Source organism: Olea europaea, chromosome 9 (assembly GCF_002742605.1).
Source record: "Olea europaea var. sylvestris chromosome 9, O_europaea_v1, whole genome shotgun sequence".
NCBI lineage: Eukaryota > Viridiplantae > Streptophyta > Magnoliopsida > Lamiales > Oleaceae > Olea > Olea europaea.
Genome location: NC_036245.1, coordinates 2,755,373 through 2,899,551, shown reverse-complemented (window position 1 = coordinate 2,899,551; position 144,179 = coordinate 2,755,373). Strand labels below are relative to the sequence as shown.

Here is a 144,179-nt window from a genome sequence, read left to right as displayed (position 1 = left end):
TTGGATCTTGAATAATCCGTAGTCGTAAGTAATAACGAGATACGGATATCGTTATTACAGATGGACCATCGCATGTGGCATTTCTCACTTGTGAAGTAAGTAGCTGATCTCACAAGTTAAAGTGTGGTGACACTTAAATGAACACGTGGATGTTTTGTTATAAAACAAAACATTGGAGACCCGCTAAGAGATTCCACATGAATAACTATCTAAGTGTCAGTGGTTAATCTCTAACGTTCGGCAGTGGAATTGGTCCTATGACTTGAGGTCATCATAGTGCCTTGTATGAGGATACTCATGCTTTGACGGTGTTAGATGTCGCTCTACCAAGGGCCGCTAATACGGCATCGTTCGGGTATGTCAAGAACCATATGAATGTTGTAAATGACCAATAAAGGATTCGTCACTCTTAGATAGTAAGATATCGTGATCTGTATTTCGTTCAATTAAGTCAATAACGAAATTCTTCGCCAAGGTATACACATAAGTCGAAAAGGAGTTTTCGACTCATATTGACTTAATAGTAGAATGAAATATATGATCGATAATCGAGATTGACACACTTTCATATCTCGTAATTGATCGGATCATATTGACGAAGGGATTATAGTTTCATGGTAAACGAACAGGTTTGATTTTTTTCATACCACGTGACATTTCCCGCCACATGTGTTGCCTCGACACATTGCTAGATGTCAATCTGGGACGGCGAGTATGAATTTGTGATAAATTAGAAGGGTGTTTAATTTATCAATTTTGATTAGATCAAAATAATATTTCACGTCGTTAGGCATCGTGGTCGGAAACCTGATGAGTCGCACACAAAAGAGAATTGGAAGATTGCAAATTGTCAATTAATTCATTTAACAATTATTTGATAAATAAATTAATTAGATTGTTTATTTATAGCCCCGAATTAATTAATTGGATTAACTAATTCACGAACCGGATTTAATTAAATGGATTAATTAAATATTGGATCGGATCGGAACGACCCCGTTTGGGCTTATATAAATATATGGCTAGGGTTTTAGATCCATGTTGTTTTCATTATTCTTGCTGGCACAAGAGGAAAAATTCTAGCAGTTGCAATCTATTCTCTGTGTGGATTTCATTGGAGGTTGGACAATTGGACAGTTATGAAAGGTAGATTCAAGTTGCTAGAACAGAGATAACGCAAAAGAGTTTGCAAATTCAAGAAAATGTATAATTCTCATCACAATTCTTATCTAAATACAAAGATGAATCCTGATGAGAATTGAAATTATTTTCATTTCCGCTGTACATATTTAAGTAAATTCCCAACAAGCTAAAATTCGCTTCCTTATCTATGACAAAATCTTTCTTTAGGACTAAGTCTCTTACTTTGAAATTCTTCTTACGAAACTTTGAATTGAAATACATTTCCATTCTCTTCTGGTAAACAGCGAGTTTAATTTAAGATTCATCTCGATTTCTTTTATGAAATCTAGATTTGCATCTATAGCTTCTTCATTTTGCTATTTGTTGCATCCTATTTGTTTGTTGAACTTACACAAATTTCAACCAGTGTCATGGCTTCCATTCCATAGGCTAAACAGAAAGGGATTTCTCCTGTAGCAATTTTTACAGTCATTAGATACGACCCTAAGATCTGTGGTAGCTCATTGGCCCGTAATCCTTTTGCTATAGCTAGCTTCCTTTTTAGAATTCTTTTTCAATGTCCTATTTACCGCTTTCAATTGTTTATTGGCTTGTGGATAATATGGAATAGAGAAGTATCTTCGGATACCCAACATCACATGTTACTTTTAGCTTTGTCTCTTAGAATTGCGTGCCATTAGCTAAAATTATAGAATTTATTATGCCAAATCGACAGATAATGTTTTTTTTATATAAATATATAAGTATTAGCCTTAGTGATATTTAAAAAGAGTTCGACTTCTATTACTACCACAATTATGAATCTCATATTGGATCTTCTTCTGGGTAGTGGCCTAGCAAAGTCGATGCCCCATTTAGTGAAAGGTTAAGCGCCACTCTTGGTCACCAGCTAATGTACGAGTGGTCATGGTATAGATGCAAACGTTTGACACTTTTCATATTTTTTAAAAAAGTTAATGGCATTGTTCCTCATATGAGGTCAATAATATCCTTGTTACAAAACCTTTTGTGCTATAGAGTGTCTACTAGCGTGGTTTTTAAATATACACCCATGAATTTCTTTTATTACATATAAAGCCTCGTCTTCATTTATGCATCTGAGTAGATGGAGTGTATACCACCTCTTAAATAAGATATCACCCTAGATTGTGTATGTTGCTACCCTTATTCACAGTTTTTGTACAGCCTTTTTATCTTCGAGAATTTTTCCATCTTTTAGATATGAGATAATTTCTTGCATCCATAAGGCTTTCCTATATTTGTAGCATTTCTTCCATTTTTAGGTCAACTGATGGTTTTGACAACAATTTTACAAGCATTGTTTATAACAGTTTCACGTCTTTTGAATTTGCCAATTTTGAAAAAGCATCCGCGTGTTCATTTTACACTCTAGGGATTTGAGTGAATTCAAATTTGTTGAAACATTGAGATGATGTTAATGCTTCTGCGAAATAAGCAGCCATCATTTTATCCTTGGCTATGAACTTCAGATTCACTTAATTTACTACCAACTGCGAGTCGCTTTTTACTCTATATTTTGAAACTACATTTCTTTCTTCAACTGTAGACCCATCAATAAAGCTTCATATTCAACTACATTATTGGTTGCTTTTAATACAAAAATTAACGAGCAATTTAATCTGTGCCATTTTAGGCTTGTTAAGACTATGCCCATTTCAAAACTAGTATCCTTCGACAACCTATCCACAAATAGTGAAAAATTAGTTAGTATTTCAATAATGATGATTTGGAAGTATGGTCACAACTTTCGCAATGCTGTAACTAAGGTAATGGCCAACATTTTCATATCTGGATACCTAGCCTTTGCTCTTTGCAGGGCTTCACTTACATAGTAGATTGATAATTGTTGTTGTCCTTCTTCCCTTACTAGTACAACGCTGATGCCACCTTATAATTTGCTATAATATGACAGTAGTTTTTCCCATTTTCAAGTTTAGCTAATAGGATGTTTTCCCCTGATGATCTTTTATAGCCTGGAATACTTGTTCACATTCGTTGCTCCATTCAAATTTCTTTCTTCCTTTCAACACTTATAAGAAATTGGAACATTTGTTTGTTACTCGTGATATAAACCTACTTTGGGGATGACGGTCCCACTAAGCTTTGTACTTCTTTTAGTTTACATGGGGATCATGTCCTTATGAGGACCTGAATTTTGTTGGGGTTCACTTTGATACCTTGTTAGTTAACCTTATATCCGAAGAACCTTCCAAAATTTCTGAAAGAGCATTTTAGCGAATTAAGTTTTACCTATATTTTCATAATGCGTCGAAAGCCTCTTCTAAGTGTTTTAAGTTGTCCTCAGCCTAAAGGCTATTCACCAACATATCATCAACGTATACTTCCACTGTTTTCCTGACTGATCACGAATATTTTGTTTATTAGCCTTTGGTACGTGGTTTAGCCCAAATAACATTACTTTACAACAACATAGTCCTCGATCTTTGACGAATACGTTATGTTCGTCATCAGGTCCATACATAGGGATTTGATTATAAATTATCCATGAAACTCAACAACTTATATCCCGCAATTGCATCCACCAACTGATCATTTCTGGGGAATGAGAAGCTATCATTAGCACAAGCTTTATTCAAGTCCGTGAAATCTTAGCACATTTGTCATTTTTGGTTACTCCTTGATACTAGGACTAGTTTACCTATCCAAACCGGTTATTGACCTTCAAAGATAAAACCATTTTCTAACAACTTTTCTATACCATTCAATGTCTCGAATTTTTTCGCACTCATTGGTCGACAAAGTTGCACTTTAGGCATGATCTTGGGATTAACTCTTAGAGCAAGATAAGCGTATTTGGGATCTATTCCCTTTATGTCAGCGTGGTTCCAAGAAAAAGCATCTCGGTTGGCAGATAAGTAGTTTTCAAAAAGCCTTTCATCGGTTTGCTTAACTCTTTTTCAATTTTTAAAACTTTGCTTGCATCTTTTGAGCTAATAGGAAAGCTTTCTAGCTCTTCGACCACAATCGCCTCTGACATGCAATCAATTATGTGGGAGCTGATTGAGTAATCAATTTCCACTTTATTGTTGGGGGTTATTTGTTTCAACTATGGCAACGATATTTTTGAAAGCCCTCCTGTCTCCTTTTATGTTACTTCATGATTTTTGTGTAGGTTTTTTATTGTACTTTATAGACATTTCACATTTATTCATGGAGTACCACACATACGATTGAAAGAGGAAAATGATCGTCCCCAGGGCACATCTCCAAGTGGTAAAAGGGGAGGGTGAAGAAATTCAACGTTGCTTGAGGCTGCTGCGTCAAATGTTTGAATCTTGAAATATGGATTTGGCTCTTGGGTAAGTGCAAGTCAAAGCCCTCCTGTCTCCTTTTATGTTACTTCATGATTTTTGTGTAGGTTTTTTATTGTACTTTATAGACATTTCACATTTATTCATGGAGTACCACACATACGATTGAAAGAGGAAAATGATCGTCCCCAGGGCACATCTCCAAGTGGTAAAAGGGGAGGGTGAAGAAATTCAACGTTGCTTGAGGCTGCTGCGTCAAATGTTTGAATCTTGAAATATGGATTTGGCTCTTGGGTAAGTGCAAGTCTACAAGCAGCCTTCCACCCTGTACCCTTATAGGCATAACTTGCGATTTACCTCCCTCACGATACTCCATGGCAGGGGTGGTGGGGGACCCTTAAGGTTAGAGTTTAACTTTTTTTTTTAAAGAGGAAAATGATTATGTTTGGCAGGTCGTCCAAGGATTTCATCGTATACGAATTTATCCTTGACGTTATTAAAATTTATAAACCTTGATATGTTTGAGATTCTCTCCTATTCTTAGACAGAGTGGCATGTCTGCAAAATATCAAACATCCTCTGGTGAGACAATGAGGCTCTGTCATAGGGATCCAAGGGTTATATTTTTACATTTGGTCAAATGCTTTATCATATAACATGTTGTCTGTGCTTTCATTGTCCAAGAGCATGGGGTGAAAATGTGTTCCTGCTATTTCCCACTGGATGACGATTACATTATCTTCAGTTCCTAAAATTTCAATTTTAGGCTTTATATAGGAGACTGAAGAGGTTAGGGACTGCAGATTAATTGTTCTTTGACGACTCCCAAGGTTGTACCTTTTTCAGTACCTTTACCTATTAGGCTTTGTATCTTTGCGCACATAACAGTGCATTCCACCGTCAATCCTTTCAGATTCTCAGCCATCTTCTGGATGGTCTTCCCTGTTAACTTTTTCTTCCGTAAGCGACAGGTCTGAGTGAGGGACTGATTTTCTCGTAGTTCTTTGTTGTATCCTCTCATCTCAATGATCTTACCTCTGCATTGGTTGGATATATGCTAATTTTTCGATGCTTATCCTCCTATGCTCTAGCTAATACTTGATTTTCCTTTGCTTGGTTCATTTTCTCGGTCTTAAGAACTTCTCAGATATAATAGAGAATCTTGTAGTTTGCTTTGCTTTAGCTTCCCACAAACGACACCAACTTTTTGACAATAAAAATTGAATCAACAGATCGCTCTCACTTAGCTAGAATTTTCACTTCCTAAACTCACTAGTTTTGGGGGGTAATTCAATCATTTTGAGTAAATGACAGATGACAGTTCTTTATTAGCTAGCTTGTAATTGATTGTACTAGAGTATCACATTTTACTAATTGGCTTATGCATCTTCATAGTGACCTTTGGCCGCTCTAGATGGAGGAGTCGCTTGCTTACTTTGTGAGAGTTTATTTACACTTGGTTCCTCCTTTGCATTATTTATACATCGCACGTAGAGAGCAACATTCGTAGATTGTATTTCTTTGTTCCACAATTGTCCAATTCTTCATTAATGCCTTCATCATCTCGTTGTCCTTAGCCTTCTTGCAACCCTTTGCCTCCAAAAACAAATTGATTTTGATAAAGTTGTTAGGGTGCAAATGAGAGCGGTGTTGGGAGGCGGGTTTCGAAAATTTTTCTTGCGATATAGTAGTTGATGGCAACGATCGCATATTAGGAGAGGGTGGGGTAGGTAAGTGAAGAAGGTGATGTGTTTTTGTTCTATATTTTTTACCTCATTGTTTCATTCTTACCTTAATTTTGTCGTTTTTTTGGCATTTTACCCGTCTTTTTAAGCCCCCTTTTCACAATCATTATTTTCAGACTATTTTTTCTACATATTCATTTTTAATCACACATTCACATAATAAAATATTTTGCATGTAAATCCAAAACTTTGTCCTTTTTAATCACATATTCTCCTAAAACTCACTATTCAAAACTCTATTTTTCCCAAATTATATTGTCAAACAGATGCTAAATTGGTTAAATTTTGGTTAATAAGTCAGCTAACGATTTTTTGAATACATATTAATTTAAAGGTTTTGGAATTCCAAGCGCAAAAATGAAAAGTTTACAACTTTGAGGAACTTTTAATAAGATTTGTAACCTTTTGGTGTAATTTATCCTTAATTTCACCTAGGGCCATTGTACGTCGCCTTTAATGTCACTTTGACGATTGAATTTTAATTTGTTTCAAATCAATCATCAAATTTTATAAAATGTGTTAATGAGTCGACTCAATTAATAATTCATTCATTATTTAACAAAATATCTAATATAGACAAACGATTTGATGATGTAAACTTTATAAAATTTAGATTGAACAACCGATTGAGAACCTAAAACAATTGTTTGAAGATGGTTTCTAAAATTGAGATCATTGTTGGTTTCATTTTATATTTGAAGATCATAACCATATCTATAATATATTGTAGAGCAATTTCACACATGAACATGATATTTACATTTGAAGGTACTAATTGGATATGATTTTGTCAAATCATTTTTCTCCATTGGGAATTTTTTTTTTTTTTTTGGGGGGTTAAACAATGATCGGTTGATTGACCCATTGGCTCGGTTAACATTTTTTATAAACTTCGATGATGAGATTAAAATTTAGTGACCAAAGTAACACTAAGTATAAAATACAATGGTCATTAGTGAAATTAACATATAATAGAGGAGTTAAGTCATTTCCACACAAAAAGTGCACTTCACTATTTTATTTTTTAATACGACGAGGAACCTGCAGCTGCTATTTTTCGAGTGTGAATTGGGTAAACTCTCGAAATGATGTAATAACTTGCAAATCACATCAATTAGGTAAATCGAACTAGACAATCCCAGTATTACAAGCTTGACCGAGAAAATGTTGATTGGGGATCGAACTTATAACTAAAGGTCTCCACGCTTACCTACTCCATCTACTTGGACACCTCAAGAGTGGTGCACTTCACTTTTGATAACATTCAAGTTGGTCTGATTTGATTGTTGAAAATTTTGATTATCTTTAAAATTGTCCAATAATATGTTACCACGAGACGACATGATGTAAAAAAAAGGTGATATATATGTAAAACGTAACATGATTGGTAATATAAATTAGCACAAAGAGAGAACAATAATAATACGACGTCGTTCTAGCTCCTGATAAAATGTGCCCTTGTGCTTCTTGCCTGCCACGTTCCTTCCGAAACGCAGATAAACCCTTCTAAACTCTCCGGGGCAAAAGGAGCCAAATAATGGCCGGAAAATAAGAGGGTAGGTATTTGTTAGCCGTTGTTCTTCTTTATTGAACTATCAGTATATGTTTTCATAAATCTTGATTGCTTCATAATTGTAAATTTCTTTGAAATTTCTCACCTACTGTTGCTGTAATATGGCAAAAGCCCAAGCATTTCCTTTAGCTTTTAGGATTTCCTCACAGCCCCCAAAAATGCAAAGGAAATTTCACACCCTAATGCCCCTATCTTTGATAGCTGGATATCGTCCAGCTCTTGAGTCTAGTCTCAAAACCCACAAACAGTTCCATTCGTTAAGACCCAAGAATAGTTCAGTCGAGTATCGATTTGAAACTTCACGTGAGGTGGGGTATTGTGTAAGAAATGCTTTGCGGGTTTATTCACTATTTAGAAACAGAAGTTTTTCTAGTTCATATTCAGGAAAGGTTGTAGAAGGAAGTGGAAAGACCCTTCCTTGGTTAGCCAAATCTAAAGCTGGAGAAGAGAAAAAAATGGAGAAAAATGTGGCAATGAAAACTAGTCGGTCCTCGTGGGAGGAATCAGCAGATAAGTTTTTAAAAGGTAGTGCATCTACTGTGGAATTTAGAGAAAATAGAAAATTTGAAGGTCATCGAAGTGACTATAATAATATAGATAGATGCGTTGAAGAAGTGGAAGAGACTGAAGAACTGGGAGAGGTTGATGATGTTAATGAACCTAGGTGGCATAACATTAAAAATAAGCTTAACAAGATTGTCGAGAAAAAACATGGGTCTGACAGACCAGAGGTTCGGAGATGGAATAAACAGGAAAATTGGGGTAGGAAGACATGGAAAGAGGCTACCGAATCTACTTTGCCAAAAATGGTTGGAGAAGGGATTTATGGTGTTGGACCCGTTTTAGCTGCATTATCAGCTGGGCGAAGAGAATTCTACGCCCTATATGTTCAGGAAGGGTTAGATTTGAGCGTGAATAATAGAAAGAAGAAGGACAAGAAGGGTTTCGAGAAAGCTATGAAGATGGTGGAAAAGATTGGTTTGAGCATAAAAGAGGTGTCGAAGCATGATCTGAACATGGTTGTTGATAATAGGCCTCATCAGGGCTTGGTCCTGGATGCTTCACCGCTGGAAATGGTAAATATGAAGGAGTTGGAGCCAGTTTCCATTGAGGGAGATAAGGGTCCTCTTTGGTTGGCTTTAGACGAGGTTACTGATCCTCAGAATTTGGGGGCAATTATTCGGTCTGCTTACTTCTTTGGAGCTTCTGGTGTGGTATTGTGTGCAAAGAACTCTGCCCCCTTAAGTGGGGTTGTGAGCAAAGCAAGTGCAGGTTCACTTGAGTTAATGGAGCTCAGATCCTGCAAAAATATGATGCAATTCTTGACATCTTCAGCTGAAAATGGTTGGAGGGTTCTAGGTGGATCAGTGTCTTCAAGAGCTGTTCCTTTGAATGAAGTTTTGCCTGGTGCTCCAACAATCCTTGTTCTAGGCAGTGAGGGCACTGGTTTGAGGCCACTCGTGGAGAGATCTTGCACTCAATTGATTAGAATTCCAGGAAACCTTCCTGTTGATGTGATTGCAGGGGAAGATGAAGAGGTGGTTAGTGTTCAAAATCCAGATCAAGAATTCAGGTCCTTTTTGGCAGTGGAGAGTTTGAATGTAAGTGTTGCAGCAGGTGTGCTGCTTCATCACTTGATTGGGAGTGATACAGTTGGTCATTTACCGTAAAGACAAACTGGCAAAAGATGAATTATTCTCATTATCAACTCAACCAGTTTCCTGCTTAATTAAATTGTTCCATGCCTTGCGGTTTTCTCCCGCTATCTCCCAATGATGCAAATACGGTTCTCCTTTCGATATGTGTTTCAAGAATTTTACATTGCCAAGTTGAAAATAGTATTTTTTTGAACTTAGTTGCTGTTTGACAAAGCTTTTGCTAAAAGCTTTTAGTAGATTTTGATAAAAGTTGATGAAATGTGTGGTTGAAATGTTGATTTAACTTGTGGGTCCTATGAATTGTGTGGTTAGAATTGAGTTTGACTGGTTGAAAATTTGATAATAATTTTAGCAAAAGTTTTATCAAACAAGTGCTTAATTGGGAAAAATAGTTAGTTAACATTATAATCAGTTAATCACATGTTTGCATCAGCATTCACAATGTTTTAGAACAACAGGAGTTGGTTTCAGGTGAATACTTGCAAATATTATAATCTTGTTTTTGTGATGTATGTATTTGACTTTCTCCCCTTGCCAAAATACCTCTTTATAGCATTGCAAGAGCAAGTATTGTCTCTTTCTTTGCTATTTTTATGTTTATCCCACTATTTTACACCATATCTTTTCGGAACCATTTTACCCTTAATTTCTATGTGATTTACTTTTAGATGATATTTGTCATCGCTCTTTACTTATTGGATAATGACTCTTTCTCAGTGTTGTCCAAACAAGCAAAGAACAGGTGATACTTGTAATGCAGTCATCTAGAAACATCTCGGTTCATACATGTGGTTTTGAATTGAAATGATGATATTATTTCAATTTTGAGTGGAGAAAACACAGATACTTTGATTTTGTCACACCATATTTCCTGCCGGCTCCTTTTAATATTCTAAACTATCTGGGGATCTTTTTTGCTTTTTGCAAACATTTTGAGGTGACTGGTAAGTAATGGCTTGATTTGAAAACTTCAATCTGATAATTTTTTTTCCAGTATTAGCAGGCGTATCTGTATTTTCTGTTGTGCTTTGGACGTTGAAAGAATATATGCTTGCTAGAAGTCTCTAAAAGCAGTGCTCCTTATTTTTTTTTTCATTGTTTCTTAGAACACTGCCAGTTATGTGAGTTACAGTTGTTATATCATTCCAGACCAAGTAAATACTGATTGATAGTGTCTCCAGTTTTCCACCATAATTTTCTTCGATTTCTCTTGTTTTTGTGGTAATGAAAACTTCAATTTTTGCACTTAGGTATGCTTATGCTATGGTTCCTCTTGGCAATTTTTTACTGAAAATGGAAAATGCAAGGGGTTTTTGTGTCACATACTTTTCCACATGGTATGGAGTTCAATATATATATTTTTTTTAATAAAAGTGATGGTGGCATATGTTTGTTCACTGATCTTGTTGAAGCCCCTTTGTGGATGATAGGGACTTATTTTACTTACATTTCCCACTTGACAACGGCGCTTCTAGAATCCTTTTCATTCTAAAATCTCTGCTGGATCGAATTTGCATGAAATTCTTGAAAAGAGTTTATTCTGTGTCCTCCCGACTTCTCGGACTTGATATGAAGTATTCACTTTTTTTTTTCCTTTAGGAAGTGAAGTTTTATACTCACTCTCTATTGCTAACTGAGCATTGTACCTTATCTATTTAGAGGCTATTGAATTTGCTGGCACTTTGTATTGGGAATTGTCTTGTGGTCCTCTTGATACAATCACTAACTTCACTTGGGATTATTAGTATTATACTGGTATGTTTGGAACGTTGAATTGAAATCTTGTTTATCGTCTTGTATAGCATACCAAATTTCGAGGGTTTTTCTAGAGAAAAGTACTCTATGGCACTATGCCCTGACTTGACCTTCATTATAAATTCATTTTCTTTCAAACTTCTTTTTAATTATACATTTTTTCAATAAAATGATTTTACACGTAAACTTTAAATTTTTACTTGCTTTTTAATTACACATTCTTCGACAAATCAATGTTACAAAACCTATTTCAGAAAAAGGGGGGCTCAAGCCCAACCTAAGTAGTTGCTATACCTTCTTGTTGTCTTAAGTTTGTGGTATTTATTGCTGTTTACAACTCAGAATTCTAATAGGGAAAAAATCAAATTTCAGGTATTATATTTATCCCAATTTAAAAATTAGGTAAATAGTTTGAAAATTCAAAAATAAAGTAAATAATTTGAAAATTCAAAAATCAGGTATGTATTTACAGTTACATGATTAATAGTTGCAAGTTCATAATTATGGGTCACAGATTTATTTACTGGTCACATATCATCAAATTAATTAGTTACAAATTATTTCGTGGTCACAAATTAAAAATTTTGTAAGTCATATATTATTTCAAGGTCATAAATCATTTAAATTACAAGTTACATTTTATTTATGAGTCACATAAGTCACAGTTTATTGGTCAAAAATTATTTTTTAATCATAGACATTTATTATTTAGTCACAAATAAGTACGGCTGTAAGCAAATCGAAACCGCATTTTAGAAACCGTCGGTTTGGTGCCACGTGGACCCGGTCAACGAAATGGTTTTGATCTAAATCAAACCGGTCAAAATAGTTTGATTTAGGTTTGAAAATTTTTAATTGCGGTTTAAAATCAAATCGGATCGGCGAAAAAATATATAAAAATGAAAAAATGAATTTTTCTGAAAATTCATCCAAATATGTAAAATTCAATAATTTTGTCATTTATAGATATTTTTGTCAATTTCTAACTTTCTAACACAGATATATTATTATTATTATCATCCAATAATCCTAATATATATCTAATAATTTTAAGATTGACATAATCTATCAAAACATTTTTTTCTCTTCAAAATTTAGATGAACTCCAATTGACATTCAACACGATTTTAAGTCATTGGCACCACACACTTCTTTTTCAGATTTTTCACGCATCTTCAAAGTTAAATTGAAGTCCATTAGACCAAATTGGAGATAAAGAGATCCTAGACTTTTGGTGATAATATTTGCTACAAATAAAGTTTTAGATCAATATTTTTTTTGGAGTAAACTAAGGTAAGAATTTGAAATTAAATGCATTTTGTAACATCATAAAAACGTAAACTTGTGTAATTGTTATGTTTAGATATTATAAACAATTGCTTTATTATTGTGGTTGATTATTCTCTTTATTTAATCAGTATTCTTTTTCGGATATGATGATCACGAGGTCTTGTTAGACATCATTATATTTTTTGAGCCTTATATTTAGTTTAGTAGACTTGTATTGTAACGTTATTGTATCTCATTAGCCTAAAAAAGGTGAACACAAATGAAAAAAAAAACTATGTTTTAATTTATTGTGATTTCACTTTGATTTAGTTGGTATTTAAATTTATAGTAGATATATTTAGCTCATGTTTGAGCCATATTTTCCATATCATCATAATGAGAAAATTGACTATTGGAGAGGAGGTTGGGTCTCACACATGAAATAGCAAGTTAATAAAGGCAGCTAGACTTGTGGGATAACGGTCTAAATTTTCATTTTTTTGTTCCAAAAATTTGGTTCAAATAGGAGCTTGTTTGTTTTAGATTTATTACTAGTACAATATAAATATATATTGAATTCAATGAATTAATGACATAAAAGTAGACGAAAAAAATAAATAGTGAAACCGGCGGTTTTAAACCAGACTAAACCGTTAGGTTTAGGTTTGAGTTTTTTTTCAAACCGTTCAAAATGATTTGGTTTAAGTTTGAGTTTTTTTCAAACCGTTTTAAACGATTTGGTTTGAAAATCTGTCAAAAATCGGTAAAATCGGACCGCTTACACCCCTACAAATAAGCCAAATAGTTGGTTACAGACGCCTAGTTGTTGGTCACAGACACATAATTGTTGGTCACAGACACCCCACCTGTCATTGTCATTGCTATCGCAACAACCACTATCACTGTCATCAACAACAACTCAACGATTGTTGGGCACCACTGCCACCAACACTCCCACCAATTGCGACCACCACCGCCATGACTATTTCCATCGCCATTTGTCACCACCACTATCAACACCTCTACCTGCACTTCCAACAAAACGGTCGCCAGATCCACCATCGTTGCCAATACCTCTACTTGCACAAAAGCACCTAAAACCCCCAACACCACCAAAATATTGCCTAATACAATAAAACCCGCCCAACTGCTAGATCCACCACCATATCTACCACCACAAAACCCCCACTACACAAATGCCATCACCATTGACCACACAAGTACCATCACCGGTGCATGGTGTTTACTGTTGAAAAGAAAATATTACAGAAATTTGGCAAATCCAGTTGACTAATTCAGCAAATCGAATTACAGAAATTCTCTTCTCACAAATCCAGATGAGTAATTTAGCGAATCAAATTACAGAAATCCTCCTCTCATCGTCGCGCTGTGGTGGTGGTCTCCGACTGTAGGCAAGGATCTCCAAGAGTGAAGTATTAATGGTTTAGGTTCTTCTCCCCTATGTTCTTTATCCTCTTCTTCACAAATTGGAATATCAAATTATAGAAATCCTCTTGAACGCGACAGCAATGACAGTGGAGTGGGCGGCGCCATGTGAGGAGTGGGCTAAGTTGGGAGAGTGAGAAGGGAGAAATGGAGGGATGAATTTGAATTTTAAGGTTTGTAATTGGATTGAGATGAGATAGGATTGATATATTTTATATTGATATTATTAATATTAATTGTTGAATCAATACTTGAATTGTGAATGAAAAATTTGTACATCTTATTTTTGCATTGTGATCTTGAAATGTCTGAGATTTTGTAATTTCCTCATTCTAATTAAAACAGGGAGATTGTAATGGAAAGTAGTTACTTTTATGTTAGATAGACTTTCATAGGTTTCTTATTTGTGCACGAAATTCCACTATTAAGTAAATATATTATGTTTTAGTTTTCCATGTTTGTGTTTAGGAATGGCAAAAAAAACCGTCATACTTAATATTCGTGGGCGATTCGAGGTGGGTACGAATAACAGGGGCACTATATCCGCCCCGTTTATTATTATTAATATTTTTTAAGATTACGAAATTTCACGAATTCTAATAAAAGATAGCAACTAAGATTAAGGAATATGATAAACAATAAAGATCTTCATTTACCAAATATATTCAGATAATTTAATTTTTAAAAATTTTAATAATTATATTATTGTTTCACTTTAATGAATGGAGACAATAAAATTAATTAAAATAGTTACGTAAACGGAGCAAACGCCTCGTCTCGCCTCCACTTGAACGGGTATCAAACTCGTCCCGTTGTCATCCCTATTAGTCTTATGATTTATTTGGAATTATTATTAAATGTATTCCAATGCATATTTCTCTCTTTTATACTAGGTTCTTGAATTCTTCCCTATTTTACTAAAATATAACTATTTTCATTTTTTGTCTGTTGACGCAAATTAATTGCATCTCAATAATTATTCTTGCGAGAATTAAATTTTATTTAGAAGCGAAAAATAAAATAAAAATGCTTGAACGGCTTTTTGTGTTTGTGTTTATTGGTGAGTTTTATGATGAAGTTAATAAAATATATTCATTTATTGCATATTTATGAATACGACAATAAATAAATTTGCTCAAGTTTTTATAATTTGATTTTTTCAAAGTTTCACATTGTCTTAATATCAAAATATTTAGGGATGGTCAAAAAATCCGTTAAACCTGATACCCGTGAGGTCTAGACCTATACGGGACGGGGTTACCCACTTAATCGGGTATTCGAGTTGGTGGCGAGGAATGGAACTTCGTCCCGAGGCTGCTACAGGGTAAGAAGGGCCCACTTCATCCCGTTTATTATTATTATTATTATTAAGAATTTAATAATTTAAATGGAAAATTTCGCGAAATTTCATTAGTTTTAATAGAAGATGATAATTAAGATTATCTAAAGAATATGACAAATAATAAAAGCCTTAGCATACCAAATATATTTGAATAATTTAAATTTTAAAAATAAATTAATTAATTAAATTTTTTAATAAATATACTATTGTCTAACTTTAATGAATGGGGTAATAAAATGAATTATAAAAAAAAACTCAAAAATTTAAAATGGGTACTTAACATAGTGAGGGTCCCGTCACGTTTTAAATGGATAAAGGGGCAGGAAATTATCAGACCAGACAAGGGAGGTTGCCCTGATCTCGATCTGTTTCGTTACCATCCGTATATTTCTCTTTAATCACTTGATTTCAAAGGGAAGAAAAAAATATTATTATTTTTAATGAAAAAGGAAATTGTTTTTGTTTGAGCTAAAAAGAAGAATAATGTTGAACAAACAAGAAAAAAAATAGATTAATGTGGCAGCCTATGATTAAATTTTTTCCCACAAAAACTGTCAAGTGTAGTCAAAATTTGTCATTGATTCTATCATGTAGCATGATGCTCCCTTCTAAACTATGAATCCAATCACGTGCTAACTTGCATAGGGCACATGATTAGCAAGCCCACCAGACCGTGTGTGACACGGTGAGTGGTGACTAATGCCTTCATAAGATTTGCCAATTAATCATTTGGTCGACAGCTAATTTCCAGCATGTTTTGTAAACTTTAGATAATTTATAAGTAAAAATTTATTTTCATTTTACTCTCATTACATTGACAAAATAAATTGCTTAATTATTTTTAATTTCGATCAATAAAAATTATTTTAAAAAAAAATATTATTTACTTGCCAGCAAACTTTTAAACTTATCGTACATGGACTAACTTTACAAATACCAGTTCCATACAATATTTTGAAATTGATCGAGACATTGATATATGCGTTCTTAATTAATATATGTGTTCTTAATTGTCAATGGCCAATGGCAAATACATTCAAATATGATTCAAAAATTTTGAATATAAAAGTCATTTACAGGGCAATTTCAAAGATTTACTTTCTAACATAGAAAGCATTTTACATTTGGCCAACTCAAGTCGTCCCCCATTTTACATTGGATTCATTTTGTATTATATATAAATTCTCTCCAAATTAGACTTGATCGTAGGTCACTAACTTGGTAAGATTTTGCTCTTCATGTGGGCTAGCCCTTGATTTCTTCTACATTGGATTTTTCATACCATGTCAAATTAATTTCGTTGCTAATGAGACGTTAAAGTGAATCTATTAGATAAGCTGTCTCTCCAGACGAACTTATCCACATTTTGATTGTCCAAAGTCCAAACTGGAATACTTTGGTCTAAATTTACACCTTTAATACCATAAGAAACCCAATTTTAAGCTAAATGGATGCTTGGCAATTATCTATATTTTTTTTCCTGCAAAACATGTACTCCCGTGTAATGTGTGAACATAATCGTCTACTTTGATATCATGTCAAAAAAATCTTATCAAATGTTAATGTTATGACTCATTCCTACAAGACAAGTCATGAGATTGTCAATTAGACGAAAAAATCACATAAAAATCAATATTCCACTGTACATCACCTATTCCACGTGCCTTTCTCAATTCATGTCTTTAGGCACCTCGTCTAGAATGTTATTATCAAGACAGTTTCGTCATACCTTTAGACACCTCGCTTGGAGCATTATTGTTGTTCAAGACAATGCAGTACCTCTCACTGTGGTACATATCCAAGTCGATGACATTTGCTGCAAACCTTACCTTGACCATGTTGTACAAAGTACAATTTACTGAGTGATTAATGCAACAACTCCACAAGCTATGATGTCGTGTCAGATAAATAGTCTTTCGGCCTATGTTCAGGCTATGGGAGAACACGCTTATGATTGAATTGACACGATTAAATTTTACCAGTGAACAGTTGGAATGAGGTTGTGTGTTAAAAATTCAATAGGCCTCAACCCATCTCCATTGGCTATAAATGCTCACATATAGTGATATTCAAAGGTAATTTAAAAAAAAAAAAAAATAGTAATATACAACCCATCACCCTATTTTCCTTTCCATTGTGTCCCTACAATCACATATTTTTATTCGTTTGACTTGAAAGTTGAAGTACACATAATAGTTGTATTGTTGGAGCTACAACTTTTTACAATTTAACGTAGTGTTCATGCATGCAAGTACAATACACACGAACAATAGAGGAGCCGAATATGTTGACAGCTAGGGGCGGTCATATGGAGATCAAGCTTTAAGGTAATAAAGAAAATAATTATTCAAGTATCTATTCATCTTCAATGCATGTTATGTATGTTTGTTTCTTGTCTCAAGGTTGAAATGCTTAGTGCTTGTCATTAATTTTTTTTTTCCCCCTAATAGTTAAAGAGCTGTTGTCAAACAATTAGCCAGTTAGCAATGACTAATTTTATTGGGCCCCCGTTTTATTTTCTAAGAATGAGAATGAAAAATATAGTCGTTATGAGACTCATACAAAAGATGAAAAGTTAAATATGATGGATAACAGTCATATTTTTTATTTTTATGAGCAAAAAATGAGAATCAAACGGTGCTTGATGTTATAACTAAACTATTTAATCACATTAATTATAAATTTAAATTATAATTAATAAAAAAATACGAATCACCAATCAACATCTTCCTCGTAAAGTGATCAACCCCACCATTCCACACGTGCCACCTCACACGTGGGCCCAAGTCTAATATTATTGATTTAACGGTCTCTCCCTCTTCTCCCTGCCAGAACAATTTAAAACAAAAAGCAAAATTAACAGAAGAGTACGCACTTTCTCTCTCTAAAAATCACCACAGTTCGAAATATAAAATTACGCGGTCTCTCGCAATCCCCCCCTCTTTTTCTCTCTCTATCTTCCAGTAGTCCATCAATGGTGATCTGAAAAGTAGAGAGAAAGATAATCTTATCTTTGTGTGTATTACTGGTTTGGAATTTTTGCAGCATTGTTTTTGCCCTAGGGACATTGTATTCATTAGTCATTTTGAGGAAGAATAAGATATAGGTGCAGGCATTGTAGAAAAAATGTTGCCTTTTGATTCATTCGACGCGTTTTTGTTGGTGGCTAGCAGAGCTTGTTGTAGCCCCCTCGCGATTTTTATTCAGATCCAGGTATGGTTCATTTCGGATTCTCTCTTGAAAAAGAGAGAGCTTTTTTCTTTTTTGAAATTTATGTTTATGTTTTTCTACTGTTGAGAAGGGTCCTTTTGCTTTCTGACGGAGCGAAAAAGGCACAACTTTGCTTTTAGTAGGATTTGGATCTGAGATTTATTAATTTAGTATTGAGTTAGAAGAATTTTACTTTTTGAATGTTTTTGTGCGTTAGATAGAATGTGACTGCAATTTTTTTTTTCTATTTTATTTTATTTTATTGCTTTAAATGTTTTTGAGAGTTCAAATTAAGTGCAGATTTTGCAATTTGTCTTTTCCCCCAATATAAATTCGAATTTAATTTCATTTTTCTCCAAGTTCCTGTATGATTTGAATTTCAGGTTTAAGATTTTTTGATTTAGAGTGGCAGTTGGATTGGACTGCAGGAATTCTGACACATGGACTCATGTATATTGAATTTATAGTAGATAAACGGGTAGAATGTGATATTTATTTTATTTTTTTGCTTTAAATGTTTTTGAGAGTTCAAATTAAGTGCAAACTGTGCAATTTGACTTTTTGTCCAATATAAGTTTGAATGTTCCTGAATGATTTGAATTTCAGATTAAAGATTTTTGATTTAGAGTGGCAGTTGGATTGGACTGCAGAAGTTCTGACACATGAACTCATGTATATTGAATTTTAGTAGATAAACGGCTCATAAGAATGTGGCTGAATTTTAGTAGATAAACGGGTAGAATGTGATTTTTATTTTATTTTTTTGCTTTAAATGTTTTTGAGAGTTCAAATTAAGTGCAAACTGTGCAATTTGACTTTTTGTCCAATATAAGTTTGAATTTAAATCCATTTTTCTCCTAGTTCCTGTATGATTTGAATTTCAGGTTAAAGATTTTTGATTTAGAGTGGCAGTTGGATTGGACTGCAGGAGTTCTGCTACATGAACTCATGTATATTGAATTTTAGTAGGTAAACGGCTAATAAGAACTTGTATGATCAAATTTTGGATTGAAAATAGGGAGGCTTTGGCAGAATGGAGTTTTCTTTTACATTGACTAGGTTTTATTTTTATTTATTTATTTATTTATTTTTTTTATATTTAGAACTTTGCTGCATTAGTTTTAAGGATGTTTTTATTTTTTTTTATTTTTTATTTTTTCTGATGTCTAAAAGATTTAATTCAAGTAAAGTATGCAAACCCTGAGCTACGATCTGGCTTCCTGATTCAGTGATTGCAAAAGAGAAAAGTATTGTTCCAGGATTTATAATAAATGTCAAATATAGAATCATATCTATATTTAACCCGTTCCACATGGTATTTTCTCGATGAATAAATAATTGTACGAGTGAAATCTTGCTGTAATTTGAAAAAGCAAGCAATGTAAGAAGCACCAATAAGCCAATAAAATCACTAGGAGTTCACGAGGAAGTGTATGAGAGTCTAAGTACTTACGTATGGACAAAGATAGATGGAGGATTTTTTACAAGCTCTTTTGAGGTTCTCAAGGATTGCTTATCCATGCATCAAAATGGGATAGATATGGTTAAATGCTGGAAATTAGAGTTTTCCTTGACTGTTACTTTGTTGGTTAATGTGTAGTGACTACGTTGTTAATTTGAATCTCATGCACTTACGATGTTGGTTCTATATCTTTTTGTATTGCGACCCCTGTGCATTCTGTAGAATCACTTTGTTATTACAAATCTTAGCTAGAATAGGCTGAACTAAGATAAAGAGGAAGGATAAAATGAGTACTAAATTTTCTTTGTTACCCATGACAAGTTTAAATGGTGGAAAATAAAGAATGTACTTGAGTCCTATTTTATACTTAAATTTAAGATCTGATGCTAAAGAATAGCCAAAGGATTATTTGAGAAAGATAACAACATAACTCTCAGTTTCACAAAAAATAGTCCATTTGATAATCCTATGTCCATAAACAAAAAACCATGTTAATATTGATATAAGCTGAAATCCAATGTTCTTTTTATAAGATTCAGTCGTGCTTCTTTTCAGGGAAAAAAGCAAAACAAAAAAAAAAAAGATTAAAGAAAACATAATTTCTTAAAGCATCCAAAAGAAGGATTAGTAGAAGAAAATGATTCCTAGAAAAAGGAAAAAGAGAAATTTTAAAGTTAATAGACGGACTATGTCGAGAGTAAAGACGAGGTTTCATTATTAGCCTTCCCTGTTAATAATTGGCCTATAATTGTTGAATTACAAAGGGACTGTTGTATTAAAATTGAAGGAAAAATCAAGTTGTCCTAGAATCCACGCGTATTTTGTATTAAACTAGTACTACTGCAATATAATAATGCAGTATATTTTCATCTGTATTTCCACAAATATTTGATTTAAATGTGTGATATTTACTATTAATTTATCGAAAATAATGTGGCCCTATACCGATGTTCAGTAAAATTATTAGAAATGTAAATAGACACATTACATATATGAAAAAGCCATTCTAATAAATAATATTATTGATGATTTTCCTCTAATTTATATTACCCATTTAGAACTATTGACTTTGATATGTGGACCTGTGTTGGATTTGAGGAAATTTTGTTCATTATTTGAAATATTAATTAATATAGCACGATATGTTACTCTCTCCATTTTTTTTCGTTTGCCAGAAGAGTGAAAATTAGTAGTAGCATTCTTCTTGAGTTGCATGTCTTGTATTCTTCAATTTTTTAATTTCTACTCATAGTAATTTCTTCATATGTATATCTGAGACCTTTGTTGTTGCAGGGATTTTTTATTTGCTTAGCTCTTGCCCTTGGATGGGCTTCAGCGGCTTATGTCAGGTATTATAATTTGATGATCCAGAGTTTAACATCGTTGAATTTACTCTAATGGTTCAGTTTATGCTTTGGTAATGGCAGAGAAGCTCAATTTTGTAACTTAGTAAAATTTCTTGCACAGGCGTAGAGAGATAAGACAGATGAAGGAAAGTATGAAACATGGCAATACCTTTGCTTTTCTATATCATGATATAAATGCCCTTGAGCATTCTAATCAGATCAATTTGCCAAGGGTTACCGTTGTCATGCCCTTAAAGGGATTTGGAGAACACAATCTGCATAACTGGAGAACTCAGGTGAATTATTCTTAGATGTTTCAGTATTCATATAAATAGTAGGTCAATCTTTCCAGTTTTTCATTTTGCAGGTAACTTTCTATTAGCAATTTATGCATATTCATCTTATTAAATGAACCACTATCATGCTGCAACAGTAGAAATGTACTCAACAAGCCAATTTTATGGCGTCCTCTATTTTTTAGCTAATTCTAATCCACTTTATGTTAAATATGATTAATCATGTAGAATTCTACTGATTACATGTTTATTTTCTCTTTAAACCAGTGCTTCTTCTAATTTACAAATGAGTGTAACTCTTATAGTACTCTTCCTTTTATTCTAGAGATTGCTTGACTCTACTTGTCCTCGTAACCAGATTAACGATTGAGGTTAAAGAAGAAATACTTGGTGCTTGTTTAGGAGAGCTAAAAAGCTGATTCTGGATAAAGAGTGATAGGTCCAACAAAACGGGTGGTAGAAAAGTGGGTACTAATTATGGGTCCCGTGTAATGTGCAGTCACAATTAATTATTGATTTTGATCTCAACTTTTTAAGCTTTCCCATACAAGGTTATCAAGTTGCGGTTCTTGATTGCAGATTACATCTCTATATGGTGGTCCCCTGGAATTTCTTTTTATGGTTGACACTACAGAAGACCCTGCTTACCATGCTGTATCTCGATTGTTAGCAGATTATAAGGTCTGTTGTTTCCTTCAGGTGCACATAGGAGTGATTTCTTTATTATTTAAACTTATCATTTCTTTTTCTGAACATATCACTTATCATACTTGTCTTTAACTATAAGAAATATGATTGAGACTGTCTTTTATTCATTTGCAATCACTATTCTTCATTTTAATATGAGATTTCAAGTGAGAGGCCAATGACGTCTAGCTCAGGAAGCAAAAGGCTGAGTTCTTAGCATTAATAGGTTTTTTTTTTTTTTTTTTGCTTCATTGCCCACTAAAAGTGTGGATGATTTGTTTTATTTTATGTTAATTCTTTCTCCACTTTACATTAAACTTAATTCTTTATCCAGCTGTTTAATTCTTTCTCCAAGATTATACAACTAGTCATAATGACATTATTCTCCTATCACTTAAGAAGAAAGATGAAAGAATATATGAAAGAAAGAAAGAATAAGAATAGAGATTTCAAGTGAGAAAATCTTAAGTGTGGTTAATTGTCCTTATAAATTGTGTTGGTTTTCTATCTGAAAATGGAGCAATCTATTGTGGTTTTTAGTTCCAAGAAGCTTGAAGCACAGTGGGACTCGACATTATACTCCTACACTCCCCCAACCCATGCCAAAAAAAAATGGAAAAGGATTTTAAGTGAGAGAATCCTGAGTTTGGTGAATTATCCTCAGAATTATTGGTTCAATCTCTGAAAATGGAACAATGAATTGTAATTTTTATTTCCAAATGCAACATGAGGCACAGTGGGATTTTATATTGTCATCTTTATTGATATTCTAGAGAAATTTTATATAAATCTACTAATACTGACAAAAGGTTGTTGATGTTAGAGTTTTCAGGCTCTTTTTTCTTGCAAGTTATTCTTCCATAATCTTGTTAATTTACCAAAGTACCCCATCTTTACCATGTACTTTTTCAATTAAAAATCCTGTATCTCTTTGGAGAGTATGTGTCTATGTGTGGTGTCTCGTAGAGTAATTAATAATTGTTATTGAATTAAAAAAAATAAAAATCCTCATTTCTTTCTCTCCCCTTCGTGGGGGTTGATTCACAAAAATATTTGGTGGTGTTATTAATAATATTGTTAAGGTGGCATATGTTGAAAAATCAAATTCTTTTATGAAGGTTATGTTCCCATTCCAAAATATATGTCAGGCTGGTTATTGTCAGAATTCAGAACTAAAGCGATTACCAGTTTGATCAAATTTTGATGACTAGAGCCAATGAGGTATTTCAAAGGGAAAAAAATCGACAAGAACTTTCTATCTGTCAAAATGCATTCTAACATATTTAGAGAGATATTTCTCCTTGCCAGATTATTTTTCCCCTTAAATGGAAAGTTCTTTTATACAGAGTTGGGGATAAGAGTATGAAGAAATTTAGTCCTCCTTTAGTGTTGAGGTAGTTCGTGTTATCCTAACAGAAAAGAAGTTGTAAGATTGGGAAGCATCTAATCTAAGCCGTTACCTTTAGAAGGAAAACGGCATTGAGATTTGCTCAAAAAAAGAATATAGTTGCTTCCATGTAAAGGAAATAAAAATCACAGGAATGGGAATAAAAATACTGTAAGTGTATTGAGCCGAGAGAATTTCAAGCATTTCAAAACACAGCATACACGAGTCAAATAGGTTCTAATGCCAACTTTCATGAAGCAAAATCACTAGCATAATACAGAATACTCTTTTTTCTCCGAAGAATTGACACATAACTGAACCGGATGGAGCTCCCCCCACAATCCAAATTAACCTAGCCACCACACCACCACCCAACCCAGCCAACACCCATACCTACCGGCGCCGGCGACGACCAACTCTCCAGTAGGCACCACATAACCGGCCTCACGCCACAAACCAGCCCCTCCAACAGGCGGCGGCCCTTGTTGGAAACTCCAGCGCCGTCACCGAGATCTCCTATGCTGTCCATGGCCTGTTTGGGGACGACGCAACCGGCGGTAGCCCTGGTGCAAAAAGGGTAGAGACCGACAGAGAGTGGAAAAATTCGGGGAGCACACAGAAGATTTCATTAGATCCGGCCACGTTTCGAGGAAACGCACCTCACCGGAGGCCTCAGCAGAGACTGGCGACCCCGGCTGGCGTTCTGCCCCCCACACGTGCCGCTTTGGTTGTGCGTCTGCCGGCCCGTGTGGGCCACGCGCCGCCGCCGGAAAACATGCAGAGGTAACCTGCTGCTCCGAGATCAATCGGCTTGTCCGTTCCTCCGTTTGATGAACAACTTTTACACAATCAGAGGAAAAAAATTGGCGGATGTGTGTAGTATGGTATTCAATCATCGTTTCAGAGTGGAGGCGAAGGATTTCGCAGTATCTATTAACGATTTCGGCACTGTTAAGTTGACAGAATGGGGTTTGAAGTTATCGGATTCAATTTTTATGGGAAGGTATGGTGCTATTTGGATGATGAATATGGTAGACAGATTGAGGATGAGAAGTGAATTGAAGGACTGTGTCTTTAAATTCAATGAGTCTTCAAGAGCTTTCTTGGCACAACGGTGTGTGAACCGTCGAGGTAGATATTTGATGATAGCACAATATGGGGAGAGGCGTTGGAAAGGAGTTGTCATGATACCAGAAGGTGCAAATGGAGAGGGATGGGCGTCGGTCTCGCAGGTGTTTCAAGCAATTGTTGACTCATTTGTTGCTAGGGATAAGGCCAAACGACAAACGGTGAATGAACGAAATAGACAAAGAATGACTTATGCAGAAATTACAGCAAACTCACAGACCTCGGAGCATGCCACCCAACGAATGCTACAGCAAAAGGAAAGGACAATTAAAGTCGGTGATAACGAAGGTCACGACATTTGTTTGAGTAAGGTTGAAATAATGGCCCGTGCCCAGGAGTTGAAATGAGCATTGGATGAATTACTTAGGCTAGTTGGAAGCGGGCCTGAAATAGACCCCATGAAATTGGTACGCTATCACAAGTGTGGCGTTGAGTTGGATGAGGATCAAACCGGTGAAATACACGTACCGGGATTGACTCATGAGGAACTGCCATCAATTACAGAACATGAAAATCAGGGAAGAGATGAACATTGTGAGTCTCGGGAGAGAATGTAAGTGGGGTACTATAAAAACGATGATGGGGTTGACTTTGTGGGGTTCAACCAGAATGAAGTAGACACGGGAATTGCAGTAGAACGAGAGGTGGAACCGCTGTCTAAGGAAGGAGAGTTGAGTATGGTGAACTTGGAGACAATGACAATGGACGTTGTGAAAGAAAACAATGCTACACATTCGACATCAAGGATTACGAACATTTATAATAGGAGGACAATAGAAAATGATATGAGGACTGAAAAAGCTTTGGTGTTGTGGGTAGATGGTGCCAAAAAAGGAGAAAGCGACAGTGACATTATACAAGTGGTGGAAGAGAAAGAACGGTCCTTTGATCATCTCGAGGGCTATTACAGTGAGAAAACTTCAGAAGCTGATGTATTAGAAGTTGGTCACCCACCTTCGAACTGGGTTCTACAAAAAATTCAGGAATTCAGTATGTTGGTTGGCGTGTCATGGGATGGGTATGAAAGTAGATTGTTACAATTATTCGAGGAGCTAAAGGTTAATAGGGGACAAGACATCAGTACACATGATAGTAAATTAAGAAGAAAGGGTGATCGTGTACTTAAAAGGTTCGAATGGTCAGTAAACTATGCTTGTAAGGGTGGCGAGTCTAAGAAATGAACAATGGGGAGGGGTTACGGAGTGCTATAATGATGCCAAAACTCATTAGCTGGAATGTAAGGGGGCTCAATGAGGTTGGTAAAAGGCTTGGTGTTCGACATTTGCTAAGGGGATGGGGGCAAATCTTGTTTGCTTACAAGAAACTAAGATGGAGTTTATCTCGAGGGCAGTGATTAGTAGTTTATGGGGGGGGGGAACCATGTAGGATATCATTTTTGCGATCATCAGGGGTTTTAGGAGGCGTGTTGGTGATGTGGGACACTAGAGTGCTTGAGATGAAGGAGATGGGTATAGGAGTGTTCTCTATATCGATTTTTTTCAAAAATTGTGAGGATGGATTTCGGTGAATGTTCACAGGAGTTTACGGGCCTAATTTTGATGACAGTAGAGTGGGCTTGTGGGATGAACTGGTTGGAATGAGGGCTTGGTGGAATCTCCCAACATGTTGGGGGTGATTTCAATGTGATTCGATTTTCTTCGGAGAGGTTGAGTGGTGGGAGACTAACTAGGGCTATGGAGGAGTTCTCAGATTTTATTAGGGAAAATTTGTTGGTGGATTTACCCATGATTGGGGGAGATTTTACCTGGTCATCTAATCGGGACCGACCCGTCTTGTCTCGTATTGGTAGGTTCTTGATTTGTGGGGAGTGAAAGTCCAAATATTCAGATGCCACTCAGAGAAGATTGGGGAGGGTGTACTCGGATCATTTTCCTATTATGTTATCGGAGAATAGGAGGGGTGGTGGAAGAAGACCTTTCAGGTTTGAGAAGATGTGGTTGAAAGTAGAAGGTTTCAGGGAGTGAGTACAGATGTGGTGGACTTCCTATGAAGTCAGTAGCTCTCCCTGTTTTGTATTGGATTAGAAGCTAAAGGCGTTGAAAGGGGACTTAAAAGAAATGGAATGAGGAAGTTGTGGGCAATGTTAACTGTAGTAAAAATCAGTGTCTGTCAGAAATAGAGGAGTTCGATAGGTGGGAGAAGAGTCAAGGGTTAGTTGGGGAGGAGAAGGAGAGAGATAGAGTATTAAAAGAAGAGATGGAGAGGTCGGTGTAGATGGAGGAGATTAATTGAGTTACTTGGTTGAAAGAGGGGGATAAATGCACTAAGTTCTTCCACAGGGTCGCCAATTCTAATATGAGGAACAACTCCATCACAGTTTTGGAGGTGGACGGGGTTACTTATATTATTTCAACAGGAAATTGGAAGCCAACTGGTGAATTTTTATCAGAACCTCTATCGGGAGCAATTTGAATGGACGCCAGAATTGGAGGGATTGCACTTTTCTACTATCACGGAGAATGATGCCCGATGGATGGAGAGACCATTTAGGGAGGATGAAATTAAGGAGGTAGTGTTCAGTATGAACGATGATAAGGTTCTGGGACTGTACGATTTCTCGTTCTCATTCTACAAGGCGTGCTAGGATATGGTTCGACCGGACATTGTGAATACTTTATCTAATTTTTTTGAACGTGGCAGATTTCAGAGAAGTTCTAACGCTACATTTATTGTGCTCATCCCTGAGAAATCGGGAGCGACTGATATTAAGGACTTTTGCCTCATTAGCCTTGTCAGTGGGGTGTATAAAATTATTGCGAAAGTCCTGACAAACAGATTAAAGGAGGTGTTGGGAAAAGTAGTATCCAAGTTTCAGAATGCATTTGTAAAAGGGCGTCAGATTTTGGACTATGTGATTATAGCGAATGAATGCATAGATTCAAGAATGCGTCTAAGGGTCCCAGGGATGCTATGTAAGCTAGATATTCAGAAGGCTTACGATCATGTAAATTGGGGATTCCTGTTGTATATGCTTAGGCACTGTGACTTTAGGGATAAATGGTGTAAATGGATTCAATTCCGTATTTTTACTGTTTCATTCTCAGTTTTGGTCAACGGACCACCTGAAGGTTATTTCCGAAGTAGTAGAGGCTTGAGATAAGGGGATCCATTGTCTCCATTGTTATTTGTTATTGTGATGAAGGCTTTCAGTAGGATGATTGAAAGAGCCGTGAGAGCGGGTTTGATAAGGGGTTTTATGGTTGACCAATTGCAGGTGTCCCATTTGTTATTTGCAGATGACACGCTGATCTTAGGCAATGCAGATGTTGAACAATTCAGGAACTTGCGCCGTCTGCTCCTATGCTTTGAAGCGGTGTCTGGCTTGAAAATCAATTTGGGGAAGTCTGAGGCTATTTTAGTAGGGAAGGTCGATAATATGGAGGAGCTGGTTGATATAATGGGTTGTAAGGTTGTGCAGCTGCCAATGTCATATCTAGGGTTTCAGTTAGGGGCACGATTTAAAAGTACCCATATGTGGAATGGTATTGTGGAAAGGATGGAGAGAAGGTTAGCAGGGTGGAAGCGTATGTACCTTTTTAAGGGAGGCAAACTTACTCTCATTAAATCCATTCTTTCCAATCTCCATACTTTTTGTCACTGTTCCCCATTCTGATTGCAGTGACAAAGAGATTAGAGAGACTTCAAAAAAAATTTCTGTGGGCAGGGTTGGGGGAGGAGAGGAGACTCCATTTGGTCAATTGGGGAGTTGTTTGTTTGTCGATGAGGATGGGGGGTCTTGGGCTGAGGAGCCTTGTGTTGTTCAATAAGGCCTTATTAGGCAAGTGGTTGTAGCGATTTGGAGTGGAGAGGGAAAGTTTCTGGAAAGAAATAATTGGGCAAAGTATGGTGTGACGGAGGGGGGATGGTATACATGTGAGGATCGTGGTTCTTATGGGGTGAGTTTGTGGTGTACATGTGAGGATTGTGGTTCTTATTAGGCAAGTGGTTATATTCGACGGGGATTGAGTGCTTTTTTGGACAAATTGAAGTTTGTGGTCGGAAATTGTAATGAGATTAGATTTTGGGATGATTGTTGGTGCGGAGATCAACCGCTGAAGGAGGGATTTCCTTCCTTGCACCGCATTGCCTCAGTGCCCACTGCTATGATGAGTGATCTCTTAGACATTCATAATGGGAGATATAGTTGGAATATTACTTTTGGGAGGGATCTACAGGATTGGGAATCGGAAGATTATTAATTGTTTATGACCTTTTTACATGAGGCACAAATTTGTGTAGGAGAGAGGGATTGCGTCAGGTGGAGGACAGCACGGGATGATATTTTTTCAGTTCGCTAGTACTTTGGTTCCGTCATGGGATGTGTGAATAATTCATTCCCCTGGAAGTTGGTGCGGTAGTGTAAATTGCCTCCTCGGGTGGCATTCTTATTGTGGACAGTTGTGAGGGGACAGGTCTCGACGGTGGATAATTTTCGACGTAAAGGCTTCTACGTAATCAAGTGGTGTTATATGTGCAAGAAGGATGGGGAGACGATCGATCATTTGTTCATTCATTGTGATGGTGTACGTTGGATCTGGAACAGTATACTTGGTTCTCAATCTATGGATTGGGTGATGCCTCGTCGTATAGAGGACGTGATACGGGCATGGCGGAGAAAACTTCGTGATAAGGATAGCAAACTAGGGGTGTCAATGCTCGGCTCGGCTCGCGAGCACACGTCTTTTTTTTTTTTTTTTTTTTGGGAAACAAATAGGTAAATTGGAAAATAAAAAAGTAATTTTAATTTTTAAATCGTGAATTTTTTATATAAAAATTTTTTATTTATAAAAAAGTAGATAAAAAATTTAAACCCTCCTTTTTTATCCGAGTTTGGGACCGACTATTTAAATTTAGAGTAGGCGGAGTTAAAAATTGTATTGTTTGTTTGTTTGTTCGTGTACAATTTTTAAGAGAAAATTTAAAACATTATTAAAAATTATTTTTTCAGCAACTCTGTGCGTCTCCTTGCATATAATCTTCGAAGTAAATCCCTTCTAAAAATTGAAAGGGTAATCGAATGCCCTTTCAATTATTAGAAATCTTCACTTCGAAAATTATATAGAAGTCTTTCACTTCGAAGATTATATATAATTTTCGAAGTGAAAGACTTCTGACAATTGAAAGGGCAATCATTCGATTACTCTTTCAATTTTCAGAAGGAATTTACTTCGAAAATTATATGCAAAGGTACGCACAGCGTTGTTCAAGAAAAGAATTTAAAACGTAGATATATAGTAGTAATAGTACTAACTACTAACAAAAATTTAGCTAAATTGATGGAAAGAAATTTTTTTTCTTTTTCTTTTTTTTAACTGAAAGAGATAAAAAAAAATAAAAATGAAATCCTTATTTATTTTTATTTTTCTTTTTAAAATAGATAAAATATAAACCCTCCTCCTTTATCCGGACTTGGGACCGACTACTTAAACTTTCAGCAGGCGGAGTTAAAAATTGTAGACGAACAATTTATTGTAGCGTGTACAATTTTTTAAAGAAAATTAAATCATCAATATAATTAAATCAAATATCACTTGTCGACATGCAATTTTGGCATATTTATCTTGTAGTCGAAAATGAGCATCCTATCAATCCTTAACGCACATTAACGTTTCTAAAATATCTTCTTTCAGTCGGCTCCTGACCTCGCTCAAAACTCTTTTACCTACACTAAAAGTAGACTCTGAAGCAACAGTGCTAATCGGTGGTATTAGCAGATCTTTTGCAATTGCAGATATAACTGGCCAACGTCGTTCATACCTTCGTCAGAATTCAATTACTTCGTCTGAACTTTTTTTAATTGTTTTATCTGTTGGCATATTCTGGTTGAAATAATCAATTTATTTAGCAGGCAATGTATTATGGCTTGAGCTCGTAGATGTTTGATAAGAATGAGATACAGATGTAGACGACATGGCATTGGCAGTAGATGAACACATTGCAGATGAATCATATTTATACGAGTCAATACCTTGAAATAAATTAAATATTTTTGCATCTTCAATTTCAGCGAAAGGAGTAGGTGCAGATGGTACCAGACTAATATTGATACCCATTCGGTTCGCATATAATTCATACATTTCACATAATGTTTGCTCTAAATTTCTATGTTTGATAGGTGTGTCAAAGTTAAGGCGTTTGAAATTTGATCAATTATATATTTAGTTCCCGATAAAATATATCGGGGGTTCATCACGCATGCTAAATGAAATAACATAGGTAAGTCTTCCCAATATTTTCTAAATTTTAACTCCATAGCAATTATAATTTCACTAAAATCAGGCTCATTTTTGTATTTATGAAATTTTCTTGCAATTATATAAAGACGTTCAAATATCATACAGCTGGTGGGATAGTAAACGTTCGATAAAATCTTAGTGATTTCATAAAAAGATGTCAAAAATCTTTTAACTTTCAAAACTATTTGCCAATCACGTTCAGTCAACATACCCTCGTCATCACTTCTAACATGTCTATTGTTATAAAAGTCAGTTATTAAATGTTCAAAATCTTCACATGACTTTAATAACAAGTAAGTAGAGTTCCACCTATGACCTACATCGCTAACAAATGCACTCCTATTTCGGCACTCCTATTTCGGCACAATAATCCTCAAATGCTTGTTTTCTACTTGGGGAGATTGTGATATATATTAGTACGTTTCTAAAATTTTGAAGTTCATCCTTTATATGTTTTAAACCATCTTGAACAATTAAATTCAAAATATGACATACACAACGAATATGAAACAAATACCCACTAAAATCAGGTCGTAGTACCCTATGCAATTTATCGGCAACTACTTTATTAACACTAACATTATCGAAAGTAAATGAACGAATTTTACTTTCGCAATGATATTCTCTAACAATACTAATAATAGCACTAAATATATTATTAGCGTTGTGAGAAAATTCAATAATTCTAAAAGCAATAATTTTTTTATGCATGCACTAAAGTGGGTCTATATAATGTGCAGTTGCAGCTATATATGCTCTTTTATTAATTCCTTCCCATATATGCGAAATTAAAGATATGACACCCCCATATTTTTACAAATCCATAATTAATTGTTGTTTTGTTTCAGTAAAATATTGTATTGTATCGGAACGAAGAGTGTTTCGACTTACCCAAACCTATCTTGGCTGCAAATATTCTTTCATATACGAGACGTAGTGTTGGTTGTCAATTAATGTCAAAGGCAACTCAGCACCAGCAACAAGCTTCACCATTCCGGTTCGAGCTCTCTCCTCCGAATACACCCATGTGGATAGGGGTGTAGCACAACCATCAGCGTCTGGACTGCCAAATTGCAATTGTGCTTGACAATCTGGAATAAGTCCGTGTTTGACCGCACATACTTTGTAATGGTGGTTGAGATGGGTGGTACCAATTCCTCTTTGCCATGTCAATCTTTGTTGGCAGTATTTACATACTGCTTTGAATTTTGGGACTCCATTGACGATTTTTCTCGTTGAAATTAATTTAAAGCGATCCCAATATTTTGCTTGTTTTTTCCCATTTCGCTTTTCCCTCGCATCATGAATGTTTAATTGAGCCTCTTCTTCTTGATCGTGTTTCGCTTCGGGAACGTCAATATCATCCAAATTAATTGAATAAGTAATAACTAGTAAAAGAATAATTGTATAAATGTAGTGAGAAATGAAAATTGGATGAAATTTCATTAAATATAGTGAGAACTGAGAAATAAGAATTGAATATTGTATAAATTGTATATAAAAATTACACAACTATCAACACAACACAAGAGAGTTGAGAGAAAGAAAATTGAAAGTTGAGAGTGAATTGTAAAAAAATTTGTGGCTAAATGCCACTGGTACTATTTATAGAAGAAGAAGAGGGAAAAAATAAATAATAAAAATAAAAATTAAAGGACAGAAACGGTTACTGAAAAAATTAAGGGACCATTAACGGTCATAAATTTAAAAAAAAAAAAAATTTCAGGGACCGAAATGGTCACTTTTTTAAAAAAGTGATCGTTTCGGTTACTTTATAAACGAGCGTTGAAAACGAGCCGCTCGTGAGCTTGCCGCGAGGGGCTCGTTTAATTTGCTAGCCGAGCGCCCTCCCACCGAACCGGCCTTCTCGGCTCGCGCTCGGGCTCGTGTTTTTACGAGCTCGAGCTGCCCACGAATTCCATTTTCACGAGCCGACGAGCCGCTCAACCCATTTGCCACCCCTATAGCAAATTAAAATGGCATCTTATCTCGGACTGCATTGTATGGTGCGTGTAGAGAGAAAGGAACAACCGTTGCTTCGAAGACCAAACAAAGACAAGAGAGCAGATAAGAGAAACATTTTACTGTACCTTTTATTCTTAGTTTAATGCTGTGGCTAGAAATGTTGTAGATGAGTTGCCTAATTTCATGTTATTTCTTAATGGCTTAAAGTGAGTGTACACCCCCCGTGTATTCTCTTTTAAGTAATAAAATTATCTGATTACCTATAAAAACAAAATGTAAAGGAAATAAATGAGGGCATTGGAGAATAAGATGGTTTACTTTGGATATGCTGCCTATGCTTGTGCTATTTGATATTTGATGATAGTATCAGCTATTGCACCCTAGTAGTCATAGATCTATATTGTAAAAAAAATGTGTAATCTTTCCTGTTTAAATTCACTCTTTTTCTATTATTAGAGCGCTTTAATCCAAGATGGACATTCATATATTTATCATTTTCATGTCGTATTATTCAAGCATAAGCTGCACATGTGGTCATAGTGTTATATTATGACTCTCCTTTAAGTTTCTAATTAGTTGATATGCTGACTCCTTACAATCTTTATGATTCTTACTAAAGTCTATCTCTATATGTAAACTTGGATATTGTGCAGGATGACGTTGATGCAAGGATTGTTGTAGCTGGTATGTCAACAACCTGTAGTCAGAAGATTCATAATCAGTTGGTATTTAACTACTTTAATGGTTACTTTTCTGTCAGAAGTATGTAGTTATGAGTTTCTTTTTTCGAGAAGTAGACTAATGTGATGACTGTTCATGAGTTGTTAACATTGAATTGTTTAAACTCAGTTGTTGATATATTATCTTGAAAAACTGAATGGAGAAGATACGCATTCTATTGGATATTGCATTTTATATACAGTATTGTATGTCTTGCAGGTTGGGGTAGAGAACATGCATAAAGACACTAAGTATGTCTTATTTCTGGATGATGATGTTAGGCTGCATCCTGGGTCGATAGGAGCCCTCACTGCTGAAATGGAGAAAAATCCTAATGTATGCTGATATAAAAACCATTGCTGTATCAGTTTTCTAAAGTTATTTTTAGCACTTGAACCTGATTGGTTAGGCTTATTCTTTTATTTTGTTTGTTTGCCTGGCAAATATGTGCAGATATTTATTCAAACTGGATACCCGCTTGATTTACCATCTGGAAGTTTGGGAAGTTACTGCATATATGAATATCACATGGTACAAATTTATCCTGGACTTTTGTTATCTTTTTGTTCTATCATCTATGCATTATAAATATGTGTTGACAATAAATATTCTGGAGTTTTCAAATGAGCTAGTACAGTTGTGTGGTGCATTGATTTTGTAGGATTGAAGAGGACGATTGTGTTATAAACATAGAGATGTTGCAGTGGGTTGACAAATAGTAAATTTTCTTGGGTCGTTTTTTATTGGCTATGCGTTACATCAGATCTTGGGTGTAATGGAAAGTGTATAAAGGTTGGCTAGAGTGTACCCCAATTACCTCCCCACTCAATGAGAATACGATTTAAAATTTTTGGAAGTTAAGCAACTCACCACTTAGGTGCAAGGAGTGTTAACTAGGCAAGAATGGGTTCCTTATACTCTGATGGACTCATGGGGGTAAAGAAGTTAGTTTAGAAAAAGAACTTGGAATTTAGGGACACTTAACTGTTGTAAAAGGTTTTATATTAACTCAAAAAATCATTTTGACATAAAATAGTATGTAATACTCTTGAAGGGTGTCCATATGACGTAAAGATGATGAGTTAGCATCAAAAAGTGTATATATTTATCTTTAAAATGTTTTTAAATGACTTTAACTAGTGTAATCACATTGAGTTTCCGAGTAATTAACCACTAGTAGCAGGTGTTATATGAGCTCAAATGAATTATTTTGCATAAAACAAATAGTAGGCATAATGTGGAAGAAAGTCAATATAACTTGGCAGAGGATCTAAAATAGTAGGATACAAGGAGAAAGAATTAGGGAGCACGTGTATAACTTTGTTTCACGGCTAAGGAAAAGAGTAAAAATGGTGCAAGAATAATCATTGACCCAGTGTAAAAGATGCAGTGGTATAAATTAAATAGATTGATGAGATGAAGTCTTATAGTGAAGAATTTCATATTCCTCCAGGCATGTATCAAGGTTTACTTTGGCCTCTTACCTTTTCACTTTTGTCATGAATAAGCTTATGAGACAGTTGAGCTGATAAGATACAGAGGGTGATAAATTGTATGCTATAATTTTGGGGGGTCACTATGGAATTTATGGGATTTAATTTAACTAGAACTAAGACGAAATATATGTACGTTCTTCTAGTAATAGCAAGAACAATGATGATAGTGAAGTCACTATAAAGTGTCATATTATCCAGAAAAGAAACAGTTTTAAGTAGCTAGGCTTAATTACTAATATGGGAGGTGGACATGAAGACAATGTAACTCGTAGGATTAGATGAGATAGATGGAATGAAGAAGTTCCAGTAGAACAAATTAGAACAAGGAGAGGTAGACCATAACTGATATGGTTCAAGGTGGTTTTAAAGGATTTGATTATCACACTTCACATCATTCCCTAGCATAAATCAAAAGATGAAGTGTTATGTGCTTTGGTCTTTTCATTCCATGCGTCGTAACTCGCGAGGACCAAAACGTTTTGTTCGTCTTAAAAGTGTAGTCCATTTCTGCTATTAACCAGATAATTGGTAAAAAAGATTGCATGAAATTTTGACAGCATGCTGGCTCAACGAGCACATTGAACAAACATCTTGTAGTGTGTTTTTTTTTGAGTTGGAGCTTTGGGCATTGCTCAATATTCATTTTGGAACTGGTTTTAGTGAAATGTGGGATTCATTTCATGAAATTAATTTTCTTTCCGTGCATTAAGTCATCTTCAATTTTGAGCATAATTCACGATGCAACTTGGAACTCTGTAATTGTCATTGAAATTCATGATTTCAGTGCATAAATATAATTTTCTTCATGCAAATTAAAGGAGAATTTAATTGAATTTATTATTTGCAACATGGTTGAACAGGAACTCAGCAAAATATTTTGAGGGAGGGAGGGAGAAACATATAATCGGGTTTTTTTCCTCAACCATGTTAGTCACGCACTTCAATAAATTTGTACTTATCTACTGTCTTCATAATTTTTCCTCTTTCTCAATTATTGTCAACGAGCAACTAGGTTTTGTTGCATTTATGCTAGTATCATAAGTGTTTTAGGATCACACAGAAATGTGGTCAATTGGTATCGTTTGACATATAACTACTTGGTTTCATTTGGTTATGGTATGTGTTTTATAATGCCTTGCATACCATTTTTCTTCTTGGTGCAAACCTAACAGTTCATATCTATTTTTAGCCTTGTTCAATGGGGTTTGCAACTGGTGGAAAAACATTCTTTTTATGGGGAGGATGCATGATGGTAAATTTTGCAAGCTTATTCAGAATCAATCATTATTATAGGTTTCAAGAATCTCAATTTTGAATTTTCTCATTGCAGATGCATGCAGATGATTTTAGAAATGACCGCCATGGTGTTGTTTCAGAACTTCGAGATGGAGGCTACTCAGATGACATGACTCTTGCATCTATTTCTGGTATTATGTTTGCAGTACTTCTCCTGCTTAACTGTATATGCTCCGACTAATGCTGTGTACATAATTATTGCCTTTTTTAACACGACTAAACATCCAGTTGTGGATTTGGTTTTCTATTTTATGTTATATAGGTAGTTAAACTATTTGCACTTGATGCTAATACTTCTGTTCCTTTCAGGGGCTCATAAGAGGCTGATTACATCTCCACCTGTTGCTGTTTTCCCCCATCCTCTTGCCACTGATCTTAACTTTGGAAGGTCTGTACTGTATAACTAAAACTCTCAATGATCCAGAGTCATCATTTATGTGCTTATGGTTGGTCCTTCTTACCTCTATCTTTTTATTATTTTTTCGCCCTCTTTTTGTGTAGATACTGGAATTATTTGAGGAAGCAAACATTTGTTTTAGAGTCGTATGCGACACCAGTCAACTGGATCATGAACCGTGCATTATTTTCGACGCATTGCTACTTGTCTTGGGGATTTGTAATGCCATACATTATGGCTGGGATACATGTAGCAGCATCTCTAAGGTTTTTTTCTGAAGGGAACTCACTTGCCGAAACAGATTTTCCAGCTTGCGGTGAGCACTTTACTTCTGGCTTTACTTCTGGGCAACTTAGGTTGTTTAGGATTGAAGAATTTAGTGAGCTCGGGACCGGAACATTAGCAGTATGGTTGATAAATCTAGAGACCTTCACTTTGTTCTCACTTTTTTACATCATTTTTTATGTCTTGGCATTTGGAAGCATCTGGCTATTGACTTAACAATTAAACAGAATAAATTATTAGCATGATTACTCTGAAGTGTTTATTTTGTTCTATGCAATCACTTGAAATGACTTGGTCACATAGAATTCGAAGTGTGAGCAATGTGAAGGTCTATTTTGCTGATGTTTTGACTAGAATAATCTATTATGCTTGAATGGCATTAGAGGCTGAAGCATGAAGTCTTTGAAATAAGTACTGCTGCTCTTGGATATCTCCATCACTTCTCTTGATATGGTCAGGGTTGAAATTGGTTGGCTGCCTTGTTTTATGTTCAACCATTGAACTTCTTTCCATGTGGAACCTGACAAGAATAGAGGTGCAGTTATGCAATTTATTGTCTCCTGAGGCTCCTCCGTTATCACTTGCATCTTATAACTGGTGTCTTGTAAGTAAACCTCTATTTTTCTCCTAAAGTCAACCATTTATCTTTCCATAATTTTAGACCTACCAACCTTTAAAATATTAATTTTATATGGAAGATTAAAGAGTAGAAGACATTATATTTTATGCAGATAATAGTACTCTCTAGTTAACCTATGTTAGTTGGACGTCACTTCGGGTAATGACATTGATATGCACCCAAATTTCATACATGCAAAAACCTGTAATCCTTGATTAAACAGATAGTATACGATGTTAATATTTCTTAATTGTGTTTTCATTTCAAGGTAAAATGTGTCGAGTTCATCATCATGAACCATTGCAAATGGGATTTGAAATAAGCTATAGGACACAAAATATGGGATACATGTTTCTTGCCTTTGTCCAAGTTTTGGACGTGCAACCTGCACTTAAATGCATTCAGAAAAATTACTACAGGAAGTGAAGTCATTAGACGTACAACGACCAGGCTCCTCTCGTTAATTGACACATGCTGAGACAATGATATAATTTTCCACTGTTACTGATACTTATCTTGATTTTTATTTGAGCAGGTATTTGTTGCAATGCTGGTTGATAATTTTTTGTACCCCATATCAGCTGTAAATTCACATTTTTCTCAGTCTATCAATTGGTCTGGCATCCGATATCATTTGAGAAATGGGAAAATAAACAAGGTACGATTACTTTGAGGCCATTTAATTAGTCTTAAAATAACCACATTTGATGAATTTATTCATTCATGTGAAGCAATAGTAATGTGTATGGAGGTTTTCCCACCCCCTCTTTCTCCGGGGCTCTACTAGTGGAGAAAACTAAAGAAATACACTTCATAATTACCACTTCTCTCATTCTCATTCACTTCTTTTTTTAATTACAATTAACATGTTGCAAAATCGTAATCACAGAGCTTACTCTGGCTTCAAATGATCAACTCTTCCTAGTAATGTATGAATATTTGTGTTTTCTACCATGAAAACTGTCAAAGCATTTAAACAAAGAACTTTCGAAACATTGATTATGGTAAATGCTGGAAAGGGTACATAATCAGAGTGAAAACTGCCATCTCGGATAGATTTATGGAAAATTTTGTGGAAATGTCAACTACTGAAAATAAAGAGACCCTTAAAATCAAAATGGGTAAACAGTTTCATTTAGAAAATAAAAAATTCAACATATGTAACATGCACATTCGTTGTTTATTCTGCAGATTGAGAGAAACAAAGAGAAGGGCCCTAAGTTCACAGATTTGGGAGGAAAGCATTTATATGGTAAAAAAGGAGCTCAAAACAATGCTTCTTTTCTCTCATCTTTGTCCAGAAGTCTGGCTCATTGGAGGCAACCCAAGAAATATGATGTATAGACAGACAAAGGGAGAGCTTTTAGGTACTACAGCTTGTGATAATTTTGTCTTTCATGTTTATATTTATCGCAAAACGACACCAGGAGGAAAATTTCTTGGAATTATTTATCATATCACCTGGTATATTTGAAGTGAGAGACCCATCTTTGATGAATTTAAGTGGTAGCAGTTTTGCCAATTTTTTCAATTATTGATTCTTGAGGTTGGATTGAGGCTTGTGTAATTTTAGCGATATCATTTTGTAACTTTATGACATTATTTATGCTCAATTTTGTAACTTTATGACATTGATTATGCTCAACAATACTTCAGTGCTGTTGAATAGGATATCAAAAGATGTATTTTTGTTTGTAAGTTAATTGTAATTCTGTATAATTCTGTACAGATTAGAATTATGTTATTTCCTTGTGAAGAGGGGGCAAACGATTCTTGTTGGCAGAACTTTGAAATAATTTAGAAACATGTAGCAAGTGATCCTGATAATCATGAAGTTCTCTTCAGAATGTGAAAACTAAAACACAAACCAGCCACAATCACTCGGTCCACGTATTGTTGAAGATTATATTTATGAACAACTTCAAGTTAGGTTCCCTAACTCGTTCAATAAGTAGAGTTCATGCCACTCTTTTCGAGCCTTGTTTAGTAACTTACGATTCTGTTATAATTCCCATGTTCATCATGCTATGAATATAGGTAGGCAAATAAACCGGGATCTTCAAAGACGCGTGCAGTTATCTAACAGCACATATGTGGAGAATTCAATTCTTGACTCAACCATTTCCTACATCTCTAGTAAAGTTGAGAGACTGTTTGATTTTTTGCACATAAAAAAGATAGCAATCGAAATATAATTTATGAACAAATTTTATCTGAGGCATTTTTAAGAATGTCCAATTATAAGGGTTAGAGTTGAAAAGTGTACTTTTTTAATAATCCTTGCAAAAATGTCCAATTTTTAGATCAAAATGTCTACTTTACCCTCATGAAAACATTAATCAATTTTATATCACTTTAGCACAATTTTTAAGAAGAGCAAATAACTTCCACGAGAAGCTACAATAATGTTGCTATTACCTAGGTAAGTCCACTTACTTACACCACTTGCTTACATTTTTAATTATATTTTAATCAATTATTCTAGAACAAATGAAGAAGAAGCAAAAATTCCATTAACATATACGAAGAAGTATATGATTCCAACTTCAAAGAAATCATTTTAAGGAATTTACTGTAGTAGAAATTTGAAGTTGATTAAACTTTCATCATTTGTCGGTAGAAGGTATATTTATTTGAACTCTATTTTTTCGAACTCTCATTTTTTTGATAAATTTTATTTAATAGTTGTTGTTATATATGTTCAAATCTCAATTTTTTGATAAGGTATTTTTTCCCTTCAATGGACGAAATTATCCTAAGTATATATTTTTTGTACCATTCATTTTAAATAACTTAGTTAGATAATATACTTCTGTATTTAGAATAACATTTATGGTAAAATAAATTCTTGTAAAAATGGTGGTTGAAGTTGAAGAAGATGATAAATGCATGAAATCCCGTCATTTCATTCTTGACATTTTATAAATGTCAATAATGATAGTATAAATATCGTTCACGACATTTATAAATGTCGAGAATGATATTTATACTATCATTCTCGACACTGTCAAATGTTGACAATAACATTAAAAACTTGAGTAAGTTGGGAAAATTTCGTGTATAGCAATTCACATATTGCATGCAGGTAGCAATTTCGTTTTCGATTTTCGTTAGTGGTTGACGGTATTGTTGTTTATAACATGCAGATATGGGAGATGTTAAGAGATTTGTTGTCTCGTATGGTGGTAGATTCGTCAACATAGACGACGGGTGGAAGTGGTTAGGGAATCGAACAACATCAATTGTTGTTCGACATAATATTACATATGAAGAGCTTGTACATAAATTATTTAAGAAGCTGAATGTTGATAGAATGAAGTTCCGAATTCAATTGAAATTTACAGTTCCGAACATGAATATACCCCCTGCTGATGTAGCTGACGATGAGGATTTACAATGGTTTATGTCTATTCACACAGAAGCGGCGTTGTGTGTAATTGTAGATTAATATAATGCTGGAGAGCACGAACTGCATGTCGGAGTTGGGCCTTTGTCACCAATAGAAGATGCATTGTGTGGACGCAATGAATTCAGTATGTGCGAACTACAAGAGCCACAAACGATTGATAATATGGATGAAAGTTTAGGTGAAGGCAATTTGTTTATTAGAAATGCAATTGAGTCGATTGATGAAAAGGACATTGTGGAGAATCAGATATTCTTTAGCAACCAACAATTACACACAAGGCTTCAATTTAAGGCTTTGAAAGAGAAGTTTCATTTCAAGGTTAAAAAGTCGAATCCTAGATCTCTTACTGTGTGTTGTGTCGATATTACATGCCATTGGCTAGTACGAGCTTCTAAAATAAAAATTTCAGAAATATTTACGATTCGAGAGTACATACCTAAGCACACATGTTCTCTAGACGTTCGGCGAAATGCACAAATTCACGCAACGAGTGTAGTAATTGGACATCACATAATGCGAAGGTTGGACGATGCAAACCAATCATACGTTTCTACGAGTATTATTGGGCATATGGAACGTGAGTTTGGTGTACGGATTACTTACAACAAAGCGTGGAGGGCTAAAGAGAAGGGACTTTGATTTCTTCGTGGTACACCCGAAGAAAGTTTCCAGAAATTGCCATCATATTGTCACATGTTAACCGAGAAAAATCCAGGAACTATTGCACACATTGAACTCGACTCGAATAATATGTTCTTGTACTTCTTCTTAGCGTTCGGGCCTAGTGTACATGGTTTTCGAAGTACATGAGGCCAGTAATTTGTGTTGATGGAAGTCATTTGAAGGGCTAATATAAGGGAACACTACTAGTAGTTGCAGTGCAAGATGCTAACCTACAAATATATCCTCTTGCATGGAGTGTTGTCGATGGGGAAACAAATGCATCGTGGTATTGGTTCTTTGCAAAGTTGAAAAATGTCGTTGATGATTCAAACCAGCTAGTGTTTGTGTCGGACAGGAAGAAGAGTATTAAGCGGGCAATTACGAAGTTGTTCCTGGCATATCGAGAAAAATCTTATTGCTAGGTATAGCACTAGCAATGTCATCTTCTTATTCAAGCAGGCAGCGCTAGCATACCGCGTATCGGAATTTGATCAGTTCATGACACAGATAAGAACCAGTCGACCGTCAATGACATCTTACTTGGAACGTGCCGGTATATCCACCTGGTCACGGGCACATTTTGTTGGTAATCGGTACAACGTTATGACGAATAATATTGCAGAGTCACTGAATTCAGTCCTAAGGCGACAAAGAAGTTTCCCTATAATCTCGTTGATCGAAAATATTACGTCATTGATGCAACGATGGTTCTACGAGAGAAAAAGTGTATCCATGAAATGTAGTACGACTGTGACACCAAAAATTGATGATGATTTGAGAAAATCATTCGACGCCGGTGTAACTTTACCAGTACGAAATTTGGACGAACTCATTTTTGAGGTAGGTATAGCTACCGAACTTTGTACTGTTGACCTTATAGGTAACACATGTTTATGTCGAGAGTTTTAGATGCGACAAATCTCATGTTCACATACATCCCGAGCTGCTTGCGCAAAAGAAAAATCATTTGTATGATTTGTGCTCCCCTTACTACACCACAGAATATTGGCGAGCTGCGTACAACGAAGTTCTTCACCTCGTTGGCCGAGAGTCAGATTGGGTTGTTCCTCGATCTATTCGTTCCGTTGAAGTTTTGCCCCCGAATATACGTAGAGCACCAGGTCGACTTCCTACCCAACGTCAACGGTCAAAAACTGAAAGGTCGACGTTGAGACGAAAATGCGATCGATGTGGGGGTTCTGGACATAACAGGCAAACATGTTAGAATTCGACATCTTTAAGTGACGCGTATACTTGAATGACATTGTGTATTCCGATCGTCAAATGCCCTGATAACATGAATTATCAATGTTTTGAATTTTTCTCCTTTGTATTACTTGCTTTCTACCTCTTATTTTAAATGTTGTTGAATATATTTTTGACTTCTACTTTTTTCTGTTTCTTTCTTCGTTCTCTCTTGATATCACTTATTTGTAATTGCTTGTTGTAAAATTAAGTTTGTAATACATTTTGAATCCTTTATACGGATTCATCCCATTTTTTGTGATTTTTTTCTTATATTATTCTAGTCGTTCAAAATTTTATAGTGCACAAACAGGAAAATTCATATGGACATTCACTAAATACAAACAACACTTCATTTTAGAATGTCATAATGGATACAAACAAGAGAGGCCAGGTTTGGGGTATAACTACCAACAAGGAAAATCGTGCTTACATATATTCTTATGAACATTTGACTACGATATCATTTTGTTCATCAAATAAGTGAACAAGCACATATATATTTCATCACTGGGATTTTCTTAATCATTGTAGACACAATGTAGTAATGGATACAAAAGCAACCCATGAATGACTCGTTCTCCTAAGTCATTGGAGCAGACAAAATGGTAATCACAACAAAAGGAAACCATAACTCCAATACATATCGTAGACAACTATTTTACAAAATGGTGATCACCTATATGAATTTTATAGCACTACTATATGTACGTAAACATTTCACTTATGATGACTGCATCTTCTACATATCCTCCACGACGGACAAAGAGGACATATCACTGTCATACTCCTCGTCGAAGCTTATGATGATCACATCTTCATTTTCGACGGGAAATGCTCCAACATTTTCATCCAACAACACATGATGTGCTTCCGGTTGGACCGGTACTGGGACGATCTCACGATGAACTTGAATTGGTTCAATTTCATCGATTAGATTCGAAAAAGGGATTGGTTGAAGGCAAACCCTACGATGGCGGTTCGAAGGTTGACGAACATATGGAATTAATACACCATTTGATTGCCTTCACTCTTAGTTAAATTTGGTTGAATCATATTTATGTTGACATTTGATGCCGTTCTCGATATTTGTAACGTCGCTATCGACATTAAATAGCTGTTAATCTCGACACTTGACATTACGAATGTCTAGAACGACACTTGGACCAAAATACGATATTTCTCTACATTTCTTCGATTTTCGGACGTTTGATATGTCGTTCTCGACATTACATAGCTATGAATCTCGACGATTGATATTTCATTTGTCTAGAATGACAGTTCGAGAACATATTACATACTACCATATAAATCGAAATATGCAAACCACTGTGTAAACCAAAATACATTTTACGTACCACCACATAAAACCAAAATACATGTTATGTACCACCACCTAAAGCAAAATACATATTGCAAATGACGGTATCATGAACCGGCTGATCATCAACAGTCACACAAGCAAAGTACAGCTAAGCACGACAACTGTTTCACTATCAGGGATAAAGAAAGTATTCGTTATTCAAAAAATCGATCGCAATCTTTCTTCTGTATATTGACATCCTCTTTGCTGAAACTGATTCTATTGGATGCCCGAGAACAAAGCATTCTATATACTTGAGTACAAACATTATGCAATTTGGCCTGTACAATAAATGATTTTTCGTTAGTCGAAATTAGTATATACAATAGATTAACTAGGTAGTAAATAACAAGAGTTGAAATGCTCACCCATTGTTCGCACACGGCAGATAATGTATAATCTCCATCTTCATTGGATCATTTATATGTTTCCTTATATCTCTTCTAGTGGACAGGGGTAGACACTGCAGTAATCCTTGAACGACTGTGCATGTTGCTTCTGCGTATGCCTTGATTGCATCAGGTGTGTGAACATTATTGCTGCAGTCGTATATGTAGAATTTTCATTCAGGAATATTGACCAGAAACAGATAACATTCATTGTCTGGATATGAACTCGGAATTAATAAATACTTGCGTCCCATCCATATACGACCAGCTACAGGCAATGTACCGTTGACGTAACCTTGTAGGCGAGTTCCATCCGATTCACCTCTCTGGTTATATTCCATGTGCCGCCTCATTTGCTGACAACACTTCTCTTCAAATTGAAAATGCAAAATTGCATATTTTTTATTGACGAAAGTACAATCTTCATTCATACGCTACCTCAATAACTTCCGCTCCAGCTCAATATGCTAATGCAATAAATATATGTAACATATATTAGACATATTAACTACGAAATCAAATTTATTGTGATTGCAAACCTTCACTCACCACAATATTCAGATCATTCGTCGGATCCATTAAACTTTTTAGCATGTCTCTTCCATAGACATTGCCACGGCCATCGTCCAAATATGCACTGTATAACATAATTTAAATTATTGTCAAATAATTCAACAAATAATTTTTGACATTGATATAATAATGTTTAGCATTCGGACTATTCAGAATGAGTTACATTTGTTACCCAAATTGATTTCTCGATATCCAATTCCTAATATTTTTGTACTTGTTCATGTCGTAGTCTTCTAAGGGACGACCTGTGGGTGATGAAGCCTGTGTGTATTTCATCTTCTTTTTCCTTTCTCTTCTCCGCATGTCAACACTTTCTGCTGGTTGAGACGTTGATGTCTCATGCGATTGAACAGTAGGATTTGGACTTGCATTGAGAGGAACATCCTGCTGCATGGAACCTATAATGGCTTCCATTGTGAATTCTCAGTTAGATAATCTGTTTAGCATATTCTTGTTCTTTTCGTCAATGTAAGATCTAACAAAACATAAACTTGTATCAATATAAGACTGTATGTGCTCCTGTTGCTGCTAGAATAATTCTTGTTGTTTTCGAAGAATCGCCTGATAATGGGCTTCTTGTTGTTGCGATTCCTGTGCCATATGAGTGCTAAATATATTTGATAGAGAATTATCCATGTATAACTGCATACCACATAGCATGCAATCTTGCATTGATTTGTTATGTTGTTCGAACAGTTGCTTTTGGCTTTCAAGGATATCCTGGTTCAGGGCTCTATTCTGCCTTCAAGTTGCCACACAGATTGGACACATCTGATATCGTATGTTGCCTGCACATACCCAACATTTCTTCCATTCGGTCTTCAGTTACATATTTGGAGGCACCAGAAGCAGAACTAGGTCCAACTCCAGTTGAAGTTCTCGATGTACCACGACAGGTCGTTTCTTGCACACGTATGTTATCCGGTATTTGTGGTACTGCATTATCTACTTCTCCAGTGATAATGACATCTAATATATTATGTTCATCGTCAGCCGGCAGTGAAATATTTGTGTACCAGGGTGTTTGTAATTCTTCTTTTGTAGGCTGCAGCACTACAATAACTTCGATCTGTAATCATAACAAACTATCAGAATCCATTTGTTTAATTGAACTTGTTAATAATAAAATGCGAATGTCATTCTACGTTGAAAATAAAAAATTCATACATCTTGAGTATCCAAAAATTGCTTAACAACTAATTCCTTCAATATAGTATTAGGCCTCCAATTATAGATTCGTGAATCTGCATCGTTCTGTATTTACGGTGACCAAACTTTTGTCCAATTCGTGGAAACGCTTCATATATCCAATACTGCAACGTAAAGAAAGAGAAATGTAATGTATAAATTTTATTCTTTGTATAAAGAAATTATACATAATACGTAAGTAATTAGAATAGGAACATAATACCTGAAATGCGAGTGGATAGCCTTGCAATGCATACTTACATTCTGTTTGTCCATTTTGTTGCATCCTTAGTATTATTTCCAATTGTGACTCTTTCAATGAATTTAACAAAACGAAATATGCTATCTGGCCCCACGGATACGTAAGGAACTCATCCAGATGTTCAAACATGCCCAGAGTTCTATAATCAACTTGTCGTGAAGTCGGTTTCAACACATACTTAACCAATATAACTAATCTCAACTTAAATTTATCTTCTGTATCTTCACACATGTGGAAAGTTTCAAAAAGCATTATGTTGCTATTTTTTTTTGTGCCATTGAAGTAATGATTTCTAAGACGATCGTTATTATAATCAATTTCTACGGATGGTTCATGGCAAGGTAGTCTAGTAATGAGGCAAAATTTTTGCAAGCCAAACCTAGCATGATGGTCATCTAACCGTACCCAAAGTTCATTGTTTTTGCCACAACGCACAAGTCTCATTATAAATTCGTGTACCAACTTACTAGTAAATTGTTCTTCGTCTCCTTTGAAAACAACTCCATATATAAATCTATAAAAGTTACTACACATCAAATAACATTGTTGATTTGCATCTATGAAATCTACAAAATCTTGAACGTATTGACGATTTAGATACTGAAGGATAATACCAGAAAACCATTGTTCTGGAGAGAGAACATATTCTAAAGACATCTGCATCAATTATACAAGAACTAATATTTTTAAACAATTGTTTATTTGATTGTACACATCTATTATAGTAAAACAAAGTACTGTTAATTGTACAATTATTTAAGAATTAATATTTCCAAACAATTATTTAAGAATTAATATTTCCAAACAAATATAATTTTTTCATGTCTTGTATACTAAACAAAATTAAAATCAAAAATTAATATTTTAAACAAAATGTAATATTTTTGTTTATATTTGACGTAAAATATATTGGGTGGGTAATTACACAAAAAAAAAAAAAAAATATTGTGGTTGCATTTCTGTGTCTCCGTGACACTAGTGACACTCTCATAGTGTCATGGAGATGCTGTCTCGGAGACGAGATTTTTTGAGTAAATTGTAGTTTAAAAGTATATTTTGTTTCAAGATATTCAACTAACTACTAAGTAGCACAAATATTAAATACAAATTTTGAATTACTTACCTTTTCTGATCAAATGAGCGTCTTTTTTAAGTGAATGTGCGAAATATTTCCGACTAAATGAATGTGAGAATGAAACTTGAATTAAAATGTGTAGAGAGTGAGTGAAGGATAGTGAGTGAATGTGACAAATAATTGTAGCTAAATGTGTGGATGGGGGAGTGAATGAGAAGAAGGAGCTAAAATTAATTAAAACGTGTGAAGAGTGAGTGAATGTGACAAATAATTGTAGCTAAATGTGTGGATGATGGAGTGAATGTGAGGATAATGAGTGAATGAGAAAAAGTAGCTAAAAGTGTGCATGTGAGTAAATGTCAGAACCATTTTGTTGTGTTACGATAATTGGATGTTGTTGATAGATTTTGTATATAATGAATATATTCGCTTATTGTGTTGTCACAATTGAATATTTTTCACACATTATATATATATATATTAGTGGTTTCTTTAAATTTTTTTGTGTTACAATTTGAAACTTTTTGACAAATTATAAATTTCTTTTTAATTCATTTTGTTCCATTAAAATTTTATATTCACAAAAAAAATAAATTAACGTTTTGTACAATTTAAATTTTATATTGAAAGAAAAAATGTTCGATAAATTTATTTAATTTATTAAATCTAACCGAGTTAATCAATTTTTCCTTACTAACTGCTAAGTAGCACGAAATTTATTTTATTTCCCATACATGATCACACAGAATGACATATATGTTCACATATTATTGAAAAATATATATATATATATATATATATATAAGGGACGTTAACATTTATATTGAAACAATATATTTCTTGACATTTCACTCATTTCTTGACATTTGACGTGTAGTTCTCGACATTAAATGTCTGCTAATCTGGACACTTGACAGTACATTTGTATAGAACGACATTTTAACTAAAGTATAGTATTTCTCCCCATTTCATTAGAACGTTGACATCTCCTACTCCACTATATGAGATAATAAAATTATAAACTATTTTCAACATACAACATTCGGAACATGTCACTAACTTATAAACCATCGGTTTGCATCCACAAAATATTACATACCACCATATAAACAAAAATATGCAAACCACTATCTAAACCAAAATACATTTTTCGTACCACGACATAAACCAAAATACATATTGAAAAACCACCATATAAATCAAAATAGGCGAACCTCAAAATTCTACGCATCTCTCTTACCCCTCTTGCGACCAGATCGGGTGTATGGCATCTTTGTGTTTGCACTAACCTTCTTCAGCCTCAACGATCGAGGTCTACGTGTAGGTGGATCAGCTGCCATCGAAGGTCCAGAAACGACGCTATCATGAACCAGTTGATCATCAATGGCCACACCAACTGTAGGTACAACGGCTGGTGCCTCTTTCACAATATCACAAGCAACATATACTGACCCAAGTACTTCAACCCCACCTCCCGACGTTATGGACACATCAGGGATATTGCAAACAACTAGTTCGGTTGCCTCTCCGACATCCTGTCTGTCCGCAGAAATATTGGGAGTGAAAACATCATTTCGGGGCTCGTCTCCACTGAGATCGTCATGACCAAATCCACCATACTCATCACCAACATTGTGTTGTCCAATTTCTATAGCAACTTCATCAAACCTTCGTCGAAGAACATTCATCTCATCAGTGACATGATTTCCACCACACACACGACCTCCTAGATCATTTTGGAGACTAGCGAATCTTGTGTTCATTTCTTCCCTCAAATCTCCCATCTAGCTCTCAAATGCCTCCCGTTGTTCATTCAAGATAACTCTTTTCTCATCTAAAGACACAGGTCTTTCAACGATCGGATCCCCATGCTCTTCTTCTCTGCCTTCAACATGATGCAAATCTCGATGACGAGGTCCACCTTTGTTGCCTCTCTGGGATTTATTTGGTCGATAGTTGTTGTCATTGTTCCGTATGACATCATCTTTAACTGGATAAGCTTGTATTTCTATTGATTGAGCAACAAGACCATCTAGAACGGGGTCGGCCGCGTCTTCCAACGGAACTAGATCGACGAAGTACGGCTGCAATTCTTCTGTAGCAGTTGCTCGCAGCGTTGCCCACAGGTGCACCTACAGGAGAAGAAAAATAGGCGAAATGAAATAATATATATTGCGAAGTGTAAGGCAATTAAATATGTAAATCGCCTACATTTGTCTTCTCAAAAAAATCTGAATATGTTCGGGAATGAGGTTGTTTCGTGCCAGACCATCGCAACATCCTTGGGACATCGTCACAAGTCTTACTTGAGAATCGAGCTCCCAACTCCGGAATTATCTCGTATGCCCAAATCTGCATACATTTGTAACAGTAATAACCATATTTGGAGATAAATAACAATGAGCAATGAAAAGAACTGAAATGAACCAAAATAGATGTATACCTGGACAGCAAGAGGGAATCCGTACAATGTGTAAGTCATCTTATCACAATCATTCACTTTTACCATGTCCGCCTTTCTTTCCCATCCACGTAGTAGTGATTTGATGAGAAGTTGAAAACATACTATCCCCCATGGGTAGACATTGAAAAAATCCAAATCGTCAACGATGGAAAGAGTTGTCGAATTTATTCCTACATTTCGATCTCTTGAATTAAATTCCCCTTCAATAATTAGTGCTAACCCAAGCTTGTAACGATCGTTACGGTTGACACATTTCAAAAAAAACTTTCTCCAGGTCGTTACACGTTATCCGGTCCATATTAGCAAACATTTTATCTTGTAGACGGGTTTTCTCTAGAATTTTGTCAACTTCGGTACCTTTAGGCACTGGACTGCACTTCAAGCCGGTAATTAGTGCGAACTCCGGCAGTCCAAATCATGCAAACCTTTGGTTCACCTTGAACCAAGCCTCAAACCGCTTTCGGCATACCACCGATCTGTTTACCATTTCATGAATTAATTGAGCAGATAGTTTCAGCTCCGATAACCTTGCAACATGTCCTATACAACTGTCCTCCAACTGACGCTTTTGCCGTGGATCCAATTTGTTGAGGACAACTAATATATATTTTGTATTGCTCACTTGCGACACATGGGTTGAAACACGTTCGTCCTCCGAAATTTTATATCGGTGTGTTATACTCATCTACAATTCAAAACAAATGAAAACAATACTTTAACAAATAGTATGAGAATGTACAAACGAAATCAAATATAACATTCTTGTTAAAATGCAGTGAAAGAAAAATGATTTTTACCATACAATGATTTGATAAAATACCATATCTAAACAAAGTTGTTTAATTGTTGAAATTAAAACAAACCTGGCTTCTGATCTGAAGCTATCATATAACCATTTTATAGTTGATCACCATTCAAACAGTTCAAAAGTATACACACAATCTTCTACAATTTTATTAAGTTAATTGCCTAATTTAGATATGCAAATAAATCGAAAATGTAATATTCTTTAGCAAAATAAATAACAACATAGCCTTGTATTAAATAAATTTAGAGCCAACTACAACAGACCATACGCAAAATCAAGTATACATGTCATAAGATTTGACAAAGTTTTCTATCTGCTATCAACCTATCACAGTCTTCCTCCATAAGAAACCATCAATATACAAATGCAACCCTCAACAAGATGCAGAACAAATTTGATGCGAAAATGAAGCCATTTAGTTGCTGATGAGCATTCAAACAGTCTAAGAGTGTATAATAGCAACACAACCTGTGTCATTTCATCATGTTTATTGCCTAACTTAGATGCGAAATATGCCTCAAATGGAGTATTCTTCACTTCGTACTAGTGTTATTTATCATCTAACAGCATCAAATTTAGTTGACATATAGATTATATCTCAAAGCAAAAGATACAATAATAGGGACAACAGAAAGTACAATCATTTTCCTGATTTCTTTAAACACTTTACCTCTTCAACCTTTTCGACAGTATTTTACATGTACCACTTTTTATCTCAAATTGTATCAACAGTTAGTATTTGCTCGTCCAATAGAATTGAGACACTCAGTGACCTTGACATCAATTTATGTTAAACTAGTTAAATCTTAGGATTTAGGAAGAGGGGAGGCTTGGGGAAGTGAAAAAAATAACGAAATAAAGAAAAAAATAACGAAATAAACTTACTCTATAGCACTGGATTCTGAAGTGTGGTGGGCAAATGGCAACTGGGAAAATAAGAGAGAAATGGACATGTTCGTTGTTGGCGGGTTGGGTCGGAGTGAAGATTGAGAGACTGAGAGTGAGAGTTGAGAGGACTTAGTTTAGGGCTTCTTTTATTTTTTCATTCCCCCGCATTCATTTTTTTTTATCGGGTCGGGTTCTATCAGGTTTCCCATAACCCGATCCAACTTGACCGCACCTACTCGACCCATAACCCGACCCACATCGACCCACACCTACCCGACCCAAGCATTTAATGCTGATTGACATTTCTACGTTGATTGATATGAATAATGATATGGAAAATTTTGAATTCTTGTGTGGAAATAATATTTTCTAACAGGGGTATTTTCGTCTACATAATTGGAAAATGGACATTGACAAAATTTTGGACATTTTTGCAAATGACTCGCTGAAAATGGACATTACGTGAAATTTCCTCATTTTATCAGCATATCCATATTAAAATATTCCCAAAAGGGTGTTATACATCTCTCTATGGGAAGTCGAGTGGATTAGGACCTTCAAGTAGTGAACTAGCCTATGAATAGGTTGGAATGGCCATTGCATTCTGGGAGCTCCTTCACCTTTACTTTATGAATAATGCTAAGTAGCTAAAGTTTTCGGTTGGCGAACAACCCTTTCTTTATGTAAAGGGGTTTCCACTAATTTGAAGATATATTTCTTCGATTTGATAGTGCTATCTTCTTTTAATGAAATTATTAGAAATGTTTCGTTGCAAATTTGTCGATTAAGTAAATTTAAAAATTTGGATATTTATTTTTTATTTGACTTTGCTTGATGAATGATAATTATTGAATTGCTAAGAAAACATCCCATCATGTGAGTGTCATTTGTCATTTTAATGTCTATAATGATGGTTTCAATCACATGGTGATTCAAATTCACATATTTAAGTAGATTGACGATTAGAAACCTCACTTTTGAAGATTAATGATCTATAATCACATTCGATAAAAAGGTTAAGGAGCTCAACTCTATTTACTCTAAAACCAGGGATCTTTAAATACTTGGTATTTCTCAATGGTCGTCATTGTTCTTTTTGAATGCTTATTTTCATATGCAATCTGAGGGTGTATTCAAATGAGATTTTTGAATATTTTTAAAGATTTAAAAAATTTAGAGGTATTTAATTGAGATTTTAAAGACTCTTTAAAAATTTTGGTATATTCAATGTATTTAATCAAAACATTTTAAAAGTCTCTAAGGGCGTATTTGATTGCAAGTATGAAATTCGCATGGAAAAAAATAAATTTTAGGTAATTCAATTGCTTAGAATTTATTTGTATCGAAATTGTCAATTAAATTCTTTTGATTAATTTAATTTTCAATTTAGAAAATATTATACTTGTTCATTTTTTATTAGTTGGTAGATGAGAGAGAGAGAGAGAGAGAGAGAGAATTCCCTGGAAAATAAAATCTTACTCTCCTAAAGAAAATATTTTCCTTGATTTTGATAAAAATATGATCATGTGACCAAAAGTAGTAAAATATTTTCCATGAAAAAAATGACAATCAAACAACACAAAGGTAGAAATTTGAATGGAAAAAATATATATTCCATGAAAAATATTGGTAATCAAACGTATCCTAACAGTCAAGTTAATTGTTCTAATGGTCACTGAATTTAGGTCAATGTCTTTGATTGGCTACTGAACTTTAAAATATCGAGTTTTGGCCACTAAACTTTGAAAAATGACGAGTTTTGGTCAATGAATTTAGGTCCATGTCTTTAATTGGTCATTGAAGTTTAGAATTTCGAGTTTTGGTCACTAAACTTAGCTCAATGTCTTCGATTGCTTACTGAATTTAGGTCCATGTCTTAGATTGCTCACTAAAGTTTAAAATGTCGAATTTTGGCTACTGAATTTTAGAATATTCCGTACGTTACTCACTAGCATAATTGTTGAATTTTGAAAAATATCAACTTTATAATGAATAATGTACAACATTTTTCAAAGTTTAATGGTCAGAACTCGACGTTTTAAATTTTAATAAGCAATCGAAGACATAAACCTAAATTCAATGACCAAAATTCAACATTTTTCAAAGTTCAGTGATCAAAACTCAACATTTTAAACTTTAGTGGCTAATATATAAAAAAATGAACATCTGATATTCAACAAATGTATTGGTAGTTGTGGTGTAAAAGTGCGAGTGTTTCTAAAATTAAAAAAATGGATAATGAATTTGAATTTAAATCTAGGGCTTGGTCACTTCGTTTAATAAGTGATAAAATGAAATGTAATGATAAATGATATTTTTGTCCAATTCACACTTGTAGCTCGTAAAGTTGGATTTTTTTTTTTTTTTTATGTGATTTACTGATTTGTAAAAAGAAAAAATAATAAAATTTAATTTCGGTTCTTGGTATCGAAACTAGAGTAAAATGGTTCTCGATTTTAAGAATCAAAATTATTATTTTATTTATATATTTATTATTATTATTATTATTATTTTTTTTTTTTTGTAGAACTGAATCAATCCACTCAATATAATTTTATTTTGGTTTGTTCTGATTTGATTTGATTATTTTTGTCCACGTGGTACAATCTATTGAATGTATATAAATTTACCATTATTGTGCTATTTGTGTCAATTTGCTGACATTTTAGGGTCAAAAACCATATATATTTTCCCATCTCCGGTCACCTCTTCCAATAGTATTCGCCCTGGAGAATCCCCAAACACACGCACAGAGTGAAAGATCAATGGAGTTCCCATCGGAGAGAACGAGCATATACAAGGTATCCAGGATCATAAGACGCAAGGAGAACACTTTATACAATGCTCTTCGATCGATCTACGAGGATTCGATCTTCGTCGGAGAAATCTCTCAGCTATGGCCGGAACTTCCGTTGCTCGCGAACCTACGCTGCGGACTGTGGTACTCCCCCAAATTCCACTCCAATTGTTACTTCAAATCCACTGATGGACATACAAATAATTTGTCCTTCAGCACCTCTCGCCTCAACCTCCACGTCGCACTACTTGCCGGTATATTCATTTACTTTCTCTCTCTTATGTTTATAGATACATGTTATCAATTTTCATTTGTGTGAAAAGACGTTAAGTGGCTAGAATGTCAGTTGTGATATAACTATTGTTGTGAGTAGAGATTAACAATGGTAGTTTCATTGTTTCTGGTGAATTTGAATTGGAATATGAATTGTTATTTGAAGAGATTCCTCACAAAAAAAATAAAAATAAAAAATGAAGAAGAAGGAAGAGGGAGCTGGTTTTTTTTTTATTTTTTTATTTTTTTTTATTTTATGGAATTTCATTAAAAATTTCCAAGTCCATGATTCCAAACACAACCTTGTTTTCTTGATTGTAATCAGCACTAACTTAGTAGTATGCATTCTGTATAAAATAATGACTGATACGCATCATATAATGTAACATCATTTGCAAAAGTTTAAGATATAAAAAAATTATACTGGATAATAAAATCCTTTTTGTGAATATTGCTTAAGTTGCAATCTTTGAGTTTTCTCTTCAAGATTTATTTTTTAAATTGTTGGAATTTTGCAAATTTACTCTTAAACCTGCTCATTTCTTATGCTTGCCCATCTATCAAGTATTATAAGTAGTACTACGGAGGTGTATGGAATACACTGTCAACTTTTATCAATTTTGATGGGTAGGACAGAAGGGTGGAGTCATGATCGTTGATTCCACAAGAAAAGGGAAGAGGTTTCCTGACAGTATGTCCAAGACAATACCAATTTGGACCTGTGTGTTAAATCGTGCGATTTCTTATCATAGGGCCAGACTGGATGAATATGCCACTCTAAAGAATGTGAGTAGAAGATTATTTATTTTAGTAATTGATTGAAGTTGTATCACTACGGGTATGTTCATATATATGAAGTTTAAATTGCTGATCTTTTCATTTTGATGCACCTGAATACATTTTCACTTTTTGATTATAAATTCTTAGTTTTTCTATGTAAAATGTCATCCCATATCATATCCATTTGAGTTAATTTGAGTTATATGGGTTGATAACTTTTTGTCCAGTAGTTTGGGCATGATTAATTTATCTATATATTTGTACAAATTAAAACCCATTAGCTCGACCCAAGTACATAGAATGAGGTTATTTTGACCTGGATGGTTTTATCCTTGATTGTAATTTTCTTACATTTGCTATGTAACATGCATCTGACATCAAATCCATGCAAATCATTTTAGTTGATATGGGATGTTTGGCATTAGTGATTTGCATCATAATATAATGATGGAAAACATATGTACTCTTTCTGCAAAGAAGAAAAGAAAAATAACTTGGAATTCTTTAGATTTTATTTCATTTGCTGTGTACAATATTATCCCATGTGTCCAGACACCAGGAAGTCGACATCAGGTTTTCATACTCATTTTGTAGAAAAGTAAGAAAAGGTTACATCTGCTGCTCAGTGAAGATGAATCTCATCTGGGATTAACATTTGGCGCTGATTGAAAGCAATTTTAAGACAGCCGTGGGAAGTGATTTTAAGTATTGGGACAGGCAAATAATTAGGTTATTAGACTCAGTAATGATGCTTTTTTAGTAGCATTGCTCTTCCACTTTATCTATTTATTATTTTATGACGAGTGATCGACTCTGTTTTGGAGTTGATGAATCTTGCATTGTTCTAAACACTATTGTTTCTGTGATACCATATTTCAATTCCATATTATAGTTTTAGGGTTGTGATATGCTTTTAACTATATTTACATTAATCAATATCTTGTTTTGCTGCTCCTTATCAGGAGTCAAATAGTTCGGATGAGCTTACTAGTAATATTGAGCAAGACTATTCTGGGTGGGATTGTTCCTTGCATCTTCCCCTCTGGGTTTCAGAAACTGAGAAAGCAATTATTGAGGCCCGTTTGGAAGGATGGACCAAGGAATTTGAAGCCAGTGGGGCAGACATTGCCTCAATTTCATTATCCCTTAGAAAACCTCTACGGCCTTTATGGATTTCACAGAAAACTGTCATCTGGTTGAATGAAGTACCTGAATATGATTCGTGGGATTTCACACCTGTCATTCTTATTTCTGCATCATCACCAAGTAGCACGTTTCAGAAACTAAGTACCACTGAGTTTAGCTGGAATTACATTGCTGGAGCTGGTGACGACGAGGAAAGTTGGGCGAGGAGTTTATCACCTAATCTTTTCTGGAAAAATGTCTATGATCTTATAAGCTCAGGTCCTGACTTGTGCAATCAAAGGGTAGCTAATATTGTTGAAAAGGATCGAGTTTATCGGGCACAAAGGGGAGAAAATGCTCCCCAGGTATCCGTCAGACCTTCAAAATGTTTGGTTAGCACAAACACGTTGGATGTGGATATTCCTAGTTTAGCTGGGGATGAGAAATCAAGTGACAACTATGCAATATCTTGGTTGGGCTCTACTAACATTGCAGTTGGAAGAACTCCACTCGGTACTTCAATTTTTTTTTTTTTTTTTTACTATTATTTTTCTTCGCAAAATGGTCAAATTTTCTTCTTGGTTGGTTTTATTTGATTTTTTTTGTTCACCTTTTGATATTGCAAATGTGGAGACTGTTACTAAGGTTGTTGCATATGTGAATATTGCATTTGCAAACCAATATTACAATTCGTTTCTGCCCCTAATAACTTTTGTGAAGAGTTTAATACCAACTTAGAAGTGGTCAATGACAGCAGAATGCTTTAAGTTTAAGGTCAACCTCAGTATAATGAACTAGCTTAATTTAATTGTCTCTTTTGCTTGTGCATCAGTCAATTTTTAGAATAATGCTGACCAACCCAGTCTAATGAGAGTTTCAAAGCCAATATTAGAAGGTTCAATGATTTCAAAATGCTTTAAGGTCAACCTCAGTATAATGAACTAGCATCATTTATTTATCTCTTTTGCTTATGCATCAGTTAATTTTTAGAATAATGCTTACCATACCAACCCAGTCTAATGAGATGCTGTATTGCAGCCGCAGACAAATTTCCTGCTGATAGCATAATAAACTGTCATAAGGTCTCTCTTTCTATGGATTCTGAAGCATGTTTACACCTGCCAATAGTGGTATGTATTACAGAATGGTTGGCGTTCGCTAGAAATTTATTTTTGGAAAATTACCATATTTTCTCTTTCTTTCTCTTCTACTTGTGAACAGGATTCCAAATTTGATAGGTTTTCTTTGTTGAGAAATCTTCCCTCTGCGTTGGATTTTGCCAAAACGAATTTAAGACGAGGGAAAACACTTCTAGTTTGCTGCAACAATGGTAAGCTATCTATTATTTTGTTTGTCTTCTTTGATGCATGGTTGCTACCTTTGCAGTATATTAGGATGGATTAGTTTGTAATATCATGATGATGAAATAACGGTTATATACACTCTAGACTCTTGATTTGGTAACCCTTCTGTACTTTGGAACAATGAACTTTTTATCTCATTTCAATGACATTTCTTATTTACTACATGTTTGGCAAAGATTAAATTATTTCTTAAGTTGGTCAAACATACTTTATATCAACACATTTCGTAAGACTTATAATTTTATTATCATATATTCCATAAAACCCACACTTATAAAGGGGGGGGGGGGGGGGGGAAGATTTAATTNNAATGGAGGGGGGGGGGGGGGGGGGGGGGGGACAATTTAAGCTCTGCTTATCATGTACTACGGCCATTTCCAATCTTGCATCAAAATTCGAGGTCAGTATTGCACAATTTTGCACCAAACTGAAAATCATCTCCAACTGAGTACATCAAAAGTTGCATCAAATGAACATTGTTTCATCATTTTGTTTATATTTCTCATTCTTAACGATTTAATTATCTCAATAATTATTTATTTTATTTCTAAATAAATAAATTACGTTTAGCTAACAAAAATATTGAATTTATTAAATGTTTTACAATTTATAAAATATAGCACAGTAATAATACTACAATTAAAGGAGTGTAGACGACGACGATGGTGGCGGCGGCGGCGGCAGCGACGACCCTAAACAAAAATTTGGGGCAAAATGAAAAAAGAAGGGCAAAAAGGTACTTAACCATGGTGCAATACTGTTCATTTGCACTATTTTGCACCAAAATGGTGCAGTGGGTTGGAGATGGATTGCACCAAAAATTTGGTGCAAAGGGATTGGGTTGGAGATGCCCTTAGCTACACAAGAATAAAGAACTTGGAAAAAAATTGTGATGTTATGTTACAAAAAACTTTTTAGATGTGCCTAGTAATGTAAAGATTCTCTTATATCTGATCTGTTTACAGGAGAAGATATAAGCATATGTGTGTGTTTGGCAATCTTTACTTCGTTATATACAGACGCAGGTATGTATTAGTTTTAGATTTAGTATTTTTCTTTTGTTTTTGATTTTCCTCTCTCAGTTTAAATGTTCAACGCTACAGAGCACACATAAAGAACGCCACTATTTTGTGTTTTGTGTTTTATAGCGTTTATGTAATTTTAAATCCTGTCAATAGGACACTTTGATGATGGGAACTCCTTCAAAGAGACACGCCTAACCAAGTTGGAGTTGCGAAAAAGATTGGTGTTTATATGTAAATTTGCCATTAATGCTCGCCCATCAAGAGGTAATCTAAAGCAAGTCTTTAACTACCTTAGTCAAGGAACTGTACCTTCTCTATCATAACTTTACAAGATTACTGTGCTCGAACATCTTTCTAGATAATGAAATATTACTGAAGATGCTTATAAATATAAGATTCGGTTGCTTTGACACCTTCCTATTCTGATGCCCAGAAGAATCCGAATTTATAGCTTTACCAAATGAAGTTACATAGTTTCCTGTTTTGTTTTGTGGACAAGTAGGTAGTCTATATTCTCGTGTAACCAGAGTATCCAATCATGTATACGTGCATTAATATAGTATAAATTACAATTTATGATGTTAAAGTAGGTCTAATTTTTTGTTTTAGTTCTCGTGGTAGATTCAATTATACCTACCTATCTGTTCTGTTCTTTTTTCCTTTTTAGGTCAAGTTAATATATGAACTTGAACTAATATTTGTATTATAGTAACTGTAACGACTTGAGCCTTTGTCTAATTGATATTAGAATTTAACTTAAATCTCTCATAAGATAAGAGGTTTTGGGTTTGAATCTTGGTGGATGCAATAGAAATTCGTGAGGGTAAGATAGGTTTAAGCTCTCTCAAAGCAAACAGTACGTATAATATAACAACTTGTGTGTAGTTCGAAGGGATTTTTGTTTGTTCGTTATCTGTTCACTTTGGACGGTTTCCGTCAACTTGTCCAAAACTGTCCAAAACACCATCAACTTGTCCAAAACACTTGTGTGCATGGTCGATCCATTATTTTGTTTGCTTTTATAGTTCGAAGGGATTTTTGTTTGGTCCTACTGCCAGTGACTTTATGTGCAAATATTTAGGCGATTGTTAGGAGGTTCCGGTGGGCTGGAGAAGAAAATTGGCGGAAGGTTGCTAGTTAGAATGGAACAAATTGTGCAAGCCTAAACGGGCTGGTTGTTTGAGATATAGGGACCTGGAATTTTTTAACCAAGCCTAAAGGTGATTTTTACCGGTTGGGACGATTTCAAATTTCATGTCACGATCTTCGTATACCACAGATCCGCAACTGTTTAAATGTTCCAACATCTAGCAGAAAATCTATATGGAGAGAACAAACTGGAATTGCTCCACCAAAAGGTCGAATTTGGAAGAATCAGGTTTAGACTTATTTGCCTTTCTCTCTTGTGCTAACAAGAAATATTGAATGTGTCTTTATAGATTTCTGCAAATCATAATTCCATTGGGATTAGTAAACCCCAACGTGGTTTAATCTAATTGTTTGACTTCAGCACGTAATAACAAGACCAATAAGTTCATCCAAAGTATTGGGCCTAGAATTTCGTTTCTTTAGTGAAGTGATATGTGGGGACGAGAACTCTTACATGCTAGCATAAGGTGGCAAATAGTTGATGAGTATTGGTCTACATTTGTTAGAATCTCTTGACATCAAGACTGGCTTCTTTCTATTTTGAGAGGTAACGCAATTATGGGCGAGGGAGCTAATTTCGCAAGGTGGGACATGGTATGATGAATCAAGCCAAATTTTGATCCATTCTCAACGGCTGGGGACAATTTAAAAATCATAGAGTTAAAATTATATTACAATTTTGCTATGATGTAGAGAAGTTGGTAAATGAATTAGTTGATTTTTATAAATATTGATGAAATGTGTAGTTGAAAAGTTGATAAAAGTTAAGGATCCCATAAAATTTGTGGTCAAAATTGATTTTCTATCAACTTTTTAGCTAAACCAAAGAAGAGCTAAGTTTTGTTAGGTTCTAGTAGGTCATCATATTCAGGTACTAAAAATTATCATGAGAACTATTTCGTAAATATAGTCGAGGAAACTAGTTCAACAAGTAAAACAAATGAGGTGACGAGCGACAAACGAAAAGAATAAAAAGTGGATGGAAAAGCAGTTACACTGTGACAAACGTGGGGCTTGAAACTCGTGCGATAAATGGCAAAGATCCATTTGCAAATTCCTATATTCACATCTCTAATATTAAGTTTGGACATTTTGGTGATAAACTCCAAACAAAAAAAAATTATTATGAAGGTGATCATGAGATTATACAGTTTTTCACATCTTTAATTATGATAAGAAGCATGACGAGAACACACAAAATTTCATATTAAGCCCCTAGTCTGTTAGATCTTCAAATAAATGAGGAGAAATTGTAGCAACGGTCTTTAACATTTTCATTGTAGATTTTATCCTAACTTTCAATTTGTACCAACGAAGACACCTTGAGATCTAAATAGATGTATCAACTGATGGTGTTTTGGATGGTTTCCATTCAGATGGAAATCAGGTGCATATTTATGAAAGGTTAGGAATCTTCGCTGACACAAAATGAAAGTTAAGGTAAAGTCTGCAAAAATAAAAAGATTAGAGATCGCTACTGCAATTTTCCTAAAATTTATATTTTAATATAAATTAAAATAAACAATTAATTTTATGGGAAAATTGTAGCAGAGGTCTCTAACCTTTCACTTTTTTGCATACTTTATCCCAACCTTCATTTTGCGTCACCTACAATCCCAAATATTTCAAAAGTATGCACATGGATGGAAACCGTCCATTCGATTGTTAGTTGACTAAAAGTCAAAGAGTTAATTGAATTTTGATCAATTTTAAAAGGTTAAAATAATAATTTTATATTTTATATAATAAAATAAAATAATTAAATAAAAAATTAAAAACTAAAACCCTATTCAAAGTGTCATCTTTCCACCCTACCTCAAAACCAAATCCAAGACATCGTCGGCCATTGCTACCGCCGGCTACGAGATTATGGTTATCGCCGCCAAAACCTTCGTTCTTCAAGAAATCAAGGACAAAACCTTGCGGCAAAGCTAAAGAAGAAAAAACTCACGACTGTTGAAAGAAACCTTCATTCTGAAAGAAAAAACATGTGATTTTGAAACAAAACCTTCATTCTTCAAGAAATCAAGAACAAAACCTTGCGGTGAAACCGTTTAAGAAATCCAGTAGTATGTCCTAATTTCCAGTAGTATGTTCTAAATTCGAACGGGATTTCGAAAAATTGGCAAAACAGTTTCGGTTCACAGTGCAATGGAGTTTTTTGGTTTCGATTTTCTGTGCTTTGGCTCGTCGACGGTGGCTGTTGTTTTTGGAGGGGCGGCTGAAGGAGGCAACCCTCTTTTGGTCGGTCGATGGTGGTGGTGATGGCCTGCGGCAGTGAAGACCTTGCTTGGGTTTTGTTTTGAGGCTAGGGTGGGGTGAGGGGTAACAATTTTGTTTTTTCAATTTTTAATTTAATTTAATTTTAATTGTTTTATTATATAAGATATAAATTTACTATTTTAATCTTTTAAAATTGGTCAAAATTCAGTTAACCCTTTGACTTTCAGTCAACTAACGGTCAAATGGACGGTTTTCATACATTTGGACCCCAAGTGCATATTTTTGAAAGGTTCTGGATTGTGGTTGGCACAAAATGAAGGTTAGGGTAACGTCTGCAAAAATGTAAAAGGTTAGAGATCGTTGCTGCAATTTTTCCTAATTTTAACTATATATTTAGGTTGTAGGCGCTACTTTTTGCTCTTAGCGACGCTCATTGCTGTTGATGACAACAGCATTGAGTGTCGCTATAATGCGTGCGGCTCATGTTGCTTCTCGTGCAACAACTGTGCCGTTGTCTCGGCGTATGTTGCTTGTCTCGACGACGGTCGTTGCCTCCAGCAAAACCTTTCGATTTGGATTTTCGACCCAAAATTGATTTTCTTTTCAGAAGCAGATTTTTGAAGATAAGAACAATTTTCTAAATTGCTAGATTCAAGAAAAATAACAACAATCAACTTTTGAGACTTCCCTAATATTCAAAACAATTTTTAACAAACATAAAGTTGACTTTGATACTACTGTTGTAAATTTACTTAGGCTTCATTTGAGCTCCATTAATTTGAAATAATATATTATGGAATAGTGATTGACGGACATTGTGTGGTTAAAAAAAAAGGTAAAGTTTTTAATATGCATGTAATATTATTTTAATGAAGAATGTGTAGTTTAAAATGAGTGCTATAGAAAAAATAATGAAAAATTATGTAAAAGAATGGGACTTAAACAGGAGTTTAATCATGCACAACATAATTTAAATAAAATTTTAATTCCCACCAAGGATCTGCTTTGTGTTTAGATAGAAACTGTAATAGAAATTATACCTTTTGTTGTATTTTGAAAACTTCTTTGCTTTTCTTGAATTCCAACAATCACGATCTACAATCCGCAACTGTATAATTGTTCAGCCTCCAATAGTAATCCACAGAGAAAACAAGATTGAGAGAATTAGAGTTTTTACCTTTCTTGTGCTAGTAGGAATATAAGTTTTTTCTCCAGTTTTTTAAACCCTAGCAGCATATTAATAAAAGTCTAAATGGGCTTGGCTCGCCTCTTACACTTAATTCGTTCTAATATATAATTAATCCAGTTAATTAAATCTGATCAATTAATTAATTGATCCAATTAATAAATTATCTAACACTTATTAGTTAATTGATTGATACATCTTATTCTTCTAATTTTCCTTTTGTGTGTGACTCATTAGGTTTCCAATCACAATGCCTAACAACATGAATTATCATTTTGATCTAATCAAAATCGATAAATTAGAAATACAAATTTTTAATTTATCACTAATTTACAGTCATCATCTCAAATTGACATCTAGCAATGTGTTAGGGTAATACATGTAACGGGAAATATCACATGGTATAATAAAATCAAATTTGTTCGTTTACCGTGAAACTATAATCATTTCGTCAATATGATCCGATCGATTACGAGATATAAATTTGTCAATCTCAATTATTGATCATATATTCTATCCTACTATTAAGTCATTTTCGACTTACTACTACTTCTTGGCCAATGATTTCATTGTCAACTTAACTAAATAAAATGTAAATCATAATCTTTTACTATATAAGAGTGACGAATCCTCTATTAATCATTCACAACTTTCACATGATTCTTGACATACTCGAACAACGCCATATTAGTGGCCTTTGGTAGAGCAATATTCAATATCACCAAACTGTCTTCACATAAGACACTATGATTAACTCCAGTCAAAGGATCAATTCCATTACTAAACATTAGAGATTAATCACTAACATTCAGATAGTTATCTATGTAGAATCTTCCAGTGGGTCTCTATGTTATGTTTTAAAGCAAAACAACAAAGTATCCACGTATTCATTTAAGTGTCATCATGCTTTACTTGTGAAATCAACTACTTACTTCACAACTAAGAAGTGTCACATGCGATGATCTATTCGTAATAACGATATCCGTGTCTTGTTATTATTTACGATCATTGATAACTTAAGATTTAATCATATGCAATTTGTATCTCACAATTACAACTCTTTGTGATTAATAAATTACTAAGATTTGAATCTACGGACTCTATTATTTCATTTAATGAATGTTAATTAAATAATAGATGTGCCATAAAATTACATCAATTATATTTTAAAAGTGCTTATGTCAAAAGTTGATTGTACTTAGAACATAACACTTACACTAATATGACACTAGGATTGTCGGCAGGGGTTAAGAAATGTGGGGATGTGAGATCATTGATCATTTGTGAAGGAGTGGAGGATGTGGAGCCCCGAAATGATGGGTGTAGTTTTCGACGTTTGCGAAGTTTAGAGGAGGCAGCAGTGAAAGAAATGCTTTGATAACAAAATAAAGTTTGATGCACAGAAACGTTGGTAATGTTCGTTTCATATCTTTTGCAATAATTGTGTATGTGAAAGTCTAAGCTGTACATGGTAAATGAAGTTTGCAATGGAAATAATCTATATGTGGAAAATGTTGCCTTGATTTATGTGATTTGTGCTAATCATAAAATTCTCTTGATTGCTGGTGTGCTGTAATATAAACTAATCCATCCCCATAAATCCATCCCCATAGTCACTAAAGACATTTTCACTCCACGTGGTTCACTAATAAAAAATGTGACATCTATAAATAAACATGTTTGGCAAATTTTAAATATAATTTAAGTCGATCAAGCATTTTTTTTTTTCACACATCCACAAATTGGGGGATTTTTCTAAATGGCCTATCACTATTCATTCTTGTCAAAACGCCTATAATACCCTTAATGAAATGGCTTGTCATATTTTGCACAAAATATCCTGATTTATTGGGATAGTTCCTAAATTATTCTATTTCTTTCATTTCGAATTTTAATATATAGTTCCATCCTTTGATCTAATAAATTAGCATAATCTGTAATATAATTGTCATATAATTCTTTAAGATTATCATATTGCTTAGACGATATATCATAGTTTCTAGTTGAGAAAAAATACTTTTTATTTTTTCTAATAATTTTTCTAACAGATTATCTAATCCCTTAATTGTATAGCCTGACATCATATAGATAATTCCTTACAAGCTTTTTGATAATAATAACATGATAGATAAGTTTTTACAAACATGATAAGTAATAATCCCTACGATTCTTTCAAGATATTAGAAGAATTCTTTCTAAATTTAACAAAGACAATAATTTTACATAACTTTTGATCTTAAATCTGTATTCTTAGAATCGAGTGACCTTCAGGCTCTGAATCTGCAAACTGCTCCCTCAAACGGCCTTTTGCCTTAATGGGAATTCTGCTATTTCAGTTTCTTGTCCTCACTGTATCTTTTCTTAGAATTAAGAATAATGATCTTAAATAAAGAAAATTCTCTCTTTGTTAAAGTAAGAAAGAGATTATCTTCTTCAATCTATCAAGAATCTATAGGATAGAAAGTTTAGAAACTCATATTTTTCTGATATCAAAAGATTAGGATTTTATTTCTATAATGATTTATACAAGATTTCTATTGTATACAAGGGGTTTCCAGAAAAACTAATTTTGAAGAAAGCTTAAGAAAAGAGAATGGTTTCTAACTCGAGATGATCCATTCTCTCCCAAAGACCTCTATTTATACATGACTCAAACTTACTATTATTGGTCTATTACATCATTGCATACATCAGAATTTGAAAAAAGGCTCACATGCCTCTCTATTCTTTTCCTCCTGGGGTCTACATTTTCACATTCGTTTTTTGCTTTTTCATCAAAGGGGCATCTTTTCCTCTATTATTGCCTCTCCATCTTTGGCTCCATATGCAGCTGGCTAGATGCTTTGGTAGTGGTAGGTCTCTTTTATTTTTCTCCATTCATCTTTTATCTTGAAAAATCAATCTTTTAATCTTATCTGCATGTGGGGTAGTCCCTCAATCTGCATGATTCTTGGATTGTTGTAGGACTTCCATTAATTTGATGAGTATCAAATTTCTGGATATATTCTTTTAAAATAGTAGATTTTTCTTTTTCATTATTCGTAAGGAGTGTCCATCCTTCATATTGGCACAAGCATCTGAATTTTTTTATCATATAAGTTCTTTGCAATGTTGTAAAGAACTTTCATCCCCAAAACTTTTCGGAATTTTATCCATGATTTATTGATTTTAGGCAATGGTTTATTATTTCGGCCAACTTCGATCTGAAAATCTTGGCCAACATATCCAATTGTGATAATATGTTCAGCAGGATAGTATATCCTCCCATCAACCTCGGGACTTATTGAATAAAATTTGATATAAATTGATCTCCCTTGGACAAATTTTGAAACTTCTGCCCTGAATATATCATCAAATTTTTCAATTTCTTTTAAATCTTTTCATGGATAGATCAAATCCAGAAATTCATAATTTGCTGCCATTTTGACCATAAAAGGGTCTGCATCTTTGGTAATTATTAATCTGGAATAAACATGATCTCCCAATACAATAAAATATGATTCATTTTCTTCCAATTCATAAACAATTTTGGCAAATGATCTATATTCTTCTTCTTTTGATGATAAAGGGGTATCATCATCTTCATCAGTTTTGATTCTGATAACTCTTGTATGTTCATCGCCATTTTTTATAGTCACCTTCCAGATAGACTTGCTATGTCACTTTTGATATTGCTGGGTCCACCGCTTCTTCCTGTCTGTGTACCCGTTTGTATTTTTGAGATTGTATCAATTGGTATTTCATGTTTAGTATTTAATGACTCGAATTGTGAAGTAATATCAACAATTCTGTCATTCAATTCTTAGGTATATTTGGAATGAGAATTAGAGATTTTCACCAACAATTTGACATTTTGTTGGATAGATTCTGCCATTTGCTTTAATTGCTCAATTCCAATTTTCATATCTTTTGATTCTTCCACAAGGAATTTCATTCGTCTGTTGACGTCTATTAATGAATTTTTGATATTATCCATCTCCGAATTCGATATTCCTGCTCAAAAAATCTGCAAGATAATTATTTATTCCTTTAATATGAACAATATCAAAATTGTAGATTGATAAATATGCTTGCCATCTGTGTAACCTTCTATATTGAGGTTCCATAGGTAACTTATTTCTAATAAGTTCTGCAACTTGAGAATTATCAGTTTCAACAATAAATTTTTTAGATAAAAGAAATAATGAAAACTTTTTTATTCCTCTGATAATTGCTAACAATTCTTTTTCATGAGTAGTAGAATTTATTTCTGCTTGGTTAAAAGTTTTACTTGAATATCTGCATATTTCGTTTAAATCTGTTTTTAATACAGCTGCCCAATATTTATCCGAGATATCAGTATTAATAATTAAATTATCTTTTTTATCTGGTAATCTTAGTTTTGGTAAATTTTTACATTCTTCTTTTAATGCTTTAACAATTTCAGTATGTTCTTTATTCCAACCTTTTGTATTTGTTTTTCTAAGTAGAATTTGTATCTTATGTCTCTTTTTCGAGAGATTTTCAATAAATCCTTCAGCATAGTTTAGATATCCTAAAAAATTTTGTATTTGTTCTTTGGATTTTAATTCATCTGGAAAGCTTTCTATCTTTTTAGATATATGAGTTTGTAATTTTATTCATTTTCTATCTATTGATAATCCCAGAAAATCTATTTCTTGTTTCTCAATTATACATTTCTTTTTAGAAAGTACAATTCCTTCCTTTTTACATTCATTTATGAATTGTAATAAATGATTCTTATGTTCCTTTTTATTATTAGAGCATATTAAAATATCATCTATATAAACGATAAGAAAATTACTATACTTTTTGAATATATTATCCATTTTCTTTTGAAATATTTGAGGTGCATTTTTTAAACCAAATGACATAACTAACCATTCATATTTTCCTTGAGGTGTACTAAAAGCTGTATATTGTATACTATCTTCTTCCATTTTTATTTGCCAAAATCCTGACTTACAATCAAATTTGGAATATTGTTTTCCTTTTGCAAGATTTATCAGGACTTCTTTATTTGGTAAAAAGTAACCATCAAATTTAGTATATTTATTTAATTCCTTATAGTTTATTACCATTCTAGCTTTTCCTCTAATCTGCTCAGAATGTTTCATAACCATAAAAGCTGGACTACTATGAGGTCCATTACTGGGTTTAATTAGCTTTTGCTCTAATAGTTCTTTTATTTGAATTTTAAATTCTTGCATATCCTGTAAGGTATACATCATTGGTCTAACTCTTATTATAACATTTTCTGTTAATTCTATTTTAGTTTTAGGATGATATGGTTTCCAAAATAATAATGGATTTTCTCCATAAATTTTTTCTAATTGTTCTATGATTTTTTCTATACTTATCTCTATTTCTGTTTTTAGGATCTTTTTATATGATAGTTTTTTATTTTTTAGTTCATCTTGTACTATTGGTCGTTTATCCCATTTATCACCACACTGGGCTGACTGAACTCTGTAGGGTCTAAATTCTCTTGGTATTTTTAATAGATGTGCACAAGGTGTTTGTAACATTATCATGTAATTATTTTGTTTATAATATTGAAATTGTTGGATAAAATCATTTCCTAATAATATATCACATTCTAACTTATTATAATTATATACTTTATTTATTTTAACTTGTTTACTACCAAGTATGATATTAACTTTTTCAGCACTATCAATTATTTGGGTACTTTCTCCAGTCACTCCTGTTATTTTTATTTTACTGTTTTTACTCCATGATTTTATTAAGAATTTTTTAAAGATTGTTATATCACTTCCTGTATCAATTAAGGCACAAGTTGTTATATTTGTTTCTACTATAGTAACTTGAATATATACTGCTAATGAAAAACTTATTTGATTATTCATTCACTTCCTATTTTACATAATGTAGTTTGTCCTTTATGAGTTATATATAATCCTTCTCTTTTTATACTATAATCTTCTAATCCATTTAAGAAACTCATTCCTAATAATATATGAGGTTCAATATCCATACTTTCATCCAAATAACATGGTACTAAAAGATCAATCCCACCTATTTTTATTGGTACCTTTACCTTTAATTCTGTAATATATAGTTGTCCATCAAAATTCTTGTATTCATATGGTTCTATCTTGTAAGTCATTAATCCTTCATTTTTATTTGCAGCCATATGACATTCACTAGCTCCTGTATCTATCAATATATTTGGTCCTTTTATATATCTTCTACCATTGAAATATTTTCCTTCTATTTTCATATTTCCAATATTCCGATGAGGTTTTATTTCTTTTATATCACTAGTTTCTCCTAAATATTCTTTTTTATTAGGTAGTCTAAGACTTTTTGATTTCTTTATCAACCTACGATTATGAAATGTTATTTTATAATATTCTTCTTCTCTTAACTCTGTTATTTCAGGCTTATTTTTAGTTATATTAAATTTATATTCTTCTGGGATAAGATTTATTTGTTTGTTTGGTTCCACTATTTTACTAATATCCTTACATTCCTTATGAATTTCTATATATGGCTTATTAGAATAAATATTCCCGTAATTAGAATTAGTAAATGTGTATAATGCCCTATATTCCATGGTCATAATTTGATCTCCTGGTTCCATTATATCATTTCTATGTAATTCTAAGATTTCATTAAAGTTTTTATCTTTCAATGAGACACAATATTTTGGGTAACAAGTAAATATTAACTTTTGATATGCTAAATTTCCTTCTATAGTTCCTAAATGACCATCTTCCAGATTTATAATTCTTTCATCATGTAAACTTACAGTTAATGGTGGATCTATTCCTTCCCTAAATAGGGATTTAAACATTATTTGTATTCCTGCTAAATAAACATATTGGATCTTTTCACTATATTTTTTACTTATTTTTGATAATAATTCTGATACTGTATTTTTTGTTAAAAGGTTTATTTTATGTGTTCCTTGAATAGTTCTAATATCTATAGTTTTTCAATCTTATGGTATTCATTTATTGCTATTCTTTCTCTTCTCCATATTCTATCTAGAATTTCCCATTTTCCTAATTTCAAATCAAATGATAACTTTTGTATTTTCTTAAATTTATTATTATCAAAAGTTACTTTTAATTTTCTATTCCATCATATTCTTGGATTTCTATGTTATTATTTTCTATTTCTTCAATTTCTCTATTCAGATTCTGATCCATAATCTTCTGAATCTGCTTCACTTATAAATATTTCCTGATTATTATAATTTTCAATATCAGATATTTCACTTAATTCACTTTATATTTCAAAATAATCCTTTTGTAATATTCTCATTTTTTTCTTTGTGCAGTCAGGACTTATATGACCTATTTCTCCACAATTCCAACACTTAAATTATTTTTTGTCTTTCTTATAAGGTTTATTTTTCTGTATATTATTTTTCCTTTTATAATATTTCCTTCCAGGTTTTATGTATTTTTTCTTAAAGTTTCTGTATTTTTTAAACTTTCTGTTTTTATATTTTCTTTTATTTTTTTTTTTTAGAATTACATCCCCATCTTGTAGGTATTTCCATATCTTCACAACATATTCTAGTTAATTTTCCTGATTTTTTCAATATTTGTCTTGTTGACATATATATGCAAGTCTTTCAAACAAAAAAATTATTCTTGATTCTAGCGTTCTAGGTATTCCTATATTTTTTTTAATATATTTTTCAAATTCTATTTTAAAATATATTCCCCATGAACCGAGTAATTTATTATAATACATATCTTGATATACTTCTTGATTCTCATTACTATAAAATTGAGTATAATAGTATTCCTTGAATTCACAAGTATATTCTTTAATTTTACACATATCACAAATTGTTAAATTAATTAACTTAACTCTTGCATTATCTTTTTCTCGTATTGCTTCTTCTTCATAATTTTTTAATCAATTTTCTCCTAAGAATTCATCTGCAATATATTCTACTAATCTTTCTATTCCTAGCTTATTTGACTTTATTATTTCTGTTTGTACATTTCTTTTTATTAATGATTTTGTATCACTACTAATTCCTTTCCACCAGTTTCTAACATTTCCTTCAAAAGATGCAATTAAAAAATCTATTCTCATTTCAGTATTTTTCCATGTATCATCTTTATTATATAAAAAGAATAATATTATTGAGTCTGCCCAAGTTATTAAGGCTTTCTTAGTATCTATTTTGCAATCTAAGTCTAATTTCGTTCCTCCATGGTTAACAGGTTTATCATAATTATTATTTAATTTAAATCTATTACTATATTTATTTCCTTTGGACGGTTGTTTATCTCTTATTTTATCATAAAATTGTCTATATGATTTATTATACATCGGAGCATAACTTTCATCTGGATCAATTGATTCTTGTTTAGAGGTTCCTACGGGATTATGTCCTCCTCCAGTATTCATTAAGATTTGGTATTCATCATCTATACTTTCTAAGTTTAAGTGATCAAAATTATCTATAAGTAGATCTAATTCTTCATTCATCTTCTTTGTCTTGATTTTCTTCAATTTTTTGTTTACCTAACANAAATTTTTAATTACTCTAAAAATTTCTAATACTTCTTTTATGTCTTTACTATATATTCCAACTATATTATCTTCTTCTATATATCCTTCTATATTAGAACTATATTCTACCTGATACCTTAGTCTATTATTATAAGTTTCAATAATTTCTAAAATCATAAATTTTATTTATTGTTAATATCTTTTAAGTAATTTATTTTTATATACTTTCTCATGATCTCTCTGGCTCTGATATCAACGGGATAGGTACTACTATGAGTGAACAAAAATCTAATAATCAATAATCTAATAATCACAAATCTAGTATTCTAATATTCTAAAAATTCTTTTATTTTTGTTTTAGTTAATTTATTTGTTATTAAGCGGATATAAAATTTTAATGTAAGGTTAAAAACTAATTTTTTATGTGCTTGTGGTAATCTATTTTTTATTGATCTTCTCATAAATTTTTAAGTAATTCTTCAAAATCTAGTAATGTTTGAGAATTTATAATATCAATATTTGTTATCATATCTATGTCTGTTCTAAAAGGTATATCGTATTTTGAGATATTTTTCTTCATTTTTTCTAATTTATCTATGATATCTTGGATATCTTTTATGATTATTGATCTTACGATTCCTTTAGCAAAATTTTCTAATAAGTTTTCTTTGAAACATTTTAATATTTCTTGTGATGCATATAATTGTTCTTGATATCCTATCTTATCAATTTCTTTTTCAACCTTAATTTCTTTTTTATTTTTAACAACCTTTTTTATATTATATGGTCCTCTCTTATATTTGGGGTTTTTCATTTTATAATTATTCATTAATAATTTTTTCAAATTTTTAGAAAAATTACTTGTTAATTTTTTAAGGACTTAAATAGAAGATTTTTATTATGAAGTAGCTTGTTTTTAATATTTGTTTAAGGGTATTTTAGGTAGTTTCAAATGTTTAGAAAAGTCAAGGGTCATTTTGGAAAATGACCTCTCCTATTTGGGTCAATTACATGTATTTCCCCCACAAATTAGTATTAATTTATTATCCACATATTTTATATGACATACAATTTAAGAACACTTCATTGTTAATGATAATCATTTAACGGTGATGTTTACTGGCTTTGAGTATGACTTTCAATTTTTCACCGGAAAAATTCCGCTCGTGACTTTTTAACAATAAAATCTTCGGTATCCACGATGTAAATGTCCAAAGCTGATTTTTTTAGTGTGCAACGAGTATCGTACAAAATTCTCTTTTGTCTTGAACAAGTTAAATTTTTGGATCAAACTGAGTGTACAAGGGTTCTGTAAAAGATTAAACTGAGCGTACAAACAGGTACTCAAAGTAGACTGGTCCCGCCTGTATAAAATAATGTCCAAACCCCATCCACTCCACCCCACCCAACCCATGTTGTGAGTATCTGTAGGGGGTTCTGTCCTGTAGTTCAAGCATCTTCCTAAATTCCTAAATAAGATTGGTAACAGGGTGTAAGTGTTGAAAAAGTCTCATTGTCACCCACATATAAAATTTGTGTAAATTATTATGTTCTTGAGGAAAAATAAATTCGACTAACAGACAACACTGTTGGATAAACAAAAATTAGATAATAAGTTGACATTTGACAATCATATCGTCAACACTCGTGTCTTTCTTGTGATAGTTTTGTAATATATTACAATTTTTTGTGCACGAAAATAAAACGCCTAATTCTATGTTAAAGAGCTTTTAAAGGTTTATCGTGCGTTTGGCATTCAAAAATTTCTCTATACTGTTCTCTCTCTTCCCCCCCCCCAGTGCCTATACATGTACTACTAATGTGGTTTTTGGAACTGACGCTACAACAGAGTTTGCTTTTTATAGTGTGTTTTGCATGTTGTAAAAAGTTTTTTACTGTATGCAGGTGAACCACGTGTAAAGCTATGCTGTAAATGCTTACCTCTTTTTACCGCATGCATTTCATGCCCTAAAAAAATGAAAAGCACATTATAAATACTAACTTTTTATGGTTTGCATACGCATGATGTAAATACTAACTTTTATATGGCATGCACCCCCATGCCATAAAAAGATGATATTTTTTACGATGTACTTTAATTGCAAGACGTAAATGTCCATTTAATTTTTTTAAAAATATTAATTTATTTGATTAAAAAACCTAAATAATTAAAGAATGGAATAATCACGTTTTCCATAAATTCAATAAATAAAAGTATTGAGCATTGTCCAATACAATATGCCAAAATGTAGACAACTATTGCAAAATAAGGGCTGGTCAACTAATTTTACCAACACATAAAAACCAGACTGATTATGAAATTGAATTGGCTGATCAATTGAAATTACTCATGTGCTCACATAACCAAGGCGCTCAAGAAAGAAGAGAGATACTTCCAATACCATTTAGATGGTTAATGATGTTACTATTTAACCATAGAAATTGAAATGAATAACACCCCATAGTGATATGAATAATTCATAAATGCTACATAAACAAGTTGAAATATAGGGTTAAAATTAGGCTGTACACATGTCGATGCGTAACTGGAGAGTTCCGGGAAAAAAAAAAAAAAGCCAAGAAGTTTTCTGAACAGGTGTAGGTACAACTGAAGTTAAATTATTATTGAGAAACATGAACTGCTCAAATGTATTCCGTAAAAAATATTGCTTTAAAAAAAAAAAAAGAATAAAAGAAAAACCAATTTAAACGGCGTGCTCAAATTTATGTCCTAAAAATTTCCAGTTTTTATCTTACATTTTTACGGTATTATACAATATGCACGTCATAAATAGTTAAATTTTTTTAAATAAAATCACAAATAAACCATTTACAGCATGCTTGAAAATTACGTCATAAAATAGACCAATTACTACGTGCACTAAATGTATGCCGTAAATACATCAAGTAATTGGATTATCACTGAACACATTTAAGACATCTTGTAAAAACATTTTTGTTATGGCATGCCTTAAATGCATGCCATAAACAAATGCCGTGAAAAGCTAATTTTTTGTTGTAGTGCGCTTTAACCTTAGTATATATGATGTCAATTCCTTGTGAACCGTTCAAACTAGACCCTAATAGAGTAGTCTCAACTAGGCTCAGTTAGGATTGAGTTGGATGGGAAGAATTGAACTTGATGCCACTCCAATATATGTTCGGATTGAACAAAGAGCTTGAAAGTTAAATAGAATAGAAAAGTGAACTAGTCACACAATCTCGACTAAGTTATGTTTTAGTGTTTTTGTCAAACTTTTAACTCGACTCTAGTTGGTCAAGAGAATGAGAGATGTTACTAAGCTGCGTTCCGTATTTGATAAAGTTGAGTATAAATTGGTATGTATTTGAAGTCCATTATTTTTTCCATTATATTGTCATATTGTGTGTTTAATTACTTTGAAATATAAACAAAAGACAAATTCTTGCATTTTTAGTCTAAGATATAACGATAAATCATACAAAATTTGAACCAAACACGTTTCATAAGTATCCTTGATTGGATTAATATACATGTACTCACAAACTTTGATAAAATGGATTACACACACTCACAAAAAATGCGAACCCCATATGAATTCAAAAATGCCGGCCGTGTGGTCCCCACCCCTATTGTGAGTGTAAGTAAGACTTTTTGTACAAAAGTGTAAGTACATGTAGCATGATCCTTCTCGATTAACCTGAAAATGAAAGGTGTTGCACAATTATTGCTACTTTATTTGAAATTATTCTTAATTTAAAAGAAAGCTTTCTTTAAAGCACCACCAACACAAAAGAAATTGGCTGAAGTAATAGCATATAGTAATGCTTTTTTTACTGTATCATTTGAATTCAAATTCTATATGATCCCATAGTTTTTTTAAAAGGAAAATATACTTAAGTATTGGCTCCAAGTTAAATACTGGAAAAAAAAGTTAAAGAAAATAAATATAGGCGCCGAGTTAATTGAGGAAATTCCATTTTGAAGTAGTTAAAAATTTTGGTGTTTGTGGAACCAGTCCTGCAAGTCCTTTTTTGGTGGATTTTTGTTCACGTGCATGCCACCTAAAATTATAAAATTGATGCAAATAAAGTAAATAAATTTTACAGGGAATTCATCGCTTCATATTCATCTCCTGCAACATGTATTAGATGTAGTAAAATTGAAGATGGCACACAAATTTATTCTTTTTTAGCATTAAAGATATTATTGCATTGGACTTGGAAAATAGTTAAGAGTTCAAGTCTTGCAAGTAAATATAAGTGCAAGAATTTTTATAAATACAATAGACTTTTGTTCAGTGAGATTACACATTCTTTTTGTGTAATAGATTACATATTTTTGTGTAATAGATTACATATTAGAGACAGTCCTTTTCTTCCTTAAATTCAATGATCCCAACAACAACTTAGCTCAATCATGCGTGCAAAGAAGTAGAGAAAGAGAGAACTGTAACTTAAAATAAAGTGCTCCTAGTAAAGTAGGATGAAGTTAGGATCCACAGCTGGGCAGTTGAAGCAAAAGAGGACCTTCTTTATTTTCCTTTTATGTTTATCTTATCATGGAGGTTAAAGAGTAAAATTACTATAGAAGACAACGTGATTCACCGGACCAATCGATCGATACGTGCAAGAGAGGCGTAAGAGTATGAAAAGTCGTGGAAACATGAGGGCTAATCGATTTTTCCATTATTGAAAGCTAAAGCTTAGATTCTTAAAGCCTTAAATAATGAATTATTGTAGACAAAAAAACAAGGATTGGTGGTATTGAAAGTGACTCTCACTAATACATAAAAGATGAGTGAAAAGTGGGAGACTTGATGGACTTTATATGGTCATTATTTCCTCTATTGCATGTATTAGTTCTTGGTTATTAATTTATGGTCAATTTGATAAACAAATATTCATTTTTTGCTTGAGGTTTAGCCGCTTTTTGGTTTAGGTAAAAATCATGTTCTGATTAGATTTTGATAAAAGTTGAATCCCATTAAAAATTAATTGTTAGCTTTGACATAGATCTTATTAGTGCTAAAATGTGTTCTTCGGACGCCAACTGAAAGAGAAAGGAGAGATGGCTGGGAGCCGGAGAACTTCGTTTTTCATTATATTCAGATATGCTGATTGGCTTGACATTTTGCTTGTGTTGATGGGCACATTTGGAGCCATTGGAGATGGCGTGTTACCAAACTGTTTACTGATTTATGTTAGCAAACTTTTCAATAGCTTGGGAAACAGTAATTCGAAGCAAAATCAAGAGAATTTCATGAATGGAGTTGAAAAGGTCAGCCTTAAATCGCAGATTCTCTCTTATGTTGAATTATATATTTCTTGATTCAATTCTTTGTTTTTGATCCTTTTGCAGTGCAGTTTATACTTTGTCTACTTGGGACTAGCAGTCACAGCTGTTGCATTTATGGGTGAATTTCTTCTTGGCCTTATTAGTTCTTGTAATTTTACATGGCATTATAAACAAGTGTCTTACATTTATGCTTGGTAAAGATATGTCTACCCCTCCCCTCACCATTTTTTTTTTTTGGTTTCTATCAATGGACAGGGTAGAGATCAGTGAAGGGGAAAATCTGGTTCTTGCGCTAAATTAAACTTAAGAAAAAATTAAAAGTTTGTAAAGAAAAGATGGATCTCTATTTTTCATTTTCTATGTACATCTAATGAAATGGTTTATTATTTTTGGGGGAAAAAACACTGCAGAAGGCTACTGCTGGAGCAAAACAAGCGAGCGACAAGTTTTGAAGATTCGTTACAAGTATTTGGAAGCTGTTTTAAGGCAAGAAGTTGGATTCTTTGATTCTCAGGAAGCAACTACATCAGAAATCATTAATAGCATTTCAAAGGAAGCTTGTCTCATACAGGAAGTTCTAAGTGAGAAGGTACATATGTGTATAGCTTGAAGGAAAAAAATTGTTTAGCCCTTGTTTGATGCCCTTGTTTGATTCTCCACTATTTCCAAAATATGTTTTTCTATCTCTTCTTTTCAACCACACATTTTTCAATAAAATAGTATTACATGCAAACCCTAAACTTTTCTATACTTTTTAACCACATTCTCCATCAATCTATTCGAAAATGCATTTTTCAATAAAAATGGGGCTCAAACGGGCTCTTATAAAGAATTTCTGGAATTGAATTGCTACTGCAGAGCTCTTTCTTTTTATTATTGAAGATGAGGTGTTGTTACCTCCTTATATAGTGAGAGGTGAAGAAATCAATATTACATTGAAACTACAACTGAAAAATGACTCATCTAATCTCTAAAATTAACTTCCCAATACTTTGAAAATTATAGGTTGAATAGAAATTCCGAAGTGCATTAATTCCAACACTCCCCCTTAATGCACTTAACTTGTAACTCCAATCAACCCTCTAAGAAAAAAGAAATTGTCTCTGGGAAGTGCTTTCGTAAGAATGTCTGGTAACTGCTCTTCTGTTTCGCTATACTCTAGCTGAATTTATCCATTCTCAACGGCTTCTTTGATGAAGTGATATTTTATTGCAATGTGAATTGGTACATTCATGATTAACCGGATTCTTTCCCATAGCAATTGCAGTTTTGTTGTCACAAAACAAAATAGTTGAATCGTGTTGCTTTTCCCTAGTCTTCAAGAACTCTTCTAAGCCAAATTGCTTGAGAAGTTGCCTTAGATGTTGAAACACACACTGCTTTTGCTGAAGATTGTGCTACTATTTTCTGCTTCTTCGATTCCCAAGAACAAATACCAGATCCAAGAGAGAAAACATAGCTAGAAGTGGACTTCGTCTCATCTAAGCATCCGGCCCAATCACTGTCAGAATAACCAATCAATTTTGAATTTTCCACTGTCTTGTACATGATGCGATAGACAAGAGTTCCTTGCAAATACCTCAAGACTCTTTTTGCAGCCCCTAAATGAGTTTGACTTAGCTCTTGCACATATTTGGAAAGAACACTTGCCACAAACATAATATCGGGTCTAGTGGATGTCAAGTGAAGAAGACTACAAACTAGACTTCTGTATGAGGATGCATCAACATTTCTTCCACAAATATCTTTTGATAATTTTTCGTTATAACCAGAGGAGTATCCACTGCTTTACCAGTGCTCATGTTAAATTTTTGGAGAATGCTTTTAGCATATTTTTTCTGACAAATAAAAATTCCATCCTTTCTTTTCCTTTAGAAACTTCAATTCCCAAGAAGCAATGCAACAAATCTAAATCACTTATTTCATAAGATTCCATCATATTCCTTTTAAATTTCAAATCACCAACATACATAGAGACAATAAGCACACTCCCAGCTTTGGATAAAACATACAGCATAGGCTCAGTTTGCTTCTCTGAAAACCATCTGAAATGAAGTGTTTTTCGATTTCTTCATACCAAGATCGAGGGGCTTGCTTCAATCCATAAAGATCTTTCTTCAATTTATAAACTTTCTTTTCTACACCCTCAACAATAAAGCCCTCGGGTTGTTTAACATCAATTTCTTCTTTCAGAACACCATTTAAAATGGTAGATTTAACATCAAGCTGACAAATTTTCTATTTCTTTTGAGCAGCAACTGCAAGTAAAGTTCTAATTGTTTCAAGTCTTGCAACACGAGAAAAAGTTTCATAAAAATCAATACTTGATTTTTATGTGAAGCCTCTTGCAATAAGTCTCGCCTTGAACTTCAGAATTTCACCGTCTTAATTAAGCTTTGTTTTGAAAATTCATTTAACTCCCATAATTTCTCTGTTTTTAGGACGATCAACAAGCTCCCAAGTTCAATTTTTCTCAATCATGTGCATCTCTTCCCTCCATTGCTTTAATTTTGCTGCTTCCACAAAACTTGCTGTTTGAATTATTGAGTAATTGTGGTTCTCATAAATTTCACTCAACATCCCTGTTCTTTTAGATGGAGAATCGTTAGATGAATCACCTTAATTTCTTGAAGAACTTGAAGGTGAAAGAGAAAGATTTGCTCTTGAACAACTACATATGGAACTTCCCGCACTTTCTTTTCTTTCCAATGCTACACTGCATCTTCGTGAAAAATTACATCTCTACTAACAATTAATTTGTTAGTCGCAACATTAGGTAATCTGTACGGTTTTGTGTTATTACTATAACCAACAAAAATGCATTTTTCACTCTTCTCATCAAATTTTGATATTTTTCAAGAGGAAAATGAGCATAACAAACACAACCGAAAATTTTGAAATGCTTTACAGAAGGTTTGATACTGCTCCATGCTTCAAATGGGATCATATTTTTTCCTACTTTTGTCAGACATCTGTTGAGTATGTAAACGGCAGATTTAATTGCTTCAACCCAAAATGTTTTTTGGTAAATTCTTCTCATTCATCACTGATCTGGCCATCTCCACGATTGTTCTATTTTTCCTTTGGAAAACACCACTGCTGAGGACTATAGCGAGCCGTCATCTACTTCCAAATACCTTCATTTTTGCAAAAATCTTCAAAATCATTTGCGGTGTATTCTCCTCTAGATCGCTTCGAGTTACTTGGATCGTTCTACCACTTTCGAATTTTTTAAACACCAAGGATGCTTCTGATTTTCCCTTAGGGAAATAAACCCATGTCATACAAGAGTAATCATCAACAAATATAAGGAAGTACCTATTTTTATTGAAGGAAATAGTTTCCATCTTGCCACAAATTTCTTTGTGAATTAACCCCAGCGGCTTTTTTGCTCTCCACGATGCTTGCTCTTGAAAATAAGTTCTCTGCTACTTTCCTGTGATAAACGCTTCACAAGGACTCATTTAGGTCTCCACTCCAGGAAGTCATATAAAAATTCTTCTCTTTCAACAGCTTCAACCCATTGAAATTCAAATGACAAAATATCATCAACAACTAGGCTTCTGAGAGAAAGAACTCCATATCAAAATTCAACTGGAAAATTTCTGTTGCTATTCATCTTAACATTAGCAATAACAACATTTTTTTGATCACAAATTGTGCAAGACCCATCTTCATAATGAACAAAGTAACTATTTTCGATGAGTTGTCCAAAATTAAACAAATTATGCTCCGAGTCTGGAACATAAAGATCATCGCAAATGTGTCTAGGACCCTTTTTTGTTTTAACAGATATAATCCCTTTTCCCTTTACATCAATAATTGAACCATTCCCTATTTGTATCTTTGAGGTTATGGACGAATCAATATCCAGAAAGATTTTCTGATTTCTTGACATTTGATTACTACAACCACTATCAAGATACCATGTGCTGCATTTATTTTCAAAAGTGGACCGATAAACATAAAACAAATTTCCACAATCTTCTTCTTTCGAAAAATTCACTTGAACATTTTGTCTCTACATTTTTTTCAATATGACCAAATTTCTTACAGTAGTGGCATTGAGGCTAACCTTGATGCCAACAATCAGATGTACTGTGATTTGACTTTTCACAAATCTTGCAAGGAGGACTATTGTCATCTGCACATTTATTACTTTTCTGGTAATATTTCTTACTTAAATCTCCCCTTTTAAACATCTTCTGATTACTCGAATTCTGCTCATTCTGTAAATTTCCTCTCTTTTGAAGCTGTTGTGACTTCATTGAAAGCTTTGATTGAAAAGCACTCTCGATGTGATGCTCATTTCACCTTAATCTTCGTTACTCATGTGATTCTAATGAACCAATCAATTGTTCAATTGACAGCATTTCAATGTCTTTTGATTCTTCAATCGCAGCAACAAGAAGATCAAATTTTTTCTGGTAGGCTAATGAGAATTTTTTTCAACAATTTTCTGATCAGACATCTCTTTGCCAAGGGTTTGAATTTGATTTACCGCTCGGACGACCTCAAAAAAATAATCCTTGACAGATTCTTACTCCTTCATTTTGAGATTTTCAAACTCCACACAGGGATTGGAGTTTGATTTTTCTTGCGTTGCTATCACATTGAAACTTTTTCTCTAAAATCTCCTTGTCCTCCTTTGCAGTATTGGCTCTAATAATTCTAGGAAAAATGGAAAGTGAGATTGCATTTTGAGTTTGTTATGAAACGGGGAGGCAATATGACCCAATATGAAATATATGATCACATACAGAAAACAAGACTAAAGACAAGAACTAGATTGGCAGAGGAACTTAGTATTTTATTCAACAACCAAAAGAAAATAATATTGTTACAACAATTCAGAAATAACTAACTGAATAAAGACTACTATTTGTAGGGGACATGTTAAAATCCTAGAAGTAATCTAAAAGATGGAATCTAGGTCAAAATACGCGTGAAACCGACATAAAGAGAAAATCTCGTGTGGCGTTATCGATCGAGCGAGAGCTCGACGACATGCAGATGACAACTCCCTGCTCCAAAAACTTGCCTACTGCTCAAGCGGCCAGCTAGCGAAAATGCGACGACTTTCTTCCCGATTCTTAATTTTGATCTCTTCAAGACCACTTCAACTAAAACTCCAATACCCACTAGAATTTGGGTCAAACTACAACTAAACTCCACCTTGAACTAAATTTTGGTGTAACGAATGAAACTCCAAAATTTCTCCACATGGAAAAATAAATCCGACTTCAACGAAACAACTGAACTCTTCAACCCGAACCAAACTTCTCCAATCACACAAAAAATACTCTTCCTCTTCTACAGTATCCAACCGGGTTCCCAAAAATTTACGAAGAATTTAGAAATTACCAAAAGGGGTTGAAACACGCCCTATAGCAGAATTAACTCTCAACGCTTTCACCGAAGGCCCATTGCTAGTCTCATCAACTTCAAAAACTCCAAAAGTATGCACAACCAAATCAGCACTCCCGTACCTATCTCGAATGGGTCTATCCCTAGTAGTTGAATATGATGTAACCGAGGACAATGGTGGCAAAACGGAATTATCCATATCCTCCAAACTCGACCGAATAGTATTTTTCAATATGGATCTAGAGCCAAATCCCAGAAGTACTGTACCAAACTGCATATCCACCGAAGGTACTAAACCTCTGCTGACTTTTCTTCACCGATTCTGCCCAGCCTTGGAAGATGACCTTCAAGACTCCACCTCTTCTTGAGAGTGTGTACTTTTTCGAATCAAGAATACTCAATAAAATTAGATTCTTCTTCAAATTTGGAATATGTCGAACGTGTTCAATTGCTCTACATGTTCCATCTACCAGCTTCAATTTGATCTCCCAATGCCAGCTACCCGACAAGCTCTATTGTCATCCATAACAACGACACCTTGCGTCACCGTTTCATAGGTTTCAAGCAAATCCCGATTGGGATACATATGGAACGCACAAACTGAGTTAAAATTCACTCCTCATCAGGTTTGGATTCCATGTCAGTCATCACCGAGAGATCTCCATAATTCAAATAGTCCTCAGCTATGTTGGCCTCATCCGAAGTGTTTGATTGCTTTCTATAATTTGCAGTCGAAGTACTCTTATTCTGCAATTTCTCGCAATCTCTCTTAATATGTCCTTTCTTCTTGCAATAATAGAAAACTTGGTTATTGAAACTTGACCTTAACTTATCCCTTCGTCGATCACCATGAACAATAAGACCTTTTCCATCTCTGAAATCAGATCTAACTAGATGCTTCATCTTCTCCTTTGAGAACAAGGCATCATACACATCTTCAATGATGAGCATGTCACGACTATAAAAAATGAGTATGTCACGACTATAAAAATTAGTATGTCACGACTATAAAAAATCGTATCCCTAAACAAAATAAACGAAGCAGGTAGCGAACACGACAGGATTAAGGACAAATCTTCATCATCATAATTTACCTCCAATGTCTCCAAATCAGCGACGATCTCCTTGAACACAACCAGATGATCTTCCAAAGATTCGCCTTTTCCATGCGATGAGAATACAACCTTTGTTTCAGTTGCAATTTGCTCGTCAGACTTTTAGTTATACACAATTGCTCCATCTTTAACCACAATGCAGCTACTGTTTTCTCCTTCAAAACGCCCTGAAAAATATTGTTAGAGAGATGAAGATGAATCTATAAAAGTGCCTTACGAGCCTTCAATTCTTTCTCCTCTGTTGTCCAAGTTGTGGATATTTTTTCAAATCTCAACAACGAATCATCCAAATCCATCTATGCCAACACAACTCGTATCTTCACTTGCCACAACGAAAATCTTGTATTGCAATATGAAAGCGAAATTCATACTTCATGGTTGCCATCGATGACAAAAAAACCTTAAACAAAAAAATCACAACCAATGACTCTGATACCACTTGTTACGAAACGGGAAGCGATATAACACAATATGAAGTATATGATTGCACACGAAAAATAAGACTAAAGAAAAGAACTAGATTGACAGAGAACCGAGTATTCTATTCAACAACTAATGGAGAAAATAATACTGTTACAACAATTTAGGAATAACTAAATTGAATGAAGAGTCTATTATTTATAGGGGACATGTCAAAACCTAGAAGTTAACTAAAAGATGGAAACTAGATCAAAATACGTGTGAAATTGACATAAAGAGAAAATCTCGCATGGTACTGTCGCTCGAGCGCCATCTAGCATTAGGCAAGCGGCAGTCCTGTCGCTCGAGCGAGAGCTCGATGATAGCTCCCTGCTCCAAAAGTTTGCCTACTTCTCGAGCGGCAAAATGCGATGACTTTTCTTCCTGATTTATAACTTTGACCTCTTCAAGACCACTTCAAGTAACTTCAATACCCACTAGAATTTGGGTCAAACTACAACAAAATTCTAGAGAGTGCTTTTGCATCTACCATTCTTTCTACGTTAAGTCTCAATTTGTCTATAGCAGAAAGTAAATCAACATCTTCTGGTTCTATAAACCCTAAAATAATGATATTCCGAAGACCTTCAGAAAGCAATATTTTTCTCATTTTGATCTTTGAATATGCATAATTATTTCCATTAAATATTGAAAGCATCGATTGTGATAGAGAACTAATTTCTCCAGCAGAAGATGTCACTGTTTTGAACCCAATAAATCAAGCGCTACTCTGATACCAATTTGAAGGAAAAAAAAAAATTATTTAACAAGAATTTCTTGAATTCAGTTGCCATTGTAGAGTTCTTTATTATTATTATTATTATTATTATTATTATTATTGGAGATGAGGTGTTGTTACCTCCTTATATAGTGAGAGGTGAAGAAATAAATATTACATTGAAACTACAACTTAAAAATGACTCATCAAATCTCTAAAATTAACTTTCAAATGCTTTAAAAAGTATAGTTTGAATATCAATTCCAAAGTGCATTAATTCCAACATAGCTTTCTATTTCTTGATCTTTACAAATATCTAATTGTAGGAATCTGAGAATTTTCCATATGAAAAATGAGAAAAGCTGGAAAATTCTTGGCCCCTCTAACATTATTAAGTTATTATAGGTTCCCAAATTCTTGATGAACATGTCAGCATTCGTCTCAGGACTTGCATTTTCAGCCTATTTCTCATGGAGATTGTCTTTGGTGGCGTTTCCTACAGTACTTCTCTTGATCATTCCAGGAATGATTTATGGAAAATACCTTCTTTACTTATCCAAAAAGAGCTTCAATGAATACAGCAAAGCAAATTCCATTATAGAGCAGGCATTAAGCTCCATTAAAACTGTATACTCATTTACTGCTGAGAGAAGTATTATTGAAAAATATTCGATAGTACTGGACCGGACTAAAAAGCTCGGAATGAAGCAAGGAATCGCAAAAGGTCTTGCCGTAGGAAGTACTGGACTTTCTTTTGCAATATGGGCTTTACTTGCTTGGTATGGAAGTCAACTGATCATGCACAAAGGAGAAACTGGAGGAAGAATTTATGCAGCAGGACTTGCCTTTGTCATGGGTGGACTGTATGTTAATTCTTCATCTCTAAATGTTCTATTTTCTATTTTTATTTTAATTTTATGTTTTTCGATTATCATTAACACACCATGGTTTGTTTCTATTTCCAGCTTCAACACACTCTTTGATTGTTAATTTATGCTTGTTAAGTAAATAAGATTCTAGAAGCATATACATTATTTACTTAATGAAATTCTTGTAAACACTAAAGTAAATTAATGTAAGAAAAGTTAGACCTTTGACCCATATATATTTTGATTCAACTTAAGAGTATTATCATATGTGTAGTAGACTAATATAGATATGTAAGATGTTAAGAGATAAATCTCACATTGGTTAAATATTGAAATACAGACCAATATATAAGAATTTGGACTACTCTTAAGGTTCATTTAGCATGGGTTTTCAAAAGCAAAAGGAACTTTTGAGATTTAAAAGCTACTTTTGAACATGTTTGGCGAATTTTATAAAAACGCTTCTAATAGTTAGAAGAATTTTTAGAGGAAGTTAGTGTTGGCGTGAGTCATTACAATCACAAGAAAACAGATACCTTAGCTGTATGCCAATATTAAATTCCTTAATTCTAGGATCTACCATGAAGTCAGCCATGTGAATTGTATAGGCTAAGAATAGACCCTAAAATTATTCCCCCTTGTATCTATATGTTCTGTGAATGGTCCAATGGAATGGACACAAAAAAATAAAAAATTACCAGAAAACTCATTGTCTGACATGGTATCAGCGCATGGTCTTGGTTTCCTGTGACCTGACTGAGAAAGGATCCCATACAGCTCAGAATCCATGGCTGACTCCACTGAGTTGGTACAGCCACCAAACACTCTTGCTGACTCCATTCTTGACAACCTTACGAGCAAAATGACAGAGGCTTTGACAAAAGCCCAGACCACCTCACAATCACCGATTCCCCTACTGTACTGATCAGCATTAAGTTGGATGGATCCAACTATGCCCTATGATCCTAGGTGGCTGAGATGTACATCTCAGGCAAGGATAAGCTGGGATATATTACCGGAGATTCTCCTCAACCGCCTGAAACAGATCCGACATTTCGTAAATGGCGTACTAAGAATGCGATAGTGAAAGGATGGTTGATAAACTTAATGGACCTATCTCTGGTCGTGAATTTCATCAGCTTTCCAATGGCCAAACAGGTGTGGCTCTCCATTGCTATTACATAGTTTGATAGTGCTGATACTTCACAAGTCTATGATCTCCGGCGTAGAGTAACTCGGATGCTGCAGGGAGGAGGATCAATTGAAAAATAGTACAATGATTTACAAGGGCTTTGGTGTGAGATAGACTTCCGACATCCTAATCTCATGGAGCGTGCAACGGATATATAAAAATACAATTCACTAATACAGGAGGAAAGAGTCTACACTTTCTTGGATAGATTGGATGACCGACTCTATAACATTCGGAGTGATGTATTCCAACCAAAGCCATTTCCCACAGTCGAGCAGGCTTATGCAAACGTTCAAAGGGATGACTCTCGTCAAGCTGTGATGGCATCTAGGACAAAGATTATAACCAGCGGCACTGTTATGGCCACTAAGAGCTCGAAAATTGGCCAACTACCAAAGCTGGTGACTGGGAAACACACCACATCTTCCAAGTTAAAGGGCCTATCTGATGGAGAAAAGTGTAAATACAGTGGAAATACCAAACACACTCGTGATACCTGCTTCAAATTGCATGGGTATCCCAAGTGGTGGCATGAATTGCAAGCTAAGAAGAAAAGAGACACCACAGCACTTGAGGAAGGCAGCGGCAAAGCTGCTGTAGTCACGGTCGAGCCTCAACTCTCACTTATCCCTCTAACCGATTCTTCCACTTCTATGGATCGAAGTAACTGTGGACAAGTTTTTTGTAGTACTAATTCTCAGAATGCGGGTGCTTGGATTATAGACTCTGGGGCTACACATTATATGACTTATAATCCCAAGAACTTCTCACATACAACTCAACCACGGCGGACCTGCATTGCTAATGCAAACAGAGTTTCATATCGAGTCACAGGGGCTAGAACCGTGCCATTGTCACCCTCACTCTTCTTTTCTAACACTTTCCTTGTTCCTTCATTATCAAATAAATTAATTTCTGTAAGTCAAGTAACGGAAGAACTCAACTGTGTAGTACTAATCTATCCTACCTTTTGTCTTCTTAAAGATGTTCTCAGCAAGGAGATTATTGGGCATGGTACTAAGAGGAGGGGGTTATATTACATAGATGATCTCAGCCGAGGAATAGCACATCACGTGCATCATCAGAGTAGTAAAGAATGGGAAATATGGTTGTGGCATCGTCGCTTGGGGCATCCATCATTCGGTTACCTGAAGCACTTATTTTCGAATTTATTCTCACATTTAAATAATGTTGAGGTTAAATGTGATACTTGTATTTTGGCTAAGAGCCATAGAATTTCCTACCCTGCAGTTTGAATAAAAGTACAATTCCCTTTGCTCTAATACAATCTGATGTTTGGGGACCTTCCCCAAGAATTACTCTATCTGGTCATTGTTGGTTTGTAATTTTTGTTGATGACTGCACCCGAATGACGTATTTTACCTTATGAAGACCAAAGATGAGATGTTTCCAATATTTCATGCTTTTCATGCAATGAGTCGAAACCAATTTTTAGCTAAAATTCAAGTTCTTTGGTTAGATAATGGAGGGGAGTTTGTCAATCGCCATTTCCAAACATACTTCTAGCAGGTCTCTTCCATGAAACCTCATGTTCTCAGACCCCACAACAAAATGACGTCGTCGAACGAAAAAATCGCCATATCTTGGAGACAACTTGTGCTCTTCTCCTCGACATACATGTTCCAACACATCACCAGGATGATGCAGTGGCTGCCGCTGTATACCTACTCAACCGCATGCCCTCCAAGGTCTTACACTTTAAAACTCCCCTGCAAGTGCTCTCCTCTCATGTTCCCTTTCCCACTGTGCTGATGCTCTCTCCTCCTGTTTTTGGTTGTTGGTTTTTGTTCACCTCCACAAAAATCAACGTACTAAGCTTGATCCATGTGCTGTCAGATGTTTGTTCTTGGGCTACGGGGTACATAAAAAGGGCTACAAATGCTTTGATCCTACTACTAACAGAACCTATACCACAATGGATGCTACTTTCTTGAATTCGAGCCTTTCTTCTCTCCCGTGGTGCCCAATTCAGTCTTCAGGGGGAGTCTATGGATGAAGAGCTGCATTGGTTAATAGCAGCTCCAGCTACCACTAATGACAAGAGATAAACGGAAGAGCATGAAATTGAAGTCAAAGGAATATAAAATAATGAAACGACAAAACTGCAGCATGTAGACATAGCCGAAGTTGGTAGTGAAGAAGTCTAGTCAATGGAGAGTCTATAAACTAAGAAAGTCAAGAACCCCTTCCCTCTATAGTACCAGACTCTCCTACTGAGAAGAATCCTGAGGTAACTACTGACCCGAATGCTCCTGTAGAATATGTTCTACCTTTCAGGCAAAATAGATGAAAGCCACTTAACAGATACTCCCTTGATGAAGAAGAAAAGAGGTCTAAATACCCCATTGCGAATTATGTATCCACTCAAAATTTATCTGGACCCATTAAGACCTTCACAAAGACATTATCTTCTTGCCATATTCCAAATAGTGTGGAGGAAGCCTTAGCCGATCCTAAGTGGGGCCCATGCCATACAGGAGGAGGTGGAAGCTTTACAGAAAAATAATATGTGGAATTTGATATCACTGCTTGAAGGGAAGAAGATAGTGGGGTGCAAATGGGTGTTTTCAATTAAATACAAAGCTGACGGATCCATTGATCGATACAAGGCAAGGCTGGTGGCAAAGGGGTTCACACAGACATACGATATAGATTATATGGAGACTTTCTCACTAGTAGCAAAACTAAATACCATTAGAGTTTTACTATCTCTTGTGACAAACTTAGATTGGCCACTACTCCAGTTAGACGTGAAAAATGCCTTTCTCCATGGCGATCTTGAAGAGAAGGTCTATATGGATATCCTGCCAGGCTATACATCCTCTTCTGGAAATAAGGTTGTATGCAAGATGGAACGAGCATTATATGGGTTGAAACAATCACCTCGGGCATGGTTCGGATGATTTAGCCTAGCTATGAGAAAGTATGGCTTTAATCAAAGTAATGTAGATCACACTCTCTCCTTAAAGCATCGGCAAGGGAAGGTGACAGCTCTAATTGTTTACGTAGATGACATGGTTATTACAGGGGACGATGACGAAGAAATTTCAAGACTACAAGAGCAATTGTTAGTGGAGTTTGAAATGAAGAATCTAGGTGGACTTAAGTATTTTTGGGAATATAGGTGGCAAGGTCACGAAGAGGCATTTTCCTGTCTTAAAGAAAGTATGTGCTAGACCTACTTTGTGGTGGGGCTACTAGAGTGCAAGCCAGCAAGACATTCTTATAGCTCAAAATCACAAACTCACAGAACACACGGACCAGGTGCCTACGGATAAAGGAAGTTACCAAAGATTGGTGGGAAAGCTTATTTATTTGTCACATACTCGCCTCGATATTGCCTATGCCATAAGTGTGGTGAGCCAATTTATGCATAATCCGAGTGACGAGCATATAGATGCGGTGATCCGAATACTTTGCTACTTGAAATCCTTATAGGAAAAGGGGCTGATGTTCTCTAAGAATAATCACCTGAATATCTAAGGGTACACAGATGCAGATTGGGTAGGGAATATTTTGGACAGAAAATCCACTTCAGGTTACTGTACATTCGTGGGAGGAAATTTAGTTACTTGGAAAAGTAAAAAGGAAAAGGTAGTAGCTCTGTCCAGCGCTGAAGCCGAATTTAGGGGCATGGCAAAAGGGCCGTGTGAACTGCTATGGCTCAGAAGGTTACAAGTGGAGATTGGCTTTGGTCCTAGCATGGAGATGGAACCTATTTTGTGACAATAAAGCTGCCATCGATATCTCACAAAATCCTATCCAGCATGATCGAACAAAGCACGTGGAAATAGATAGGCGTTTCATTAAGCAGAACCTTGAGGAGAAGATTATTCGATTTCCTTTTGTCAAGTAGGAAGATCAATTGGCAGATGTACTCACAAAGGCAGTCTCTAGTAAGAACTTTCATAACTCCCTAGACAAGTTGGGCATTAGAGATATTTATGCACCAACTTGAAGGGGAGTGTTGGAGTGAGTTATTAGAATCACTAGAAAATAGATACCTTAGCTGTATGCCTGTATCAAATCCCTTAATTCTAGGATCCACCATGAAGTCAGCCGTGTGAATTGTATAGGCTAACAGTAGACCCTGAAATTATTCCCCCCTGTATCTATATATTCTGTGAAGGGTCTAATGGAATAGACACGAAAAAAAAATTACTACAAAACTCACTGTCTGACAGCTAGTCCAATGTAATTTTCTCTAAAGCACTTCTAGAGTAGAAAATGCTTTTAAAAATTAGTTCTCAAACAAAAATTAAGGTAGCTTCCTCCAAAATCTCTTCTATTGAAACCAAAACCAAAAGTAAAAGCCATTACCAACGGCCCTTAATAAGATTGAGATTTTAAGATGGAAACCCTATGTTTTAATATGGTTTCAGAACCCATTAAACTCTAATGAGTAATTCGATCCGATTAAGATTAAAAAATAGACAATCGGATTTCAAGATTGGTTTGCTCAAGAGCCACCATCTTGCAAAGGTATGTTTAGAAATAAATCTCATATCGATTAAGTATCGAAATATAGACCAACACATAAGAGTTTAGACAACTCCTCTTAATAAGGTTGATATTTTAAGATGGAATCCCAAGTCTTAATATATAATACGTGTAACATGTTTTTATATAATTTCCATTTTAGTTTTATGAGATCCTATATTGTTAGAAATATAAACTTAATTTATAACTTAAGTTAATTCATGCATCATTATTTACTAATTGATTGATGTATTTTGATATATTCATGAATCATTTTAGGAGGAAGACTGTAATAATGGTGAATACATGTATTAGATTGGTACATGCTTTGTAAAGCTTATAAAAAGCTTATGATTCAAGCATTGCTGTACAAGTCAATTCAAAAAGTAAAAGTTAGATGTTCTCTAGATTGTATCCTCTCATCTCTTGGAGTTATGTCATCTCCAAGATTTCAACAAAAGTGGCATCAGAGCGAGATTATAGAAGTATGAGAAGAAGAGATGGCAAATAATAAATCTCTTCCTTTTCCTTGACTCTTAAATGACAATTATATTACGTGGTGTATTTGTATGAGGGCATATCCTGGAAGTCAAGAATTATGGGACTTGATGAAGAGAGGTTTTGAATTTCAAAATGAAGTTAGCTTGTCTCAAGCCCAAATAGATTTACCGCAAGCAACTAAGAGAAAGGATCAAAAAGCTCTTACTGTGATTCATTAAGCGCTTGATGATACAATTTTTAAAAAGATTTCGAATGCTATACTACAAGACAAACATGGAACATTCTTGAAAATACCTACAAAGATGCGAGCAAAGTCAAAAAGTTCATTGCCAATCTTTGAGGGGAGAATATGAAAGGCTTTCCATGAAAGAGCTAGAGTCAATTTCTTATTACACTTTACGAGTTTTGGTAGTTGTCAATGAAAGATATGGAGATGAAATGAATGATCTTTAAGTGATTGGAAAAATTCTATGATTTTTACATGAAAAATTCAATTTTATTGTTGAAGAATAATAAGAGCCAACGAGGGAGAAGATGTGGAAGAGGAGATAGAAATTACCAAAATTCACTCGATAATTAAGGGAATTATCAACAATTATATGATTTGAGAGGACGAGGAACACAAAATTCTCAAAGAGAAGGAGAAGAAAAATAATGGTGGAAGATATGATAAGTCCCAAATTGAATGTTACAATTGTTACAAAGTTGGGCATTTTGCATGGGAGTATAATTATAAAATTATTGAGAAGCAGTCCAATTATGTTGAAAATAACGAAAAAGGAGAAGCAAAATTAGCCTTGGCATACAAAGTGCAAGGAGGTAAACATGCTCAATATTTAGATGAAGGGTAAGTAACCACATGTATAGAGACAAATCTATTTTCATGGAGCTTGAAGATTAAATGACCATGTCACTTTTGGAGACGCATCAGAGGTTGAAATCAAGGGAAAAAGTAAAATTATTATTCAAATGAAGAATGGGGAACGTCAATATATTTCTAATGCCTGTTATGGTCCTTCTATGAAAATAAATACTTTGAGTTTGGACCAACTTTTGGAGAAGAGATGTGACATTCGAATGAGAAATCAACAAATGACACTTCGAGAACAAAACGGGAACTTGATAGCTAGAGTTCCAATGATAAAGAACCGAATGTCTTGTTTAACATTCAAAGCGGAAAAGTTAAGTATATGAAGGCATGTATTAAAAATTCAACATAGCTATGGCCTTTGAGACTTGGACATCTATATTTTGATGGTTCGAATCTCCCGGCAAACAGGAACATGGTGAAGGGACTTCCACATATTCATCATCTAAATCAACTTTGTGAAGGATGTCTCTTTGAGAAGCAATCCCGAAAGGCTTTTCCAAGAGGAACTAGTTACCGAGCAACAAAATTTCTTGAATTGGTGCATACATATTTTTGTGGCGCAATCAAACCATCATCATTTGGTAAAATAATTATTTCATGCTATTTTTTGATATTTTCTTAAAAACTCGGGTTTTTTTTTTTTTTTTTTTTTTTAAAAGGTTTTTTTTTTTTTTTTTTTTTTTAAAAGGTTTTTTTTTTTTTTTTTTTTTTTAAAAGGTTTTTTTTTTTTTTTTTTTTTTTAAAAGGTTTTTTTTTTTTTTTTTTTTTTTAAAAGGTTTTTTTTTTTTTTTTTTTTTTTAAAAGGTTTTTTTTTTTTTTTTTTTTTTTAAAAGGTTTTTTTTTTTTTTTTTTTTTTTAAAAGGTTTTTTTTTTTTTTTTTTTTTTTAAAAGGTTTTTTTTTTTTTTTTTTTTTTTAAAAGGTTTTTTTTTTTTTTTTTTTTTTTAAAAGGTTTTTTTTTTTTTTTTTTTTTTTAAAAGGTTTTTTTTTTTTTTTTTTTTTTTAAAAGGTTTTTTTTTTTTTTTTTTTTTTTAAAAGGTTTTTTTTTTTTTTTTTTTTTTTAAAAGGTTTTTTTTTTTTTTTTTTTTTTTAAAAGGTTTTTTTTTTTTTTTTTTTTTTTAAAAGGTTTTTTTTTTTTTTTTTTTTTTTAAAAGGTTTTTTTTTTTTTTTTTTTTTTTAAAAGGTTTTTTTTTTTTTTTTTTTTTTTAAAAAATCGTGTTTTTTTTTTTTTTTTTTTTTTTTTTTTTTTTTTTTTTTTTTTTAGAGAGAAGTCTGATGCATTTGAGAATTTTAAGAGCTTCAAGGTCATCATAGAAAATCAAAGTGGATACAAGATTAAAGCTTTATGCTCGAATCATGGTGGGGAATACATTGGCAAAATTTAAAAAAAAACTTTATGAAGAACATGGAAAACATCATTCTTTGATTGTTCTTATGTCACCTCAACAAAATAGCATAGCAGATAGAAAACAACTGTCATGGAAATGGCAAGAAGCATATTAGAGACCAAACAATTGTCAAAGGAATTTTGGGTTGAAGCTGTACAATGTGCTGTGAATTTACTTAATCAATGCCAACTAAAAATATAAAACATATGACTCCACAAGAATCATAGAGTGGATTCAAGTAAAGTGTGTTACAAGTTTTTGGAAGCATTGCTTGTTCTCATGTTCTAAGAGAAAAGAGGAGCAAATTAGATGACAAGAGTGAGAAATACATCTTTACTGGCCATGATTTAAGATCGAAAGGTTACAAACTCTACAATCCGAAGAATGAGAAGGTGATCATTAGTAGATATATCGAAATTGATGAAGATGGCATCTAGGATTGGAACAATCAACAAGGTGAAATTTTAATTTCTTTCCTTTTGATGATATTGAAGAAAAAATTGGAGAGGTTCCACCTCAACCAACACCACCAAAGACTCTATCATCAAGTCATGGTCATGATACACCTTCATCATCCTCAAGTGATGGGCCTCAAAGATATAGGAGTCTTCAAGAGATTTATGATAATACCTAGGAAAAACTCAACATCTGAAGAATTAACTCTCTTTTGTCTTTGTCGATTACGCAATTATAAGCTTTGATGATGCCATTCAAAATGAGAAATGGAAGAAAGTCATGGATAAAGAAATCAAAGCCATTGAAAAGAATGATACTTGGGAGTTAGCCTCACTTCCTGATAGTCAAAAGCCTATTAGAGTTAAGTGGTTTTCCAAAGAAAAGAAGAATGCAAGTAGTGATAGTTGAACAATACAAAGCAAGATTAGTAGCTAAATGCTAAAGGAAAAAAACATGGTGTTGATTATGATTAATTGTTTGCATCTATCGCTCGTTTTTAAACAATTAGATTGATTATCACCATGACAGCATAAAATAGATGGAAGATTCACCAAATGGATGTAAAATTAGCCTTCTTAAATGAATTTCTACAAGAGAAATTAATTACCTTGAGAAACGGCACGAAGACAAAGTGTTGAAGTTGAAAAGAGCTTTGTATGGTTTAAAACAAGCACCAAGGGCATGAAATTCAAGACTCGACAAATTTCTTTCAAGGAAACAGATTCATTAAATGACCTTATAAACATGCTCTCTCTATTGAAAGGTCAATTCTAATGGTAATATCTTAATTGTGGATGATCTAATTTTTGCAGGCAACAATTTAAATTATTCAATGAATTCAAGAGAACTATGGCCAAATAAATTGAAATGTCTAATATTGGGCTATACTACATTGGCATTGAAGTAAAGCAATAAGAAGATGGAATTTTCATTTCTCAAGAAGCATATGCTAAAAAAATTCTTGAAAAGTTCAAAATAGATTATTGCAAGCCAGTTAGCATCCCCTTTGATTGTGAAATAAAATTATCGAGATTTGATGATGGTGAGAAAGTTGATTCGACTCTTTACAAGAGCTTGTTGGAAATTTAGGGATACTTGACATGTACAAGATCTGGTATTTTGTTTCATGCTAGTTTCGTTAGTCGATACATGGAGAATCCGACCATAATACATTTGAAAGCCATAAAGAGAGTTTTACGATACATCAAATGTATTATTCACTATGGTTTATTTTATTTATATTCCAATAATTTCAAGCTTGTAAGATATAGTGACAGTAATTGGGCAGAAGATATACAAGTGGTGATGTATTTTTCATAGGAGATACGACTTTTACATGGTCTTCAAAGAAACAACCTATTGTTACACTCTCAAGTTATGAAGTAGAGTATGTTGCAATTGCATCTTGCATTTGTTACGCGATTTGACTTCGCATTTTGTTAAAGAAAGTTCATTTACAACAAGGTGATCCAACAAAATTTTTTGTTAATAACAAGTCAGCATCTTCGTTGGCTAAAAATCTTGTTTTTCATAATCGAAGTAAGCATATCATGAAGTATTACTTTTTTTGAGACTCTGTTGACAAACAATACACGAAGTTAAAGTTTGTGAAGTCTCAAGGTCAGATTGTTGACATTTTCATCAAGCTATTGAAGATTGATGCATTTGTGAAGTTTCAAAGTTTGCTCGGAGTTACCATACATCAAGTTTAAGGGCAGGTGTTGAAATGTATACTTGATTTTTAAATTAAGTTCATTCATGCATGTTGAGATACGTTGTACTAGTTGATTCATGTATTTTGATATATTCTTGAATCATTTTAGGAGGACAAATGTAGTAACGGTGAATACTATGATGCTCAGACTCTTCAAAAATGGAGAAGTGTCCATGTCGATACAACATGACACGGATACTGACACGAGATATGGATAGGATCCTTGGTTTTGCACTTGGACACGGCAGCAAAAGGGAAAAATCGGCGAAAGACGGGGAGTTGGGGAAGGCTGAGGTATTGTAGAAAGAAGCAGTTGAAGGAAAAAGAAGAAGAAGAAGACGAACAGTTGTAGAAAGAAAAATGATGGGAGGAGCTGAGGAAAACGATTGATATCTGCCCTAATCTAGTGTGGGTTTTGGACCAATTTTTTAATGTGGGTCATCGACCCAATTTTTAATAGGGAAGAGTTCACATCTCAGGTGTTAAGTTTACCTCAAATCAAAAATCAGATAGATACTTTTAAAATTCAAAAACTAGGTTTATATTTAATTAATTAAAATATTTATTAAATGAAGATAATAAAGTCATACTTACACGATTAATGGTCAAATATTCATAATTATAGGTCACAAATTTATTTATTAGTCACATATCGTCAAATTAATTGATCACAAAATTATTTCGTGGTCACAAATCAAAATTTTGTAAATCACATATTATTTCGAGGTCACAGTTCATTCAAATTACAAGTCACATTGTATCTATGAGTCACATATGTCACAGTTTATCGTTCACAAATTATTTTTTAGTCACAGACATCTAATTGTCGGTCACAGATGCCCCCACTCGTCACCGCCACCGCAACAATCACTACCGACATCATCATCAACAACACAACAATGGTTCGACACCACTGCCTCCAAAACCACCATCACCTCACCAACACAAGCATCGCAACCCCTTGCCACCACCATCATGGGCACCACTGTGCCGATAACACCACCACACCATCGCGCCCACACACACCACCACCGCACCACCCACAACACACTACACCAGTACCATTTCCTCTATCTCTATTTACACCACCCCCACCAAAGAATCCACAAGCCTACCACCACCACTTAAAAAACACAATAAAACACGCCGAAAAATCACACCAACACGGCAACACCACACCACAAACACCACCGCACATAACACCACAACACCGCCACCACCATACCATATCTGAATCCGTCGTAAAGCGAAGCCATTCACAGAGCTTTCATCACAAAACAACACCTCTTTAACCCAATTAGTGTCCAGAGGCATCGCGGCAAGCGCAGTCGCAGGCGCTGCTTTGAGCTGTGGCTCACAAAAATCGGAGCAAGACGTATCTCCGACGTCGTCTTTTTTCGGCTTATCTTCCCGCAGTAGCGACGTTCCTAGGCAGAGGTCACCGTCGCACCCCTTGCAGCCTCCGCCACTCTTCTTTGCAGCGATGCCGTTGGTGACTGATCTCCTATAGCGATTTGTTATAGAGAGAAGGAAGAGATTGTAGAGTGACAAAGGAAGTGACGAGATTGAATTGGGGAATTGATTAGGGTTTTTAATTGAATTGATTGAATTAACTATATATAATACCTAATGTTTGCATAGACAAATTTCATCCCTGAACTTTGAATTTAAACTTTTAAATGCCTGGTTCTATGTAATTTCCTCTTTTTAATATACCATATGGGTCTTGTAAAAATGAGTTAATAAAATTATAATTATTTTATTTTGATTAATTGTATGATCCAACCCATTTAATTTAAATCTATTTTGTATTAAACTTTTTATTTATTATATTTTACCTTTCTCACAAATTCTATATTATTACTTATAAAACTAGGAATACTTATATTACAATAAAAATAAAATAATTGTTCTGTCATTTTTTTAAAAAATATTTTGTTAGACGGATCCCTGTATCCGTATCCTAAATTCGGATCCTTTTTAAAGATATCCTCGTATCTTAATTTTTAAAATAAGAAGAATTCGACTCCTAGATATGTACCAGTATCCGACACCAACACTCGAGTCCGAGCAACATAGGGTGAATATATGTATTAGATTAGATACGTACATTGTAAAGCCAATAAAAGGCTTGTGGATACCATTTTGAAACAAGTCAATTCAAGAAATAAAAATAGAATGTTCTCTTGAAATTATGATCTCCTCTCTTAAAGTTGTTACATCTCCAAGTTCCCTACATATATATCTTCCATTCTTGCTAAGATTGATCTTCATTTTCTAACTAATGGTTATTAAAATGCAGATCTCTTGGAATGGCAATTCCTGAAGTGAAATATTTTACAGAAGCCTCTGTTGCAGCCTCGAAAATGCTTCACAGAATAGACCGGATTCCAGTAATTGATGGAGAAGAGACAAAAGGACTTGTTCTTGAAAAAATAAGAGGAGAGCTTGAATTTGAGCACGTCCAATTCACATATCCTTCTCGACCCGATACTTTCGTGCTCAAAGATTTCGATCTTAAGATTGAAGCAGGAAAAACTGTGGCTCTTGTTGGTGCAAGTGGGAGTGGAAAATCTACTGCAATTGCATTGGTGCAACGGTTTTATGATGCAAATAGTGGAACAGTGCGCATTGATGGTGTAAATGTAAAGGCATTACAGTTGAAATGGTTAAGACAACAAATGGGACTCGTAAGTCAAGAACATGCATTGTTTGGGACATCAGTGAAACAAAATATCATGTTTGGGAAATTTGAGGCCACCATGAATGAAGTTGTTGGTGCAGCAATGGCAGCAAATGCCCATAATTTCATTAGGCAGCTTCCAGAAGGGTACGAGACTAAGGTAAGTCGACAAATCTTGGTCTATTAACCTGTTCATAATTGCTTCTTTTGCTAATGAACTGAACATTAGTGATGAGACTGCACTAGGCTGCTGCAGTGGAAAAGCTCTATTCCAATGAATAGAGCGGCGAAGCTCCGAATGAGACCTAAACTGAGGACCACTCTCTCTGAAAATTGAAACTGTTAAGAGATTTACTGCATTTTCTTGACTAGAAATTTACGAGATAGAGTTTTGACAAACATGTATGGTTTTTAATAGGTTGGCGAACGAGGAGCACTTCTATCAGGTGGACAAAAGCAACGGATTGCAATTGCCAGAGCCATCATTAGAAATCCTGTCATTCTTCTCCTTGATGAAGCAACAAGTGCACTGGACTCTGAATCAGAAACACTCGTCCAGAATGCACTGGATCAAGCCTCCATGGGAAGAACAACTCTGGTACTTGTTTCTGTCTAGTATATGAACCTCAAACACCACCTTCTGAAAATTGTAACACATTTTAGTCTAATGACAATCACCTCAAGGTCTTGAAATTAGTCTATTTGTCAATATGAGAATGAAGTCCATAAACTAAAATTTCTAGTGAATTTAAAAGCTTGAAGGGCTTAATTTTGTGACTCTAAATGTGAACTTATCACACTGCGCTGTTGCTAAATTTGACCAGGTTATTGCGCATAAACTGTCAACAATAAAAAATGCAGATCTGATTGCAGTTGTAAGTTGTGGCAACATAGTGGAAACTGGTACACACAATGATCTCATTGAAAGAAATGGCCACTATGCGAAACTGGCAAAGCTTCAAAGGCAATTCAGTTCTATGGATCAAGAGCAAAATGCAGAAGCACAAGTCTCATCAGCAGCAGGAAGCAGCGCAGGAAGAAAAAGCACAGCGAAATCGAGCCCTGCTGTCTCCCGTTCAACTTTACCAATTGCCAATGATCCACAACCTGTATCCTACCCTTCACCATCTTTTTCCAGGCTTCTATCCTTGAACTTGCCCGAATGGAAACAAGGTCTTATTGGTAGCCTTTTGGCTATTGCTTTTGGTGCGATACAACCTGTTTACGCACTAACAATAGGTAGCATGATTTCAGCTTTCTTCGCACCAAGTCATGAAGAAATGCAAGCCCGAATTGAAAAATACGCTCTCATTTTCAGTGCACTTTGTTTTATCTCCATTGCTGTAAATATATGCCAACATTACAACTTTGCATACATGGGCGAGTGCCTGACAAGAAGAATCAGACTGAAGATGCTTGAGAAAATCTTGACCTTTGAAACAGCTTGGTTTGATGAAGAACAAAACTCAAGTGCAGCCTCGTGCTCAAAACTGAGTAACGAAGCATCAATGGTTAAGTCACTTGTTGCTGATAGAGTTTCTCTTTTAATTCAGACAGCATCTGCCGTGATTATTTCAATGATAATGGGGCTAGTCATCGCCTGGAAACTTGCACTTGTCATGATAGCTGTCCAACCACTCACAATACTCTGTTTTTACACCCGAAAAGTTCTGATTTCCACCATGACTAGTAATTTTATCAAGAAACAGAATCAAAGCACTCAAATTGCTGCTGAGGCTGTGTACAACCACAGGATAGTGACTTCATTTGGGAGCATGGGAAACGCCCTTCAAATTTTCGATGAAGCTCAGGATGAGCCTAGAAAGGAGGCAAGAAAGAAATCTTGGCTTGCAGGAATTGGCATAGGGTCAGCTCAAGGTCTAACTTTCATGTGTTGGGCTTTGGATTTTTGGTATGGAGGAAAATTGGTCAACAATAGAGAAATATCAGCCGGAGATCTTTTTAAGACTTTCTTCATTTTGGTGAGCACTGGAAAAGTTATTGCTGATGCGGGGAGCATGACGTCTGATCTAGCCAAAGGATCAGCAGCAATTGCTTCTATATTCGCCATCATGGACAGAAAATCATCAATCCCAGGTTCTTATACTGTAAGTACAAGTAAAATCTTTTACCTTCTTTGATACATAACTGCCGTCTTTGGTTTAGTTCTGAGATCAATTTGTGTTGTGATTAGGCCGGGGATGGTGGAATAAAATTGGAAAAAATAACTGGCGGTATACAGATGAAAAGGGTCGATTTTGCATATCCCGGCAGGCCTGAAATGCTGGTTCTCCGCGATTTCTGCTTAGAAGCAAAAGAAGGCACAAGCATTGGGCTTGTTGGAAAAAGTGGGTGTGGAAAATCAACAGTAATTGCCTTGATTCAGAGATTCTATGACGTTGATTGTGGTTCAGTGAAAGTTGACGGTGTGGACATAAGATTACTGGATATAAACTGGTACCGAAAACACACTGCACTCGTTAGCCAAGAACCAGTGATATACTCGGGCAGCATTCGTGAAAATATAATGTTCGGAAAGTTAGATGCCTCAGAAACCGAGGTTCTAGATGCTGCAAGAGCCGCCAATGCTCATGAATTTATCTCGTAAGTTCAAAACTTAACTCCATTAACATGGACTTTAACTCCATTAACATGGACCCATGAAAGAACTTTACTCCCACTACATTGAACTAAATATAATTTTGACTTGTTCTTGATCAGGTCACTGAAAAACGGATACGACACAGAATGTGGAGAGAGAGGAGTGCAGTTATCAGGAGGTCAGAAACAGCGAATTGCAATTGCTCGAGCAATAATTCGAAACCCGAACATCCTATTACTAGATGAAGCAACCAGTGCACTTGATGTTCAATCAGAACAACTTGTGCAGGAAGCGTTGGACAATATCATGGTGGGCAGAACAACAGTTGTGGTTGCACACAGGCTTAACACTGTTAAGAATTTAGATTCCATTGCTGTTGTTATGGATGGGAAGGTGATCATTTTGCAAATGCAACTTCCAACTCCTTCGTAGTGATGTGGCTCTTGCCCTCGAAGTAACGCTATAACAACCTATTTGTTCGTCTAACATATTCCATATGCTTTGCGTCTGGACCAGTTCCACAATTCAGGCCAGTTATTAGGGCCCATTTTTTCAATGAAAACCTAGCCGGCTTGTCTCTGAAACAAAACCATAACTCATCCTCCTTGTCACACTTAACTAGCCTATTCAGCAACTGGTGTATAAGTTGACCAGAGAACTTAATGCGTCTCATTCCAACAAATTGCCCAAAGCAGGAAGCTTCGAACGTCTTCTTATGTTCATTTTCCAGGCTACCAAGGATTAAATCAATTGAAGCTAATGAGATGACTTGTGTGGCCTTTGCTTCAAATCGATCACCTTTCTCAATTACAAATTCCATTCTGATCGAAATATAAATTCGCAATTATTTGTACCTTCAATAAAGATTTAAGTACAAGAATCCCCAAATCAAGAAAATGTCCCATGAAAATGACCCATGTTGATTCTACTTCATTACAACAGAGTAGGTCGAATTCAAGGGGCCGATTCTCCCTGAAATTGACCACAACCCTATTGATTATACGACAGAGGTTGCACGAACTCCGAAATATGAAAATTTTTTAAACAATGCAAAATCATAACTAAATATTACTCAAGTCACTGGAATCAACGATTGCAGAGAAAACTAAGCAACACTTGGAAAAAGATTACCTCAATTTTCCAGGTGCAGGGAGAAAGAGCTCAAAAGCAAGCAAATTCTCGGTTTTATGCAACTATTTATTGGACGTAAATGATGAATATCAGACGCGTGGATACACAAAATGACGGTGTAAGTGTGTGAAGTGGTAACGCCGACACGTCATCATTTTAATACTAAATAATAATTGAAAATTCCGAATGTTAAATTCAATTTAAATAACGTCATTGTTGAAAGGAAAATGCTAAAGTGTCCGAATTTTAGTGATTGAATAGGTGATCGATTCTCACATGGAGCGTGGATCCCGCATGAATAAAATAATGCTCGATCCTCCAGGTGTGAGTATTCGATCATCCCGCACGTCAACAATTATATTTGTATAGCATAATCCTTATTGAGAATCATATTTCTCCTTGGATAATTAGCGCAAAACTTTTCTAACCTTTGTCTATTAAGTTTAGATTTATAAAAAATTAATTTTTTAGAAGGTTTGAAATTGTGGAAGACATAAATGAAAGTTTGGAATCACATCTACAGCTTCTTCTTTTTTTCTTTTCTTTTTTTTTAATTTTGAGCCTGTTTAACACCTCAACTAGCGGACTTGGACGTTAGGGAGGTCTTTCACATGAAAAAGGTCATCTAGAGTATTTTTCATTAATCAAAAAGAATATAAGGTATTTCACAATAAAAGTAAAAAGATTTAAGGGTTTTGTGCCAGTTATCCTTTTTCTTTTGTAAAGCCCCTACTCGTCTACCATTTAAAGAAGGAAAAAGATTTCGGTATAATAAATTTTTAGATAATGTGTGATTAAAAAGTAGAAAAAATTTGTGTTTATATACAAAATATTTTATTGTGAAAGTGTGTAGTCAAAAATGAATTTGAAAAAAAAAAAAGTTTTGAAATAATAATTGACAAACAAAAGCTAAATTCTTATCTTGTCACTTTCTATTTTTTTTTTTTTTTTTTTTTTTTTTTTTAGAGAGAAGTCTGATGCATTTGAGAATTTTAAGAGCTTCAAGGTCATCATAGAAAATCAAAGTGGATACAAGATTAAAGCTTTATGCTCGAATCATGGTGGGGAATACATTGGCAAAATTTAAAAAAAAACTTTATGAAGAACATGGAAAACATCATTCTTTGATTGTTCTTATGTCACCTCAACAAAATAGCATAGCAGATAGAAAACAACTGTCATGGAAATGGCAAGAAGCATATTAGAGACCAAACAATTGTCAAAGGAATTTTGGGTTGAAGCTGTACAATGTGCTGTGAATTTACTTAATCAATGCCAACTAAAAATATAAAACATATGACTCCACAAGAATCATAGAGTGGATTCAAGTAAAGTGTGTTACAAGTTTTTGGAAGCATTGCTTGTTCTCATGTTCTAAGAGAAAAGAGGAGCAAATTAGATGACAAGAGTGAGAAATACATCTTTACTGGCCATGATTTAAGATCGAAAGGTTACAAACTCTACAATCCGAAGAATGAGAAGGTGATCATTAGTAGATATATCGAAATTGATGAAGATGGCATCTAGGATTGGAACAATCAACAAGGTGAAATTTTAATTTCTTTCCTTTTGATGATATTGAAGAAAAAATTGGAGAGGTTCCACCTCAACCAACACCACCAAAGACTCTATCATCAAGTCATGGTCATGATACACCTTCATCATCCTCAAGTGATGGGCCTCAAAGATATAGGAGTCTTCAAGAGATTTATGATAATACCTAGGAAAAACTCAACATCTGAAGAATTAACTCTCTTTTGTCTTTGTCGATTACGCAATTATAAGCTTTGATGATGCCATTCAAAATGAGAAATGGAAGAAAGTCATGGATAAAGAAATCAAAGCCATTGAAAAGAATGATACTTGGGAGTTAGCCTCACTTCCTGATAGTCAAAAGCCTATTAGAGTTAAGTGGTTTTCCAAAGAAAAGAAGAATGCAAGTAGTGATAGTTGAACAATACAAAGCAAGATTAGTAGCTAAATGCTAAAGGAAAAAAACATGGTGTTGATTATGATTAATTGTTTGCATCTATCGCTCGTTTTTAAACAATTAGATTGATTATCACCATGACAGCATAAAATAGATGGAAGATTCACCAAATGGATGTAAAATTAGCCTTCTTAAATGAATTTCTACAAGAGAAATTAATTACCTTGAGAAACGGCACGAAGACAAAGTGTTGAAGTTGAAAAGAGCTTTGTATGGTTTAAAACAAGCACCAAGGGCATGAAATTCAAGACTCGACAAATTTCTTTCAAGGAAACAGATTCATTAAATGTCCTTATAAACATGCTCTCTCTATTGAAAGGTCAATTCTAATGGTAATATCTTAATTGTGGATGATCTAATTTTTGCAGGCAACAATTTAAATTATTCAATGAATTCAAGAGAACTATGGCCAAATAAATTGAAATGTCTAATATTGGGCTATACTACATTGGCATTGAAGTAAAGCAATAAGAAGATGGAATTTTCATTTCTCAAGAAGCATATGCTAAAAAAATTCTTGAAAAGTTCAAAATAGATTATTGCAAGCCAGTTAGCATCCCCTTTGATTGTGAAATAAAATTATCGAGATTTGATGATGGTGAGAAAGTTGATTCGACTCTTTACAAGAGCTTGTTGGAAATTTAGGGATACTTGACATGTACAAGATCTGGTATTTTGTTTCATGCTAGTTTCGTTAGTCGATACATGGAGAATCCGACCATAATACATTTGAAAGCCATAAAGAGAGTTTTACGATACATCAAATGTATTATTCACTATGGTTTATTTTATTTATATTCCAATAATTTCAAGCTTGTAAGATATAGTGACAGTAATTGGGCAGAAGATATACAAGTGGTGATGTATTTTTCATAGGAGATACGACTTTTACATGGTCTTCAAAGAAACAACCTATTGTTACACTCTCAAGTTATGAAGTAGAGTATGTTGCAATTGCATCTTGCATTTGTTACGCGATTTGACTTCGCATTTTGTTAAAGAAAGTTCATTTGCAACAAGGTGATCCAACAAAATTTTTTGTTAATAACAAGTCAGCATCTTCGTTGGCTAAAAATCTTGTTTTTCATAATCGAAGTAAGCATATCATGAAGTATTACTTTTTTTGAGACTCTGTTGACAAACAATACACGAAGTTAAAGTTTGTGAAGTCTCAAGGTCAGATTGTTGACATTTTCATCAAGCTATTGAAGATTGATGCATTTGTGAAGTTTCAAAGTTTGCTCGGAGTTACCATACATCAAGTTTAAGGGCAGGTGTTGAAATGTATACTTGATTTTTAAATTAAGTTCATTCATGCATGTTGAGATACGTTGTACTAGTTGATTCATGTATTTTGATATATTCTTGAATCATTTTAGGAGGACAAATGTAGTAACGGTGAATACTATGATGCTCAGACTCTTCAAAAATGGAGAAGTGTCCATGTCGATACAACATGACACGGATACTGACACGAGATATGGATAGGATCCTTGGTTTTGCACTTGGACACGGCAGCAAAAGGGAAAAATCGGCGAAAGACGGGGAGTTGGGGAAGGCTGAGGTATTGTAGAAAGAAGCAGTTGAAGGAAAAAGAAGAAGAAGAAGACGAGCAGTTGTAGAAAGAAAAATGATGGGAGGAGCTTAGGAAAACGATTGATATCTGCCCTAATCTAGTGTGGGTTTTGGACCAATTTTTTAATGTGGGTCATCGACCCAATTTTTAATAGGGAAGAGTTCACATCTCAGGTGTTAAGTTTACCTCAAATCAAAAATCAGATAGATACTTTTAAAATTCAAAAACTAGGTTTATATTTAATTAATTAAAATATTTATTAAATGAAGATAATAAAGTCATACTTACACGATTAATGGTCAAATATTCATAATTATAGGTCACAAATTTATTTATTAGTCACATATCGTCAAATTAATTGATCACAAAATTATTTCGTGGTCACAAATCAAAATTTTGTAAATCACATATTATTTCGAGGTCACAGTTCATTCAAATTACAAGTCACATTGTATCTATGAGTCACATATGTCACAGTTTATCGTTCACAAATTATTTTTTAGTCACAGACATCTAATTGTCGGTCACATATGCCTATTGTCGGTCACAGATGCCCCCACTCGTCACCGCCACCGCAACAATCACTACCGACATCATCATCAACAACACAACAATGGTTCGACACCACTGCCTCCAAAACCACCATCACCTCACCAACACAAGCATCGCAACCCCTTGCCACCACCATCATGGGCACCACTGTGCCGATAACACCACCACACCATCGCGCCCACACACACCACCACCGCACCACCCACAACACACTACACCAGTACCATTTCCTCTATCTCTATTTACACCACCCCCACCAAAGAATCCACAAGCCTACCACCACCACTTAAAAAACACAATAAAACACGCCGAAAAATCACACCAACACGGCAACACCACACCACAAACACCACCGCACATAACACCACAACACCGCCACCACCATACCATATCTGAATCCGTCGTGAAGCGAAGCCATTCACAGAGCTTTCATCACAAAACAACACCTCTTTAACCCAATTAGTGTCCAGAGGCATCGCGGCAAGCGCAGTCGCAGGCGCTGCTTTGAGCTGTGGCTCACAAAAATCGGAGCAAGACGTATCTCCGACGTCGTCTTTTTTCGGCTTATCTTCCCGCAGTAGCGACGTTCCTAGGCAGAGGTCACCGTCGCACCCCTTGCAGCCTCCGCCACTCTTCTTTGCAGCGATGCCGTTGGTGACTGATCTCCTATAGCGATTTGTTATAGAGAGAAGGAAGAGATTGTAGAGTGACAAAGGAAGTGACGAGATTGAATTGGGGAATTGATTAGGGTTTTTAATTGAATTGATTGAATTAACTATATATAATACCTAATGTTTGCATAGACAAATTTCATCCCTGAACTTTGAATTTAAACTTTTAAATGCCTGGTTCTATGTAATTTCCTCTTTTTAATATACCATATGGGTCTTGTAAAAATGAGTTAATAAAATTATAATTATTTTATTTTGATTAATTGTATGATCCAACCCATTTAATTTAAATCTATTTTGTATTAAACTTTTTATTTATTATATTTTACCTTTCTCACAAATTCTATATTATTACTTATAAAACTAGGAATACTTATATTACAATAAAAATAAAATAATTGTTCTGTCATTTTTTTTAAAAATATTTTGTTAGACGGATCCCTGTATCCGTATCCTAAATTCGGATCCTTTTTAAAGATATCCTCGTATCTTAATTTTTAAAATAAGAAGAATTCGACTCCTAGATATGTACCAGTATCCGACACCAACACTCGAGTCCGAGCAACATAGGGTGAATATATGTATTAGATTAGATACGTACATTGTAAAGCCATCTCACAAATTCTATATTATTACTTATAAAACTAGGAATACTTATATTACAATAAAAATAAAATAATTGTTCTGTCATTTTTTTAAAAAATATTTTGTTAGACGGATCCCTGTATCCGTATCCTAAATTCGGATCCTTTTTAAAGATATCCTCGTATCTTAATTTTTAAAATAAGAAGAATTCGACTCCTAGATATGTACCAGTATCCGACACCAACACCCGAGTCCGAGCAACATAGGGTGAATATATGTATTAGATTAGATACGTACATTGTAAAGCCTATAAAAGGCTTGTGGATACCATTTTGAAACAAGTCAATTCAAGAAATAAAAATAGAATGTTCTCTTGAAATTATGATCTCCTCTCTTAAAGTTGTTACATCTCCAAGTTCCCTACATATATATCTTCCATTCTTGCTAAGATTGATCTTCATTTTCTAACTAATGGTTATTAAAATGCAGATCTCTTGGAATGGCAATTCCTGAAGTGAAATATTTTACAGAAGCCTCTGTTGCAGCCTCGAAAATGCTTCACAGAATAGACCGGATTCCAGTAATTGATGGAGAAGAGACAAAAGGACTTGTTCTTGAAAAAATAAGAGGAGAGCTTGAATTTGAGCACGTCCAATTCACATATCCTTCTCGACCCGATACTTTCGTGCTCAAAGATTTCGATCTTAAGATTGAAGCAGGAAAAACTGTGGCTCTTGTTGGTGCAAGTGGGAGTGGAAAATCTACTGCAATTGCATTGGTGCAACGGTTTTATGATGCAAATAGTGGAACAGTGCGCATTGATGGTGTAAATGTAAAGGCATTACAGTTGAAATGGTTAAGACAACAAATGGGACTCGTAAGTCAAGAACATGCATTGTTTGGGACATCAGTGAAACAAAATATCATGTTTGGGAAATTTGAGGCCACCATGAATGAAGTTGTTGGTGCAGCAATGGCAGCAAATGCCCATAATTTCATTAGGCAGCTTCCAGAAGGGTACGAGACTAAGGTAAGTCGACAAATCTTGGTCTATTAACCTGTTCATAATTGCTTCTTTTGCTAATGAACTGAACATTAGTGATGAGACTGCACTAGGCTGCTGCAGTGGAAAAGCTCTATTCCAATGAATAGAGCGGCGAAGCTCCGAATGAGACCTAAACTGAGGACCACTCTCTCTGAAAATTGAAACTGTTAAGAGATTTACTGCATTTTCTTGACTAGAAATTTACGAGATAGAGTTTTGACAAACATGTATGGTTTTTAATAGGTTGGCGAACGAGGAGCACTTCTATCAGGTGGACAAAAGCAACGGATTGCAATTGCCAGAGCCATCATTAGAAATCCTGTCATTCTTCTCCTTGATGAAGCTACAAGTGCACTGGACTCTGAATCAGAAACACTCGTCCAGAATGCACTGGATCAAGCCTCCATGGGAAGAACAACTCTGGTACTTGTTTCTGTCTAGTATATGAACCTCAAACACCACCTTCTGAAAATTGTAACACATTTTAGTCTAATGACAATCACCTCAAGGTCTTGAAATTAGTCTATTTGTCAATATGAGAATGAAGTCCATAAACTAAAATTTCTAGTGAATTTAAAAGCTTGAAGGGCTTAATTTTGTGACTCTAAATGTGAACTTATCACACTGCGCTGTTGCTAAATTTGACCAGGTTATTGCGCATAAACTGTCAACAATAAAAAATGCAGATCTGATTGCAGTTGTAAGTTGTGGCAACATAGTGGAAACTGGTACACACAATGATCTCATTGAAAGAAATGGCCACTATGCGAAACTGGCAAAGCTTCAAAGGCAATTCAGTTCTATGGATCAAGAGCAAAATGCAGAAGCACAAGTCTCATCAGCAGCAGGAAGCAGCGCAGGAAGAAAAAGCACAGCGAAATCGAGCCCTGCTGTCTCCCGTTCAACTTTACCAATTGCCAATGATCCACAACCTGTATCCTACCCTTCACCATCTTTTTCCAGGCTTCTATCCTTGAACTTGCCCGAATGGAAACAAGGTCTTATTGGTAGCCTTTTGGCTATTGCTTTTGGTGCGATACAACCTGTTTACGCACTAACAATAGGTAGCATGATTTCAGCTTTCTTCGCACCAAGTCATGAAGAAATGCAAGCCCGAATTGAAAAATACGCTCTCATTTTCAGTGCACTTTGTTTTATCTCCATTGCTGTAAATATATGCCAACATTACAACTTTGCATACATGGGCGAGTGCCTGACAAGAAGAATCAGACTGAAGATGCTTGAGAAAATCTTGACCTTTGAAACAGCTTGGTTTGATGAAGAACAAAACTCAAGTGCAGCCTCGTGCTCAAAACTGAGTAACGAAGCATCAATGGTTAAGTCACTTGTTGCTGATAGAGTTTCTCTTTTAATTCAGACAGCATCTGCCGTGATTATTTCAATGATAATGGGGCTAGTCATCGCCTGGAAACTTGCACTTGTCATGATAGCTGTCCAACCACTCACAATACTCTGTTTTTACACCCGAAAAGTTCTGATTTCCACCATGACTAGTAATTTTATCAAGAAACAGAATCAAAGCACTCAAATTGCTGCTGAGGCTGTGTACAACCACAGGATAGTGACTTCATTTGGGAGCATGGGAAACGCCCTTCAAATTTTCGATGAAGCTCAGGATGAGCCTAGAAAGGAGGCAAGAAAGAAATCTTGGCTTGCAGGAATTGGCATAGGGTCAGCTCAAGGTCTAACTTTCATGTGTTGGGCTTTGGATTTTTGGTATGGAGGAAAATTGGTCAACAATAGAGAAATATCAGCCGGAGATCTTTTTAAGACTTTCTTCATTTTGGTGAGCACTGGAAAAGTTATTGCTGATGCGGGGAGCATGACGTCTGATCTAGCCAAAGGATCAGCAGCAATTGCTTCTATATTCGCCATCATGGACAGAAAATCATCAATCCCAGGTTCTTATACTGTAAGTACAAGTAAAATCTTTTACCTTCTTTGATACATAACTGCCGTCTTTGGTTTAGTTCTGAGATCAATTTGTGTTGTGATTAGGCCGGGGATGGTGGAATAAAATTGGAAAAAATAACTGGCGGTATACAGATGAAAAGGGTCGATTTTGCATATCCCGGCAGGCCTGAAATGCTGGTTCTCCGCGATTTCTGCTTAGAAGCAAAAGAAGGCACAAGCATTGGGCTTGTTGGAAAAAGTGGGTGTGGAAAATCAACAGTAATTGCCTTGATTCAGAGATTCTATGACGTTGATTGTGGTTCAGTGAAAGTTGACGGTGTGGACATAAGATTACTGGATATAAACTGGTACCGAAAACACACTGCACTCGTTAGCCAAGAACCAGTGATATACTCGGGCAGCATTCGTGAAAATATAATGTTCGGAAAGTTAGATGCCTCAGAAACCGAGGTTCTAGATGCTGCAAGAGCCGCCAATGCTCATGAATTTATCTCGTAAGTTCAAAACTTAACTCCATTAACATGGACTTTAACTCCATTAACATGGACCCATGAAAGAACTTTACTCCCACTACATTGAACTAAATATAATTTTGACTTGTTCTTGATCAGGTCACTGAAAAACGGATACGACACAGAATGTGGAGAGAGAGGAGTGCAGTTATCAGGAGGTCAGAAACAGCGAATTGCAATTGCTCGAGCAATAATTCGAAACCCGAACATCCTATTACTAGATGAAGCAACCAGTGCACTTGATGTTCAATCAGAACAACTTGTGCAGGAAGCGTTGGACAATATCATGGTGGGCAGAACAACAGTTGTGGTTGCACACAGGCTTAACACTGTTAAGAATTTAGATTCCATTGCTGTTGTTATGGATGGGAAGGTGATTGAATGTGGAAATTATAGCCAGCTGAAGAACAAGAGAGGTGTCTTCTTCAATCTTGCCAAGTTTCAATAGTTAAAACTAATGTACTACTACTACTTGTATAATCAGTATGCTGGATTAAATAGTTAACAATGGTATTTGGTACACTTATTTAGATCATTAAATTGGTGTATTTGTTAGTGATTTGAACGAATTATAGCTCAATTATGTATTAATTATATTTGTTAGGTTAAACTCGAGGCAAATAAGTGGAATTGGAAGAAAGAAACAAAAAAGGGCAAAGGCGAAAGAAATCCAATAGGGATGGCAATGAGGCGGGTTCGGGGTAGGACGGGGAACCCCATCGGGCATTTTCCTGCACCGTTACCCATTTAAGGTGGGGCAGGGTGGGGCCTTTACCTATTTATGTACCCTTTTTTTAAATTTTTTGATTATTCATTTTATTGCCCCCATTCATTAAAGTGAGACAATAAAATAGTTATTAAAATTTTTAATTAATTTATTTATTTTTAAAGTTAAATTATTCGAATATATTTGGTAAACTAAGATTTTTATTGTTTATCATATTTCTTAGATAATTTTAGTTGTTATCTTCTATTAGATACTCGCCTCGAGGCGGAATTTTTCGTCCTGAATACCCAATTAAGCGGGTAATCCCCACCCTGTTCGGGGTAAGGCTTGTGGGTATCGGGTTTGGCGAGTTTTTTGCCATCCCTAAAATCCTAAGTTCGGGGATTAAAGTGTAAATACTTAATAGTTTATATTTTATGATTGAAGATCATATACGATCAACTGGATGTAATTGGAGGTCAAAGGAGTGAAATATAGTTAAAGTGTTCTCATAAATCTATTTTCAGACGAAAAAGTTAAGCTCCGGATTTTTAACCTCAACTTGAGACCATTTTTGGCTAACAAACATTTGAACTGGAGAGATTGTATTGACTGTAGCTCTTTGAGTTATCTTTCTGATCACTTTGAATCATCTCAATTGTATATGAAGAGAGAAAGTTAAAACAAAAATACCAAAGGCTGCTCAAGGATGATGCGACGAAAACAGGAGCACACCGACTGTTTTGGTGTGCGCATAAGATATCAATTTTATGACCCCAAGAGTAAGTCTATACCTGTGCGTGTGCCTGGGCTAAATTTTCTGTGGATGGGCCAATTTCCTTTATTGATTCAAACTCTTACTGGTAATAACTTTAGGACGATTTCTTGATCTAAATTTGACCTTCATAAATACAAAACTTGGGAGAAACTTGGAAAAATTCTTTCGTGCCTCTTTATATACAATAATAGCATCAAATTCATCAAAAATAAGATGTCAGTTCATAACTTTTGAGAGAGAATATCAAGCCCTAACAAAAATCAAAGGCCAATTGCATCAAGAAATTGAAGAATTCAACTTTGTGCTTGAAGATTAACATCTTTTGTATTCTTTCATGATTCGGGCTATATTTTTCCACTATTTAATTTATTTAAAATCATTCTAGGCTAGATCCGTTCATATATTGGATGGAGATGAACCTATTGTTTATTGAAGGCTAGTAGTTTAGTTTAATTCTTAAGTTTCTTGATTAATTTTGCATTACCGTTGCATAATTTAATTGATTGGCTACCGATTAATTGCTGTGTATAGCATTATGTCTGCCAAACCTACATGAGTTGCCCTTGCCAATAAGTTTGCCTCTCATTCCCATTCTTGCATCGGCCACTTGAAGCCCAAACTTCAATCTCTCACTCAAAGCTCTTGCACTTGTGCTGCATTTATTGATGATGCTAAACAATCGTTGATGTTGATGACCTCATCTCTTATGTTAGTGGATTAAACTCATATTTTACTCCTTTTGTCACCTCTGAAGAGTTGGTGATGGAGAAAGTTCCAAAGATAAAGGAAGGAAAATGGCGGGAAATATCTGTTATTACTTCTATTCTTTTCACATGTCATCAGCACATACATGCACACACACACACACACACACACACACACACGAGGACTCACCCAGCTAAAACTATACCATAAAGAATGTACAATGACTTAATTACCCCTAAGCTAACACGACTCAACACTCCCTCTCAAGATGGAAAATGTATATTCAATATTCCCATCTTGCTTAATAATGATTTGAACTTTGCTCCTCCTATGGGTTTAGTTAGCAGATCTGCCAATTGATTTTGTGATGCCGTATGCAACATCTTCACTTCTCCTGCTTCCACTTTGTCCCTTACAAGGTGGCAATCGATTTCTATATGCTTCGTTCTTTTATGGAATACCGGATTGCTTGACTATTGCAGAAAAGTAATGCAGCCCTAGTGTGTATGACACTTAAGTCACATAGTATATTCTTCAACCAGCTCAATTCACAAGCTGCAATTGCCATGAACCTGTATTCTGCTTTAGCTGAGGATCTTGAGACTGTGTATTGCTTCTTAGATTTCCAAGACACCATTGAATCTCCCAGAAATATGCAATAGCCTGTAACGGACCTTCTTGAGTCTAAACATGAGGCCTAATCTGCATCGCAAAATCTTTTAAGGTGTAAATCAGATTTGCTACTAAAGAATAATCCTTGTCCAGGTGTTCCCTTCAAATATCTCAAAAAATGGTGAGCTGCTTCCAAATGAGGCTGTTTTAGAGACTCAAGAAATTGGCTAAGAACTTGTGTTGCATAAGACAAATCGGGCCTTATTATTGTCAAGTACAATATCCTTCCCCCCAATCTTCGATGCATGCTAGCGTCTATAATAACTTTCCCTTCATCTTTGCTTAACTTCAGGTTATGCGGTGAAGGACTCCTTGCTGGTTTGGCACCTAAATAACCAGCATCCTCCAATACTTTCTTTGGTAAACGGATGTTCCTTTTGAAGTTCTTGCTATTTCAAGTCCTAAGAAGTATTTTAAAGCTCCCAAGTCCTTTAGTTTGAATTGATCATTCAGCTCCTCTTTGAACTGCTAGATATAAGTTGAATTGTTTCCACCTATGATAATGTCATCCACGTAGATAAGAAGTATCGTGAATGAGTAGCCATGTTGTTTACTAAACAAAGTATAATTGGATTTTGACTGCCGAAAACCCTGTGACATAATATAGGCTGTCAACTTGGTATTCCATTTCCTTGATGCTTGTTTGAGTCCATAAATGGACTTGCTTAGCTTGTTTGGAAGTTTTTGTTTCACTGTTTTGAAAAGGTAATCTATGTTGTTTAGCCATGGGACAAAAGGAACAATGCAACTTTTCATCAACGGTAATGATAGGGACAACTTTATGTAAAAGGGACAGTTTAGAAACAAGAACATGTCCTAATTGACAATGCTAAACGTCAATATTTGTGTTGACCTCATTAATGTTCATTGGGGTACAAACAACTGGATTCTCTTTATTACATATCAAAGATGAAACAGAGTTATTATGTGGGAATTGGTGAGAGTTTTGGGAAGATTCTTCATTGCATTGATACTCGGGTTGCTGAAGATGATATGGTCCATCTTCAAACTTGCCCACCCCAATCGTCATTCATGTCAAAAGATCCTGAACAAAGCAATAATTGTGAGCAAATTTCAAGAAACAGTTGCGCTCACTGATCAATTTGCTAACAGATATCAAGTTAAACTTGAAACATGGCACGAATAAGACATTTGTTAAAACCAGATTAGCAGATAACTTTATTGTCCCAGTGTGTGTAACAGAAGCTATACTATCATCGGGAAGTTTTACTGATCCATCAATTGGGTTAGTCACAGTAGTCAAGTGTTTAAGGGAACAAACCATAATTTTGGAGGCTCCTGTGTCTATAATCCATTTATCTGCAAGTGTAGGAGCACTGGGACATGTACCATTACCTGAAAAAGCAAATGCATTAGGCATTGAAGAGGAGGAGGACATCACATCCTGAGGTTGTTGGCTACATGCAGAGATCTGTCCCTGCAGCTACGGTGCCAACACACCTAGAATTTTCTAACATTGATCTGGTGTAATGGTGAGTTTTGAGAGAGAATTCACCACTTCTGAATTATCAACTCGAGATACTTGATTGACAGCACTTGCAACTAGAGCTTTTCTTTTATCAAGTCTGTAACCAGGAGGTTAACCAACAAGTTTGTAACTTTTTCCTTTGAGATGACCAAGCATACCGCATTGACTACATATTGGCCTTACCACTTTTTGTGACTGAGAATGTACACTGGATCTTTGATTTCCAATGGAATTGGGAATTAGTTTACCAGAACAGGCTACTACATCAAATTGCTGCTGTTTCTTAGCAACAATTTCTTTTTGCCTTTCATCTTGCAAGATTAAAGCAAACACTTTGTTGAGTGAAGGTAATGGATCCATCAACAATATTTGGCTCCTCATACCGGAGAAGTGGTCATCTAAACCCATAAGAAACTGCATAATCTGATCTTCTGACTTATAACTTGCACCATACACTTCACATGTTTCTAGCGATTCACATGACATCATCAAATGATCTAGTCTATAATTTTCCAGCTCTTTTCATTGTCCTTTGAATCGATTAAAATAAGAGTTGACTGAGCTGTTTCCTCGAGTAATTGAAGCAATTTGTTGCTTAAGTTCATAAATTCGAGGCCCATTACTTTGGCTCTAGTGATCCTTGAGTTCGATCCAGATTTGTCTTGCAGAGTCTTTGTGCATCACACTGGGGTATAACTCCTTCGGAATGGATTTTATAATCCAAGAAGAAACCACATGATTACATCACCTCCAAGCACCATAAAGAGGATCATCCAAAGGAGGTTTGACTATCTTTCCGTCAATGAATCCCTCCTTATTTTTCACACTAAGTGCCATAACAATAGCTCGACTCTACATTGCGTAATTGTCTTCGGTAAGCATGAGAGAGATGAGTTGCATCCCTGTGTTGTCTCCATAACGGAGATATTATGGGATGCTCGGATCCGTAACCAATTGATTGACAATGGAAACTGTATCTCCAGTCATCACTTCCACAGCAGGCGAATCAATTGATGAATTAGTTTGATTTTCCTGGTCTTGAATCTCAATTTGAGCACTGGATTACTCGCCATTGCAGGGTAAAATTCAGAGCTCTAATACCATGAAGAGTTGGTGATGGAGAAATTTCTAGAGATGAAGGAAGGAAAATGGTGGGAAATATCTGTTATTACTTCTATTCTCTTCAAACGTCATCAGTACATACATACACATATATATACACTAGGACTCACCCAGCTAGAACTATACCAGAAATAATGTACAATGACTTAATTACCTCTAAGATAACACAACTCAACAACTCTCTCTCTCTCTCTCTCTCTCTAACCTCTAATAGCATGACTTAATTACCTCTAATAGCATGACTTAATTATATTTGTGTGAAAAAGCAAATGCATTAGGCATTGAAGAGGAGGAGGACATCACATCCTGAGGTTGTTGGCTACATGCAGAGATCTGTCCCTGCAGCTACGGTGCCAACACACCTAGAATTTTCTAACATTGATCTGGTGTAATGGTGAGTTTTGAGAGAGAATTCACCACTTCTGAATTATCAACTCGAGATACTTGATTGACAGCACTTGCAACTAGAGCTTTTCTTTTATCAAGTCTGTAACCAGGAGGTTAACCAACAAGTTTGTAACTTTTTCCTTTGAGATGACCAAGCATACCGCATTGACTACATATTGGCCTTACCACTTTTTGTGACTGAGAATGTACACTGGATCTTTGATTTCCAATGGAATTGGGAATTAGTTTACCAGAACAGGCTACTACATCAAATTGCTGCTGTTTCTTAGCAACAATTTCTTTTTGCCTTTCATCTTGCAAGATTAAAGCAAACACTTTGTTGAGTGAAGGTAATGGATCCATCAACAATATTTGGCTCCTCATACCGGAGAAGTGGTCATCTAAACCCATAAGAAACTGCATAATCTGATCTTCTGACTTATAACTTGCACCATACACTTCACATGTTTCTAGCGATTCACATGACATCATCAAATGATCTAGTCTATAATTTTCCAGCTCTTTTCATTGTCCTTTGAATCGATTAAAATAAGAGTTGACTGAGCTGTTTCCTCGAGTAATTGAAGCAATTTGTTGCTTAAGTTCATAAATTCGAGGCCCATTACCTTGGCTCTAGTGATCCTTGAGTTCGATCCAGATTTGTCTTGCAGAGTCTTTGTGCATCACACTGGGGTATAACTCCTTCGGAATGGATTTTATAATCCAAGAAGAAACCACATGATTACATCACCTCCAAGCACCATAAAGAGGATCATCCAAAGGAGGTTTGACTATCTTTCCGTCAATGAATCCCTCCTTATTTTTCACACTAAGTGCCATAACAATAGCTCGACTCTACATTGCGTAATTGTCTTCGGTAAGCATGAGAGAGATGAGTTGCATCCCTGTGTTGTCTCCATAACGGAGATATTATGGGATGCTCGGATCCGTAACCAATTGATTGACAATGGAAACTGTATCTCCAGTCATCACTTCCACAGCAGGCGAATCAATTGATGAATTAGTTTGATTTTCCTGGTCTTGAATCTCAATTTGAGCACTGGATTACTCGCCATTGCAGGGTAAAATTCAGAGCTCTAATACCATGAAGAGTTGGTGATGGAGAAATTTCTAGAGATGAAGGAAGGAAAATGGTGGGAAATATCTGTTATTACTTCTATTCTCTTCAAACGTCATCAGTACATACATACACATATATATACACTAGGACTCACCCAGCTAGAACTATACCAGAAATAATGTACAATGACTTAATTACCTCTAAGATAACACAACTCAACAACTCTCTCTCTCTCTCTCTCTCTCTAACCTCTAATAGCATGACTTAATTACCTCTAATAGCATGACTTAATTATATTTGTGGCATGGATGCGAGCTTGTGTAGGTACACCAATTAATTATTGTAAGTATTATTAAAGTGCAAAATATACGTAGTTTTATTAAGGATACCTAAGAGGTTATCTATTCAGAATTCTAGATAATATATTGATAAAATTCAAGTAAAAAGTGTACACTATAACAAAAATGCCTTTTTGCAAAATGTAAAAGGCAACATTCACTTCTTGTCATTGTGTCAATAATTGAGATTTTGCAACATTTTTTAAGGGAATATTTTTAATATCGCTTTTTTGCAATGTTTATTTAGTGTTACAAATTTTTTATTATTATTAGCAATGTTTATCAAACGTAAAATTCACTCAACGTTTATCAAGCGCTGAGAAAAGGTTTATTTTTTGCAATGTTTATCAAATGTTGCAAAAAGAGAAACCTTTCGCAATGCAAAATGTGATACCTTTTAAAAATTCTCTTATATTTCCTAACTATAATAGCTTTATATTTCTCTTTCCTTATTTCTCCATGCAACGTCCCATACTTTCTTCCTCCATTCTCTATGAAACAGTCCATATTGTGCAAGATATCTCCTTTTTTCTTCTCTCTTCTATTTCTTTTTTCCACAACTTTGTGTATATGTTGTGTAATTTTGCCAAAGCTTTTCGGTGTTCACCAACCTAAAAGTTTTGACCCTCTATTTATTATTATTATTTTTTTTTTGTAGTGTTTGAAATTTTTGGATAATTCGATCTTTGTAAATTTAAGGATGTATCTTTCACTTTACTAAACACCTTGACTTTTATGATCTTTTCATGGTTAATATATTTTAATTTCTTTTGTACTCGGGTGTTTGATTCACTTGGATTTTTTGACAGATTGAACCATCAGAAAAATTGGATCCTGAAGTTGAAGACATTCTCGCAAACATTGCCGAGGACTTTGTTGAATCTGTAAGTTGGAACGTTTAGAAAGGTTTCTACATAAAATTGGTGGCTAGATTTTATTTTATTTATTTATTTTTTTGTAAACTACTCTTTTTTCTCAGTTATATGCAATTGTCATTTATATTTGGTATTAAATTTTCTTCATCAAGCAAAGGGGGCTGCCAGTATCATTGAGAGCTCTCATAAGAGTATTATCCAAAAGCTTGGTGTTGCAAGTGTGGCAATAAGCGCCTCCATGCCTAAGTAGTACCAAAACTTTATTCCTAATTTTGTTTCATTTTTAAGCTCCTTTTTATTTAGGTGGTGGTGTATCACATTCTAATGTTGAAGTGTATGGATTCAAGAATTTGTAGTGAAATTATCAATTTTTATACAATTCCAAAATTTGTTCAGGAAGAGTCATTTTTAATTTTGTCACTCAATTTACATAAATTCCTGTAAAAAAACTACGGTAACGATAAAAAAAATGTTGCAAAAAAGTTAGCAACAACCCTAAAAAAACGTCGTAAAAAGGTTATTAACAATATTTAGAAAACGTTGCAAAAATATTTTTAGTAACATTCAAAAAATGTTGCAAAAAGGTTATTAGCAATATTCAACAATTGCTGTAAAATAGTTATTAGCAACATTTGAAAAACATTGCAAAAGGTTATTAGCAACATTCAAAAAAAATTTGTGAAAGGATTTTTTTCGCAACATTTGTTGCGAAAGGGTTTTTTGCAACGCTAAAAAATGTTGTCGTATCCTTCTACAAAATGTTTTTCGCAACATGCGATTGAACGTTGTAAAATGTCTTCAGCAATGTTTTTTGAACATTGTAAAAGGCTGTTTTTGTTATTGTGGTAGTATGCATGTCGATTTGAATTTTCAAACTTAACTCCAATCTCTAAAGTATCTGTTGTATACATAGTGAATTGTAAAAAAACATTATAAGATGGTTGTGTAAATTAATTTCTTCTCTCTTTTTCCCTTTTTCGATGGGGCAAATTGACAGTAAGAAATTCTATTTTCCTATCGAGTTCGTGTTCGTATTTATGGAAAAAAATAATAAAAAAAAGTTGGGTTTTTTTTTTTTTTTAGCTAATTTCTTCTATCATTATATAAAATTAGTTAATTCTTTTGAAAATATTAGCACGAATGAAATTATTAAAATTTTGTATAAACCACAAAGATGAAATGATTCATGACTTGCATTCATGTCATGTCCCCTTACACGATACTTTGATTATGTCATATCCAACCATGCACCAAAATTTGAGGTAATTTTCGCACAATTTTATACCAAATCTTGTACCAAACTAAAAATTATCTCCAACGTTTACATCAAAATTTATTTTTTACATTATTTAAATTTATTATTATTATTATTATTATTATTATTATTAATCATAATAAGAATTATAATAATAAGAATTTATTGTATTAAAAATATATAATACAAATGACACAAATACCCTTCATCAATTAATTTGGCAAATAAAAGAAAATGGTAAATTTGACTGGTGCAAGCTTTGGTACCACATTGTAGAGGTTTTGTACCAAACTTTGGTGTATTTTGGTGATTTGGTGCATCCATTGAAGATGCCCTTAGTGAACTATAAATTGTATGTAAATAATATATCTTAAAAAAAAATTATATTATATTTAAGATAAGTAATAACTTGAATGTTATTGGACAAGATAACACTTTTTATCATATTATTCTCTTCTCAAGTCCCAGTTTGACCTCAATTTTCTAAAGATTAACATATTTTTATTTACACATTTTTCAAATAAAATAATTTCACACAAATCCAAAAAATTTATTTACTTTTTAATTACACATTCTTCAAAATGTCACTATTACAAAACTTATTTTTTACACAAAATGGACCTCAAACGTAGCCTTAGTGTTGGTCATCTTCCGCATTAGTTAGAAATGTTGACTCGATGAAATCCAAAGAGGATGCATTGAAGTTAAAAATTCATAGGGAATATATATTTTTATCTATTTTGTTGTATTCTTTGATACGAATTCAATGACACATTTATTATATTGGATTAAATGAAAATATACACGATTTAATGAATAAAAAGAAATTAAATCGGGTAGAAATTTGAATCCCACAAAGTGTAATCATCAACCCTTTTTCCTAAGGCGTTACTTTTGGATCGAAATGTATACCAACTCTCTGGAGTGTGGACTAGTTTCATTATTGAATGAGATGCGAGCAAATTGGTTTTCACTATTCAATATCGACTGTAACCAAGTTGCTTGATAACATGGATCCAATTTTTTCATACAAATACTTATATATAGATAGATACATTATACATGCTAATTTCTGTAAATAATTTTAATGCCTGCTTGACAGTCATTAATTTATTTTATGATTTGCTACAAGGTCATTTTCAACTACACATTCATACAATAAAATATTTTATACGTATATCAAAAACTTTTTCCTACTTTTTTCTAACATTCTCCAAAAATTCACAATTCAAAACTTTTTTTCTACATTATTATTATTATTATTATTATTAATCATAATAAGAATTATAATAATAAGAATTTATTGTATTAAAAATATATAATACAAATGACACAAATACCCTTCATCAATTAATTTGGCAAATAAAAGAAAATGGTAAATTTGACTGGTGCAAGCTTTGGTACCACATTGTAGAGGTTTTGTACCAAACTTTGGTGTATTTTGGTGATTTGGTGCATCCATTGAAGATGCCCTTAGTGAACTATAAATTGTATGTAAATAATATATCTTAAAAAAAAATTATATTATATTTAAGATAAGTAATAACTTGAATGTTATTGGACAAGATAACACTTTTTATCATATTATTCTCTTCTCAAGTCCCAGTTTGACCTCAATTTTCTAAAGATTAACATATTTTTATTTACACATTTTTCAAATAAAATAATTTCACACAAATCCAAAAAATTTATTTACTTTTTAATTACACATTCTTCAAAATGTCACTATTACAAAACTTATTTTTTACACAAAATGGACCTCAAACGTAGCCTTAGTGTTGGTCATCTTCCGCATTAGTTAGAAATGTTGACTCGATGAAATCCAAAGAGGATGCATTGAAGTTAAAAATTCATAGGGAATATATATTTTTATCTATTTTGTTGTATTCTTTGATACGAATTCAATGACACATTTATTATATTGGATTAAATGAAAATATACACGATTTAATGAATAAAAAGAAATTAAATCGGGTAGAAATTTGAATCCCACAAAGTGTAATCATCAACCCTTTTTCCTAAGGCGTTACTTTTGGATCGAAATGTATACCAACTCTCTGGAGTGTGGACTAGTTTCATTATTGAATGAGATGCGAGCAAATTGGTTTTCACTATTCAATATCGACTGTAACCAAGTTGCTTGATAACATGGATCCAATTTTTTCATACAAATACTTATATATAGATAGATACATTATACATGCTAATTTCTGTAAATAATTTTAATGCCTGTTTGACAGTCATTAATTTATTTTATGATTTGCTACAAGGTCATTTTCAACCATACATTCATACAATAAAATATTTTATACGTATATCAAAAACTTTTTCCTACTTCTTTTTTCTAACATTCTTCTAAAATTCACAATTCAAAACTTTTTTTCTACAATAATGATTGTCAAACAAGCTCTTAATGATACAAATATTAGTCAAACCTACTTGACTAATGAAGAAACTTATGTTGCTATCATAAGTTTCAAAATTCCACAATTGTCATCAAACTAATTTTCGTTTCATAAATGCTGTAAAAAAAAAAAAAAAAAAAGGACTCAAAAGATATACCAACAACAATGGTAGCCATCGTCATTGGATCTTCTTCACCAACCCCATGCACTATCACCACTCGCCACCACACGAGTACCCTAACACAAAAACGCAAAGCACCAGTTTTGACACGCTCATCATTGCCTTTGGTGAACCCAACCACTACCATTGAGACCGCCCACCGCGCAGCAACACGTCCTCCTCCTTCAACTCCATTGAAGATCTGAAATCATATTTATACTCACCTAAACTTAATTTTACGGTTTTTATTTTACTTTTGTATTTGGGTGGCATTGATGGTGGTTTTGAAATGTGGCGGCTATGGTTGTTTCATGTTTGTGCTAAGATTTAGGAGCGATTGATAATTTTGCTGTTGGTGATAGTGGGTAGTGATCATGGTAGTGGTGATAACAGCAATACATCATCATGTCACACAGTTATGGTGGTTGTGGTAATAGTATGGTTATGATGGTCTAGCTTTTTTAAATAAGAGGCATGCTACACTTACAGAAAGGAAGGTCACGGAATTTTTTTCGAACAACTCACAGTGAGCATGTGTGGATGATATTTTTGGCACTTTTTTATCATACATGGGGCCCACACATGTGTCTGTTTTGGGCAAAATTCTGTACAAATGGAAATTTCTTTTAAATAATTGCAGTGGATTGTCTTACGATAATGATCTTTATTGTGGTGGTGGTGGTCTAGTTGTGGAGGCGATAATGCAATATTTTTTGTAAGTGGAGTGCAATGTAACAATGGAAGTTATAACTCAAGTAATAGATTAGTGACATTGGTTATGAAACATTGAATGTTTTAAGTTGTGATAACGACACGATGATAGAAAAAATAGCAGCAAAATGCATATAACGTTGTGTTACAAGTGATCACAATAGAAATAGGTAGTGAATAATCAATGCCTGCATAAAAAATGTAGTGCTAGTAGTGATGGCAATGGGGGCCGAGCCAAGCCCACGAGCTGCTCGCGAGCTCCTTATTTTTTTTATTTTTATTTTTATTTTTTTGTAAATTTGCACATTTTGGACATTTTTTTAAAAAAAAAATCATATTTTTTTACAAGCCCACGAGCCGAGTCAAAATGGCTCGTGGGCTTGACGAGCTGAGCAGGCTCTGCTCGTGGAATTGAGCCCCTGCTTGACTCAGGCTCGGGCGCCCATGAGCCGTGTTTTGACGAGCCGAGCGGTCGAGCCGGCGAGCCGCTTGGCCCGTTTGACATGCCTAAGTGCTAGGACCTGGAGTTAATAAAGTTTTTTGATGTATTTGTGAATTTTTTCCAAAAATAAAAGGTAAACTTCACAAGGAGTCCTTAAGCTTTCATAGTTGTGCTTTCCATGTCCCCCACCTACAGTTTGTTACACACAAGTCTATAAGTTTTTAAAACCTTAGCACCCATGTTCTAGCTAAAGGAAATGTTTATTTTAACATTAAGCCCATGTTTGGTAGGGAATTACAATCTTCAATTTAAGTCAAAATCAATAATTAATTTTAACTACTTATTTCACGGGACTCGTAACTTTTTAATTACATGTTTAATTAATTTTTATCAAAATTTACTAAAAATTGATTTTAATCCCTACTAAATAGAGGCTAAACGTCATGTGATAATCATGTGTTTTCAAATTGAAATTATAAAATGTTCAAAAAGATGTCTTTTATTCTAAAACAATTCCGCCAGTGATTTTAAATTTAATTTAGGTATCCAAATTGAGCAATTTTCTAATTTGTTCGTGAAACTTGTCCATGTTCTTTGATCTATCCTGACATTCTCAATAAATGTTTTCTGGTAATTCGGGACATAAGTGTCATAGTTTTAAAATGTTAGGATCATAAGTTCAATAAATGGTATGTTAGGGACGAGTGCCCCCACTTACCTCTGGTTGGGACCTGGGTTGGAATTTACAGTTCTTTCTTTCCATCTGTGCTCTGAAAGAAGCAAATAAATCCATTGTTGGTCAAAATCATTTACTCAAATTCATTCGTGAAAAGTATCAAGAAATCCTGGAAAATGGTGAATTCAATTGAAGTAAATGAACAAGAGCTTCAAATATCAGCGAAAATCTCAACTTTGAATTGTATCGATCTCTCGAGCCCTGATATTCAATCCTCTGTTTCCCGTCTAAAACAGGTACATGTATCTCTTTATTTATTTTCATTATCATATATGATGCTTATTTGAATAGGGATTATTGGTTTACTTGCATATTCATGTGTTGTAGTAATATTAATCCTAATTATTCTTTTTGAACCACCTAATTTTAAATTGTTGACTGCAAAATGATAGGACTAAGAATGAAACAGGATCATAACTCTATTATATAAAATTAACATTTATTTACTTACCTAAGTTGCTTGGCAGTTTATTTTTCGTAGATTTTGCTCGATATTGTTCTTAGAGGAATAAGAACTTCAAAAAGCAATAATAGATTTGGAGCTTTTAGTTGTTCTATCAACTTTATTTATCATACTACACATATGTAATTTTTCTAATATTTTGTTGCCTAAAACAAGAATTTTATGCAACTCCATGTTTGTTTTTCATTGAAAAATCATTTAAATCCATTTTTCTTATCCCTCATGCTATACAGGTTCTCACCTTTGATCATTTCTTTTATCCTTATGCTAGTAATGACAGCTATCATATTATATCCTCATTAATTTATATTGTGATCGATAGGCTTGCTTAGACTCGGGGTTCTTCCATTTAATCAATCATGGAATTAACGAGGAATTTATGGATGAAATTTTTGCCCAAAGCAAAAGACTTTTTGATCTACCAATGGAAGAAAAGATGAAGCTTCTAAAGAATGAAAAGCATCGAGGCTATACTCCTGTTCTAGATCAACACTTGGATCCTGTCAATCAAATACATGGTTGGTTTTGCTACCATTGACAAGATGCGTGTGATTAATGACTTAATTTTCATTTACAATCCCATAAATCCATGCTGAGAAGATAGACAACAGATAACAACCCAACTTTTCATTATTTTTGTTTTTGCTGAATTCCTTTTGTTAGCAATCAGTTCTAGTCTTCTAGATGTACTATTTGCATAAACTTCATATTTTCATGCTGAATGAAAGGATGCTTGTGCAATCGCATGAGTGCAGGGGACTATAAAGAGGGATATTTCATTGGTATTGAAGTACCAGATGATGATCCTGATGCAAATAAGCCATTTTATGGGCCAAATGTGTGGCCTCCTTCAGGTGACTTTTGGAAACAATTACTATTATCAAGTTTAGTTGGTCTGAACTAGACCAATTTTTGTTTCAAAATGTTTTGACTTTATGTTATTTTTATTCTTTTCATGTATAAAGATATCTTACCTGCGTGGAGGGAAACTATGGAGAGATATCACCGGGAGGCATTGTAAGTTTTGTCTGGTCTGTTATTTATGAATAAGTATTAGTTAACAAAATATATTCAATTTCATGAACTTCCATAGCTATAAATTCCTAACCAGTTGAAACTTAAATCGTTTTTATATGCTAAACATAATGTTTAAATTTTGTAACTCCACATCTTTTATAAGTGAAGATACAAAATAATAATAAGAAGAATAATTGTTAACTCAATAGAGAATGTTCCTAACTGTTCGGAAAAATTCATACGAACAAATTTCTTTTATTTTCTTGGTACATATGATAGGGCTCTTATTTACTTATAGTATGAATATAGTGATCCATTGTGCTAGCTCCTGGATGTCGATTTTGTTCAACTTTATATAACAAACAGAGGTCATGCAACGTCATAGTTTGGTGTTCTACTCAACTCATTTTTTGCAGTATCACTGTTCAGACTTCAGTGGGATTTTCTTAGATATTAAAGCTCTCTAATTTCGCAACACCTAATAGCAGTGTTCTAAAAGGTGTAATGCATGACGATGCGTGGAGGTCAAGCCATGGGCTAGGCAAGTTTAGGCGAGGTATAGGCGGAAAAAAACATAAAAAGGCGTTTTGTTGTTTTAATATTATTTTAATTTTTAATCAATAAAAAATCGTTTAATGATTAAAAATAATACCTACCAAACATCTAAAAAAAATTTATACATTTTTCCAAAGTTTTCAACAAAAAGATAAGTTTCAAATGTAAATATTAAATGGCAAGTAAATAGGAATTTTTGGGAGATTCCTTTATTCAAGGCGGTTGTCTTGAATTTAGAATTGACGAAGTGAAGAAATCAACATTTAAGTTTTAATTTAGAAGAATTATATAAAAAAAAAAATAATTATGCGCGCTAAGGCATTTAAATAAGGCGCCAAACCACTTGGCTTGGCATTTCCATCCCGCATCTCGCATTGGCGATGCCTAAGCACCGCCAATGTGTGCATTTTAGAACAGTGCCTAATAGTAAAGCATTACGAGCTTTTAGTCTGGACTATCAATGATTCAATTTTTTATGAAGAAGTTTAGTTACAGTTTTGAAGTTCACATCATCTATTATACATGAGCGTATGAATCCATATATTTTTCTTTCTGTGAGAACATATGAATTGCACTGTTAAGATGCAGTTAATTCATTGTATACTATGTGGAAAGTATACCTACGATCACCAACCTTATTATTACAATGCGTTTTGGTTCCTCAAATTCTTGACATTTTACCCAACCTTTTATTTTTGTAGCACTTCGTACTTATTGACGGTTTCCATACAATTGTGTGTTAAAAAAGTCACTGGCGGAGCACACATGAAACATTGTTTGAGGGTAAAATGCTTATAATTTCGAGGAAAACATAACAAAAAAAGGAAAAGAGAAAGAAAAGGAAAAAGAACAAAGAGATAACCTCCCCACCCTCAAACCCCCTACCTTCCCATCCCCGATGTCTGCCCCAACACCTCTGACCCCAACTCAGCCACCACTCATCCCCTCATTTCCCCTACCTCCTGCTCTGGATTGCAATTTGCAAGTGAGGGAAGGGGTGGGTGGCAGGGAGCGGAGAATGTTTTCTTATTTTTATTTAATGTTGCTTAGATTAAAATAAAAATATATTTTTCTTTTCAATAATATCTGACTTTTAAACAATCAAAATGAACGGAAACCATTGGTGGTGACCCAAGTGCATATTTATGGTAAGGCTCAGAAATGCTGGTGTAATTTTATTCATTAGATATTTGTAATTTAATTATGCTATGAAATACATCGAAATGCTTAATGGTCTAGATTTGTGAAGATAATGTGGATCTATTCTAGGCATAAAAGGTGTTGATAGAATGCTAAGCCTAACACATTTCACAATAAAAAAATGTCGTTCTGCAAATAACATTAGTATATTAGTGCTTGGCCTTCTTGAAAGCTTGTTTTAGAAATATAGATATTGTTCCACCTGGCATCTTACATGGCTCGTTTTTTGTAAGGTGACGTGGAAAACCGATATTATTGTCAGTGTTCTGAACCCATGTAAAGATAGTAACATGTATTTTAGTTTTACATAATCCTAACACATTTGACAATAAAATCTACACGTCGTTCAGCAAATAACATTAGTATATTAGTGCTTGGCCTTCTGGAAAGCTTGTTTTAGAAATTAGATATTATTGTCAGTGTTCTGAACCTGTGTAAAGATGGTAACATGTATTTCTAGTTTTATATTTTTTAAAAGTTGAAAAGAATTGTCCCTTTTTCTTTCTGATTCCTCAAGCATATGCTGTTCTTTGTAATTTTTGTGCACGTTGCATTTCTTTTAAATGTATTTTTCCTGCAACATTTTTTGACATGTACACAGAGATGTAGCAAGAGCAGTTGCAAGGCTCATAGCCCTTGCACTTGACCTAGATGGTGACTTTTTTGATCAACCAGAAATGCTCGGAAAACCTCTTGCAACCCTGCGGCTACTGCACTATGAAGGTAAGGACTTTTAAGATTCAATCCTGAGCAATCAGTTTCTTTGATGTAACCTATGCAGTGTTGGTGTTTAACTGAACTTCAGGTCGAACTTCGGAGCCTGCAAAGGGAATATTCGGAGCAGGCGCTCATTCTGATTTTGGTTTCATTACCCTTTTGGCAACAGATAGTACCTTAGGTCTTCAGGTACACCAAATATGCAGTTTTTAATTCTGTACTTGATTTTTCTCCACAGGAATGTTGAAATTTTCATTGTGTTTCAGATATGTAAAGATAAGGATGCTAAGCCTCAAGTCTGGGAATACGTACCACCATTAAAGGGGTAAAGCTCTGTAATCTCTATATATTTGTCTTCTTGGGAAGAAAAGTTCATACCCACTTTTGGTAATCTTAGTGTTTGTCGCTGATAACTTATACATTTCTGTTCTATAGAGCTGGTCTCCCACCTTGACGTGGCGTCACCACATCAGCGGTCAAGCCGTATATTTTGACTTTCCAAAAGAAAAAAGGTTTGACTTGCTGACGTGGCAATACTACATTAACAATTGGGCATTATAACTTGTGCCCACCGTGGCCAAGAGATCATTTCTATTCCAAATTATATTTGTGGCACTTTCAGTCCGTCTCTTTGGTTGTTGCATGGGAACTCATCATTTTATACAGTTATATAGTGGTAAAAAGTAGCCTTTATATGTTCATATTGAATGTTTTATTAGGTGATGCTACATTGCCTCTTATAAAAGGGAGCAATAACCTATTTAAGTGCAGTATTTTACTACTGTATTGTAATTTATTTTTCTTTCTGATTAGCGTTCGTTTCTATCTAATCCTCATAGCAAACACGCCAATAGTGTTTTGTCATTAGTACACGAAGGAGAAGAATATTTAAGGAGATGAGATACAAGAATACTCAATTCTTGTAACCTCAGTGAGCATATATTATTGGAGACTCGTAATATTTGTAACTTAACAATAATAAACAGCAAAAGCACACATATAAATTTGGAAACCAGCAGGTGAGCAGGATACGAAGTGATCATCAATCCATAATCAACCAAGATTCAACGGTATGTTCTGTAATTTGGAGTGTACATGCAGCTTTCAACATACTTGACCAAATCTGCAGGTTGAGGGAGTCTCGTTGCTACACCTAAATTACATGCAAATTGTTAAATAGTTCATATCTCAGTGAACAAGCTAAAATAAAGCAATTAAGCAAAAAAGGATAAGGGGTGGGAGCGGGGGGTGGGGGTTCATTTACCGAGTTCATGTTCCTTAGCAGCAATATGAGACGAACTCTTTCTTATGTTAGAAAATGGAAGGTAAATCATTCGCTTATCATAATGTTCTTCTGTTACTTGATCACCCAAAGCTTCAGCTATTTTGACAGGATTCAGACATAGAAGGATTAGCACTGGATTAGGTACCAAAAAAGGGGAGTTATATGTACAAAACCTGTAATAAGAGTACTCGTTACTCGAAGAAATAAAATAATCCACGACAAGAAACTATCTAATCTGTGTACTTACAAGCTGCCAGGAGCATATCATTGTGCACGAGAATAGCACAAGAGATGACCAAACCAACACCAAGTCCAGGAAAAATATAAGCATTGTTAGCCAGAATTTACGCAGAGAATGATTCTCAATCTGCGATCGTCCACAGTTTAAAACAGTTGAATTGCACAAATCAAATTCGAACATATATGTTATCTGGCTAGGAACATAAGTTTTGCCATTGTATTCTACAGGGTTGAATGGACTTCCGCTTGCGAAAATTGCACGACCCTTTATTGAAACAAGATTGAAAATAGAAGGTGTAGTTAATTAAACTAAAAAGGTTAAAACTTCGATTATATATCATCATGATAGTCATCTCTAGAAAATCTTAGTACTCATCTCACCTCAGTCTATGAGTAAGCTTCTTCAACAATGCACTCAGCTTGTGAGGTTGGATTGGAAAGAGCCATGATAAGAGGTTGCAGTGTATCATTTGAACCGTGATTAGATTAATCCGTGTAAAACATCATTGGAGAGAAAGAGAGAGAGAGAACCTTATTAAAAGCAGCCATAGCCTCAACCATTTCCTTTGTAAATGTTTTTCCAACACCAGATATTCCAATTAAAGCTGTTGGCTTGATAGCCTAATGAAGTTCGAAGATCAAGCAAAAATAAGTATATCCATAAGTACAAGTTTCCGTCCAACTTAGGGATATACAGCATTTACGCAACCTTGACAGCGTCTAAGAGAGTGTTGCAAGGTTCATGCTCCTGAGCCCATGGTTTCTTAAAATGTTGACGAGATTCCTTGCGAGAATGAACTATTAAACCCTGAAAATTATGCACAAATTACATCAATGATACAAGAGAGAATAATTCGAGACTCCTAATCACAGATAATCAACATATCTACTGATAAAAGGAGATAGTCAATGTATAGCCATATATATTTGATCACAGGTTACCTTTGAGTCTACCAGCCAAGTCTTCTTACGGGTTTCTTCCACAAAATCTTTAGTCTATAGATCAAAAAAAATCACCAAGTGCTGAAAATCATATCGACAGTACCTTAAAATTAAAATTTTTGGACAAAAGACATACCTGTTTTGACATTTCAAGCGCTATAAGTTCTGCTATACCAGTACCAGCCTGCAATTACAAGAGAGCATCAGCGAAGCATACAAAAAATCAACTAATAATTATCGAGAGAAAACAAAAAAGATCTAGAGCATGGGCCTAAATAATCTGTAGAATGTCAAAAGTTACCCTCTTTGTTAGATCTTGCTGATTTTGTCATTCGTGAAAGTCAATAAAGCAGGGTTAGAACTTTACTTCTCCTGCACCAATAAACAAGAATGTATGGTCACCCAAGGTACCCCCCAAGTAGCTTAAGTGATGCAACTAGACCAGAAAGCACCACAGATGCCGTTCCCTGCAGTGGAAGGATCGAGATTTATAAGATAAGCAGATGCAATAATATTAACAAGCAATTTACCGGATACCTGTATATCATCGTTGAAGATCAAATGGGTAGTGCCATGTTTCGCCAACAGCTCAAAAGCATTGTGCTTTGCAAAATCTTCGAACTACAATTTCAGTTACAATTGTACTGAAGTTAAAAACGAAGGCCCCTGAAATGGGAATAATCTTGCGGGGTAATTAGGTATTACTAACCTGTACAAGAACTTTTCCACCATAATTTTGCTTCACGGCAGTCATGAATTCATGTAAGAAGTCATAATATTCCTGGATATAAAAATGTCAAAGTCAGGATATATTCCTTCTAAGAAATAGAAATTCAAAATAAGTTTAAACATGAAACCTTCCCTTGTCTACGTATATGTTGAACAAAGATTATCACTAACAAAAAATAAAAAATTTAAAAGAAGCTATTGGAAGTATTACTTTAAAAATTCTTACCTGTTTTGGATTTTTTTTTCCATCAATTTTAGGTGGCACCGTCACAAGGGGTTGTGAAAATCAAAGCTTGCTAATTTCTTGGACATTAATTTTGAAAGGTTTAAAATCACCAAAAATTGATGTAGCGTAATTTTGACCACCCGTCAAATGGCTACATTTTGATCATTTCTCATATTCTCTTCTAATTTTATCCTCTATAAAATAATTACTTTCAAACAATATATTTTATTCAAAGCTAACTTGTAAATAAAAATATATTAATTAAAAAATTATTTATAAGAGAAAAATTAGCTTATAATTGTAAAATCTAATTATGAATAAAAGTTACTTATAAGATAAAAAATCAATTTTGCAGAAAAAATTTATAAAGTAAAAATACCACTAATAAGATAAAAAAAAATCACTTATAAAATATAAATATTAATTATAACTAAAAAAAATTGTTTGTTTAAAAATTATTTAAAAGTACAAAAATAACTTATAATTCTAAAATTTACTTTCAAGTTAGTTTGCATAACTCACAATTTGAAAGGTCCCCCGACAAGGGGAATAAGTTATATTGTTTGTCAAAGTGTTTCCCATCATCCTAGATTCATCTATTTGAGGGAGGCCCAATTTCACTCTCTTCTAATTGCTTAGAAAGATTCGAGAACCCTTTACTTTATATCTAGAGCTCATCGAAGCCATATTCTGTATATTCAGGAACATGGCTATTGTTATATTCCTAATTGTAATTAGCTTTATCCGTATCAAAATCTAGGTTAGTTAAGTTAAAATTAAGTTGTAATTAAAGTCAAAAGAGCTGGGATTTGTAGTATAGGTCTTGTAGGAATTCAAGATGTCAAAGATATCCAAGAAAATCACATATGATCAATGAAATATAATTAGAAGTCTAAAGAGTGTCAAAGGGCCACACAAGTTATGCTCCAAATTTTGAGTCATAACTGGCAATAAAATTTTCAAATATAAACATTCGAATTTGGAGAATACTTATTTTAGAAGAATTGTAGCCCTTCGAGTTATCATTCAACATATTTTGAATCATCTCAATTTGATATTCAAAGAAAAAATAATGATGAAAATACAGAAAACTGCTTAACTGTGGCTTGATTGGCACTAGCTTGGCGGTCGAGTGACGGTGGACGTCCAATAATCCTGTTTTGCTTCAAACACTTGATTTTGAACCCCGTTTATCCCGAACACTTTTCCTTATATATATCATACCCTAAGAACATCCCAAAGAGTGTTGAATCCTAATTTTACCATAAAGATCATTCCTTTGAAAATCCAAATCACCTTCATTGATTTCAAGATTCAGCCATCATATTATTTGATTCATATATTTATCAAAGTTAGATATGTTAATTGAGCTATAAACCTTCACATTAAATCACAAATCAAAACATACAAGATCTTTGATAAAAAAATCAAACCTACCTTCACCAATTTGACTTTAAAGTTGCTGAAGTTTTGGGAAAAGGTGTTTGGAGCTTCGGTGCTAAAGTATGAAATTTGTTCTTGGAAGTCCACGGGAGATAAATGATACCAGGTTCGGAAGCTATGTGAGGAGCATGCAATCCAGAAGAGCCAATGTGATTACATGAAGAACATCAGATGGGACTAAAGGTTGGTCTGGTTTGGACCATACTTTAAGTTTCATCGTTTGTAGTGGAAGGTTGACTGACAAAGTGCCCGAAGTTTTTAATCATTTGGGAAGGGTTTTCTCCATGATCATATTGGTGTTATTTACTTTACGCAATTTACAAATTGTGGTATCCAAACGAATAAATTGACTTGTTTGATATAATCATCTAAAAATAATTAAAAAGTAACTTGTCGCTTTTAATTGATTTTTTTCACATGTTGGGTCTAACTAAATATTCAGCTAATAAGAACTTCTAGCTATCAAATGGTCAATTGTGAAAAATATTAACTTCAACTTAAAGTAAAAATTTAACATATTAATTTTAAATTTTATACAAAAAAATCACTCATAAATAATAAATAAATTATTACTTAGAAGTAAAAAATTACATATATTATAAATTTAAAATTTCATTAAGGAACATATATGTAATCTTATTATTTTAAAAAACTTTCAACAATGGTGATAAACTCTCAAGTATGGGTTGAACTCTTTTTAAAATTGCTACTAAAATCAATCAAAATTGGTCCGTTCATAAAAACTCAAAATCAGTACTTTAAAAAAGGCCCATAATTAGTACCCAAAACTCCTAAGCATGCCCTAAATACCCTTATTCAGAGGGGATTAAAATCGATTTTTTAGTATATTTTGATAAAAAGATGATGAATATGTGATTTAAAAGTTGTGGGTCCATGAAATATGTAATTAAAATTAATTTTTGACTTTGATTTAGATTGAAATCAATATTTTAATCATTACCAAAACAGGGCTAAAACTTTATAGCCATGTTATGTGGATCCAATATAAAGATTATTGTTACGAAGTTGATCATTTGACTTGGTATTCTTGGTAAATTGAAATAATTGATAAAGGCTTTAATCAAGGGAGGTCATTGAGATTCTCACTTGATGTTGTGGAAATCGATCTGGAAAATAAAGGGTCGAAGATCAAAAAATTGAATGGAGTTGGATCGAGGTCAGATCGATTATAATAGATTAGGAAATAAATAATCCAAAAAATTTGAGGAAAAATAATTTATTTTTAAAATAAATTAATATACGTAGCTAAATTACTTTCAAACTTGACTACATTTAATTTTCATTATGTACACCTCTAATCTCAACAAAATGAGACAATAGATATAGCTAAAGTTTCAATACAAAAGTTATATGGCATTTTGGCATGTGATTAGGATTCATTTTTTTCCCTCAAAAACATAAAAGTTAATTTTCAATGTTAAAATTTGTTAACCACACAATTTAAAAAGATAATAATAATTTATTTTGAGGAACAAATATTCTTATACAATCAAATAAAAATTGCACTTCATTCTTTAAAGTATTCCCAAAAGGTTTTAAAAACTTAAAAGGCTTGAAGGATGTCCATTTGTAATACTAAGCAATCCCACATTGAAATTAGGAGGGACAAATGTTAAAGAAATCAACTATAAGATGAACAGCATATGGTAGGGAAAAAATAATTTCTAGGCCTTCAACATTTTTTACAGTAGGCTCAGAAATTTTATTTGGGAAAATAATAACCTAGATTTAAAAATATAATTTCAACTTTGATAAAATTTAAAAGTGTGTTTGTGTTCGATAATGAAAAATATTTAGAAAGATTCTCCCTTAAACCAAAGAGTCGGTTACACATTCCTTCCAAAAATCATATGGTAATAACTAAATAGGTAATTAAAGAGGTTAATATCACAATAACATATAATTTATAATCACAAACATCATAGCCACATTCACAAATTACAAATTTTATAAGCACAACTGATTATCGATCACAATTTATTAAATTAATTGGTCACGACTTATTTCTCGATCACAAGCAAATTTCATATATCACAACTTATTTCACGACCACAAATTATCAAATTAATTGATCACAAGTTATTTCACCGTCACAAATTATCAAATTAATTTATCACAACTTATTTGTTAGTCACAAAGATGTGAATTGCATGTCATAATTCTAAACCAAACCATTTAAAACGGTTTGAATACGAAGCTATAAATTGCATGTCATAATTATAAACCAAATCATTTAAAGCGGTTTGAAACAAATTTTCAAACCAAACCATTTAAAACGGTTTGGAAAAATTTCAAACCAAACCAAACCACTTCAATTTCTAAATCAAACCAATCCAAACCATTTTTAGGTTTGGTTTAGTTCGAAGATGTAAATTGCATGTCATAATTATAAACCAAACCATTTAAAGTGGTTTGAAACAAATTTTTAAACCAAACCATTTAAAATGGTGTGGAAATTTCAAACCAAACCAAACCACTTCAATTTCTAAATCAAACCAATCCAAACCATTTTTAGGTTTGGTTCAGTTCAAAGTCACGGTTTAACAATGAAAAAATTAATTTATATCAGATAAGTTAAATCATAAATACTAGTCTAAAATTTCAAATTAAAACATAAATTGCATTATTGAAAAATTACAAATCAAAGTTATATAATTATAATCATTATAATGCAACAACATGATATAAATATTTTAAACTCTTAGTCGATACTAGCTAATAGTGTCCATCTGCAATTGTAACACACAATTCATTTTTTTCATAAATATAAAAATATAGTACATGAATTCATTGATTATAGTTAAATAATATAAAATGAATAAAAATAAAAATGAATAAAAAAAATTCAAATACTATAATACCTAGCTAGTGTGACTTTTTGTGAATCATCCAATACTTCTACTACATCCAAACATTAGCAAATTATTTTTAGGGAGCCCGACAATTATTAGAATGAAACAACATAACTGCCAATAAAAACATAGAAAAATTACCAAAAAAATGGATAATCTGACTTGAATTTAGACAAAATTTGAGAAAACTATAAGTAGAAAGAAATGAAATGTGCAAGTTTGAATTAAAATTTAGATTTAATTGTTTGCTCAATTGTAATGGAGGATTGATTAATATGGTTTAGCAGTAGTTATTCAACACTTTATCCAATTTGAGGGTTTTACATTCACATTTATAATGATTGATGTGTATTTAGATATGATTTAATTAATTAATTGAGATGTATAACTGTTGAATTTAGTTTATTTGAATTATGTCTAATATGAAAGTATTTGTTTAACTTAAATGTGTTAAGTTTTAATTGAGTTAAATAAAATTTAGACTAATTTATTTTCAAAAAAAAAAATATATTTTTTAGGTAAACGGTTTGGCGGTTTAAAACGTTTGCAAAGATTGAAACCTAAACCAAACCACTTCGAATCCAAGTGAAACCAAACCAACTGTTTCAAGAAACGATTTCTGTTCGGTTTGACGGTTTGGAAGTTTCATTGTTCAGCCCTAATAATTGCTCTTCATCCACAACACTACCATTACCTCCAAACTATCAAGAAAATTGTAAATTGTATATAATAAAGTCTTGTGAATATTATAAAGGAGAAGACCTATTTATAGGGTTACAAATAAACCTCAAATGAAATAACTCAAAAGGAAAGATTGTGTTATAATTACAAATCAATTATTAAGGAACATAATCCTACACTATTGGAAAACTATCATGGAGAAATATTGATTCTATATATTATTATATTCTACTGACACCCCCCTCAAATTGATGCTGGTAAAAACATCAATTTGCAATCGCGAACTTGATGTGTTGTCGAGTCAACATTTTTGTAGGACCCATAAATCAAGAACTTAATGTTGCTGAACTTCAAACCCAAGAACTGATTCAAAACTCGATATGATTCCCGACAAAGAATCAATGTCCGACCAGAAACTGATGACACTAACAAATCATCACCAAAATGCCGAATGCTCTCACCACACTTGATGCACCAAGAGTCACACATTAACAAAAATTCTGTCAACCATGGACAACCACAAGAAACCCACACCTAAAAGGTTGAATTATGACCAAAGAGAATCAAAGATTCAACCACTCCAAAGATGCTCCAGAGAACTCACTCCCTAAGAAGAATTTTCAAAAGAGATTGACGAAGTGTGCCGACTTACACAGTGAGTTCTATCTGTCGAGAGAACTCAGTTGAACACATAATTCGTGTTTCGACAAAAGTTCTAACACTAATACACCGACCAAAATTCAGCAATATTGCTGACCAAGATGCTGCAGTTGGAAGAAATCCCACCAAACAACTTACACCAAAAATGTCAATTGAACTTGACATACCAATTCCAAAATCCAATTGTGCCAAATTTCGAATACCAGATACACTGGACCAAAACCAAACCACATTTTCATCCCAATTACAACCAAACCGGCCCACAATGAAGCCCACACTAAAATAAGAGGAAACAATCCAAACGAAATTGCTAATGCCCAAATTAAATTCCCAACGACTCAATAAATGACCAGATGAATCGAATTTCTCGAATTACCACAAGCAAAATTAATTTCCATCAAATTCAAATTTTTGATCCTATAAAACCCAAGATAAGTCCAGAAAACCCACATATTTTTGAAGATCCAACTTATTGAACGACCCAATAACCACTAACCTAGTAGGCCCAACAATATGCAACAATAACAAACAACCCCATATATCTTAAATCACCCAGCCCAACTAAGCTCCAAACCAATTAAGTTTCCTAGCCCACAAGAAGAGTCCAGAACAAGAACACGCCCAAATCTCACAAATCACAGCCCAATTGTACCAGAAAGATGAACCGATGCTCATCCTTAAGGTTTCCTCAAAATTTAAATCATCGCCGTCTCATCTCATCGGCACCACACCTCCCGTCGGTAGTCATCTCATCGCCGAGCTCGTCATCTGCACCTGCACTTGTCGGAAATAACAAAACTCTAGCCACATCCAAGAACCTAGTTTCTTGCCATGTCAGATCGCCACCTCCACACTCGATAACACACCACCCACGCAAGTAGTCCTAATTGCTAAAATCGCGACTGCAAAATCGCTATCTCCACCATGCCATCCAACAAACCACACACCACCCACGCAGGTAGTTCAAACTACTAAAATAGCGACTGTAAAATTGCTATCTCTACCATGGTATCCAACAAACCATCGATGAGAATTTTCCATCGCTACACACCATTTAATAACCTATGCACATCCACCATACACCTCTGCCTCTCACATCCAAAATCGAAAAATAAATAACCCACATATGATTGTCTCTATCCTATATTTTGACTCCGTCGTCTCTGCCAGTAATGCACCTTGCAAATCCACTACAGAATCTAAACCCAAGCTGCTAGTCACTCTAATCGACAGTCGAGGCTTTCGGCCCTCCTAACGTCGAATCTTGCTACCACTTGTGAATTCATCTGATGTCTACCTTAGATTTTATTTTTATCTTGGCTGCTTTGGCTGTTCCACCTCTGTCGACTATTTAGACGGCCCCTAATAATGGTAATAATGTAATTACAGAGGAAGAATGAGAGATATATTTTGTATTTTACCAGTTTTGAAATCTCTATTTTCTCGAGCAATTTTAAAATTTTTTTGGGATTTCTACTAAAAGAAAATTTGGTCGGGTGAAATTCAATTGTTAATTTGTTTAGGATCGGAACGGTTCTGAGACCATGTCAAGAAAATTGTAAATTGTATATAATAAAGTCTCGCGAATATTACAAAGGAGAAGACCAATTTATAGGATTACAAGTAAACCTAAAAGAAAATAATAAAGATCGTGTAATAATTACACAATCAATTATTAAGGAAAATAATCCTACATTTCATCCGGCGCATTCCATCCCAATGCCACTCCGACCAGTACCACCACCAAAACATCACCACCACAACCCAAAACAGTAACACAATCAGGTGGTCACCCAACCTACCACCACACAACCCAAAATAGCAATCCAAATATGTGGTGTCCAAAACAGCCACTAGCGAATATGGAAACGGAGGAAGAACTGGAGCCTCAATTTCCAGCGAAGACAGGGGCGTCAACGATAAAACATCTGGTTGATGCGACAACAGCGTGTATCTCTTAAAGAAAGAAGGGCCAGGGGTGGTAATGTTAATGAGGACATGTTAATGAGGACATCAGGAGAGCGGAGAGTGCGGCTGCAGTAGAGAGAGAAAGTTGTATTATAGAGAGAGAGAGAGAGAGAGAGAGAGAGAGAGAGAGAACATATTTTGTAGAAAGAGATAATTGTGATATTTGCACTTGAGGTAGGTGGGTGAGTTGCAGGGATAAGGTAGGAGATATATTTGTTTTGTAGAGAGAGAATTAGGATATCTTTATTAATAAATGTAAAACAAATAAATATAACCTGATTTACGAAAGGTAAAACTTAAAATATGACTAATAAAATGTAAACTTTAAAAACAAGCTTAGTTGTAATTTTCTCTTTTATTTTTTAATTAAAAATGAACCACTGAAAGTGATGAAATCGGTACTCGATCACCAAATTGCAGTTGGACCTTACTTTAGATAGTTATTACTTATTAGTTTAAAGGTTTTAAGTCATAATCGAAAAGGTTTACTAGCTGATTTTCGATATATTTTTTGTTTGAATTCATCATATCCGATTTTGGCAACATTGGTCTCAATACTGTGCTTTGGGATTCAACTTATGCTTTTGGTGTGCTTCATGTCACGATGTGGATTATTTTTAATATCACATAATCTTCATTGTGAGAAACTTTTCAAATTATTTTTCGAATCCGATAATAGAAGCTGTTTTTATAAGAAACCACTTAAATATAAATTAATATTATTCCAATAACAATTTGTGTAGATTTGATTAAAACGCTGCAGAAAAGTCAACATTTTGATATGTTGATGGCCAAATTTAATATCATGATCAATATATATATATGTTCAATTTTTTTTTGAATATTTTGTTATTTGGATTGGCCGTTTAGACCATTGTAAATCGATAATGATGTAGAAATTATTAAAAATTCGAATAAATATTAATTGAAGAACTAGAAGATTAATTCAATGAATTTCCTTGTATTGTTTTTTTCTCAAGTTATATGACTCAATAGACCTTTGCTAGATAAAATGGGGATTGAAATTTCAATATTTATGGAAAATAAATTAGGGTGATATATGGGGCTCATCACCCTACATGTTGACTATCTAGATATTATTTATCTTTAATAAATTTGGGACACCCAATTTTAGATAGAAATACACTTAGGAATTCAACACCAAAGAGCAAAAAGCTAGAATTTTCAAGATTATGGATTTAAAGAAGAAGATTCTTTGTGCAAGATCATATTTTTTCTTCATTAAGATTTAAAAATTCGGTGATGAACTCTATTCTTTTTAGTTGTTTTTATTTCATTATTATGAATAGCTAAAGTATCACTTAGGACAATGTCATCTATTTGTGCCATTTATTTTAATTTTTAAGATTCATGTAGCTTGATTTTTCATGTATTGATATTACCTATAATTTTAATGCTTTGGATTAATTGAGCATTAATTTGATGATTTGTAAATTTTTAACAAATTGAGAGACAAGTTATAGATTTAAATCACATAGTAAAATTCAATAATTTGGATAAAATAGTAGAGATGCATTTTCATTATTATCGCGATCGTTAAAACTTTTGGTTAAGGCTTATTTAAAATCATATAATCATATAGAGATGAGCTGAATTTACTCAACTAATTATGATCAATTTTTAACTCAAGAGAGGTAAATTTTATTAATTAAGAAGAATTTGATGATAAATCTTGAGATGTGAATTAAAGGTGATCATTACATAAAATTGTAAGCCATAACATTCACATTCATACCTTAAAAATTTTAATTTGAGATAATTGTATGACTTTTTATAAATCTCATATAAATTAGATAATTTAGACAATAAATTAAACAAAGTTTTTTCTTTCGGTCAATTAAGAGTTAAAAATAGTAAATTAGTAATTCAATAATAATGTTCTTGGAACGATTATTCAAACTCATAGATTTCTCATATTACTTATTAGAATATCGTATACCTGATATAAAAAAATTGTAATGAAAGAATTAATTTAACTCCAATTTGATGATCATTATTTTGGTTAAAACATTGTTTTGAATGGTGATTTTCAGGAAAATATATGGTAAAAAATTAGTAAAATTTTTGAATTTACGTGTAGAATATTTTATTGTGTAAATGTATTGTTTAAAATAAGCATGTAAGAAAAAAGTTTTAGTACATAATGGTTTTCAAACGGGGTTTAAGTTATAGAAAATCAATATTTGGTCACTCCAATTAGATGAAGTGTCGAATAAACCCCTTGTCAAAATGTTGAGATGATTACGTGGCATGGAGAAAATCGTCAGTAGATTTTTTTTTTTTAACAAAGTGCATTAAGGAAAATATTTTTGCTTAAATCGACTGTAAAAATACTATACTACAAATTTTCGTGTCACATAATCAATTGTATTAACGTAACCATAAATTTCGTTATTTTAGCGAATATATATTTGTTTATCAATTGATTTAGATGGGCTTTTGATCGAACCAAAATCATAAAATATTAACAGCGAATTTCATGCTTTCTTTGCATGATCTTCATCATATTTGCGGTACAGATGAGTGACATGATCCGTCTCGAATCACCATAATGGATCCGACACATGTCGTGCACCGATGGTAGATATCAGGGAAGTGTCGGACCCACCACCAAGGTTAACTTGACATGCTTTGATTATTATAATTTTATAAAATTTTCGGCAGAGTTCCCTTTAAAAAATGGACAAAAATCACCTGAAAATAAAATCAAATATCCCAAACATGTACATATAGTTTAAAATAGAGTACACTGGCCCACAGAATATCAACTATTCAAATACAATACTAACGATTCGACTTTTGCAACAATTTATAAACCACAGTACCCAAAATGCATAATATATATACAAAACATAGCAGAACCAACATATGGAACTAATTTCTGACCAAAAGAGGTGTCTATCCCAAAATATGAACTATTAAACTGAAAAGATGATTCATACAATACTTGACAATTTATGGCTCAACTCGATAGATCAATTGGTCCAGTAGTGCTCAACTCAGCTACTGTCTGATAAGAGAAATAGTGATAAAAATGTGAGCCTATAACTCAGTGAATGG

General features: G+C 34.1%; 7 protein-coding genes and 1 pseudogene across 15 annotated transcripts; 6 read left to right on the top strand and 2 right to left on the bottom strand.

Moving 5' to 3' along the window:
• The first annotated feature begins 7,614 nt into the window (after positions 1-7,614).
• Positions 7,615-9,706, top strand: LOC111399417 (rRNA methyltransferase 1, mitochondrial). Its single transcript, XM_023026723.1, has one exon. It carries the CDS (start codon positions 7,856-7,858, stop codon positions 9,422-9,424), a length of 1,569 nt encoding a protein of 522 aa, XP_022882491.1. The 5' UTR covers positions 7,615-7,855; the 3' UTR covers positions 9,425-9,706.
• An 8,368-nt stretch (positions 9,707-18,074) lies between these two features.
• Positions 18,075-39,473, top strand: LOC111399416. 4 transcript variants are annotated; one of them, XM_023026721.1, is made up of 15 exons: positions 18,075-18,437; positions 19,319-19,403; positions 21,190-21,245; positions 21,364-21,538; positions 22,118-22,219; positions 33,616-33,687; positions 33,902-34,018; positions 34,136-34,213; positions 36,368-36,430; positions 36,509-36,605; positions 36,784-36,862; positions 36,976-37,187; positions 37,615-37,760; positions 38,311-38,433; positions 38,967-39,473. In XM_023026721.1, the coding sequence occupies exons 4-15, from the start codon at positions 21,383-21,385 to the stop codon at positions 39,117-39,119; spliced, it is 1,398 nt and encodes a 465-aa protein (XP_022882489.1). In that variant the 5' UTR covers positions 18,075-18,437; positions 19,319-19,403; positions 21,190-21,245; positions 21,364-21,382; the 3' UTR covers positions 39,120-39,473. The 4 variants fall into 4 exon arrangements, with proteins under 4 accessions (XP_022882489.1, XP_022882486.1, XP_022882488.1 ...); XM_023026718.1 differs by lacking the exon at positions 19,319-19,403; XM_023026720.1 differs by lacking the exons at positions 19,319-19,403; positions 36,368-36,430.
• Positions 39,474-41,990: 2,517 nt separating this feature from the next.
• Positions 41,991-43,072, top strand: LOC111399819. The gene is made up of 4 exons (XM_023027312.1): positions 41,991-41,999; positions 42,042-42,221; positions 42,307-42,657; positions 42,728-43,072. The coding sequence occupies exons 1-4, from the start codon at positions 41,991-41,993 to the stop codon at positions 43,070-43,072; spliced, it is 885 nt and encodes a 294-aa protein (XP_022883080.1).
• Positions 43,073-54,787: 11,715 nt separating this feature from the next.
• On the top strand, positions 54,788-60,074 carry LOC111399414 (uncharacterized protein C3F10.06c). 5 transcript variants are annotated; one of them, XM_023026715.1, is made up of 7 exons: positions 54,789-55,153; positions 55,804-55,958; positions 56,915-57,590; positions 58,116-58,207; positions 58,316-58,407; positions 59,407-59,466; positions 59,620-59,753. In XM_023026715.1, the coding sequence occupies exons 1-7, from the start codon at positions 54,868-54,870 to the stop codon at positions 59,627-59,629; spliced, it is 1,371 nt and encodes a 456-aa protein (XP_022882483.1). In that variant the 5' UTR covers positions 54,789-54,867; the 3' UTR covers positions 59,630-59,753. The 5 variants fall into 5 exon arrangements, with proteins under 5 accessions (XP_022882485.1, XP_022882483.1, XP_022882481.1 ...); XM_023026713.1 differs by having other exon boundaries at positions 54,790-55,153; positions 58,299-58,407; positions 59,620-60,074; XM_023026714.1 differs by having other exon boundaries at positions 54,811-55,153; positions 55,809-55,958; positions 58,299-58,407; positions 59,620-60,074.
• A 17,270-nt stretch (positions 60,075-77,344) lies between these two features.
• Positions 77,345-112,847, top strand: LOC111399412 (putative ABC transporter B family member 8). 2 transcript variants are annotated; one of them, XM_023026711.1, is made up of 11 exons: positions 77,345-77,450; positions 77,555-77,789; positions 77,871-77,925; positions 78,218-78,396; positions 85,872-86,329; positions 99,258-99,798; positions 100,057-100,236; positions 100,463-101,746; positions 101,833-102,242; positions 102,360-102,633; positions 112,611-112,847. In XM_023026711.1, exons 2-11 carry the CDS (start codon positions 77,580-77,582, stop codon positions 112,683-112,685), a joined length of 3,666 nt encoding a protein of 1,221 aa, XP_022882479.1. In that variant the 5' UTR covers positions 77,345-77,450; positions 77,555-77,579; the 3' UTR covers positions 112,686-112,847. The 2 variants fall into 2 exon arrangements, with proteins under 2 accessions (XP_022882479.1, XP_022882478.1); XM_023026710.1 differs by lacking the exon at positions 77,345-77,450 and having other exon boundaries at positions 77,471-77,789.
• LOC111399413 lies at positions 102,640-103,439 on the bottom strand. The gene is made up of 2 exons (XM_023026712.1): positions 103,372-103,439; positions 102,640-103,212 (listed from the first exon to the last, which is right to left on the bottom strand). Exon 2 carries the CDS (start codon positions 103,058-103,060, stop codon positions 102,701-102,703), a length of 360 nt encoding a protein of 119 aa, XP_022882480.1. The 5' UTR covers positions 103,061-103,212; positions 103,372-103,439; the 3' UTR covers positions 102,640-102,700.
• Positions 112,848-126,097: 13,250 nt separating the features above from the next.
• LOC111399411 (2-oxoglutarate-dependent dioxygenase mpl2-like) lies at positions 126,098-130,834 on the top strand. Its single transcript, XM_023026709.1, has 8 exons — positions 126,098-126,335; positions 126,885-127,080; positions 127,318-127,416; positions 127,528-127,579; positions 129,936-130,057; positions 130,140-130,240; positions 130,318-130,376; positions 130,487-130,834. Exons 1-8 carry the CDS (start codon positions 126,216-126,218, stop codon positions 130,503-130,505), a joined length of 768 nt encoding a protein of 255 aa, XP_022882477.1. The 5' UTR covers positions 126,098-126,215; the 3' UTR covers positions 130,506-130,834.
• Positions 130,835-130,938: 104 nt separating this feature from the next.
• Positions 130,939-135,133, bottom strand: LOC111399818 (annotated as a pseudogene).
• Positions 135,134-144,179: the final 9,046 nt, after the last annotated feature.

Bases quoted from the DNA above. Each gene is read 5' to 3' on its own strand.
- LOC111399819 (XM_023027312.1), top strand. The intron at 42,222-42,306 runs GCAATTACGAAG...TTATTCAAGCAG, and splicing joins GGAAGAAGAGTATTAAGCGG to GCAGCGCTAGCATACCGCGT. The intron at 42,658-42,727 runs GTACGAAATTTG...TTGACCTTATAG, and splicing joins ACGCCGGTGTAACTTTACCA to GTAACACATGTTTATGTCGA.
- LOC111399412 (XM_023026711.1), top strand. From the start codon at position 77,580: ATGGCTGGGAGCCGGAGAACTTCGTTTTTCATTATATTCAGATATGCT. The intron at 77,926-78,217 runs GTGAATTTCTTC...AAAACACTGCAG, and splicing joins CACAGCTGTTGCATTTATGG to AAGGCTACTGCTGGAGCAAA. The intron at 86,330-99,257 runs GTATGTTAATTC...ATTAAAATGCAG, and splicing joins GCCTTTGTCATGGGTGGACT to ATCTCTTGGAATGGCAATTC.
- LOC111399413 (XM_023026712.1), bottom strand. From the start codon at position 103,060: ATGGAATTTGTAATTGAGAAAGGTGATCGATTTGAAGCAAAGGCCACA.
- LOC111399411 (XM_023026709.1), top strand. From the start codon at position 126,216: ATGGTGAATTCAATTGAAGTAAATGAACAAGAGCTTCAAATATCAGCG. The intron at 126,336-126,884 runs GTACATGTATCT...TGTGATCGATAG, and splicing joins CTGTTTCCCGTCTAAAACAG to GCTTGCTTAGACTCGGGGTT. The intron at 127,081-127,317 runs GTTGGTTTTGCT...GCATGAGTGCAG, and splicing joins TCCTGTCAATCAAATACATG to GGGACTATAAAGAGGGATAT.
- LOC111399414 (XM_023026713.1), top strand. From the start codon at position 54,868: ATGGAGTTCCCATCGGAGAGAACGAGCATATACAAGGTATCCAGGATC. The intron at 55,154-55,803 runs GTATATTCATTT...TTTGATGGGTAG, and splicing joins CCACGTCGCACTACTTGCCG to GACAGAAGGGTGGAGTCATG. The intron at 58,408-59,406 runs GTAAGCTATCTA...ATCTGTTTACAG, and splicing joins TCTAGTTTGCTGCAACAATG to GAGAAGATATAAGCATATGT.
- LOC111399417 (XM_023026723.1), top strand. From the start codon at position 7,856: ATGGCAAAAGCCCAAGCATTTCCTTTAGCTTTTAGGATTTCCTCACAG.
- LOC111399416 (XM_023026718.1), top strand. From the start codon at position 18,351: ATGTTGCCTTTTGATTCATTCGACGCGTTTTTGTTGGTGGCTAGCAGA. The intron at 36,431-36,508 runs GTAAATTTTGCA...TTCTCATTGCAG, and splicing joins TATGGGGAGGATGCATGATG to ATGCATGCAGATGATTTTAG. The intron at 37,188-37,614 runs GTGAGCACTTTA...TGATATGGTCAG, and splicing joins AACAGATTTTCCAGCTTGCG to GGTTGAAATTGGTTGGCTGC.